The sequence below is a fragment of the Pongo abelii genome, chromosome 3 (genome assembly GCF_028885655.2).
Source record: "Pongo abelii isolate AG06213 chromosome 3, NHGRI_mPonAbe1-v2.0_pri, whole genome shotgun sequence".
In the NCBI taxonomy this organism is placed as follows: domain Eukaryota; kingdom Metazoa; phylum Chordata; class Mammalia; order Primates; family Hominidae; genus Pongo; species Pongo abelii.
In genome coordinates, this window is record NC_071988.2 from 7,888,205 (window position 1) to 8,016,355 (window position 128,151).

Here is a 128,151-nt window from a genome sequence, read left to right on the forward strand (position 1 = left end):
CTGTGGTTTGGGTCCCTGACAAAGACCCACATATCTTCCCTGCAACATGGGACAGAGACAACTGGGACAGATCTATTCTGGTGCTGAGGGATAATTAAGCCTAACTATAGCATGGTTGATCAACAACACTTTCAGAGAAAGAGCTTGACCAAAAAGGGAACTTGTAAAAACTGATCATATGAACTGGGTCATTCTTGTCACACCCAACTGAAATACAGTAAATGATCTGCTGCAATTCTAAGACTGGTTTTGCCCACTGCTATTACTTACCAATCAGAACTTGCCAACTCCTCAACATCTTACTAGTGCCAGTGAAATTTCTCAAAGAGCAATATGTAATATTTCTCCTTCTTATGAAACCTCTAACCTTCTCTTTGTTCTTTGGACATACTTAAAGACCAGCCAATCTGCATGTATGCCCTGAACTGCAATTCTTTCCTCCCAAATAAAACATTTTAGGGGGGTGGAGCCAAGATGGCCAAATAGGAACAGCTCCAGTCTACAGCTCCCAGCGTGAGCGATGCAGAAGACGGGTGATTTCTGCATTTCCAACTGAGGTACCAGGTTCATCTCACTGGGGAGTGTTGGACAGTGGGTGCAGGACAGTGGGTGCAGCGCACCGAGTGTGAGGTGAAGCAGGGCAAGGCATCGCCTCACCTGGGAGGTGGAAGGAGTCAGGGAATTCCCTTTCCTAGTCAAAGAAAGGGGTGACAGATGGCACCTGGAAAATCGGGTCTCCCCCACCCTAATACTGCTTTTCCAATGGTCTTAGCAAATGGCACACCAGCAATTATATCCCACACCTGGCTTGGAGGGTCCTACACCCACGGAGCCTCGCTCATTGCTAGCGCAGCAGTCTGAGATCAAACTGCAAGGCGGCAGCGAGGCTGGGGGAGGGACGCCCACCATTGCCAAGGCTTGAGTAGGTAAACAAAGCAGCTGGGAAGCTCGAACTGGGTGGAGCGCACTGCAGCTCAAGGAGGCCAGCCTGCCTCTGAGACTCCACCTCTGGGGGCAGGGCATAGCCAAACAAAAGGCAGCAGAATCCTCTGCAGACTTAAATGTTCCTGTCTGACAGCTTTGAAGAGAGTAGCGGTTCTCCCAGCACGCAGCTGGAGATCTGAGAACGGACAGACTGCCTCCTCAAGTGGGTCCCTGATCCCCGAGTAGCCTAACTGGGAGGCACCCCCGAGTAGGGGCAGACTGACACCTCACAGGGCCGGGTACTCCCCTGAGACAAAACTTCCAGAGGAATGATCAGGCAGCAACATTTGCTGTTCACCAATGTCCGCTGTTCCGCAGCCTCCGCTGCTGATACCCAGGCAAACAAGGTCTGGAGCGGACCTCCAGCAAACTCCAACAGACCTGCAGCTGAGGGTCCTGTCTGTTAGAAGAAAACTAACAAACAGAAAGGACATGCACACCAAAACCCCATCTGTACATCACCATCATCAAAGACCAAAGGTAGATAAAACCACAAAGATGGGGAAAAAACAGAGCAGAAAAACTGGAAACTCGAAAAAGCAGAGCGCCTCTCCTCCTCCAAAGGAACGCAGCTCCTCACCAGCAACAGAACAAAGCTGGATGGAGAATGACTTTGACAAGTTGAGAGAAGAAGGCTTCAGATGATCAAACTACTCCGAGCTAAAGGAGGAAGTTCAAACCCATGGCAAAGAAGTTAAAAACCTTGAAAAAAAATTAGACAAATGGCTAACTAGAATAACCAACACAGAGAAGCGCTTAAAGGACCTGATGGAGCTGAAAACCATGGCACGAGAACTACGTGATGAATGCAGAAGCCTCAGTAGCCGATTCGATCAACTGGAAGAAAGGGTATCAGTGATGGAAGATGAAATGAATGAAATGAAGCGAGAAGAGAAGTCGAGAGAAAAAAGAATAAAAAGAAATGAGAAAGCCTCCAAGAAATATGGGACTTTGTGAAAAGACCAAATCTACGCCTGATTAGTGTACCTGAAAGTGACAGGGAGAATGGAACCGAGTTGGAAAACACTCTGCAGGATATTATCTAGGAGAACTTCTCCAGTCTAGCAAGGCAGGCCAACATTCAGATTCAGGAAATACAGAGAACGCCACCAAGATACTCCTCGAGAAGAGCAACTCCAAGACACATAATTGTCAGATTCAACAAAGTGGAAATGAAGGAAAAAATGTTAAGGGCAGCCAGAGAGAAAGGTCGGGTTACCCACAAAGGGAAGCCCATCAGACTAACAGCGGATCTCTCAGCAGGAACTCTACAAGCCAGAAGAGAGTGGGGGCCAATAATCAACATTCTTAAAGAAAAGAATTTTCAACCCAGAATTTCATATCCAGCCAAACTATGCTTCATAAATGAAGGAGAAATAAAATACTTTACAGACAACCAAATGCTGAGAGATTTAGTCACCACCAGGCCTGCCGTAAAAGAGCTCCTGAAGGAAGCACTAAACATGGAAAGGAAAAACTGGTACCAGCCACTGCAAAAACATGCCAAATTGTAAAGACCATCAAGGCTAGGAAGAAACTGCATCAACTAACGAGCAAAATAACCAGCTAACATCATAATGACAGGATCAAATTCACACGTAACAATATTACCCTTAAATGTAAATGGGCTAAATGCTCCAATTAAAAGACACAGACTGGCAAATTGGATAAAGAGTCAAGACCCATCAGTGTGCTGTATTCAGGAAACCCATCTCACGTGCAGAGACACACATAGGCTCAAAATAAAGGGATGGAGGAAGATCTACCAAGCAAATGGAAAACAAAAAAAGGCAGAGGTTGCAATCCTAGTCTCTGATAAAACAGACTTTAAACCAACAAAGATCAAAAGAGACAAAGAAGGCCATTACATAATGGTAAAGGGATCAATTCAACAAGAAGAGCTAACTATCCTAAATATATATGCACACAATACAGGAGCACCCAGATTCATAAAGCAAGTCCTTAGAGACCTACAAAGAGACTTAGACTCCCACACAATAATAATGGGACACTTTAACACCCCACTGTCAACATTAGACAGATCAACGAGACAGAAAGTTAAAAAGGATACCCAGGAATTGAACTCAGCTCGGCACCAAGCGGACCTAACAGACATCTACAGAACTCTCCACCCCAAATCAACAGAATATACATTCTTTTCCATATCACACCACACCTATTCCAAAATTGACCACATAGTTGGAAGTAAAGCACTCCTCAGCAAACGTAAAAGAACAGAAATTATAACCAACTGTCTCTCAGAGCACAGGGCAATCAAACTAGAACTCAGGATTAAGAAACTCACTCAAAACTGCTCAACTACTTAGAAACTGAACAACCTGCTCCTGAATGACTACTGGGTACATAACGAAATGAAGGCAGAAATAAAGATGTTCTTTGAAACCAACAAGAACAAAGACACAACATACCAGAATCTCTGGGACACATACAAAGCAGTGTGTAGAGGGAAATTTATAGCACTAAATGCCCACAAGAGAAAGCAGGAAAGATCGAAAATTGACACCCTAACATCACAATTAAAAGAACTAGAAAAGCAAGAGCAAACACATTCAAAACCTAGCAGAAGGCAAGAAATAACTAAGATCAGAGCAGAACTGAAGGAAATAGAGACACAAAAAAACCCTTCAAAAAATTAATGAATCCAGGAGCTGGTTTTTTGAAAAGGTCAACAAAATTGATAGACTGCTAGCAAGACTAATAAAGAAGAAAAGAGAGAAGGATCAAATAGACGCAATAAAAAATGATAAAGGGGATATCACCACCGATCCCACAGAAATACAAACTACCATCAGAGAATACTATAAACACCTCTAAGCAAATAAACTGGAAAATCTAGAAGAAATGGATAAATTCCTCGACACATACACCCTCCCAAGACCAAACAAGGAAGAAGTTGAATCCCTGAATAGACCAATAACAAGTTCTGAAATTGAGGCAGTAATTAATAGCCTACCAACCAAAAAAAGCCCAGAACCAGATGGATTCACAGCCAAATTCTACCAGAGGTACAAACAGGAGCTGGTACCATTCCTTCTGAAACTATTCCAAACAATCGAAAAAGAGGGACTCCTCCCTAACTCATTTTATGAGGCCAGCATCATCCTGATACCAAAACTGGGGAGAGACTCAACAAAAAAAGAAAACTTCAAGCCAATATCCCTGATGAACATCGATGCAAAAATCCTCAGTAAAATACTGGCAAACCAAATCCAGCAGCACATCAAAAAGCTTATCCACTACAATCAAGTCGGCTTCATCCCTGGGATGCAAGGCTGGTTCAACATATGCAAATCAGTAAACGTAATCCATCAGATAAACAGAACCAATGACAAAAACCACATGATTATCTCAATAGATGCAGAAAAGGCCTTTGATAAAATTCAACATTCCTTCATTTTAAAAACTCTCAATAAACTAGGCATTGATGGAGCATATCTCAAAATAATAAGAGCTATTTATGACAAACCCATAGCCAATATCATACTGAATAGGCCAAAGCTGGAAGCATTCCCTTTGAAAACTGGCATAAGGATGCCTTCTCTCACCACTCCTATTCAACATAGTATTGGAAGTTCTGGCCAGGGCAATCAGGCAAGAGAAAGAAATAAAGGGTATTCGAATAGGAAGAGGGGAAGTCAAATCGTCTCTGTTTGCAGATGGCATGATTCTGTATTTAGAAAACCCCATTGTCTCCGCCCCAAAACTGCTTAAGTTGATAAGCAACTTCAGCAAAGTCTCAGGATACAAAATCAATGTGCAAAAATCACAAGCATTCCTATACACCAATAATAGACAAACAGAGAGCCAAATCATGAGTGAACTCCCATTCACAATTGCTACAAAGAGAATAAAATATCTAGGAATACAACTCACAAGGATGTGAAGGACCTCTTCAAGGAAAACTACAAACCACTGCTCAAGGAAATGAGAGGACACAAACAAATGGAAAAAAAATTCCATGCTTGTGGATAGGAAGAATCAATATCATGAAAATGGCCATACTGCCCAAAGTAACTTATAGATTCAATGCTAGTCCCATCAAGCTACTATCGACTTCCTTCACAGAATTTGAAAAAACTACTTTAAATTTCATATGGGACCCAAAAAGAGCTGATATAGCCAAGACAATCCTAAGCAAAAAGAACAAAGCTAGAGGCATTACACTACCTGACTTCAAACTATACTACAAGGCTATAGTAACCAAAACAGCATGGTATTGGTACCAAAACCGTCATATAGACCAATGAAACAGAATAGATAGCTCAGAAATAACACCTCGCATCTACAAGCATCTGATCTTCAACAAACCTGACTAAAACAAGCAATGGGGAAAGGATTCCCTATTTAATAAATGGTGCTGGGAAAACTGGCTAGCCATATGCAGAAAACTGAAACTGGACCCCTTCCTTACACCCTATACAAAAATTTACTTGAGATGGGTTAACGACTTAAATGTAAAACTAAAAATCAAAAAACCTTGAAGAAAACCTAGGCAATACCATTCAGGACATAGACATGGGGAAAGACTTCATGACTAAAATACCAAAAGCAATTGCAACAAAAGCCAAAATTGACAAATGGGATCTAATTAAACTAAAGAGCTTCTGGACAGCAACAGAAACTAGCATCAGAGTGAAGAGGCAACCTGCAGAATTGGAGAAAAATTTTGCAATCTACCCATCTGACAAAGGTCTAATATCCAGAGTCTACAAGGAACTTAAACAAATTTACAGGAAAAAAAATATCAAAATGTGGGCAAAGGATATGAGCAGGCACTTCTCGAAAGAAGACATTTATGTGACCAAGAAAGATATGAAGAAAAGTTCATCGTCACTGAGAAATGCAAATCAAAACCACAATGAGATACCATCTCAAGCCAGTCAGAATGGCAGTTATTAAAAAGTTAAGAAACAATAGATGCTGTTGAGGCTGTGGAGAAATAGGAACACTTTGACACTGCTTGTGGGAGTGTAAACTAGTTCAACCATTGTGGAAGACAGTGTGGCGATTCCTCAAGGATCTAGAACCAGAAATACCATTTGGCCCAGGAATCCCATTACTGGATATATACCCAAAGGATTATAAATCATTCTATTATAAAGACACATGCACATGTATGTTTACTGCAGTACTATTTTCAATAGCAAGGACTTGGAACCAACCCAAATGCCCATCAATAATAGACTGGATAAAGAAAATGTGGCACATATACACCATGGAATACTATGCAGACATAAAAAAGAATGAGATCATGTCCTTTGCAGGGACATGGATGAAGCTGGAAGCCATCATCCTCAGCAAACTAACACAGGAACAGAAAACCGAACACCACATGTTCTCACTCATAAGTGGGAGTTGAACAATGAGAACACAAGGACACAGGGAGGGGAACATCACACACCGGGGCCTGGGGCCTGTCAGGGGGTAGGGAGCAAGGGGAGGGAGAGCATTAGGACAAATAGCTAATGCATGCAGGGCTTAAAACCTAGGTGACAGGTTGGTAGGTGCAGCAAACCACCATGGCACATGTATACCTATGTAAAAAACCTGCACATATTGCACATGTCTCTCGGACCTTAAAGTAAAATAAAATAAAATAAATAAAATAAAATAAAATAAAATAAACAAACAAAAAATTCTGGACGACTGGGTTTAAACTGAACCAGAAGTCTGGGTTTAAATCCTGATGCTGACTCCTCGAAGTATCTCTTGGCTTCGGTTTCCACATCTGTAAAAGGGGGTTAATAATAATACCTACTGAATAGAGTTGTGTGAAGAGCCATGTAAGTTATTTCGTGGAGAACATTTGGAGAAGAGGCTGGCACACACCAATGGCTCACCACCGATGGTAGCAACTGTCCTCAGGAGGGTGCCCCCAGGAAGCAGGGAGGCAAGGCCAGTGGCAGACAGATCAAGGAGCATGAGCAGGGCCTGGACAGGCATCGCCTCTCAGGAAAAGGGTCCGGGAAAATGTGGTATAGCTCAGGGGAAGAGTGAAAGCTTGGCCTGGATACGTCGAGCATCGACAGCAAAAGCCAGAGCCCCCGAAGCCAGCCAGGCTGTGGAGGGGGAGCCTTGCCAAAAGTGATTAATTATAAACAGATTTACACTTGCAAATGAGGTTCTCTGCTAGCAACTATTTAGGTGGCGATTTTTTACACAAAGCATCAGTGTGACCTCTCTATGTGCATTTCTAAAGTGATTAACGATTCTCCAAGGTCAAGTTGCAGTGGTATGTAGATTCTTAAAAATCGATCTATGCTCGTTAATGCCACCAATAACTGAAGCTGAGAAACTTAACATTGTTTGCCTTTCGCAATTATTGCCCTCCAGTCTGGGCATAAAACGTAGGCCAGGACCTGCCAGCAGGCTGCTTCAGCCGGGTTCCTCTCCGACTGTTCGGGGCCCCTGCACCCACCTCTCCTCCACCCAGAGGGACCTTCTCAGGACACTGATCTAATCTGGTGCACCCAGCACACCCAACCCCACAGCCTTCCAAGGTCAGCTGTGCTGACGGAAGTCCCTGGGGTTACAGGAAAGGTCGCCTGGGAGAAGGGCTGGTGTGGGTCTAGCAACGAGTCCCCGGGGTAACCTCGGCAAACCCCTTCCTCCTTCTCTGCCTGCTTTCCCAGGTGTAAGTAGGGGGCCCAGGAGCGGATCATGCTGTGGCTCTCCACGGCCCTGTCCAGCCTCCCTCCTGGGTCCTCGAACGAGTTCCTTTCCTCTGGCTTGGGCAAGGGGTTGGGGTTGGTGGTGCTCATCGATCCTGTTCCTTAAGTTGCAAGGCCCTCAGTGGTGACCTGGGACCAGACGAGGCTGACTGCGGACGTTGTCCCAAACTTCAGGCAGAGGGAAAAGCACCGCTGCCCTCTAGCGGCCTTTGGCCAGAATAACCTTGGGCCGAGGTCCTAAAGGGCTGCCTGTGGGGCTCAGTGAAATCCACATTTAACAGCGCTGAGTTCCCACTGCGTGTCAGGACCCAGTGTGCCCAGTGAGGGGCACATGCCTGCCCATGGGAAACTCACTCCTGGAGAGGGACAGGTGCATGGGTTGGGTGGGCGCCACACATAGCGCCTTTTAGCAATGTGACCTTAACCTTTCTGCATCCCTACTTCATTCATCGTTACAACTGGGCTAAAAATAAAATGACTTCCTTGCAGCAGCTGATCACCATGACTATGTCCCAGACCCAGCCCCTGCTCGCTGTTCCCACTGCCCCCAGCCTGGACCAAGCCTCCAGCCTCTCTCCCTGTTCTCCCGGCTCCCGCCTTGCCCCGCACCGTTCCTTCTGCACACGGCAGCCAAGGGACGCACGAAATCCCGCTGCAATCCGACCACACCATTCTCTGTCCACCACCCTCCAGTGCTTTCCAGCCCACCTGGAGGAAAAGCCGAGTCCCAGCTATGGCCTCTGGGATCCTACAGGATTTGGGCCGTCACCTCTCAGATCTCAGGACCTACCTCTCCCTAGCCCACCACAATGCAGCCACACAGCGCCCAGATGCCTGTCCTGGAACATACCAGCCCTCCCCGGGAGCGCCCTGCCCCCAGGTAGCAGCTCACCCGACGTCCTCAACTTCAGGTTTTCCCTCTGTGTATCCTCCCTGGACTTTCAATTTCAAATTGCAGCTCTCACCTGACAACTCCATCTCCACTTCATTGGTCTCCGCCACACCTGTTGCTATTACAGTCTACAGTTTACTTATTCATTTCACCTAATGGCTGCCTCCCCCAACCAGAATGTCAGTTCCATGGAGACAAGGACTTCTGTCTGTTTCATCCCTGACTGTGCCCTAGCATCTATTATAGTACATAACTCATTGCAGGTGCTCGATAAATATTTGTTAATTAAACAAACAAACACGTGAGTGAACAAGTTTGGATTAGTATCAGCGAGTGAATCTTTGGGGGGATGTTGGCAAATGTTATCTCCTAGCATTGTTTCTCTGAGCTAACATCGAATATGAAATGACCAAGAGCGGGTGTCCTCACTGCTGTGGGGCAAAGAAATCCCTTTCTCATAGTTTCCTAACCTCAGCAAGGCTCTTGGGGGGTGGGGGCGGGCAGGGGGACATAGAAACTGGGATTCGAAATAAATAGGAGTTTTCCCAGGTGAGGCGATGTCCAAGCCAGGAAGCAGCAAGTGTAGAAGTCACCGAAAGGTGCACAGAAAGGGAGCAGGGTCACCAGGGTGGCTGGGACCAAGGGTGTGGGAGTCCAGGGACCCAGGAGAGAAAAGGAGGAGGAAGGCAGGTGGCCACTTGGCACATGACTTCGCATTAAAAGCAAGCTCTGCATTAAAAAGCTTGGGTAGGCTGGGCGCAGTGGCTCACACCTGTAATCCCAGCACTTTGGGAGGCCGAGGCGGGTGGATCACGAGGTCAGGAGATGGAGACCATCCTGGCTAACACAATGAAACCCCGTCTCTACTAAAAATACAAAAAATTAGCTGGGCGTGGTGGCACGTGCCTGTAGTCCCAGCTACTCAGGAGGCTGAGGCAGGACAATCGCTTGAACTCAGGAGGCGGAGGTTACAGTGAGCCGAGATCACACCACTGCACTCCAGCCTAGAAAGAAAGTGAGACTCCATCTCAAAAAAAAAAAACAAAAACCTTGGGGGGGCTTAATGTATAGACCATGTGGCGGTAGGTTGGGGTTGGGCAGGGAGATGAGTGATTTTAGGTCTGTCTGTCGTAAGCAGATGGAGCTTGTTATGATTATGCCTCATAGGGTTTGAAGCCAGGGAGGTGAGTGAGCATTCTTGTGTTCTAGAAAGGTTGCTCTGGCTGCTGTGCGGAGGCTGGAGGATCCAAGGAGCCCCCCAGAAGGCTGCTGCACTAGTCCAGGTGAGAGCCCATGGGTTGTGGGAGGCAGCAGCAGGGGGGCTGAAGAGGAGGTGACAGGTGGGGGAAGGGAAGCCCATGGACCAGAACAATCAGTAGAAGGGCAGGGGAGTGACAGGCATGATTCCTGGATCTTATATGGCCATGACCTAGATGAGTGGAATGGAATCTACCTCCTGTGTCCCTAAATCACTTTTTTCTTCTGGCATTTCCCCATGGTTTTTTGGATTGTTAGCCACAAATACGATTCAAGACCATGGAAAACCTGTTTTATTCCCACTTAAAAATAATTAACAGGGCCTTGCTAATATTGTTGTAAATGCTTTGGATGGTACTGGACCACATCAATAGGAGTAGAGCGGCCAGAATATGGGAGGTGATGCCCCCGGGATACAGCTCAGGGCACCTGTCCCAGCATGCAGTCCAATCCAGAGTGAACACTGACGTGTGTGCCAAGAGGAGGGACCCCCAAACACACACCCAAATAGCCACTAGGAGCATCAGATGAAGAATCTCGGGGTGCTCACCCTAAAACTAGGAAGACTTGGAGCGGATAAAATACCCAAGAGCTGGCCAGGCACGGTGGCTCACGCCTGTAATCCCAGCACTTTGGGAGGCCGAGGCGGGCGGATCACAAGGTTAGGAGATCGAGACCATCCTGGCTAACACGGTGAAACCCCGTCTCTACTAAATATACAAAAAATTAGCCGGGCGTGATGGTGGGCACCTGTAGTCCCAGCTACTCGGGAGGCTGAGGCAGGAGAATGGCTTGAACCCGGGAGGCAGAGCTTGCAGCGAGCTGAGATCGTGCCACTGCACTCCAGCCTAGGCGACAGAGTGAGACTTCATCCCAGAAAAAAAAAAAATACCCAAAAGCTCTGTGGCTGCATGCCTTGCTTCCATCTGGGGCTGGAGGTGATTATTAGCTTTGTTCCAGTTGGTGCCAAAAAGTAGAATTAAGAGCACACGTGGAGGCCAGGCACAGTGGCACACACTCATAACCCTAGCACTTTGGGAGGCTGAGGCAGGAGGATCTCTTGCGTCCAGGAGTTCAAGACCAGTTTGGGCAGCATGGCAAAACTCTGTCTCTACTAAAAATACAAAAATTAGTCAGGTGTGGTGACACATGCCTGTAATCCCAGCTGAGGTGGGAGGATCGCTTGAGTCTGCAGGACGAGGCTGCAGTGAGTGGTGTTGGCGCCGCTGCACTCCAGCCTGGGTGACAGAGCAAGGCTGGAATCTGTCTCAAAAAACAAAAAACAAAAAAAAAACAAACAAAAAAAAACAGCACACACGGAAGCCAGAGCTGTCCAGGCGTGTCCAGGAATGAAAGTGGCTGGCCTGGGCACAGGAGTGAGCCCCTCATCCCAGGCGCCACCAACGAGACACAATGTTACTTCTTGGGAAGAAAGTAGAGGGCATATCTGCATTTGAGGTTGGACAAGGTCACCTTTAGTCATCCTCCCAAAACTGCAGATTCACAAATCTGTGAATGAAATTTCCTGAGAAGGGAGCCGTGAGAACACCCTGAGAAGCAGCCACCCGCCCCTGCCTGGATTCCCACTCCCATCAGGAGAGACCTAAACCGAGAGAGCCAGCAGGCTTGAGGAGCCCGTGTCCACTGCCCCATTCCACAGACGGGAGCACAGAGAGTGGAGGCAGGATGGACTCACACAGCCTCACATATCTCACTCTTGCTCACTCCTGCCCAGCGGGCTGAATTCAAGACCCCTAACGCCTCCGCTCACTCTGTTTCCTTATATTTCACTTGTGATTTTTTAAAAGGTCAGTTTATTTCCTATGATCTGCAAGAAGGCAACTGGTATGTGAGAGGGTGAGTGTGGGTGGCTGTTTCCAGTTAAACAAGAGAAAGTTTTTCTAACTGTGTCAAAACTGTGGAGGAGAGACTGGCTAGGCTTCCTTAGGATCAGCCCGCGGCGCCCAGGCACGGCTTAGTCACTGTGGCTTCCTCACTCCTCAACACTTAACCAATATCTTTGGTCCCCCACCCCCAACCCTGACAAATCTTCAGGCTCTGCCTGGGGCTTGGTGGCAGGCGCCAAGGTTCTCCAGCCCTTGACAAAGGTCAGTCTGTAGGCCCATCACAGCCGGAGAGCGTGGAGGCTGTGCTCGGGCCCTGCTGACTCATGGGGCTGACAGCCAGCGATCCAAGGCTCCACGGGCACTGCTTTGCATCACAGGGTGTCAAGCCAGTGGCAGGGACCCACCCAGGCCAGCCAGTCTCCACTCCCAAATCCAATCCAACCCCACCCTGCTGCAGGGCTCTCAGCCTTGGGCACTGGGGGCGTTTGGGGCCACCTAGTCCTGTATCGGTGGCAGGGCTATGCACTGTGGGGTGTTTAGCCACAGCCCCGGCCTCCACCCACAGGATGTCAGCAGCATCACCAGATGATGGCCCAGTCATGACAGCCAAAAACGCCCCAGACGTGGCCAAATCAGGGCCCAAATCAGCCCTGTGTTGAGAAGCTCTGAGCTACAGCCAACAGCATCTTCCCTCTTTGTCTTGTTTCCAAAATATTCTTGTGAGGTCCTACAGGAAAAAAGAAAAAAAAATGCCTAAGTTTTTATGTCGGGACGTGGACATGAATGGGAGACCACAAGCCCTGGCTTGACCCCATGGAGGTCGAGGGTGTTTTGCACAGGGCCATCACACATGGACATCACCTTCCTGGCACCTAGAGGCATTGACCGTGCCATCCCTAACCCAATCCAGCTCTCTCCTATCATGGAGGAAGAAAGTGCAGCCCAGAGAGGTTAAGCAACCAGCCGGAAGTCACACAGCAGGCTTAGTCATCTAACCCCCTATCCAGTGCTCTTTCACCACCCTACACCAAGCCTGGATCCAGCCAGCACCCACCAGGAGGCTGAAACTTTGCAGAGGCAAAACATCCCCTTCCAACAGGAACTCAAGACAAGGGCAGAACCTCATTTTCATGTCACAATGCTGTGAAAATGTGCAAAGCAAAATGTGGTAAAAACATGGGTTGGGGCCAAAGCGGTGGAATGAGAAAATACTGCTTGCCATGTGAGCTGGCTAATAAAAGGAAGAGCCCAGAATTGTTTGTTGCGATTATAAGGGTCATTTTTTCCCCCTATAAAAAAGAGTAATTTTCATTTACAGGGACCCTGGGCAATTTTCCATCTAATTTGATGTTTTATAATGTCTGCAGAGCCACACAACCTCAGTAGGCTGTGGGGGCCGTAGACATTTTATTTTCAGATGTTCAAGGTTATTGGTTCATCAAGAGCAAAGGGAAAATGCGACCGGGTTTTCATGAGTCCTGGTAAGAAAGGGAGCAGGGGATGGTCTGGGCGGGTGGAAATGAATTTGCTGTGAAGCCCCCAACCCTCAGTTGAGTGCCACCCCCACTCCAGTAGCACCCAGAACACCAGGCTGGTAAGGCTGGGGCAGAGTCATTGCCCCAGGTGAGGAAGCTGAAGACCCTGCCCCGCCTCCAGTCCAGAGCACCGTGCCACCCGGCTGACCTGCCTGCACACACATGGCCCACCCGGCTCTCCTGTTAGGAGTTTTATGTATGTTTCTCATTTAATCATCACAGCGGCCCATGGAGGGTGGGGACTGTTATTATCTCTGGTTTACAGATGAAGAAACTGGGCTTAGAGAAGTTAGCTACTTCTAAGAGGCCACCCGAACAGGAGCTAAGAGTTCTAAATCTAACTACTCTTTCTACACTGTGGCATAATCCTCTCACCACCACCGTCGTACTAGATCCTTCTTGCTTACCCAGGCCCCACCTCTTTTGGCTTCACAAGATGGGTGCAGGGTAGAGGGTGTGGGATACAGAGGGTGAAGGAGACGCAGTCTTTACCCTTAGTGCTTACAGGATCGTTGGAGACTTGAGACAGCCATCCAAAACCAATCCCAATGGACAGTGCATCATGCAGGGCCTCAGTTTCCTTGTCTGTAAAATGGGCATGACACCATTGATCTGACTGCAAGATTAGGAGGCTTTGATGAGATAACACCATTGGAAAAAGACTTGGTCTTGACAACAAGGATTGCTCCTGTCCTGCTGAGACAGCAAAACAAAGAAGGGATTATGGGAGTAAGGACTAGAGACGGAAGGTGAGAAAAGACGGAGCGAAGAGGAATAAGGAATGGAAGCAGAGAAACACAAGGACAGCTGAGAAAAGAGCACAAGGTAGGGTGCCCATGGCTGGGCTTTTACTGAGTACTCAGTGTGTACCAGGCCTCAGGCTGGGTGCTTTATGTGCATAAAGCCATTCAATTTCCAACAGGGAGAGTGGAGGTGATTATTTCTGCTTTATAGATGAACCCCCTACTGCGTGACATGGGCGTGGACCACATCCCAAAGGTTGTTGTGACAGGGCTCTCAACCCGACCTGGGGACCTGGAGGGATCACTGTGGGGCAAAAGGGCAAACAATCAAATTCCCGGCTCCTGGAACAGGCCCGTTCCTTCCTAAGATCTCTCTTGTTCCAGGACCATCTCTGTGCCCAGTAACACAGACTTGGTAGAAAACAGGGAGGGACTGTAGTAAATGCAAATGTTTTTGTTTTACACAATACCTGTTCTTATAGAAATAGAGAATACCACAGATGAGCTGGGAGAAAAGGAAAACCTCCTGAATCCCAATCCTTAGACACTGATGCATACATTTCCAATATTTATACCAAATGGGATCATAACGCATCTTATATTTTGCAAGTTCTTTTTGAACTTTATTATAATGGACAGCTTTCCACATCAGTTAATATTCTTGTACAGCACTGAAATGACAAGCACTCTTCAGCCATTGCAGAATGTTGTCTAACAATTTCCCAATTCAGCAGGCCTCCCTCACCCACTTTTGCTTTCCTTGTGTCAGTTATCCATGATCAACTGAGCTCTGGAAATAGATGAGTACAGTACAATAAGATATTTTGAAAGAGAGAGAGACCATATTCACATAACTTTTATTATAATAGATTGCTATAATTGTTATTACAGTAAATTGTTATAATAACAGTAGATTGTTATAATTGTTCTTATATTACAGTATTGTTATGATTTTTCTATTTTATTACTGATGTTGTCAATCTCTTATCGTGCCTGCCTAATTTATAAATTAAACCTTATCATAGGTATGAGCGTATAGGAAAAGACATAGCGCATTTGGGATTTGATTCTATCTGAGGTTTCAGGTATCCACTGCAGGTCTTGAAACATATCCCCTGCAGATAAGGGGATAAGTTGATATTTGTGATAATTTAGAAAGTGGCTTTGGATACCCTCATAACTAAGGTTCACATCGTCATTTGCAGGAAAAGGACAACATCACACAGCCCTCAGTACCAGATAGGAAAGAGAAGGGGTTTGCGGGAAGAGAAGGGAAGAGTGGCAAGCAGAGGGGCTGGTGGAATTTGCTTCCAGGTGGTAGAAGATGCGGAAATTCCCTGCTTGTTAATACAAGAGAGGACATGGAGGGCTCTGATCTCAAGGGCACAGGTGGAGCCCAGCCAGCCTGGGGCTTGTCGGCTGTAGGTTCCCTCTATCATGCGGGTCCAGGGAGGCCCCTGGATGCTTCTGCTTCCCCCAGTCCAGCGCCAACTCCACTGAGCCTTGCCAGCTTCTCTGTGAGTGCCCCACTTCAGCTGGGCTGCAGGGCCTTGAGGACAAAGACCACGTTGGAATCATTTCTCTATTGCCCAAGTGCCTTGCGTAGGGCTGGGCACAGAGTCACTGACAGTGAATGAGCACGTGAGACAATGAATGAGTGAGTGATTCTTGTAGAATTTAGAGAGGGCTCAGTCAGGTGCACAAGCAGAAGTAATGGGAGGCTATTTTCCAACCCTGTCGTTAGACAGTCAGAGGAATCGATGAGACATTGACTTGATTCTTTCTCAGCTGCTGGTTTATTCTGCATGTCCAACAAATTACTGAACCTCTCTGCCATCCAGTTTCCTTGTGGGTAAACTGGGACAATAGGAGGTGGTGCTGGGGCTGATGAAGATAAGACGGGTGGCATTTTACTGTATGTGATTATACCCAAAATGGAAAAGGGTGGGTGAAAGCTCTGAGCCAGGCACCTGGCATCAACAGGATATTGACTGTTAGAAAATCCATGCATTCTTAAGGGGACCCAGGATTTGTTTTAATCAAATATAAGACTCAAAGAAGTGACTATCATGAATGAAAAAGTTTTTATCTCACGGATCCCTAGAAATGAGAGGCACAGCACTCCGTGCAAGTCACCAGGGTCAGTCAGGAGGCAGAGGGGGCAGAAACACATGGGCAAGAACCTTAGCTGTGGTTTCCATGGGAAGGAATGGGCAAGGCAGTGTAGCTACCCTGGGTTGTCTAGGGGCATAGAGGGAACAGTGGTCCTGACTGAGAGCTCAGTAGAGGAGGTGGTTGGGGTGTGGGATCTGGAGTGGTTGGTTTACATCTGAAAGTCACACTCACAGGAGTGGTTTCCAATCTATAGAAATTGGCTAGCCCTGGGAAGGGGCAGTCTGCAATGTCCCAGACATGAAAGCATCAGAATACAGAAAATAAAAGACGTGGTTTGGCCGGGCACAGTGGCTCACGCCTGTAACCCCAGCAGTTTGGGAGGCCGAGGTGGGCGGATCACGAGGTCAGGAGATTGAGACCATCCTGGCTAACACGGTGAAACCCCGTCTCTATTAAAAAATACAAAAAATTAGCCAGGGGTGGTGGTGGGTGCCTGTAGTCCCAGCTACTCGGGAGGCTGAGGCAGGAGAATGGTGTGAACCCGGAAGGCAGAGCTTGCAGTGAGCCGATATCGCGCCACTGCACTCCAGCCTGGGCGACAGAGTGAGACTCCGTCTCAAAAAAAAAAAAAAAAAAAAAAGACATGGTTTATATACTACGAGGCCCAATGCAATAACAGGGCTCTGAGATCAGCCAAGTTCAAATCCCTGTTTCATTGCTTTTGCGTTGGTAGCTTTTCATTTTTTAATTTTCATTTTTGAAATAAGGTCTCACTCTGTCACCCAGGATGGGGTTCAGTGGTGTGATCACAGCTCACTGCAGCCTCAACTTCCCAGGCTCAAGCAATCCTCCTACCTCAGCCTCTCATGTAGCTGGTGCATGCCATCACGCTTGGCTAATTTTTTCAATTTTTGTAGAGATAGGGGTCTCACTTTGTTGCCCAGGCTGATCTTGAACTCCTGGGCTCAAGCAATCCTCCCATCTTAGTCTCCCAAAGTGCTGGGATTACAGGCAGGAACCACCATGCCCAGCCTTGTTATGTGGCTTTTAGCAAGTCACTTAGCCATTCTGAATCCCTGTGCCATCAGCTGTAAAATGAGCACTACAGCAGCTACCTCTAGTGGTGTGTCAAGGGTGGCCAGCCAGGCCTCTGCCTGGGACATGGCTCATAAGGGCATGAAAACATCACTGGTATAAATCAGAAATACAGCTCCAGTTAGCGCAGGTCTCCACTCACGACAGCTTATAGAGTTGGCCAAATGGGAGCTTGAACCCTGGTCCTGCCAGTGTGGACACTGCCTGAAGTGGAAATTAAACCACACTATTCTCTGGATGATCCACCTCAGCCATAGATTTCTGTGCCAGGCTCCACAAGCTGTATCCACTTGGCTCCAGCCATCAAGAGGGAATGTGAAGTTGCAAATCACAGCCAGCTGAGATTCAGAAACAGAATGAGGTATTATGTAGGGCTGTTGACCCCAGATGAGGGCTTTATTTTATTATCTACATTTTAGACTCTTTAATATGCCTCCCAAGATGCTGTCTGGTTTGGAAAATCACCTATAATAAAGGCACATAATAAATCTCTTATTTTGAGCATAGAGAGGCACGCAATTTTTATTAATAAAAATAAGTTCCTCTCTGCACCCCACCAAATAAGCGTTCCACAAGTATTTAAAGACAATCTGTTGAAAGGATGCCAACTAGCCCACCTCCCAGAGCAACTAGCCAGTCTCAGTTGGGCCTCCCATGCTCACAGGGTGAAATGAAAGGGTGTTCTGGAAGGTGACATCATCTGCTCCCTTCCCTGTCATCTCGTGGGTCCCAGCCATTCCCAACCCTGGGCAAATCCATCCACTCACACTGTCGCTGGAGAAATCACAAAAGGTCATAGGACCTCCTTCTTCTCCCTTGTCCTGAACTAGACCCTCCCCATCCTGCCATCCCTGGGGTTCCTGGCCTCCTGTCTCACTCCCTCCTTCATCAGACACTCTGCAAATCTCCACCCTAGGAGAAGAAGAGGAAAAGACCCTGTGTGTCCATCACAGGGAAAATGGAGGGGGATGCAACGCCGTGGCATATAAGTGACAGATTTCACCACTTCACAGCAACGTGATGGATCTTGAGACCTCACACAAGGCAGAGAAGGAAGAAAGAAAGAAGGAAGGAAGGAGAAGGAAGAAAGGACAGGAAGAAAGAAAGAAGAAAGGGAGAAGTCGAGATATAGGACCCAATACATCCTACAAAAAAATATATATCCGTACAAATAGCAGCACATATTTTATAATTGAAAAGTACATGTCAAAACTGTAGAAGGGTTGACTATGGGAGGAACAGAGCTGGAGTATGGGGCTAAGAGGGAAGAAATCAGTGAAAATAAAGGCTTTCTCCTACTAGATGGGGATGAGGTCAGGCAATAAGGATATGATCACCACAACCCTCTGCATATGAGGCTCCATAAGAAAGAAAACATAAGGAAAAGCTAAACACAGACACACACACACACACACACACACAGAGGCAAATCCTACTCTAAAAATGACCTGTTTTTTGATTATTCCAATGAGCCAGGCTTGCTGCATGCCTGGCTTTGGACGTGCAATTCCCTCTGCATGAAATGCTGTTCCCCACCCTTTTAGCCACGCAACTTTGCCTGTCCTTCAGCTCTCTCCATTTCCTGTCCTTCCCCCACCTGCCCCACCTGGGCCAGGTGGCCATACCTGTTGTATGAGTCAGCTCAGGCTGCTCTAACAGAACACTACAGACCAGGCAGCTTAAAGAACAGGAGTTTCTCTTCTCACAGTTCGGCAGGCTGGAAGTCCAGGATAAAGGTGCAACAGGGTTGGTTCCTGGTAAGGCCTCTCTACCTGGCTTGTAGACAGCCACCTTCTTGCTGTGTCCTCACACAGTCTTTCCTGTGTGGATGCTCGAAGGGAGAGGGCTCTGGTGTCTCTTCCCCTCCTTATGAGGGCACCAACTGTACTAGATTGGGGCCCCACTCTGATGGTCTCAATTCACCTTAATCACCTCCCTAAAGGCCCTATCTCCAATGACAATCACACTCTGAAGTATGGGGTTTCAGGGCTTCCACATGTGAATGTGGGTGAGGGAGACACAGTTTAGCCCCCAATACCCCTCCTGCCCATGTTTGCTTTCCTTCAACAGTTTCTCACGCACCTGCGCGTATCCGAGGCTATCCTCTGAGCACACCCATGTCAGGACTCACGCACCTGCGCGTATCCGAGGCTATCCTCTGAGCACACCCATGTCAGGACTCACGCACCTTCCATGGTCATCCTCACCTGCTCAAACACACCTTTGCCGCCTCCTCCTTGCTGCAAAAACCACAGGCCCGCATGATGTTTCAGTTGGCAAATTCACAGGTCCCTCTCAGGCCACGCCCCTGGGACTTCCCCGTGAGAGCCTGCCTTGCCTGGCCCTTGGGCTCTGCCCTCTCCTCTCCCTGCTTTTCGCCCCAGCAGTGGCTTCTTGCTGCTTCCACATGCCAGCCCGGCTCCCAAGGACCCACTCCCATTCCTCTCTGCATGGTTCCTGGGGGTCTCTCCACACCATGACCCCCTCTTCCCTGGTTCACTGGCCATGTGGATGCCACAGGCCCCTCCAGCTCTGTACACCAATAATGAATTCATCTCTTTCCCCCACAAGCCTATTCTCTGTCTGGCCCCACCACTGGTGAGACTGGAGACCTGGGCATCCTCTGTGACTCCTCCATCAATCCCTCCATTGGACCAACCACCAAATGCTGTCCTCCCATCCTGCTGCTTGTCTCAGCTCCCTGCAGGATGGGGATTGCTTTGCTGTGCAGGGACACCAAGATGTGGGAAGCAGAGGCTGGACTCAAGAGTCCTGCGGGAGGCAGATTTCGAGACAAGAAAGTGAAGGCGGTTGGATAGATAGAGAGGAGGGTGTTCAACTGGTCTGCTCATGGCTCCATCCCCGCCAAGAAACAGAGACTCTCAAACTGTGTACTTTAATACAAAGACTTTAATACAAAGACTACTCACCAAGTTGTGAACGAGGTTTGGGTAACCAGCAAGAGACAGTGTAGAACGCAGGGGCTAAGGGCAGGGGGTGGTGTCACTCCTCCTAGGCCTGATGGGGAGTGAGGGGGTGGTCACTGGAATGGAGACAGAAGCACAAGATGGGAGCAACGGGCCAGAGCAGTGGGGCTCTAGGAGACAGAAGCAGCCCGTCCTAAGCAACCTCATGTGTTCATGTATGTATGTGTGTATGTATGTATTATTATTATTAGACGGAGTTTTGCTCTTGTTGCCCAGGCTGGAGGGCAAAGATGTGATCTTGGCTCACCACAACCTCCGCCTCCCGAGTTCAAGCGATTCTCCTGCCTCAGCCTCCCAAGTAGTTGGGATTACAGGCATGTGCCACCATGCCCAGCTAATTTTGTATTTTTAATAGAGACGGGGTTTCTCCATGTTGGTCAGGCTGGTCTCAAACTCCCGACCTCAGGTGATCTGCCCACCTTGGCCTCCCAAAGTGTTGGGATTACAGGCCTGAGCCACTGCTCCTGGCCATATTAATATTATTTTGGTATGGTAAGGCCAGCAGATTGGGAGAGGACTGACACTGAAAAGATCATTTGTCCCTTAGAGTTCCCAATAAGAAAGGGCCCACCACGCTATGAAGAGCCACTGGGGAAACACCTGGGTGGGTCAGGAGACAGGGAGGGGAGACACGGTAGGCAAGAGGCTCCATTGAGGTTTTGATGGGAAGGAACGAAAGAGGCAGGGCAGGCAGGCTTAGGATTGCTGGTTTGAATAATTTTAGCTGATCTGGGGCACAGAGTTGCTGCCCTGCGTTGTCTGGTTTCCAACCCTGGGATGATCAGGGCAGATGGAGTGTGACAGCCCCATAGGGGAGGAGGTGGAGGGTGTGGGCTCTGGATCGGTTGGTTGGCGTTTGAAAAGCACACTCTTGAGTGAATTGTTGACCATTTCTAGATTGGCCAGCCCTGGGAGGGGCAGTCCCTCCAGGATTAGCAAGGCCTCAGAGATCAAAGAATCTGAATACAGAACACAAAAGACATGGTGCATACACCACACAGAGAGGGAGTTAGGGGAACCAACACCCATTCACACTCTTCTCCCACCCTCAGATCTCCTGCTGATGTCGCCCCTTGGCAAAACCCAACAGGAATCTGGAGGGTGAGGAAGATGGCTGGGACAATCAGGGAGGGGACCGGCTCTGAAGAGGGACTGGACTCAGCAGCCGCTAAACTGAGCTCCTGTGCAGACAAGAGTTCTTTATTCCTTTTGAAATCTTCCCAATACATGCTAGTTGAATGGAGATGCAATCAGCCTGGGGAGATACAACACGGCTTGCAGAAGGAAACGCATCCTGAGCTGGGTTTTGAGGGATGAATAGGCATTTTCCAGGGAATGCTAGACACATAAATGGAAGAGCATAAGCAAAGGGATGGAGATTAACACAATATGTTTGGCAAGCTGCAAGCTTTGCAACAGTTCTGGATTGTGAAATTTCTGGGGAGGAGGCTGGCACAGAGCAGATTCCCTCGGAGCGTCTCTGCCCTCGGTCATTTCATTCTCCTCTCTGGGCCTCTCTGCAAAGCAATGTGTTCATGGGTGTAAAGTGCTTCCAAGGGGGCTGGTACAGAGGGAAATGCTTGATAAATGGTGGTGATTATCATAATGATTATTAGCATGTCTAATAATATCACCTCCCCTACTTTCCTGGCCTCTGCGGTGCCTCAAATAGGACAACATATTAGAAGTTCTTTGCAAAACAAAGGACCAATGGAACTCAAGGCAGAAACAAGGACACAGGGCTCAGGGAACCATCTCCTGTGGGTAATAGTCTGGTTTCAGGGCAGGGGAGCCAGCCCAGAAGTCAGGCCCAATGGCTTCAGCGCTCTGAGACAGGGACGATGGCTGGCCTGTTTGGGATTCCCTAGCCTCATCGATCAAATGATCCAGGGATGAGGGAGAATGCCAGGGTCCATTTCCCATCTGTGATCAGCCTTGACTTCAAGCCCATACTCCACACCCAGTTTTCTGGAAGAGGGAGAAATAGCCCTCGGGGGCCAAAGAATATAATACCCTTGGATGCCCCAGCTGTGTGAGACCGTCTGAGAGGCCTTTATCACTGCACACAGCGGCTGCCAAAGTCAGACCTAACTCCTTCCCAGGAAATTCTTGGCTCTGCTTGTGAGCAGCCCGTCTGGTGGAATTAATTTCAGCCTATATGATGCTAACGCCATGCAAACAGAGACATATAAAACAGTCCTCCCAAGGCTTTGCATGGCAATAAAGACTGAACTGTGCTTAATTTATGCACATTGCAAGGCTACCCTCTGTAGGAAGCATAAAGCCATCCCTTGTGGGGGCTGGAACAGTATGGGGCTCCTCTTGCCCCTGGGCCTCACGGAGGGAGCTCATTCCCTCTTCCCAGGCTCCTTCCATCTTTCTGCGTGGATTGTGGATTTCCAGACTTGGGCTCTGGCCTTTATCAGTGAGACAGCCATGGTGTAGGGGATCTGCAAGGGCTGTAGAACTGGAGGTGGAACTATGTCCTTAGTTCTGTGCAAACCACTGAGGAAGGGACACTCGGAAGGTGATCTGCGTCCTGGAGTCACAGGGCTATCATCTGCTAATGCTAGAAAGAGATTTTGAGATCATCTAATTCAGACCCAGGTGAGTTCAGAGATTTAAAATGATGGAACCAAAGTCACACAACACACTCATGGAAGGACTTGGACTTTCACATCAGAGTAGGGGTGGCGCAAGTTCAAAAATTTGGAGTTGGGGAGTCCCGGGTTAGAACCCAGGCTCTGCCAGGTCCTTGCTTTCTGACTTCAAGCAAGTTATTTCAGCTCTCTGTGTTTTGTTTCCTTGTTCATAAAGTAAGTGCACCATGGGAATTCTGGGAGAATTAAAGGAGATAATGTTTGTTCGGCATAACCACATGCCCAGCATATGATAAACATCCAGTTATAGTAGCTATTGCTATTATGGCTTCTGAGTAAATGCATATTTTAGTGTGGGTTTCTTTCAAGCCGAGACAGGGATTTAGACATAAGCAGTGATATGTTTTCGATCTGTGTCCCCACCAAGATTTCATGTCAAATTCTAATCCCCAAAGTTGGAAGTGGGGCCCAGTGGGAGGTGATTGGATCATGGGGATGGTCCTTCATGAATGGTTTAGCACCATCCCCTTGGTGCTATTCTTATGATAGTGAGTGAGTTATCACAATATCTGGTTGTTTAAAAGTGTGTAGCACCTCCTCCCTCTCTGGCTTGCTCCTGCTCCTGCCATGTGAGATGCTTCACTCCCCATTTGCCTTCTGCCATGATTGTAAGCTTTCTGAGACCTCCCCAGAAGCTGAGCAGATGCCAGAGTCATGCTTCCTGTACAGCCCATGGAACTGTGAGCCAATTAAACTTTTTCCTTATAAATGACTGTCTCAGGTATTTCTTTATAGCAGTGTGAGAATGGACTTAAACATGTGGCTTATTAAGGAAGATGATCCCAGGAAGCAGGAGTAAGGGAACAAGGCAAGTGAGACAGGAAAGCAGGAAAAGAAACCAGTGTGAGGGTTTGCTATTGTCTTAGTCTGTTCATGCAGCTATAACAAAATACTATAAACTGGGTGGCTTATAAACAACAGATATTTATCTCTTACAGTTCTGGAGGCTGGCAAGTCCAAGACCAAAGCACTGCAGATTTGGTGTCTCGAGAAGCCTGCTTTATAGTTTCCAGATGAGGCCTTCTTATGGTTTCTAGATGAGGCCTTCTTATGGTTTCTAGATGGGGCCTTCTTGCTGCCTCTTCACATTGTGAAAGGGGCAAGGGAGCTCTGTGGGCCTCATTTGTCCCAGTCATGAGGTCTCCACCCCTATGACCTAATCATCTCCCAGAGACCCTGCCCTCTAATACTATAATATTGGCGATTAGCTTTCAACACATGAATTTGGAAAGATACAAACATTCAGATCATAACAGTTACCACAAATGCTGCTGTGGACAATGGGAGCTCAATTCTGCTGGTGGACTTTACAGAGAAATTTATAAAACTATCAAGGATATAAAAAAGACCTAAATAAATGAAGTGATGGAGCATGGAGGAACCAGAGTGGTGTTATTTTTTTTTTGTTTTTGTTTTTGTTTTTGAGATGGAGTCTTGCTTTTGTCGCCCAGGCTGGATTGCAATGTTGGGATCTTGCCTCACTGCAACCCCTGCCTCCTGAGTTTAAGCAATTCTCCTGCCTCAGCCTCCCAGGTAGCTGGAATTACAAGCGGGTGCCACCATGACCGGCTAATTTTTGTATTTTTACTAGAGACAGGGTTTTGCCATTTTGGCCAGGCTGGTCTCGAACTCCTGACCTCAAGTGATCCGCCCACCTCAGCCTCTCAAAGTGCTGGGAATACAGGCATGAGCCACTGTGCCCAGCTGGTGTTATATTGTTAAAAGCAAAACCGTAGACAAGTTAAATTTAAAAGAGTTTAATTGAACGAAGAATGACTTGCAAATCAGGCAACCTTTTGAACCACAGTAGGCTCAGAGACTCCAACGCAGCCACGTGGTGGAAGAACATTTATGGTCAGAAAAAGGAAAGTGACCTACAGAAAATAGAATCGAGGCACAGAAACAGGTAGATTGGTTGTAGCTCGGCATTTGCCTTATTTGAACAGTTTGAACAGTTGGCTGTCTTTAATTCGTCCAAACACAGTGATTGGTACAAGAGTAGGTTAGTCTGTTTACACATCCAATTCAGTTGCAGTTTATTATGTACAGATAAACCTTCAGACTGAACTTAAAATATATAAGGAGGCAGCTTTAGGCTAAACTTGATTTAACAATATTAGTTACGGTCTGGCCAGGGAAAGAGAAACCATTCTGGGAACTCTAAGGATGAAGAGATATGATACAGAATTGGAGGTTTTCATAGTCTTTGGAAAGCTGAGGGAGCAAAACCCAGGAAGAGCATGGTCAGGAATTCTGAGGGTTCTGGGATCACAGGGCAGGTGCTGGAGCCCAATGTGAGTGCTTCTCAAAAGGATGCTCAAAGTTGTGGTCAAAATTCCATGTCTGTGCTTTGCCATACACACAGAGTCCCAGAGAGAAGAAATAGGCCTTTGCTTCCTCCTTCCAACTTCATGCCAGTGCCTTGCATGATGGACTCTCACTGGGCCCATGAACAACAGAGTCTGGGAAACGTAGTTTTTAGGCTCCATGATCCAGAGGCACAGGGAAGAGCTCAGGATGGTGAGGCTGGTACTGAGAATGAACACACAATATTTGGTACAGACATAGATATTGATCCCTTTCCACCCCCAGATTTATCAGCAAATGCAATGAGATGTCAACTGAATCATCGAGAATTGTAAGAGTCATAAAAATGAATAAAAATATGAGGATAACCAAGATATTGTTGAATAAAAAGAAGAAAGAGTTACCAGAGAAGGAGAAAGGGCGTGTTCAGGGCCCTAAGACCACCCCAGGTTTAATGATTCACCAGGAGACTCACAGGACTTGACATGTGGTCATCCTCACGGCCATAACTTATGACAGTTAAGGATGCAAAGCAAAATTATCAAAGGGAAAAGGCATGGGGGCAAAGTCCAGAGAAAACCGGGTGCAAGCTTCTAAGGGTTCTCTTCCAGTGGAGTCGCATGGGACTCACGTGATTCTTCCAGCAATGTGCTATGACAGCACATCTATCAGGGAAGGCCACTGAGACTCATTGTCCAGGGTTTTTACTGCAGGCTGGATACATGGGCCCCCTCTGCCTGACACGCACCTAACTTCCAGACTCCTGGGAGTAAAGCAGGTGGTCAACATGAACCTACTGTTTGTACAAATGCTTTAGACCCAGTGAGCCACTCTTATCAGTTCTGGAAATGGTGGCAACCATCCCCAAATCCAAGTTCCCGGCCATCATTCCAGGGCCAACTTTGTAAGCAGGACTTTCTAAAGAGAGCAGTATCATGCCTGCTATATGAGTTCTTTTCTCCACAAAAGGGAACAGGCCCTACCAGAGGGCAAAACTAATTATATACTGTATTAATGACAGTGTAATGTTGACCCAGGGGTAAGATATAGATTAGTAAAAATGAATAAAGAGCATGAGAGAGGTAGACTTCCCCACTCCCATATATAGGTACAAAGCTAGCATTACAAATCATTGGAGAAAAAGTATTACTCAATAAATGGTTTGTAACAATCAGGAAGCCTCATGAAATTAAATACATTGGATCCCTTTCTCATTTCATTTGTAAAAATATATTTTTCCTCAACAAAAGATTAAATATAAAAAATAAAATATATTTTAAATAAAATATAAATTTATTGAAGGTAAAGATACCTTAAAATGCAAAAAAGGAGGAGGAGAGTTCATGACATTGAATTTGGCAATGATTTCTTGGATATGAACTCAAAAGCACAATCTAAAAGAGAAAAAATAGATAAGCAGGATTTCATCAAAATTAAAAGCTTTTGTATATCAAAGAGCACTATCAACAGAGTAAAAAGGTAGCTCATAAAATGGGAGAAAAAATTTGCAAATTATATATCTGATAAGGGATTTAACTCCAGAATAAAGAACTCCTAGAATTAAACAACAACAAAAAAGAAACAGCACGATTCAGAAATAGGCAAAGGACTTGATAGACATTTCTCCCAAGAAGATATACAAATGGCCAATAAACACATGAAAAGATGCTCAACATCACTAATCATCAGGGAAATGCAAATCAAAACCAGGGTACCACTGCACACCCATTAGGATGACTACTATTTAAAAAAAATAAAAACAGAAAAATCAAGTGTTGGTGAGAAGATGGAGAAATTGGAACCCTTGTATATTATTGATAAGAATGTAAAATGGCACAGCCACTGTGGAAAATATAATAGAAATTACTCAAAAAAATTAAAAATATAATCCAGCAATTCCACTTCTGGGTTTATAACAAAAAGAGGTGAAAGCAGGGACTCAAACACGTATTTATATACCTATGCTCAGAGCAGCATTATTCCCAATAGCCAAAAGGTTGGAAGTAACTCAACTGTTGTATTAGTCCATTCTCACACTGCTGTAAAGAACTACCTGAGACTGGGTAATTTATGAAGAAAAGAGGTTTAATTGACTCATAGTTCTGCAGGAAGAATGGCTGGAAGGCCTCAGGAAACTTAGAGTCATGGTGAAAGACAAAGGAGAAGAAAGCACCTTATTCATATGGCAGCAGCAGATAGAGAGAGATGGGGTAAGTGCTACAGATTTTCAAACCTCCTTTTTTGAGAAGAAACAATCAGATCTCATGAGAATTCACTCATTAGAATAGCAAGGGGGAAGTCTGCCCCCATGAATCAATACCTCCCACCAGGCCCTCCTTCAACACATGGGGATTACAGTTCAACACGCGATTTTGGTGGGGACATAGAGCTAAACCATATCATTCCACCCCTGGCCCCTCCCAATCTCATGTCCTTCTCACATTTCAAAACCAATCCTGCCTTCCCAACAGTCCCCCAAAATCTTAACCCATTCTGGCATTAACTTAAAAGTCCAAGTTAAAGTCTCATCTGAGACAAGGCAAGTCCCTTTTGCCTATGAGCCCATAAAATCTAAAACAAGTCAGTTACTTCCAAGACACAATCAGGTACAGACATTGCATAAATACAGAGTACAGGCATTGGGTGAATATTTCCTCTCCAAATGGGAGAAATTGACCAAAACAAAGGGACTACAGGCCCCAAGCAAGTCCAAAACCCAGCAGGGTAGTCATTAAATTATAAAGCTCCAAAATCTTCTTTGACTCCATGTCTCATATCCAGGGCATGTTATTGCTAGGGGTGAGCTCCCAAGGCCTTGGGCAGCTCCACTTCTGCGGCTCTGCAGGGTACTGCCCCCATGGCTGTTTTTACAGGCTGGTGCTGAGAGCCTGCAGATTTTCCAGGAGCATGGTGCAAGCTGTCAGTGGATCTACCATTCTGGGATCTGGAGGATGAGAGCCCTCTTCTCACAGCTCCACTAGGCAGTGCCCCAGTGGGCACTCTCTGCGGGGGCTCCAACCCCACATTTCCCCCCACCATGCACTGTCATACCAGAGATTATCCATGAGGGCTCTACCCCTGCAGCAGACTTCTGCCTGGACATCTAGGCATTTCCATACATCTTCCAAAATCTAGGCAGAGGTTCCCAACCTCAACTCTTGCCTTCCGTGCACCCACAGGCCCAACACCACATGGAAGCTGCCAAGGCTTGGGGCTTAAACCTTTTGAAGCAATAGCCTGAGCTGTACCTTGGCCCCTTATAGCCACAGCTGGAGCTGGAGCACTGGGTTGCAGGATGCCATGCCCTGAGGCTGCACAGAGTTGCAAGGCCCTGACCCAGCCCACAAAACCATTTTTCCCTCTTAGGCCTTCAGATCTGTGATGAGAGGGGCTGTCCTGAAGGTCTCTGAAATGCCCTGGAGACATTTCACCCATCCTCTTGGTGATTAACATTCAGCTTCTCTTTACTTATGCAAATTTCTGCAGCCAGCAGCTTGAATTTCTCCCCCAAAAATGGCCTTTTCTTTTCTAGCACGTGCTCAGGCCTCAAGTTTTCCAAACTTTTACTCTATGCTTCCCTTTTAAACATAAGTTCCAATTTTAGACTATCTCTGTGAACACATGTGAGTGTATACTTTTAGAAAAAGCCAGGTCACCTCTTGAATGCTTTGCTGCTTAGAAATTTCTTCTGCCAGATATGCTAAATCATCTGTCTCAAGTTCAAAGTATCACAGATCTCTAGGACAGGGGGAAAATGCTGGCAGTCTCTTTGCTAAAGCATAGCAAGAGTGCCCTTTACTCCAGTTCCCAATAAGTTCCTCAGTTCCTCATCTCCATCTGAGACCACCTCAGCCTGGACTTCATTGTCCATATCACTATCAGCATTTTGGTCACAACCATTCAACAAGTCTCTAGAAAGTTCCAAACTTTCCCACATCTTCCCATCTTCTTCTGGCCCCTCCATACTGTTCCAACCTCTGTCCACTACCTAGTTCCAAAGTCACTTCCATATTTTCAGGTATCTTTATAGCAATGCCCCACTTTCCTGGTACCAATTTTCTGTATTAGTCCATTCTCACACAGCTATAAAGAACTACCTAAGACTAGATAATTTATCAAGAAAAGAGGTTTAATTGGTTCACAGTTCCACAGGCTTAACAAGAAGTATGGCTAGGAGGCCTCAAGAAACTTACAATCAAGTTGAAGGCAAGGGGGAAGCAAGCACCTTATTCACATGGCAGCAGGGTAAAGAGAGAGATGGGGGAAGTGCTACAAACTTTTAAACAACCAGATCTCATGAGAACTCACTCACTGGAAAAGTAAGGGGGATGTCTACCCCCATGAATCAATCACCTCCTACCAGGCCCTCCTTCAACATGTGGGGATTACAGTTCAACATGAGATTTGGATGGGGACATCAAAACTATATCAACTGTCTATTAATGGATGAGGGATAAGCAAAATGTGGTACACACAAACACACACACACACACACACACACACATACTGAAAGATTACTCAGCCTTAAAAAGAAGAAAAATTTTGATATACGCTACAACATAAATGAACTGTGAAGACCTTATGCTCAGTTAAATAAGCCAATTAAAAAGGATAAATATTTTGTAATTCCACTTTTAAATGAGATACCTAAAATAGTCAGTTCATAGAGACAAAAAGTAGAATGGTGGGCACCAGGGGATAGGGGAAGGGGAATGGGGAATTAGCATTTAATGGGGAAAGAATTTCAACTGGGGAGGATGAAAAAGTTCTGGAGATGGATGGTGGTGATTGTTACACAGCAACGTGAATATACTTAATGGCACAGAACTATAGACTTTAAAATGTTTAAAATGGTAAGTTTTATGTGATGTGTATTTTGTAACAATAAAAAACACTAATCACAAGCATATGAATAACTGTGACTACATGGAAATTTAATGCATGTAAGACAAAAAGCACCACAAAAATGTAAAAGACAGCTTGAGAGAACATATTAGCAACCTTCAGAATAGGAACAAATTAAAATGCTTTTAAACCCTTGAGAAAAAGACAAACAGCATAATAGAAAATAAATGGACAAAACATATGAGAGACAATTCACAGAACAGAAAGTCCAAATGGTGTATAAACATATAAAAAGATGCTCATTCTTGCTAGGAATCATAAAACCACAAGATCAAGCAAAGACAACACCAAACTACTGTCACCAGACAGGCAAACAATATTAAGCCTGATAACAGTGGTGTGGGTGGGATGTTTGCAGGTGGGAACTGCACAATTCCAGAAAGGTATGCCTATGCAGTGACTTGAGAGCGACTGGCAATATTCAGTAAAATGAAAAATGCACACAGTTTGGAGAAGTTGAAATATTTAGTCAAAATATCACTGACAAAGACTTTGTACCAAAAATATATAGCCGTACCCACAGAGCCATCTAATAGCTATATTATAGCCACCCTCAGATGCCTTGTGATGCCTAAAAGCACCAAAAAGAAAACCATAAAGTCCCTCTGTCTCTGGCTGGCTAGATGTTTCAGGTGGGAGGAGACAGAAACGTATTAGATATAGGTTAGATTTTGTTTCAGTGATGGATTTCAAATTTCTTAAGTTATTAAAAATAATTAAAAGATAGATGATACTGTCTTTGTTTGTTTGTTCTGCTATAACAAAATACCTGAGACTGGGTAATTTATAAACAATAGAAATGTATTCGCACAGTTCTGGAGGCTGGGAAATCCAAGATCAAGGTGCTGGTAGATTCAGTGTCTGCTCAGAGTCTATTCCCTGCTTCCAAGATGGTGCCCTGTTGCTGTGTCCACAGAGGGTGGAAGGGTAAAAGGGATAGTTGCTGTCCTCACATGGCAGAAGAGACATAAGGAAATGAGCCTATGCTCTCAATCCCTTTCATAAGGCCCCTTGTGATGTTGTAAAATATGTATTTGGTCTTGGTCTTCATCCCAGTGTCCTGGTGTCCAACTCATAAAATCCTTAGAATCTTCAAAGTGATGTGCCTTTTTATATACTAATGAGTCGACTGATGGCAGCAGCCCTTAGGTAGCTTCAGAATGGGGGTTGGAAAGACCAAGGCAGGATTAGAAGATTGGATCTTTTAGCCCCCCAACCCCAACCACCAGAAAGGAGAGAGGGGCTAAAAGTTATCTTAATCACCAATGGCTAATGGTTTAATCAATCATGGCTATATAATGAAGCTTCCATAAAAAACCAAAAGGACTGAATTTGGAGAGATTCAGGATAGTTGAACACATAGAGATTCCTGGAGGGTGATGCACCTGGAGAGGGCATGCAAGCTCTGGGCCCCTTTCCCCATATCTCAGCCTATGCATCTCTTCACATGTATCCTTTATAATATCCTTTATAACAAACCAGTAAATGTAAGTAGGTATCTCCCTGAGATCTTTGAGCCACTCTAGCAAATTAATCCAACCCAAAGACAGGGTCTTGGGAATCCCAATTTATAGCCAGTGGTTCAGAAGGACAGATAAGACAATCCGGAGCTTGTGATTGGCATCTGAAGTGGGGGACAGTTTTGTGGGACTGAGCCCTCAACCTGTGGGATCTGACACTGTTTCCAGGTAGACAATGTCAGAACTGAACTGAATTACAGGACACTTTGCTGGTGTCCACTACAGAACTGATTGCTTTTTTGATGCGTGGAAGGAAAATCCCCACATATCTGGTGACAGAAACATGTGAGAATTTATTAAGAGAAACTGAGTTTGTTTATTCCCACATTCACAGAGCCTTAATTCCACCCATAAAGCTTTCACCCACGTGACTTAATCACCCCCTAACTGTCTCACCTCTTACTACTATCACACTGAGATTAAGTTTCAACATATAAAATTTGGGGGATACATTTGGACCTAGATGGATAGATACATACATAGAAAGACAGAGAGATGAGAGAGAGAGAGAGAGAGAGAGAGAGAGAGAGAGATAGAACAAACAAACAAGTGAGCCATGCATAGACCACTAATGAGAATTTGTTGAATCAAGAATGATAAATAGTTTAGTTCTGTGCACTAATAAAAGAAGAAACAACAGAAGAGGGAGAGATGGAGAAAGGAAAATGCATATTCTCTATGACTCAACAGGTACAGTCCTTGGTCTATATGCTAGAAGAACTTTTGCACAAGAAAACACAAATAAGGATGTTCCTTTCAGTGCTGTTTATAATGTCAAAGAATTGACAGCAACATATACACCAATCAATATGGAAATGGAAAGATCAGTGGTAGTATACTTATATGACTGAATGCCATATAATAATTAAAATACACTAGCCAGATCCGTTTTGATCAGCAAGGTTAGAAAGTGAGAAGAAGATCAAGTAGGAAAAAGATAAGAGTGCAAAAATATGTCCAGTAAGAAACATCTGTAAAATTTGAAGCCCAGAAAACAGTATTATATGCAGTATTCTTTATGAATATATGCATACATGTAAAAACATGAAAACCTGGATAGGAAAGTCACCCTCATATTCAGAAAATAGTTGTCTCTGAGATACTATGGACAGACTGGGCCCAGAGGAGGGCAGAGATGGGACTCTAGCTATGTCTGCAGTGCTTAATTTCTTTTGAAAATAAAAATTTGAGCAAATAGGAGAAAATATTAACATTAGGAAATCCTGGTTGTGGAGCATGGGTCTTTGTTATGTTGCTCTCAGTAATTGTTTTTGTGTTTGAACATTTTAAATCAAGAACAAAATAAAAGAAAGGCTTATCCTCAGTAGGATACAGGATTCCTCTCTGGAACATTTCACAGTCACCCTCAGTTCCAGCAGGAAGCCTAAAGCCCCAGGGAAGGAAACCAAGAAGCGCCTTGAGGTCCAGTTACAGGGATTCATGAAAGTTCACCTCGACACTTGGGTCTGTTTGCTTCCCCTCTCTAAGCCTCGGTTTCCTCATCTGTAATGTGAGGGCAATGGAGCATCTGCCTCACAAGACTGGTGAGAATTGAATGGGCTGAGAGCTCTGGTTCATCGCAATCCCAGAAAATGCTACTGCCTTCTGACTGTGAGCATTATTATACTAATTATCTCTTATCCCCAATATTTACCAAATATGAAGAGGAAAATCAAGTGCCCTAAGGACTTTCTTCATACATGACCTTTCTCTCTTAAACTGGAGGTCAAATCCAGGACGTCTTAAATATAAAAAGATGAACAATGGAGAACAAGAAGCAGTGAATACGTCTCTGGCCACAGACTTAAAACTCGAGCTTCAGAGTGACTTGCCAAAAGCCTCCCAGCCTGAGATTTAGAGTCATTGGAATAATTCTCCGGGATAGGTCCCTGCCCTACGTCCAGTACAGATTCTGTTAGCCTGGCTGTGCTCGTTCAGATGTCAGGGACTTGCCGAGTCTTCTCGCCATGTGGACTTGTCTTCCAAACAATCTCTCCTAGAAACCCCACCCTAGGTCAGCTGTCCAGATACGAGCCAAAGGCCATGGGCTAAGATCTGTGTTCCTGACTCACGCAGACAAGGCGTCCAGGGCGAGGTCTGGCCTGAGTTCCCATGAGTCACTAAAGCATGGGCCAAGGTTGACACTTGGAAGGCGACATTCTACAGTTTCCCATCGGGAGGTGCCTGCAATGACAGCTCAGGTTCACACTGAATCTTGGGCACACGGGTGCCTCTGTGCCATGTACACCTTTGTACATGTTTAAACAGCCCAGATTTTCTATGAAATGTGAAAGGAACGAAAAGGTGGCCATGTGTATGCATTGCACATTCAGAGTTTCACTGTTTTCACAGAGACATTGTCAAATGTGTATCACGAATCCCTACCCTTCAGAGGCAGGAACTGAGAAGAACTCAGAGGGAAGGTCACTTGGCCACGTTCCCACAGCTAGGGAGGAGCAGAGCTGGACCTGGGACTCAGGAGTTCAGATTCTGAGCTGCTATTCTGCCCACTCCTCCCTCTGTGTCAGTTCAGATACTCTAAGAAGCAGATACCGAGGTGGGATGAAATGTGCAAAGGGGAAACACCTTCTTCTTTTGTTATGGGAAACACCTGCAAGAGGACACAGGGAATGCTGGGAAACCACATGGCCAGGTACCCCCATGAAGGAGGGAGGGAAGGGAGGTTGATGGAAGTGCCCTAGAGGTGCAGCCTAGAGAGGGTTGAGCAAAGCCACTGTCGTGTCTTCAAACCAAAGTCACTGTCAGGGAACTTCAGTTTCTCCCAGACCCTCAGAGAGCAGCTGCTGGGGCCTTGGTCCATAGCTCCCTGTCTTGGAGGTCTTCACAGCACATTCATGATTGCCACACTGTCTGGCTCCCTTGGGATGTGGCTCCACATTTTGAAAAGCTATTCGCCAATACATCTCAAGAAACTTAAAATGAGCACAGCCTTTACCCTATATTCTCCCCGTTCTAATGAGTTATCCTAAGGGAACAGTATAACTCCAGGTCCAGAGATGTCTTTACACACAGCATTGCTGAGGGTAGTGTCAGTTAGCAAACTAAATAAATGTGCATGCATACAGATATACACAGAAATGATGTATCTGATAGATGAGATGGCACTTGTAGGGTCATCTGCAGAGGCACATGGGCTTCCAGCCAAGAGAGTCAAAGGTTAAGGCTGATGATGTCACATGCATGCTCCAAGGTTATCAAAAGGTTTATTACTGACATCATGACTGTCTCTGGGGAGAGGGACAGTCCTCTCCAACAGGTCCAAAAATGACTTGAGAGATTGGAAAAAGGAGACTAGCTTGGGGATTTTATCGTGGCTAGGGGGCTGGGCTGGGTGAAAGTTCCTGCACACTGTGGGCAAGGGCTTACCTGGTTGACTCTCCACCGATGCCAATGGAGAGAGAACCCAGGTTTTTTTTTATCAGTTTGCTCAGATGAGGAAAGGGTGGGTGAGACTTAAAAGCCGTCATCAGTCAAACATGAAAAAATAAAAAATAACAGCAGAGGCAGACTTTTTATGCAGTGAGAGGCTGCCATGCATTCATCTACTTTCCTCAAGTGGGTATGTTAATATGTTAAAAACTACTTTCCTGTGTCTTCCATCTCTCTTTCACTTCTGAAGTCTCCCAGGTATGTGAGGTAGTGATTCATCTTGCAGTTGGCCAGGTGAATGTCCTGCAATAGGTAAAATCTCCCCATAGAGGGCCCTATGGCAGGCCTCAGCAGGCCCGGGCATGGTGGCAGAGTCAAGCTGAGTTCTCCCCTTCAGCAATGAAGCTAAGATCTGTCTGACTGCTGAATCTATTTCCAACTTGTTTCCAGACTTTAAACTCCTTAAATCGCAACATAAGAATAACCTTTTGGGCCAGGCATGGTGGCTCATGCCTGTAATCCCAGCACTTTGGGAGGCTGAGGCGGGTGGATCATTTGAGGTCAGCAGTACAAGACAAGCCTAGCCAACATGGTGAAACCCCGTCTTTACTAAAAATACAAAAATTAGCTGGGTGGTAGTGGCATGCACCTATAATCCCAACTACTCAGGAGGCTGAGGCAGGAGAATCGCTTGAGCCTAGGAGTCAGAGGTTGCTATGAGCCGAGATTGTGCCACTGCACTCTAGTCTGGGCAACAGAGTGAGACCCTGTCTCAAGAAAAGAAATAAAAAAGAAAAAAAAAGAATAACCTTTTGTATATAATATGATATCACTATGTAAAACAAAAAATAGCTTGAAATACTGAGTACTAGAATATTGTCAGTGGTTGACTTTCTATGATATTTTTCTGACTTTTCTATGTTTTCCAAATGTTTTGAGTGCATATTACCTTTAAAAATTGAAAAAGATTTTATTTTAACATTCTCCTCAACATTATTCTTGATCTGTGAACTCCCTTACAGCAGGGTTTAGATCTGTCATGGGAGAAAATCAGAAATGAGACTAGAGAAGAAGGAAAAAGTGATGTTCCCCAATAGCTGTGTTAGGTATGAGCCCCCAGATGAAAAATCACCACCAATGTGGAGCTTTACAAAAGGTAATTCTTGTGCCAAGAAAAGTCTGGGCAGAAGTTTCCTTTGCTTTTTACAAAGTTACAAGCTCTAACACCTAATCTTTTTTTTAGGCAGACAGGGTCGTGCTATCTTGCCCAGACTGGAGTGCAGTGGCTATTCACAGGTGCACTCATGGTACACTACAGCCTTGAACTCCTGGGTTCAAGGGATCCTTCTGCCTCAGTCTATAGGAATGCCACAGTGCCTGGCTCACCAACACCTAATTTTCTCTTAGGCTTTGGTATTCTGTTAATGTATTCATCAGGGATTGGTATTCTGTTAATGTATTCATCAGGGAAGGCTAGGTAACAAATAGTCTTAAACATGGAGTAGCCCAACACAATAGAAGTGTATCTCTTGCTTATGTAACAGCCACAGTGGTGCCAGAACAGCACAAGTGAAAAATGGATGTGGGAATGCCCCTTATTTGCTGAAGCCACTCAGGGACCCAAGCTGACCAAGGCTTTGCCCCCTCCAACTAGTTCCTTGCAAAGTTGCCTTCATCATCTCCATTCCAGCCAATAGGAGGGAGGAAGGCCTGTGAGAGGTTTTCATCAGCCAAGAAGGAAAATGGCACACATCACTTCTGCTCAATTCCATTTGGCTAGAACTTAGTTACTTGGCTACTTTCACTGCCATGAGATGGGGAAACATAGTGTCCACCAAGGAGCAAAAGACATGGATTTTGATGAGCCACTATCACTTTCTATTAGTGTTTTAAAAGCTGGTTCTATGCCCAGCAAATAATCACTTATAAGGGATCCAAAAATAATGCTGGATCCCACTAACCAAATTAAATAATTAAACATCTTCAAAACTTTGAATTACATTTATAAATTGCTTATGCTCAATTTGCTTTTAAATATCTCAATGATCTGACAACTCTTCCCAATACTGAAGTAATTCTTATACATCAGTTAAACTTACATAAATAGTGAAGTATATATATATGAGATATAGATATAAGATGTATAAGATAGGAGATCTATATCTTATATCATAGATATGACATCTTCAAGATATGAGATCTACATCTTACAGATATAAGATCTATATCTTATATCTATATAAGGTATATATTTTATATATATTGTATATATAAGCTTAGTAATATTTCCACTTAAAATCACAAATATAAATCAATTATTGAACTGTATATTTAACTGGAGTCAAAAGACTACCACTCTAAAATATCAAATTATCTTAATACCAAATTTATACTGATTCCTTAATGTGAAAAAATAATGTGATGTGTTTTGAGTCTCTTACATACATTGAAAGCATCCTGGACTTTGTCTTGTTATGTGTGATTCTTTCTCCCTGGTCACACTTTGCCCCAGCCCACTGGATAATGCCAGAATTTGAGGGTTGTTATGGGCTTAGATGCAATGAAGTGTTTTTGCAGGAGGTCTTGAGGAGGGTTGGCAGTCCCCCCCATCAGAAACAACCTTAGTGACTCTCACTAGAGTTGCAAGCAACAGGAGGCGAACCTCCTCAGACAGGGGAGGAGTGCTGCTTCTGCTGGCAAAGGAGGCTTGGCAAAGTCTAGAAGTTCAAAGTTTTCATTGTCATTGGAATCTGCCCATGTGTCCATTTCCAATTCTCAAGGCCCTGCTGTTTCCCAATTAGCATCATAACTTAAAGATGAAATAATAAAAATGAAAACATATGCTCATGAATGTTTATAGCAGCTTTATTCATGATAGCCAAAACTGGAAACAGTCCATTCACAGGAAAGCAGGTAAACACGCTGTGGTATTTAAACAATGATATACTACTCTGGAAAAACAAATGAACTGCCAATACACCCACAAACACAGATAATCTCCAAAATATGATCTGAGTGAAAGAAGCCTTACAGAAGAGTACATATTAGATGATTCCATTTATATAAAGATCTAAAACAAGCTAATCTAATCTGCAGTTGAAGAAACAGAGGTTATCTTTACAGATGTGGGGGTACGGATCAATTGGGAAGGGGTAGGAGGGAATATGTTGGGGGTAATGCCCAGACTTTCAACTCTTTGATTGGAATTTTGTCAGCTAAATGTCCACTTTCATAGTCTACAAGTTCTGCTTTCCAAATAATGGTTGGTCACAATTCCACTAAGTCTTCTGCTGTTCTGTAACTAGGACTCACTTTACTCCAGTTCCCAATAACACACCTCTCACTTCCTTTTGAGTCGTCACCAGCAGCACCCATATTTCTACCAACAGCCTATTTGTGATGATTTAGGTGTTCTCTAAGACAATATAGGTTTTCCCTGCTGTGCCCCTTACTTGATCCTGAGTCTTCACCAGCAGAGTTCTTAAGATCCCTATTTCTATCTACTGAGAGTAGGTTCAAGGCAATTTAGGCCTCATCTATCATGCTCCTGAAAATTCTTCCAAACTCCACCAATTGCCCAATTCCAGAGTGACTTCCACATTTTTAGGTGTTTCTTGTAGCAACACCCCATTTGTGGTACCAAACATGTATTATTGTTTCCTATTGCTGGTGTCTCATGTCACCACAATATTAACAGCATAAATAACAAAAATGATTATCTTACAGTTTAGGAGGTCAGAAATCCAAATAGGTCTCACTGGGCTAAAACCAAGGTGTTGGCAGAACTCCATTCCCTTCTAGAAGCTGTAGAGGAGATTTCTTGTCTTTTCCAATTTCTAGAGACTGCCCACATTTCTTGGCTTGTGGTCCTATACCTCTATCTTCAGTCAGTAATGTTGGACCAAGTTCTTCTCATATTGTCATATCTTTGAGTATACTGCTTCTACCTCCCTCTTCTGCTTTGAAGAATCCTTGTGATTATTCAAAGTCTCACCAAAATAAACTAGGATAAGCTTCTCTTTTTATGGTTAACTGATTAGAACTTTAGTTCCATCTGCAACCTTAATTCCTCTTTGCCATCTCTATTAGTCCGTCCTCACACTGCTATAAAGAACTACCTGAGACTGGGTAATTTATGATGAAAAGAGGTTTAATTGACTCACAGTTCTGTAGGCCTAACAAGAAACATGACTAAGAGTCCTCAGGAAAGTTAAAATCATGGCAGCAGGCAAAGGGCAAGCAAGCACCTTCTTTATGTGGTGGCAGGAGAGAGAGAGAGCATGAAGGGGGAGGTGCCACACACTTTTAAACCTTCAAATCTCCTAAGAACTCACTCACTGTCATGAGAGCAGCAAGGAGGAAATCTGCTCCAATGATCCAGTCACCTCCTATCAGGCCCCTCCTCCAATGTGACATGAGATTTGAGTGGGGACACAAATCCAAACCACATCACTGCATGGAAATCTTTAGGCAGCCGTTTTCCTGCTGACCACACCCAGCCTGGAGAGAATTCCCATGAAGTGACAGGGAAAGCAGCAGCCTAGATGGAGCCCAGAGAGCGCCTTGAGTGGAAGTGATTGAGCTGAGAGTCCAGGGAAGCTGAAGCAGGTAGAATCCACAAAGGAGATTACAAAAAAGGAATAAGGAAAAATAGGGAATAAAAGAAAAATACCTGAGACTAGGGAAAGAACCACTAGAAAGGATTAGAGGGAACAATCTCTGGAGCTTACTTAAGTACAAGAAGAGTTCCTCTTCCCTCCAGCCAGAGTGGAAAACCTTACTATTTGTGGAACATCCAGTAGAAAAATCAGAAACCTATTACTTCAGTAGTGGAGAGAAATTTGTCCTAGACTAAATGATGATCTGGTCCCACCTCACAAGCTTAAAAGAAATAACCAAAATAATTAAACTGTTTTCAAGTAACTTGCCTGTATCCCAAAAGAAAGCAGAAAAATATAACAAAATACAAAAATATCTAGCACCCAACAAGGTAAAATTTACAATGCCTGTCATTGACCAAACAGTTACCAGGCATGCAAAGAAGTAGGAAAATATAACATATCACTAAGAGAAAGAGCAATCAATAGAAACAGACCCAGAAATGACATGGGTTGTAGAATTAGTAGACAAGGGCATCAAAACAATTATTCTCACTATGTTTTATGTATTCAAAAATGAGATAAAAGATTGAGCATATTAAGAAGCAACACAAAAGATATTTAAAATACCCAAATTGAACTTCTAGGGGTTAAAAATACTTCTAAGATAAAAATACACTGGATGGGATTAAGGACAGATTTGATACTGCAGAAGAAATAATTTGTTAAATTTAAGATTTAACAGAAGCTATTTAAATTGACACAAGGAGAGCAAAAAGAACCCTCCTCCCCCAGAAAGCAGACATGTATAACTGGAATCATGAAACAGAGGAGACAGAAAAATGGGAAGAAAAATATTTGAAGAAATAATAGCCAAAAACTTCCAAAGTTGGTTAAAACCATAAACTCACAGATCCAAGAAGCTCAACACAAGACAAGCACAAAAATCCTGAAGAAAATAACACTAAGAAACATCATAAACTTACTTGCTCAAAACCAGTGATAGGCCAGGTGCAGTGGCTCACACTTGTAATCCCAGCACTTTGGGAGGCCAAAGAGAATGGTTTGCTTAAGCCCAGGAGTTTGAGAGCAGCCTGGGTAACATAGTGAGATACTATCATATCTTTGATTATACTGCTTCTGCCTCCCCCTTCTGCTTTGAAATTGGTCAGGAATAGTGGCACATGACTATAATCCCAGCTACTCAGGAGGCTGAAGTGAGAGGATCAATGCTGCAGTGAGCCATGATCCTGCCACTGCACTCCAGTCTGGGCAAAAAAGGGAGATCTTGTCTCAAAAAACTTTTAAATAATATAAATAAATAAATAAATAAATAAATAAATGACAGTGATAAAGACAAAACATTGGAAGCAACCAGAGGAAAGAGCATATGTCATATATACAGGAAACATGATAAGGATTATAAGCAGACTGTTAGTCAGAAATAATGAAGCCACAAGACAGTGGAGCAACATCTTTAGAGTATAGAAAAAAAAAGGGAACTTTTTTTTAGAATTTATAGAATTCTAACTTTTTTTTTAGAATTTATAGAATTCAACCTAGAATTCTATGCCCAGCAAAACTATTTTTCAAAAAATGAAGATAAAATCAAAATGTTTTTAAACATACAAAAGCTGAAAGAATCCCTCAACAGCAGACTTCCCCTACAATAAATATTAAGGGAAGTCCCTTGGACAAAAAGAAAATAATATCAGGTAAAGTCTGAAGCTACACAAAGAAAGGAAGAGCACTCAAAATTATAACTATGCAGATAAACAGGAAAAGTTTTCCTCCTGTGATTTGAATCTTTTTAACAAGAATGAACTCTTTCAATTAAAACTGATATTAATGTGGTGTGTTATTAATAACATATATAAAAGCCAAATGTATAATAATAATAGCATAAAGACCAAAAAGAAATAGAAGTATACTATTGTAAGGTTTTTATGCTGTACACAAAGTGGTATACTATTCTTACAAGGTAAATTTTGATCTATTAAAGATAAGCAATATAAACAACTAAAGCAACCACTAAAACACATACACACACACACACATTCACACACATATACATACATAGTGATATCTAATAAGTAAATAAAAGAGGTTAAATAGGAGTCATTAAAAATACTCATTTAATCCAAAGCCAGGCAAAAGGATCTATAAACAGATAGAACTAATAGAAAATAAGCAGCAAGTTAAACTCAATGATATCAATAAACAAATTAAATGTCAAATGCTTTTAAACGTATGACATTTAACACACTAGTTAAAGGGGAGTGTTTATCAAATAAGGAAAAAAAAAGACCTAACTATATGCTACCACCAAAAGGGAAAAAAAAACTGAAAAATAACCCCCTCAAAATGAAAAAATATTTAAATATGAAGACACAATAGGGTTAAAAGTAACAGATTAGAAAAAGATACACCATGTTAATACTAATCAAAGAAAACTAGGATGGCTATATTAACATCAGATAAAGTAGATTTCAGCAAAGAATATTACCAGGAACAAATAGAGTAATTTTATAATGATAAAGGAGTAAATTCATCAAGAGGACACAAAACTTCTAAGCATTTATGGACCCATAATCAGAGAATTTCAAAACACATTAAGCAAAAACTGACAGGACTAAAAGGACAAATGGACAAATAGAGAAATCCATAATAGTCAGATTTCAGCACCCCTGTCTCAATAATTGATAGAAAAAGTAAACAGAAAATTAGTAATATAGCTATTACTTGAACCATAGTATCAACCAACTTAGCCTAATTGACATTTAGAGAACACCCTACTTAACAACAACAGAACACATTATCTTCAAGTGCATATAAAATATTAACCAAAGTAGTCCACGTTCTTGGCCATAAAACAAGTCTCAATAAATTTAAACTTGGCTGGGCATGGTGACTCATGTCTGTAATCTCAGAACTTTGGCTAACTGAGGCAGGTGGATTGGTTGAATCCAGGAGTTCAGGGCTAGCTTAGGCAACATGGTGAAACCCTGTCTCTACAAAAAAATGCAAAAGTCAGCCAGGCGTGGTGGCACAGGCCTATAATCCCAGCTACTATGGAGACTGAGATGGGAGAATCACCTGAGCCTAAAAAGTCAAGGCTGCAGTGAGCTGTGATCGTGCCTGCACTCCAACCTGGGCAACAGAGTGAGAATGTGTCTCAAAATAAATAAATAAATAAATAAATAAACAAATAAATTTAAACTCAATTTAAATTTAAACACACAAAGTATTCCCTCTGACTATGACAGAATTAAAATAGAAATTAGAAATCAATAACTGAAAAGTGTCTTTTAAAATCCCCAAATATTTGGAAACTAAATAATAATTTGGAAACTAAATAATAATTTACCCATGGGTAAAAGAGGAAATCAAAAGAGATATTTGAAATATTTTTAATTGAATAAAAATGAAAACACAACATATTCAAAGTTCTAGGATTCATCTAAAGCAATCTCAGAAGGATATGTATAATGTAAAATGTCTGTATTTAAAAAGAAGCAAGGCCTCAAATCAATGATTTCAACTTCTAACTTAAGAAATTAGAAAAAAAGATAACACACTGCAGAACGGTGAGCCAATTACACCTCTTTCTTTATAAATTACCCAGCCTCAGGTATTCTATAGCAATGCAGAAATGGCCTAATCAACATTAAAAATTGCTCAATGTAATTCACATTATTAACAGAACAAATCAGAAAAAACACATATCATCATTACAAATGCAGAAAACACATTTTACACAATCCAACCTTCATTTCTGATTTTTAAAAATCTCAGCAAATCAGCATATGAGAACTTCTTCAATCTGATAATGAGCATATATAACAAAATTATACCTAATATTATAATTAATGGCGAATGATCCACTGTTTTCCTTCTAAGATCAACAACAAGAAAAGGATTTCTGGTTTCACCTCTTCTCCTCAACATTGTACTGGAGATCATAGCCACTGTAATAAGGCAAGAAAAGAGACAGATATCCAAATGGGGAAAACAGAAGTAAAGTTATTTTGATTCACAAATGTCATGATCCTTTATGTAGGAACTCTGATGCAATATACCAAAAAAAAAAAAAAAAAAAAAAAAAAAGCTACTGGAGTAAAGTGAGTTTATTTTGAGTTTGCAGGATGTAAGATCAATATAGAAAATTCAATTTTACCTCTAAATACTAGCAATTAACAATCAGAAATTGAAATAAAAGTCTGTTTACAATATTATGAAAAGCAACCCAATTATTTAAATGGGCAAAATATTTGAACAGGCAGTTTACCCAAGATGATATTTGGATGGTATAAACAGAAGAAAAGATGCTCAGCATGATTAGTTATTATGAAATGCAAATTATATCACAATGAAATACTATTACATGCCTATCACAGTGTCTATAATTTTAAAAATTGATTAATACCAAGTTTTGACAAGAATATGCAGCAACTGGAGCCCTCATACAGTACTGGTGAAGATGTAAAATAGCACAATTATGTTGGAAAACAGCAATTTTTTAAAAAGTTAGACATATATCTGCCCTATGATTCAGGCATTCCATTCCTAGGTATTTAACCATGATAAATTAAACATGCATCTGTGCAAAGATTTATGCACAAATGTTCACAGCAGCTTTGTTTTTAATAATTTAAAAAATAGGCTGGTAGTGGTGGCTCATGCCTATAATCCCAGCACTTTGTGAGGCTGAGGTGGGAGGATTGCTTGAGCCCAGGAGTTTGAAACCAGCTTCCTCAACATAGTAAAACCCTGTTCTACAAAAGTTAGCCGGGTGTGGTGGTGCTTGCCTGTAGTCCCAGCTACTCAAGAGGCTGAGATAGGAGGATGGCTTGAGCCTGGGAGGCAGAGGTTGCAGTGAGCTGTGATTGTGCCACTGCACTCCAGCCTGGGTGACAGAGCGAGACCCTGTTTCAAAATAATAATAACAATAATAATAATAATACAATCCAGATGTCGATCAATAGGTAGATGGAGAAACAAACAGTGGTATACCCATAAATGGAACACACTTAGCGATAAAAACAGATGGATTAATGATGAATGCATCAACAGAGATGAACATCGAAATAATCATGCTGAAAAAAAGGAGCCAGACGTAAATGAATATGCACCAGATGAGTCCACTTACCTAAAATTCTAGAATATGCAAAGCAATCTGCAGTGAGAGAGAGATCAGTGGTTGTCTGAGGATGAGAGGGAATGAGGAGGAGATGGGAGGAGCAAAAGGAGGGATTTACAAGGGGGCACAGGAAACCTGGGGCAACGGATCTGTTTACTATCTCCATGGTGATGATAGCTTCACAAATGTCTACAGTTGTCAGGACTTAGCAAATTGTATGCTTTATGTATAGTTTATTATATTCCATTATGCTTAATAAAGCTACTCTTAAAAAATCTTGTCTCCTGGAGCTTTCATGCTAGTGGCATGCAAAATAGAAAGTACGAGAGAGGCTGTCCAAATCCAAACTCACTGGCTCTTATCGCCACCTGACACATTCTATAATGACTCATTTGTGTCGTTTTTTTTCTTCTCCTCCCCCTAAAATGTAAGCTTTCAAAAGAAAGGGACTTAGTCCACTCTCACTGATGACAAGTAACAAGATGAAGAAAAGTTCGTGCTCTTGGAACCAAGTTCCTCTGAGAAACATGGTCAGCCTTGCTGGAAAAATGGCCTGATCAGCTCTGAACATTTCAGAGACCTGGGGGAGCTGCATGTGGCAGGGTTGGGTGCAGGGGCTGGGTAGCCAGAGGGTGGGAAATGCAACCCAACTCAACTCCTCCACCCTCTCCAACCCCTGCCAGTTTTCTGTCTATGCTACAAGATTGCAGAATGCTTGGAACCTATGGATTCCTCTTTTCTTGCTGACTTGGTGAAGGAATTGCTCTGTGTGCATCAGGGTGATGGGGGAGAATGAAAGAGAATGAGGACGTGGGAGTTGAGCCACGAGAAAGTAAAACCAGGGTTAACAGACTCCCTGGGGAGATTTGGGGGTCCTTGGACCATGAATTGCAGTTGGAGGCATTCCTACCTAGGTCTCAGTGCTGGGGAGGCACCAATGGATACTCCTGAAACAGGTATGGAAGTGAATCTCTGCAAGGCTGAAAAGCTTGGAAATTCACAAGGTTACAACGTGAATGTGAATGAGCTGAGGATCTTGCTCTTCCTACCTCTCTGCTTTGTCTCCAAAGCTCTGCCCACAGGGGAAAAATCATTATATTCTTTTATTTGTGGTAGAGCATAAACATTGGAAAGAAAAACAACAGAAAAATAGCAAACTCCTCCCCAATCCCAATTAGCTGCAGAGAGAAACTGGCTTTTCTTGGGACTGGGAAGAACCCCTGGCCCAAGTGGCCTCCTGGAATCCTGGGGTGAATGGCTTCAGATTTGGGGGATGGCCCCCTGGGAGAGAACTGGCCAAATAATCAGGGCATTCACATGAAGGGCTTTGTTTGCTGTTTCAGTGCAAATTAGCAATTAGTAAGGGCTGGCACTGGGCCACCTCCCATTGCAAGGCCAACTGGCAGCTTGCGTCACTTTGTTCTTGGCTGGGGACCTGCAGGCTGGGTGTCAGGGAACAGGCAGTGTCTAGGTCTGGACAAGAAGCACCATGGGCCTCCACCTAGCTGACTGCTCCTCCTCCCAGACACAGTGCTGACGGATCCCCTGCATGTCGCTTTCATCTGCAAGGAAATAGGAGCCCTGCTTCCACCATTGCACTCAACAGAAGGAAACAGAGTAGGAGAGTGAGTGCTTTTCATAAGCTGAATCAGCTTGGGAGGAATGGAACTGGTATCCAAACTCTTCTGCTCCCTAAAGCAAGGTGTTTCCCCTAAACCAGAGGTTCTCAAACTTGAATGAGCCTCAGCAGGCCCTGGAGGGCTTGTGGAAACACAGATTGCTGGGCCCTACTCCAGAGTTTCCAGTGAATTTGCATTTCTAACAAGTTCCCGGGTGATGTTGATGCCAGTGGTCCTAGGCCCAAACTTTGAGAATCACTACCCTAAAACTTTTCTCACAAGATAATGAAAGAGAATATTTCCTTCCTTATTCATACTCAAAATAATTGTGGGGTATAAGCAAAGACTAGCAGGAAAAATGGGGAGCTATGCGAATCATTTTGATTGGCATCAGGAAACAAAAGAAATGGGGATTCAAATGAATGATCGATTTCACCAAAAAAGAAAGTTAGACAAACATGAGAGTTTGGCAAAAATCCACTTGGCCTGCATAGAAAGCTGGAGAAACTGGGATCTAAGCAAAATTAATTATTTGCAGGGATGCCCTGACTTGGTACGTTTAAGGCTTAAAAGACTTTCTGACCCCCTGCATGCCCCCCCAACCGTCTAGTGCCCAAGGAACAGTGCAGGTGAGCCACAAATGCTTTGGTTTTATTGCAGATGGTTGTACAGACCTAAAGCTGCCAGATTTAGCAAATAAAAATAGAGGGTGCCCAGTTAAATTGGAATTTCATATAATTATTTGGTCTATGTATGTCCCAAATATTGCATGGAGCACAATTAGACTAAAAACTTGTATCTAGCAACCCTATGCAGCTGCTGCTCCTGCCTGTCCCAGCTCCAGTCCCATTTCTTCTGACCTGCATCTAACTCACATACCAGACTAACCCATCTCTGCAGAGACTATTAAATTATTTCATCCATCAAAGTGCTTAGAACCATCTTTGGCACAAGGGTAGTGCTCAGTGAATGGTAGCTCTCCTGTCTCCTGTGTGGACAAATGTCCTCCCACTTAATTCTCACCATCACCTTGCAAGGTTACCATAATGCCATTTTACAGATAGGGAAACCAAGGCTCCCAGCCAGTAACGGATGGAGCTGGGTTTAAACCACACTTAATCTCACTCCAAAGCCACTCTCCCTCCACTGCAGCCAATGCTACATCAGTGCACAGCTGACCGGTGTCATTAAGCATGTGTGACTGCCCCTGGAGGATCTGAGATGCCTGAAAACTTGTCATTGTCCCCATGGCCCGGCACAGGAGTGTGGGGGTTTGGCTCACCCAGGTGCTCCCTAGACTCCCTTGAGTGGAGGTAATCTTGGCCTTGGTCCGTTGGATGCATGAGATCTTGGTTTTTCACGTGAAGGAAATAACTCAGGGAAATTGTAGATATCACTGTGAAAAGCCGCCAGACTTTGGCGTCAGCCAGACCAGGCCTTCAATCCTGGCTTGGTCACCAACTGGCTATGTGACCTTGGGCAAGTGGCTAAACCTCTCTGAATATCAGTTTGCTAATCTAAAAAATGGGACCAGCCATGCCCACTATTTCTGCTTTCCTGGGCTGCTGGGAGACTGATGTAGAATAACGGGTGATGCATCACTTCGCAGATTGCAAGGGGCTATGACGAAGATTTCAGGGCTTCTGGTGAGTCCTGAGGTCTTAGGGGATAGGTCAGAGCTAAATATCCTGAGAAGGCTGGCTCTGAGGTGCTAAGCCTGAGAGCAACTGAGGTTTTCCAGGGCTCACGGTGGAACTATCAACCAAGGACTGCAAAATGCCTCTTCCTGAGACATTTTAAGATGATGCATTTTAGCCATTGTTTAAAAGGTGTTGCAAATCTATCTCTTTATTTGAATTAACTCATGTTATCTAAGACATTCATTATTATTAGGGTCACCAACTGTGCTGGTTTGCCCAGGGCCTAGGGGCTTTTTGGGACACAGGACTTTTGGTTTTATAACCAAGGAAATTCCAGGAAGACTGAGACAAGTTGGCCTTGCTAGTTTTTGTTGGTTTTATCATTATTATCCAGCTCCTTTAGACCAATGGCTTTTTACATCTTCCTCTATTATCTCTCTGAGCCCATGCCATCACCTCCAACTCCTAGCAATTGTCATTATTGACAAGTACTGCCTGGTTTCCATAATGGTTTTACAGCCAGCATTTATTTAATTGCTCACACTGTTCCCATGAGAAAGACATTGGAATTCCTGGGAGCTCTGAGGCTGGGGAATTCTCTCTTCTCCCTCCCCCTGCAGGTATCCTTGAGGGATCCACAATCTCTCTGTCTCTCAGCTCCTGGAGATGGTCAGATCCCCAAGCTGTTCCTAGAAAATGGAATGTTTAGTACCAGGAACGAATGACAACCAGAGACAGAGGAAAACTCTTGTGAAAAAACAGAAACATCTGAACCCCATCACCCTCTTCCACAATGACTGTTGGATACAGGCAAAATCATGATTCCTTTCTGCAAACCAAGTGCTAAGAACAGCCTTCCAAGGTGGAATCCAAATTCCCCTGGTGCATCCAGCTGGAGACAGAGGAGCAGGACCAGGGCATTCAGCCTGAGTGCAGAACCTACCGCAACTTGGCTGAGTTATTAAAAGCATGAAGATGCCTAACTCGACATTCCAACCCATGGCAGGGCCTATGAGTTAAACTCGTTGCTTTGTTGCTTTGTTTTGCTCATTAATTCAATCCAGACATTGGGTTTTTGAGGAATTATAATGTTCTTAGCATTCCGAGAGGGAACATAGAGGTTGGAAAATGGGCTCTGAGAATTAGAAGTCTTTTACTCCTAGAAACTGACCCTATAGAAATAATCCTCCCAAAAGTGCTCTGGAGTAAAATAGAACTGGGTTAGAATCTGGGATCTGCCTCTTCCCAAAGTCCTGCATCAGGCAAGCCTCCTGGTCTTTTCTGCCCTGGGAAATGGACTTCAGTACTATGTAACACAGAATTATGCAGTTGAGAAGGAAGCTTCAACATGTGCAAGGTGCCGAGTAAAACTGCAGGCACAGGGAGGGGTTTGTAGTAATAATAGGAAGAGCGACCAGCCTCGCAAAATGTCTGCATTCCTATATCAACAATGTTTGGAAGCAAAATACAAAATCAAACCTTTTAAGTGTGTTTGTGTGATTGACTCATAATTGATTTTTAAATTATTTTAATATTTCTTGTAGCGCCTTTGACCTGTGGAGACATTCAAGAACCTCTGATCTCAATGATGACAAGAACAATAGCAATAACCCACCTACTAGAGTACTTAGTGCAGAACAGGAACTATTGTAAGCACCGGGCATGTACTACCCACCTCAGCCAATCCTCCCAGGAAACACAAAGGAAATGTCTGAGGTAGGTACTAGCTTTGCCCCCATGTTTAAGAGAAGGGAATTAAGACCTAGAGAGATTGAATGCCTTGCCTCAAGTTACAACAGCAAAGGCAGGGTTTGAACCCAGGCAGTCCATGTCTTAGTCCACATTCTGAACCATCCTGGTCCAGATGCTGGGCCCCAGGCCTGGAGGCACCACTGATGTCCCCATCATTGTGTGTTCATTACTTTATATGTGAAGGGACTTAACGCAGACACATTTGTTTCAATACAGTTGTAAAGCTTCATTCCTGAGATAAGATGCCCAGAAAGGGTCAGTGTAAAGGTTGATGGTCTTTACAATAAAAGTTTCATCAAGATGAAACAGTAAGCACATGTTTTGTTTATTGAATTTTTTTGTTTGGTTTTGAGATGGCGTTTCACTCTTGTCACCCAGGCTGGAGTGGAAATGGCGTGATCTCAACTCACTGAGACCTCCGCTTCCCAGGTTAAAGCAATTCTCCTGCCTCAGCCTCCCAAGTAGCTGGGATTACAGGCACATGCTACCATGCCTGGCTAATTTTTGTATCTTTAGTAGAGACGGGGTTTCACCATGTTGGCCAGGCTGGTCTCAAACTCCTGACCTCAGGTGATCCACCCGCCTTGGCCTCCCAAAGTGCTGGGATTATAGGCGTGAGCCACCTTGCCTGGCCCATTGAATGTAACTCTTCCATTCACCATCCTGCTTCAGAATCTCCATTCTCCTTCTGACCAAATGGAGTTTTACTTGAGTGCCAGTAGTAGGGGCTGGGTAAATACAAGAACGGTTCTTCTCCCAAAAGGAAGATGGGTGAATGCCTAAGAAAGATGCACAGAGTGGGGAGATCAACAAATGGGCCTTGCAGTAAGCTGACTTGGGTTTAAATCTTGGCTCTGCCACCACAAGGCCTGTGACAATAAACAAGTCACTTCAACTCACTGTATGAATCAGCTAGGGCTGTGTAACAAAGTACCACAGCCTTGAAGCCTTCAACATCAGAAGTGTATTCTCTCACAGTTCTGGAGGCCAGAAGTCCAAGATCAGGGTGTGGGCAGTGTTGGTTCTTCCCGAGTGCTGTGAGGGAAGGATCAGTTCCAAGCCCCTCTCCTTGGCTACTAGATGGCCGTCTTCTCCCTGTGTCTTCACACAGTTTTCTCTCTGTATGTGCCTCTGTGTCCAATTTCCCCTTTTTGTGAGGACACCAGTCATATTGGATAAGGGGCCACTCTAACACTCCGTTTTACTTAATTACATATTTAAAGCCTCTATCTCCAAATACTGTCACATTCTGAGGTCCTGGAGGTTAGGACTTCAACATATGGACTTGGGGGGACACAGTTCAGCCCCATAACACTGGCCAAGTCCCAGCCTTCTGATCTATACAATGAGATTGTTGTATTCATTCCTCTTTCCCCCTTTTTAATTAAAAACCTCTTTTGGATCCTCCTACCTGAAGCTTCCTATTTTTCATCAGTCAACCAACTTTTATTCATCTCCCATTATGTCCCACGCCCCTGTGCTAAGCTAGGCAGAACCCAGATGGCCCTGAGGGTTCCCTCAGTCAAGAGCAGAACTCAGGCTACAAGCAGATGCTCAGATGGAAGAAAGTTCCAAATGCCATGGGAGCCCAGGGAACCACTCTCTTGGGCAGTCAAGGAGGAACCCCCAAACTGATCTGAAATAATGAATAAAAGTTCACTCACTAGGGAGAGCTTGGGGCTGTGGGAGGGATGAGTGCATTCAGAGTAAAGGCAGCCAGTGAAACATGGCTATTTTTTGGTTTGCCAGAAAATCTAGATTCTCCTGTAGATCCTCCTGATGCCAGAAAAACTGGCAAGCCAGGACCCAGCAGGACATCCAGCCCCCATCCCATCTGATATGGTTTGTCTGTGTCCCCACCCAAATCTCATCTTGAATTGTAGCTCTCATAATTCCCATGTATTGTTGGGGGGACCCAGTGGGAGATAATTGAATCATGAGGGTGGTTTCCCCCATACTGTTCTTGTGGTAGTGAATGAGTCACAAGATCCGATGGTTTTATAAGAGGTTTCCCATTTCATTTGGTTCTCTCATTCTCTCTTGCCTGCCGCCATGTAGGACAGGCCTTTTGCCTTCTGCCATGACTGTGAGGCCTCCCCAGCCACATGGAACTGTGAGTCCATTAGACCTCTTTTTCCTTATAAATTACCCAGTCTCGGGTATGTCTTTTTCAGCAGTGTGAAAATGGACTAATACACCATCTCTTTCAACTGTGCTCCAGCTTCCCGCCTGCCCTGCTATGGCACAGCCCCTGCCTCTGCTGCTCAGGGGTCTCTTTAGCTCATCCTCCCTGCCCTCAGCCACTTCCATCCTACACTGGTCTCCAAGGAGGTGAGCTTACAGGCCAAGGCTGGCTGCCCAGATAGCCCATGGAACCCCTTACCTACCATTCCAATAATGCTATTTCCATGCAGTTGCACACATGTGTGACAGTGTGTGTGTGTGGGGGGGGGGGGGCGGGGGTGTGTGAAAGAGAGACAAGAGAGAGACAGAGAGAGAGAGAGGTTTTATCCAGAGGAAATTAAGTCTCCCCATGATCTGCAGTGTCCAGACCTGGTCTGTTCAGTTCAGCTATCTAAGCTGCAAGTTTCTCTATGAGCAAAATGGGGGAAATAAGACCTAAAACCTAATTAATAGTTAATACATGCAAAGTGCTTAAAAGTCCACCTCAAATGTTCAAATAATGCTCACTGGCTATTTTTATTGTGTAATTAGTGCACAGATTTGTTGTTTCAATTAAATGAGATGCTATGTACAAGGGACAAAAACAATGCCAGGCAAACTGGAGCTGTTCATTGAGTGGTTGATGTTAATTTTAGGGATAAATGCTGAGGTCCAAAAACTTTGGGTTGATGACCCCAGGCAGAGTTGAAGTAGCCAAAACTCCCTCTCACTGGCCTGCATCAGAAGGTACACGGTCAGAGATGGTAAGAGTATTAACCAACATGTGCTGAGTGCCTCTGTTTGCATTGCTCTGAAATTACTTAATCTCCATAATATTAGAGGATGAACCATTTAATTACGCATTTCATTTACTCTCCACTACTCTTGCCCACATCTGAAAGGGGAGGAGGCTGAGTCACAGAGATACTAAGTGATATGTCAAGATCACACAGCAGGTGAGTGGTGAAACTCTGCACAGGGCACAGAGCAGAGCTCTTTCTCTCAGGAAGCAGAGCTGGTCTTTATGCAGAATCAGTTCTACCCAGCCATTCACTCCGAGAGGCAAAAAGGGGCAGCTGCTGGACCATTTGAAGGCCCCAACCCATGTGATAGAAATGCCTCAGCTGCCCACAGCCCGCCAAAACAGACCTTCATGTCACGGGCTGGTTCCCTCGCACACGGAGTCAACCAGCCTGAAACCACCATTGTGAATCTGTTTCCTGTTTTGACAGCTCACAATCCACTGTGCCACTGCTCTTTCACAAGTCTCCTCTGCCAGCCGGGCTGCTTCTGAAGCTCGGTCATGCTTTTAATAAAGAGCCGGCGGGGGAAATCAGTCCCAGGGAGCACTGCACAAATGCACGGGCTGAGGGGCTGCCGTTCAAATGTGTTCAGTGTCCACAGACTCCCCTGGCCTCCAGGGTGCAGAGGCCTTCAGCCTCCACCAGTTTCTCAACCCCACTCTGAAATGCAGGGGGTGATGGCAAGCATTGCTTGTGGCCTGGTCCCTCATGGTAAGAAGCTGGTAGTACCACACCCTCACCCCACAACCCCTGCCTCAGCCTGGCTGTGTGTGTGTGTGAGAGAGAGAGAAAGAGAGAGAGAGAACTTTCCAACAAACTCAAGCTCTGCCACTAATTAGCTGTGTGACCCTAAGAAGTCACTTATTTTTGGAGCTTAGTTTTCTCAACTGGAAAATAAGGGGCTTAGACAACAGTGACGTTTTCAAACCCAGAAGAATCCTAGAAATTTCTGGTTGTGCTTGGCCGAATTGAAAATCCTGGGTTCGATAAAAACATAATTCGGTTCTAGAAGGCATCACCATTGTCAGAATCAACATTCATTGAGCCTGGTGGGGTTCAGGATGTTGCCGTGAGAGCTGGGGTACTGAGAGGTGTTATATCATTTTGTTCCATGCCAAATTGCTATTGCCTTAATAGTAGCTTCAGTTAACTGATAAAGCAATCAAATAGCAAGAATTTAGTGCCATCGTGGGCCAGGGAAAAAGCCAGAACCAACCTAAACTGTTCCCTGGGTTCAAATTCCACAATCTTGCTGAGCTCAGAGCCCCATCTGTAAATTGTGGATTCTAATGCTTCCCTCTGAGTCTGTGAGAACCAAGGAACTGACATTTGAAAATGCTGGACACATCTGTGGTCGTCAATAATATGCCAATTTCTCTTTCCCCCAATTATCAAAGTTTAGGGGCTTGACTGTGCCACAGAGAATAAAGATAAGAATAAAGTAAAACTTGAAGAACTGTTTTACTTGGCTGAAGAGAAAAGACAAACACCAAGCGTGGCTCTGCAAGCCTGCTAGGGATTTTTGAAGAAAACATTTACAATCTATCTATAGAGATGAGTAATTACTCCTCGAAGCAGGTAAAACTCTGGCTTCCCAGGGTACTTCACCTAGATATTTTTCTAGAGTTCCCCTTTGGAAACCAATTTTAAAACCAGAGAAATGTTTTTCAAATGTATCACTGTTGTTGCCAATTAATTCATTCATTCATTCATTCATTCACTCAGCAAATATTCATTGGAATAAGTACTACATCTTAGTGTTTGAGATATCACTAGGAAGTGCAATTGTAAATACGATGGTAAAGCCAGCCCTCAGTGTCCACATGGGACCCATGGGTACTGAGAGCTGATTAGAAGGTATTTGAGCATCCATGGATTTTGATATCCTCGGGGGTCCTGGACCCAATCCCTCGTGGATACAGAGGGCCGACTGTATTCCTATTGTTATTTTATCATGGATGCTGTGGTTGTTGCTTTCATTACTTTTGATAATGACATCCCTGTTCTAAAGCAGCCGATAGCCTGGATTTGATTAATTTTAGCATCAGAAGTTATTTGGAGCTAAATGTAGCAATTCAAGAAACCTATGACGTGGGGTAATAGTAAGAATGTCTTCACAGTGCTTTCTCATGATACGCTTTTCCATAAAATCATTTACTTTATCCTGGTATGACCTCTATTAAAAAGGGGCTATTTTTCCTACTATACAGAGGAGAAAAATAAGGCTCAGAGAGAGAAAAGATCTTGTCGAAGTTCACATAGGTAGAAAGTAGCTGAGCTGCCATTAAAATTTAGGTCCCTGACACAAGTCAGTAGGACTGTCACATAATAACCTGGCTAGTTATCTTACAATTATGGAAAATTTCATTAATAGCCCCAAATCCTCATCCCTCCCTATATCACACTGTTTGCCATATGATTATTTCAGTTTTATCTCTTAAAAAAACAAAAAAAAAAAATACAAAAAAACCCAAGACTATTTCCCCACCCATTGACTTGGAGTTCAGCCATGTAGCTTGCATTGGTCAGTGGAATGCTAACAGGTGTGACATGACCAGTGGCTGGGATGTGTTTGGGTGGTTGGGTTTTTGTACCATTGCCATGAGAAGAGCACACCTGGGTTAGAGCCTTGGTCTCTGGAGGAGGATGAGAGGTCTGTGTGGCCTGAACTGGGCTGCCCCAGGGGAGCCTGGCTGAGCATGGACCAAGATCAGTCACCCTCCAGCTGACCTCTGAGCTAACTAAATGCTGATTGTTGTGTGCTGCTGAGATTCTGGGTTTGTTGGTTAGGTAGCATTATTGTGGGTAATATATATCTTCTCATCCTGTTTTTAGGGCTCAGTGGCAGCTACAGTATGGAGTAGTTCACCTCAGTGTGAGGTTGAGTAGTACGAGCACTTACTTAGTGGCTAAGACACTATATATATATATATATGTGTATATATCTATATGTGTATATATATATATGTGTATATATATATATGTGTATATATATATGTGTATATATATATGTGTATATATATATGTGTATATATATATGTGTATATATATATATATGTGTATATATATATGTGTATATATATATATATGTGTATATATATATATATATATATGACGTGTTCTTAAGCATTTATCCTACTGATAAGTCATTCAAAGCACTATTTCTATGTTAAAAACATACTTGATGTAGTATACAGCAAGATGGAAGGTATGCACGAATGAAGATAAAGTATTAGATTTTTATCACATTTTTCTTATTAGAGGAACTCACTGTAAACTTTTCTCCCAGAACCCTTAGGATGGCCTCGCTCTTTAACAGGAGTGCTTTCTTGGAAAAGTGAAACACAGGTCTAGTGGAAACTTGGACCATGAAGTACTGAGAGAAAGTTCTAGTGTTTTCCAACTGTATGATGCTAGGCAAGTCACTAGCCTCTAGGAGCCCCTGTTTTCTCATATAAGAGGGGAGCCCAGGCTCCAACCTAGGAGTGTGAGGAAAATCTCACTTTCATGCTATATGGTTATATAGCATGAGAGAATTTATGTTGCAAGTGTAAGGTATGGATGATGCTCATAACCTAAAAAGTAAATAAAAATAACAAGTTTCCGTTGGCACAAACACGCACTTCCACCTTTCTCCAGCAATAACTCTGCGTAGAAACCCCAAGCAGTAAGTTCTGTTTCCTAGAATTCAAGAGGGACTTCTGAAATCATAGTATGCTCATGCCAAGACCCTAACGAATAGATTTAACACTGGTGCTACTATTATTTACCATCTAAGAGTGTTTACAGAGGCCAGTGGGGTTTGGGGCGCTGTCCAGAACCTATAGGCAGACACGGTCTCTTCCTTGCAAATAAACGAAGCCTTGAAATATTATATTTTTTATTTGTGCCATGGGCTTTCTAAAAAATAGCATGCCCTGTGCAATGTTTTCCTTCCCTTGCTTAAATGCTCTCTTCCTAAGCAGAAGAAAACAGTAAATGGAAGAAATTGCAGGCAGTGGGATCCAAAGGGAATTTTCAGAGGTCTCTCAACCCTGTAGTGTCTCCAAGCTCTTGAGTTCAGAAGTAAGAAAACGCAGCTGACCAAATGGGAAAGCAAGCCATGGATTGCCCTCAGCTTCCACCTGCCTCTATGCCTCCTGCAGGCTGCTCACCCCCTTTCTTGGTTGTCCCTCTGAATTCTCCCTCAAATGGACCCCTCTTGCCAGTCCTGAAGCCCCACCCAGGTCCAGCCGCCATGGCCCTAGGCTTTGACTGTTTGCATCAGTCTCATTGCCAGTTCCTCTAATCCGGCTTCCCGTGCAATGGAGTCCTCTTTCTGAACCCAAGACCTGATGGCATCTTCACTTGTTTCCCATTGTCAGTGAGTAGAGTTCCAGTGTCCTTAGTTTAGAAGACAAAAAGGGCTCCAATCTGGCTCCAGCTTTCCTATTCAGCCTCATAAGTGCCCCTCCCTTTCTGGCACAAGACCCGTCAGCCATGCCAATTTGACCACAATTTCCCATCATGGTATACTTTCTCCTGCCTCCACTTAGGCCTATCTTACCCCCTTCCCTGCCTAGAAGACTTCCATTTGACCTACTGATCCTAAGTCACATACGATCACCTTGGGGAAAGTTTTCATTCATCAGCAAAAGTTTACCAAGACCTTGGGCCCCATGCTTGGTTTAATGTTTTGCTATCACAGTCTTGAAATTCTTAAGGGCTTTGTCTTTGAACTTGTGTTTTGTGAGTAAAGTCTGATGGGACAATAGAGCCTGCACACAAGCAGAGGAAATACCACAGCATGTGTCCACTGTACCTGCCATTCCCTGCCACCCCATTTCCATGAAGCACTCAGCTGGTCCAGAATTCTGATGGATCAATGATTCATGAGAGTTCAGCATGACCCAGAGCAACTATACCGCAAGCATGAGGCCTCTCTGTCTCGGTAACAGGGGCTCCAACCACCCCTGAGCCCATGCTTTTTGTTACAACCTGAACTTGGGTCAAACTGCAGAAAGAGGGCCATGATGTTCAAAGAAACATGAATGATGGAGGGACTTTGTCTGATCCTTTTGTACTGATGTTGCTTCTCTGAATTAACCAGTCACCAACACTGGAGATGATGGCATTGAAAGAAAGACAGGGCAGGACACAATTCCCTTTTTGTGCAGTCCTTCCTTACTCAGCAGGAAGGCACAGATAGAGAGCATTGATAGAATGTATGTGTGTCAGAGGTGCAGCCAAAACCGATGAGTTTGTTTTGTGCCTCGTTTCCGGTGTTCAGGTAAGAATGAAATACATGTGCCCAGAGGAGCTACAAGATAGGATAGGAACGTGTAATTCCTGAGATTCTATATAAGAGATCGATGAGCTCATATTTGCATGGAAGACTGGCATCACACAGTTTAAAGATAAGTGACAAAATTCATGCTAATGATTTTTAGTTTTATTTTAACTTAGATTGCAGGGTTTTTTTGTTTGTTTTTGTTTTTTTGAGATGGAGTCTCACTCTGTTGCCCAGGCTGGAGTGTAATGGCATGATCTCAGCTCACTGCAACCTCACCTCCTGGGTTCAAGTGCTTCTGCCTCAGCTTTCTGAGTAGCTAGGATCACAGGTACCCACCACCAAGCCCGGCTAATTTTTAGTAGAGATGGGATTTCACCATGTTGGTCAGGCTGGTCTCGAACTCCTGACTGTGGGAGATCTGCCCACCTCAGCTTCCCAAAGTGCTGGGATTACAAGCATGAGCCAGCCACCGCACCCTGCCATGATTGCAGTTTAATAGTAAATTTAAAGAATCGCAGGGCAAGAAGAAAACCACAAAAGAAAAGATGCTTTGTATTTCAGTAACTTTATTTTTCAATATTTTTTGAGATACTGGCGGTTTTGGGCTACGTGGATAAGTTCTTAAGTGTTGATTCTGAGATTTTAGTGCACCTGTCACCTGAGCAGTTACACTGTACTTAATATGTAGTTTTTTATCCCTCACCCTACTCCCTACTTCGTCAGGGTCCCTGATCACTCTTACGCCTTTGTGTCCTCTTAGCTTAGCTCCTACTTATTGGTGAGAATATATGATATTTTGCTTTCCATTCCTGAGTTACTTCACTTAGAAAGGCCTCGAGCTCTGTCCAAATTGCTGCAAAAGACATAATTTTGTTCAATTTTTTGGCTGAGTAGTATTCCATGGTGCATATATACTACATTTTCTTTATCCACTCGTTGGTCAATGAGCACTTAGGTTGGTTCCATATCTTTGCAATTGTGAATTTTGCTGCTATAAACATGCATGTGTGAGTGTATTTTTCAATATAATGACTTCTTTTCCTTTGCGTAGATACCCAGTAATGGGATTTCTGGATTGAATGGTAGTTCTACTTTTAGTTCTTTTGGGAATCTCCACCCTGTTTTCCATGGTGGTTGAACTAATTTGCATTCCTACCAGCGGTGTAAAAGTGCTCCCTCTTCACCACATCTATGTCAGTATCTTTTCTCCTTTTTGAAAAAGGGGACCGCCATTTTCATTTTGCACTCTAGCAGCCTTGCCTGGGGAGACAGACACGACGAAGAGGCATGCTCTGACCTCCAGGTCCTGAGTGTGGAAAGAGGTGAGATGGACAGTTACAGCCACAGACCGCAAGGCTCACAGCTCTGCGTTTATCTCTCCTTCCAGCACATGGCTTGCTGCATGGTCATTGTTCATTGTTCTTCTGCCCCCTAGACTGTAGGCCCCATGAGGCCCTGGCCCTGGCACTGAGTCCTTGAGGAGTGCCTGTGAACGAACAGATGGCCTCTGACTTGATACCTTCTCTTTGTTCACATAATCACTTGATTCCCATCCAGTGGGGTGCTTAGTTCTAAACATGCCTGTTTTGAATTAAATCCCTCTTGGCCATTCCTTTTAAGTCACACATACTGCGATTGTTTTTGATTAAGGCAGCAAGGATATGAGGAATAACAAGAGATGAGATGTGCTTGGCCTTCCCAGGGATCCGACAGGAGCTGCCATGCTTGATGTCTCCAGTGGATTTCCATTTCTGCACCCCGTCCTAGAGATTCAAGAACTTGTCTGGTCCTCCAATCCTAGGAACCTTGGTGGCACAAGGGCCAATCTGCTCCAACACTGCCACTCCCAGGTAATCACATCTTGCTACAATTTCCTATTTACATGTCTGCCTGTGCAATTCATTTTGTTGAATGAATGAATGAATGAATACATTAATCAGTAAATCAAAAGATGAAAGAATCAATGAAAGAATAGCAAATCAGAATAATGACTGCTGAGTTTGCTCCCCTTGCTCTCCAAGGTCCTAGAGGGCATGCTTAGTCAGTACTGAGTGCTTGAACCGTGAGACCTCTGGCTCCTGTTGTATCAAACTAAGCTGGGAATGGCAGCCAGACCAAACATGTCAAAGTTCAGCTTTTCAGAGGCTGCAGGGTAAATGGGGCAACAGCACAGGCTTTAGAGCCAGATGGACAAGGGGTAAAATCTCAACAGTCCTGCTGCTTTCTGTGATTTTGGACAAATCTCTTGTTGCCTCTAAGACTGAGTTATCATTTCTGCAAAATGGAAAATACATGTATCTTATGGGATTTTAAAAAATCATTGTATATCGTTTATAATTTTAAATTGGCAATTCCTGGCATCAATTATGATTCTTATTTCCATCTGTCCCTAGATACACATAGAGATCTCAAGGCAGCTGCTATGGGAGTAGCTTCCAAGGTCATAGAGCTTTCATCTGCGTTATTTGGCCCATGAGATGTTTTCCATGTTCTGAGCTAGCTTGCATGATTAACTGATGGGAAAGAAGTAGAACAACTAGCAGACACTCAATAAACATTTACTGAACTGAACGGCATCCAGGGCCCTCCCCATGCCCTGCTTCCATTAAAGGCAAAGCTGTTCCCCACTTCTCAGGACCCTCCTTGTCCTCTCTTCTCCCTACTCCATGCCATCAGCCACCAGGTCCTGCAGGTTTTGTCACTGTGCATTAGTTCACCATGAGTGCCTACTGTATAACTGGTGCTATGCTGGCCACTGCGGATGTCGTGGGGAGCAAATCAGGAGAGGTCCTTGTCCTTGTAGAACTTAGTTTGGTAGAAGAAAACAGACCCTACACAAATACACACCAAATATTTGTTTCGTTACATACTGCACACAGGGCTCCAGTGAAACAGGATGGGGAGGGAAAGAGTATGAACCTTCGGTGCGTGGGAAGAAGAAAGGTTCTGTTGTTGTTGTTGTTGTTGTTGTTGTTTTGAGACAGAGCCTCGTTCTCTCACCCAGGCTGGAGTGCAGTGGCGCGATCTTGGCTCACTGCAAACTCCGCTTCCTGGGTTCAAGCAATTCTGCCTCAGCCTCCTGAGCACCTGGGATTACAGGTGCACACCAGCATGGCCAGCTAATTTTTATACTTTTACTAGAGATGGGGTTTCATCATGTTGGCCAGGCTCATCTCAAACTCCTGACCTCATGATCCACCTGCCTCGGGCTCCCAAAGTGCTGGGATTACAGGCGTGAGCCACCACGCCCAGCCGAAGAAAGGCCGTTCAAGAATGAGAAGGAGCTGACCAGGAAAAAAAAAGATGAGAAGTGCTTCAGCGGCAGAGGAAATAGCACATGCAAAGTCCCCGGGGTCTGAAAGCACTCTGCAGGCCCAGCTGGAACACAGTGAGCGAGGTGGAGGTGGCACCACAGTCGCTCACATTTACCGGGCACATAGGAGGTGCCGGGCACATAGAAGGTGCCAGGCACTGTTCTATGGCTTCATAGGTCTTGATTCGGTTAATCCTTCCAAAAGCCCTATCAGATGTTTTGGTCACCATTTTACAGACAGAGAAGCTGAGACCCAGGGAGGCGAGGTGGCTAGCCCATGACCATCCAGACTCTCAGCAGCTGAGCCTGGGTTCCATCTAGGGCAGTCTTGCTCCAGGGCCCTTGACTAACCCACGGAGCTGCCTTCCTTAAGAAGCGCCACGGAGGCAGGTAGCAGGCCCGAGAAGCCATGCTAAGGAGGGATGTTTTCCTTTCAAACATCTCTTGCCTTTGCTTCTTAGCATTGACTCCTAATTCTCCTACTTGCTAAGTGGGTGGTCTCAGGCCAGTTATGCTACCACCCTTTATTTCATTTCACAATTCTTTTTATCATGTTCCTGCTATGTGCCAGGCATGTGCTAGGAGCGAGGGAGACATGTAGTGGTGAGCAAAAGCAGGTGTGCACCCTGCCATCAAGGTCATTGCAGTCCACTTGAGGGAGAGCGTGTTAATCGAACAGTCTGATGGAGATAAGGCCTGTGAGGGCAAGATGCACAGTCCCGGAGAAGCTATATGAAAGGGGCCCCTTCTGGGGCTATGAGTCAGGGAAGGCTTCCCTAAGGAAGTTGCACTCAAGCTGAGATTGGAAGGGTAGACAGGAAATATCCAGGTAAAGTAAGAGGGTTGGCACTGGGCACGGTGGTCCACGCCTGTAATCCCAGCACTTTGGGAGTCCAAGGTGGGCGGATCACCTGAAGTCAGGAGTTTGAAACCAGCCTGGCCAACATGGTGAAACCCCGTCTCTACTAAAAATACAAAAAAATTAGCTGGGCCTGGTGGTGCACACCTGTAGTCCCAGCTACTTGGGAGGCTGAGACATGAGAATTACCTGAACCCAGGAGGCAGTTGCAGTGAGCCTAGATCACACCATTGCACTCCAGCCTGGGCAACAGAGCAAGAGTCCCTCAAAAAAAAAAAAAAAAAAAAAGTAAGAGGGTTGGGATAAAAATGGAGCTGCTGAAGGCTGGGTGTGGTGGCTCACGCCTGTAATCCCAGCACTTTGGGAGGCCAAGGTGGGTGGATCATGAGGTCAGGAGATGGAGACCATCCTGGCCAACATGGTGAAACCCAGTCTCTATTAAAAATACAAAAATTAGCTGGACGTGGTGGCACTTGCCTGTAATCCCAGCTACTAGGGAGGCTGAGGCAGGAGAATTGCTTGAACCAGTGAGCCGAGATTGCACCACTGTACTGCAGCCTGGTGACAGAGCGAGACTGTCTAAAAATAAAAATTAAATAAATAAATAATAAAAATAAAAATAAATGGGGCTGCCCAGGCACCCAGTTACATTTGAATTACAAATAGACAACAAATAATGATTAGCATAACATTATCATATTGCATGAGAAGTGTTTGTAATAAAACCTTACTCATTGTTTATCTGATATTCACATTTAACTGCACCTCCTGTTTTTGTTTATTCATTGAGTTTTGTTTGTGTATCTGGCAACCTGAGGTAGGAAGGGTATTCAGGACAGAGGGACTAGCATATGCAAAGTGATGATTACAGGACGAAGCACACTGTTAGAGAAAACCTACAGGGAAACCAGTGTGACTGAGCACAGTAAGCCTCAGTTTCCTCGCTTATAAAGTGGAAGTTGTAATAGTGCATAACTCACAGGATTATATATGTAAAGTGTTTAGCATAGTGTTGGTGCATAGTTATTGCTCAATAAAGGTTAGATGCTATCATGCCTTCTCCTTCCCCTCCACCATCATCATCTCCTTCTCTTTTTCTACCAATTCCAACCAATTCTAGAGCCTTCTGGACCCTTGCAATTGCCATCATTTAAAAAAAGAGTGGTCAAGTTCTCACCAAAATTATGATTTAAAAAGCCCTAGAAGTTGAAGATTTTGTTTGGTGTCAGCTTAAGCTATTTCTGAAAATGACCCTGCTAATAAATATATTATTATTAGTCCACTTGTGTTGCTGCAAAGGAATACCCAAAACTGAGTAATTTATAAAGAAAAGAGGCTTATTTGGCTCACAGTTCTGCCGGCTGTACAAGAAGCATGGCACCAGCATCTGCTTCTGGTGAGGGCTGCAGGCTGCTTCCGTTCATGTCAGAAGGCAAAAGGTAGCTGGTATGTGGAGATCACATGGTGAAGCGGGAGCTGAGAGAGAGATGGAAAGAGGTACTAGGCTCTTTTCAACAACCAGCTCTTGCAAGAATTAAGAATGAAAACTCACTTACTCCCACAAGAATGGCACCAAGCCATTCATGAGGGATCTACACCCACAACCCAAACACCTCCCACAAGACCCCACTTTCAACACTGGGGATCAAATTCCAACATGAGACTTGGCAGGGCCAAACAAGCCATATCCAAACGATAGCATATACTAACATATCGATTGGAAGACAATGACTCAGGAGTGAGATTAGCTGCTACAGAGAAGCAGTATGCTCCTCAGACATGGTATCAGTTACCATAGCAGAAGCCCAAGTTAGACATTGACTTCTCCCTTACATATGCAGGCTAGTCAGGCAGCCCCCAAGGTATCAGGAACCCAAGCTTCTTCCAGGATGTTGTTCTGCCATCTCTATAATGTTGTTTTGTGGTCAGCCTCTGATAATTCGAATATCTGACATCTTTGTAGGTCTATTTCTATTGTCTTTTATTTCTGCTGATTATTCACCATGGAGTCTTTTTTCTTTGTTTGCTTTTTTATTCAGGATTATCCCAGTTAAATAAATGAAGAAATTCTCTCAAAGAGGTCACCAACACATTCGTATTCCAACTAGCAGGAAGAGAAGAAATGGTGCTGGAGAGAGTATAAGGCTTCCCTTTAAGGGCATAACTCAGAGCTTGTATAAATCACACTCATACCCTTTGGCCAAAACTTAGTCAAAGAGCGACAGTTGGCTGCAAAGATTGCTGCTAAATGTAGTCTTTACTTCGGGGGTGGCTGTGTGCTCAGCCAAAACGTCAGGCTTTTATTACCATAGAAAGAGGGGAGAACAGATATCAGAACACACCAGCAGCGTGCCAACAGCCAAGGTGGAAAGTCACTCGAAATAGACTCGGCTGGCACATCTTTCCATCTGGGATCTTTTCTAGCTACAAGGAATGAGGACACAGGGGTCCTGGAACCAGGGAGGTTGGAAAGACAGGGATTCTGGGGAGTAGCAAAACATAGAAACAAATCTAGAGTTAATTAGGACAAGGAGCTAAATGTGATGTTTAATGCCAGCCACAATGAAGAATAACTTTTCCGCTCTGGTGGCTCATAAATTCAAAACAGCTTCAAGGAAGGAGAAACAGCTTGAAAAACTTTTGTGAGTATATAAATATGGTGACAGAATATGTTATATATTATTTATACACATTATATATAGAGAGAGAGAGACAAAGACAGAGAGACAAAGAGAAGTGACACCTCAACTAAAATTGGTCTTTATTTTATATCTGTATTTGTGTCTACCAATTATTGAGCAGTTGAACATTGGTGTTGCTCTTTATTTGTTTGTTTATTTATTTATTTGTTTATTTTTTGAGACAGAGTCTTGCTCTGTCACCCCAGCCTGGAGTGCAGTGGTGTGATCTCAACTCACTGCAACCTCTGCCTCCTGGGTTCAAGCAATTCTCCTGCCTCAGCCTCCCAAGTAGCTGAGATGACAGGCACCCGCCACCATGCTCGGCCAATTTTTTTATTTTTATTTTTAGTAGAGATGGGGTTTCATCATGTTGGCCAGGCTGGTCTCAAACTCCTTACCTCAGGTGATCTGCCCTCCTTGACCTCCCAAAGTGCTGGGATTACAAGCGTGAGCCACCTTGCCCAGCCTGGTGTTGCTCTTTAAATGAAAGCAATCTTGAGTGCAGTCTCCTCCCTCCATCACTCCTCAAAGCTTTAGGACATCCCTGCTCTCCACCAGGCCTGGCCCGAAATCAGGGCCAGGTTGCAGACGCTGCAAAGACTCCAGCTTCTCCCCCAGGAATATGTGTGCCCCTGGAAAGGCACAATCACTAGGCCTACCTATCGGTTCACAGCAGCACCACAGGGCTAAAGGCATTCTGGAACCTTCTGCCATTGTGTATCAACAGTCAGGTACTCCTGTCTTGATGGCCTGGTAAGAAAACACCCACTCTGGAGGAAGACAGTCCTGGGTTCAAATTCTTCTTCTGCAGCTTCCTATTCATGCGGCCTTATGGCAAAGAGCTTTGCCTTACATATGAAGCTGGCATGGTGTTGAGCAACAGTCTTCGGAACCAGGTGGACCTGGCTGTCATCTTGGCCCTGACTCCTCTAGGGTGACCAACTGTCCTAGTTTGCCCAGAATAGAAGGTTTCCAGAGATGCAGAAATTTCAGTGCTAAAACCACGACAGTCCCAAGCAAATTGAGACAGTTGATTGCCCTGCTACCAGACACATGCTCTGGGGCAAGTTACTTAATGCTCTGAGGCTCAATTTCCTTGCACATAAAAATGGGCCTAATAATGTCTATCTTGCAGGAGAGCTATAGGGAATAGAAATAGTGCCTCATGCAGAGTAATCCTCAGAATTATTATTAATATTATTAACTTCTCCTCCTCACTGCCTGTGCACCTCTTTTATAATAGCCGGTGTCCCAATTTACCAGAAGGGTCCACATAGCTTCATCAGGCCATTATAAAGCAGCAAAAGTGAAGGGCTTTCTCCCTGATGCATTGTTTTTCTATGCAGGGGTCAAGGAAGCCTCCCAGGCTCCAGGGTTCCCCACATCTCTGGGCCTGAGTGAGCCCTCAGTGTCCCACAATTGCTGAGGCCTTGAGGCAGTTATAAACCTTCCCTCCAACCCCAAGACCACGTGGCTTTGTTCATTAAAGCTGTTGCTTGGCTCTGCAGCTCTGAGACAACTCCGAGTATGACTTTGTCCTCCCTCACCTTGACTGCATTCACAAGTACTTCCTAAAATTAATTGCAAAGGAAAAAAAACAACAAAAACAAAAAACAAAAATACATGTTGGTGTCTCTTTGTTGCAAGAAAAAAAAATTCATTATTCATTCCAAGTAAAATTGCTTCATAACTCAATAATTTCATCCAGCCTCCCAGGCCCCCAGAAGGCGCTGAAATACTTAGCACGTGGCTAAGTGCAGCACTCAGAGAAGGTGTGAATTTGCAAGAATGTGGAAGCTTCATCCAACTTTCTCGGTTTCATCACAAATCACTGCCTTCCTGCTTTCTAGGCCCAGCCCTCCAGACTTCAGAACAAGAAACAGGCACATTGACGGCAAACCCGAGACCTTTGTGAAGACAGGGAGGGTACTAAAGGAAAAATGTCAAAGCCTTTTGTTTTCTTTTTTTATTATTATTATACTTTAAGTTCTGGGATACATGTGCAGAACGTGCAGGTTACATAGGTATACACTTGCCATAGTGGTTTGCTGCACCAATCAACCCATCATCTGCATTAGGCATTTCTCCTAATGCTATCCTTCCCCTAGCCCCTCATCCCCCAACAAGCCCCAGTGTCTGATGTTCCCCTACCTGTGTCCATGAGTTCTCATTGTTCAACTTCCACTTATGAGTGAGAACATGTGGTGTTGGTTTTCTGTTCCTGTGTTAGTTTGCTGAGAATCATGGTTTCCAGCTTCATTCATGTCCCTGCAAAGGACATGAACTCATCCTTTTTTATGGCTACATAGTATTCCATGGTGTATATGTGCCACATTTTCTTTATCCAGTTAATCATTGGTGGGCATTTGGGTTGGTTCCTAGTCTTTGCTATTGTGAGTAGTGCTTCAATAAACATACGTGTGCATGTGTCTTTATAGTAGAATGATCTATAATCCTTTGAGTATATATCCAGTAATGGGGTTGCTGGTTCAAATGATATTTCTGGTTCTACATCCTTGAGAAATCACCACACTGTTCCATAATGGTTGAACTAATTTACACTCTCTCACTGTGGTTTTGATTTGCATTTCTCTAATGACCAGTGATGATGAGCTTTTTTTCATGTTTGTTGGCCACATAAATGCCTTCTTTTGAGAAGTGCCTGTTCATATCCTTCACCTACTTTTTGATGGGGTTGTTTGTTTTCTCTTTTAAATTTGCTTAAGTTCCTTGTAGATTCTGGATATTAGCCCTTTGTCAGTTGGACAGATTGCAAAAATTTTCTCCCATTCTGTAGGTTGCCTGTTCACTCATGCTAGTTTCTTTTGCTGTGCAGAAGCTCTTTAGTTTAATTAGACACCATTTGTCAATTTTGGCTTTTGTTGCCGTTGCTTTTGGTGTTTTAGTCCTGAAGTCTTTGCCCATGCCTATTTTGAATGGTATTACCTAGGGTTTCTACTAGGGTTTTTATGGTTTTAGGTCTTACATTTAAATCTGTAATCTATCTTGAGTTCATTTTTGTATAAGATGTTAGGAAGGGGTCCAGTTTCAGTTTTCTGCATATGGCTAGCCAGTTTTCCCAACACCATTTATTAAACAGAGAATCCTTTCTCCATTGCTTGTTTTTGTCAGGTTAGTCAAAGATCAGATGTTTGTAGATGTGTGGCGTTATTTCTGAGGTATCTGTTCTGTTCCATTGGTCTATATATTTGTTTTAATACCAGTACTATGCTGTTTTGGTTACTGTAGCCTTGTAGTATAGTTTGAAGTCAGGTAGTGTGATGCCTCCAGCTTTGTTCTTTTTGCTTAGGATTGTCTTGGCTATATGGGCTCTTTTTTGGTTCCATATGAAATTTAAAGTAGTTTTTTCTAATTCTGTGAAGAAAGTCAGTGGTAGCTTGATGGGGATAGCATTGAATTTATAATTTACTTTGGGCAGTATGGCCATTTTCATGATATTGATTCTTCCTATCCATGAGCATGGAATGTTTTTCCATTTGTTTGTGTCCTCTCTTATTTCCTTGAGCAGTGGTTTGTAGTACTCCTTGAAAATGTCCTTCACGTCCCTTGTAAGTTGTATTCCTAGGTATTTTATTCTCTTTGTAGCAATTGTGAATGGGAGTTCACTCATGATTTGGCTCTCTGTTTGCCTATTATTGGCATATAGGAATGCTTGTGATTTTTGCACGTTGGTTTTGTATCCTGTGACTTTGCTGAAATTGCTTATCAGCTTAGGAAGTTTTTAGGCTGAGATGATGGGGTTTTCAAAATATATAATCATGTCATCTGTAACCAGAGACAATTTGACTTCCTCTCTTCCTATTTGAATACCATTTATTTCTTTCTCTTGCCTAATTGCCCTGGCCAGAACTTCCAATACTATGTCAAATAGCAGTGGTGAGAGAGAGCATCCTTGTCTTGTGCTGGTTTTCAAAGGGAATGCTTCCAGCTTTTGCCTATTCAGAATGATACTGGCTGTAGGTTTGTCAAAATAGCTCTTATTATTTTGAGATACATTCCATCAATATCTAGTTTATTGAGAGTTTTTAACATGAAGGGATGTTGTATTTTATCAAAGGCCTTTTCTGCATCTATTGAGATAATCATGTGGTTTTTGTCATTGGTTCTGTTTATCTGATGGATTACATTTATCGATTTGTGTATGTTGAACCAGCCTTGCATCCCAGGGATGAAGCTGACTTGATTGTGGTGGATAAGCTTTTTGACTTGCTGCTGGATTCGGTTTGCCAGTATTTTATTGAGGATTTTTGCATTGATGTTCATCAGGGATATTGGCCTGAAGTTTTCTTTTTTTGTTGTGTCTCTGCCAGGTTTTGGTATCAGGATGATGCTGGCCTCATAAAATGAGTTAGGCAGGAGTCCCTCTTCTTTGATTGTTTGGCATAGTTTCAGAAGAAATGGTACCAGCTCCTCTTTGTACGTCTGGGAGAATTTGGCTGTGAATCCATCTGGTCCTGGGCTTTTTTTGGTTGGTAGGCTATTAATTTCTGCCTCAATTTCAGAACTTGTTATTGGTGTATTCAGGGATTCTAATTCTTCCTGATTTAGTCCCGGGAGGGTGAATGTGTCCAGGAATTTATCCATTTCTTCTATATTTTCCAGTTTATTTGCATAAAGGTGTTTACAGTATTCTCTGATGGCGGTTTGTATTTCTGTGGGATCGGTGGTGATACACCCTTTATCATTTTTTACTGTGTCTATTTGATTCTTCTCTCTTTTCTTCTTTATTAGTCTTGCTAGCAGTCTATCAATTTTGTTAATTTTTTCAAAAAACAAGCTCCCGGATTCATTGATTTTTTGAAGGTTTTTTGTGTCTCTATCTCCTCCAGTTCTGCTCTGATCTTAGTTATTTCTTATCTTCTAGTAGCTTTTAAATTTGTTTGCCCTTGCTTCTCTAGTTCTTTTAATTGTGATGCTAAGGTGTCAATTTTAGATCTTTCCCGCTTTCTTCTGTGGGCATTTAGAGCTATAAATTTCCCTCTAAACACTGGTTTAGCTGTGTCCCAGAGATTCTGCTATATTGTGTCTTTGTTCTCATTGGTTTCAAAGAACTTCCTGATTTCTGCCTTAATTTTGTTATTTACCCAGTAGTCATTCAGGAGCAGGTTGTTCAGTTTCCATATAGTTGTGCAGTTTTGAGTGAGTTTCTTAATTCTGAGTTCTTATTTGATTGCACTGTGGTCTGAGAGACTGTTTGTTATGATTTCCATGATTCTGCATTTGCTGAGGAGCGTTTTACTTCCAATTATGTGGTCAATTTTAGAATAAGTGCAACGTGGTGCTGAGAAGAATGTATATGCTGTTGATTTGGGGTGGAGAGTTCTGTAGATGTCTACTAGGTCTGCTTGGTCCAGAGTTGAGTTCAAGTCCTGAATAGCCTTGTTAATTTTCTGTCTCATTGATTTACCTAATATTGAAAGTGGGGTGTTAAAGTCTCCCACTATTATTGTGTGGGAGTCTAAGTCTCTTTGCAGGTCTCTAAGAATTTGCTTTATGAATCTGGGTGCTCCTATATTGGGTGCATATGTATTTAGGAAAGTTAGCTCTTCTTGTTGCATTGATCCCTTTACCATTATGTAATGCCCTTCTTTGTCTTTTTTGATCTTTGTTGGTATAAAGTCTATTTTATCAGAGACTAGAATTGCAAGCTCTGTTTTTTTTTTTCTTTCCATTTGCTTGGTAAATATTTCTCCATCCCTTTATTTTGAGCCTATATGTGCCTCTGCATGTGAGATGGATCTCCTGAATACAGCACACCAACGGGTCTTGACTCTTTATCCAATTTGCCAGTTTGTGTCTTTTAATTGGGACATTTAGCCTGTTTACATTTAAAGTTGTTGAGACCAGCTCAGTCGTGAGACCCTAACCCAGTGGCACTAGAGGAACTGAAGACACACACACAGAAATATAGTGTGTGGAGTGGGAAATCAGGGGACTGACAGCCTTCACAACTGAGAGCCCTGAACAGAGATTTACCCACATATTAATTGACAGCAAGCCAGTGATAAGCATTGTTTCTATAGATCATAGATTAACTAAAAGTATTCCTTACGGGAAACAAACAGATAGGCCAAAATAAAGGGATGGGCTCTGGCTAGTTATCTGCAGCAGGACCATGTCCTTAAGGCACAGATCACTCATGCTATTGTTTGTGGCTTAGGAATGCCTTTGAGCAGTTTTCCACCCTGGGTGGGCCAGGTGTTCCTTGCCATCATTCTGGTAAACCCACAACCTTCAGCATGGGCTTGATGGCCATCATGAACATGTCACAGTGCTGCAGAGATTTTGTTTATGGCCAGATTTGGGGGCCTATCTCCAGCAAAAGTTAATATTGTTATGTGTGAATTTGATCCTGTCATTATGATGTTAGTTGGTTATTTTGCCCATTAGTTGATGGAGTTTCTTCATAGGGTCAATGGTCTTTACAATTTGGTATATTTTGGCAGTCGCTGGTACCAGTTTTTCCTTTCCATATTTAGTGCTTCCTTCAGGAGCTTCTGTAAGGCAGGCCTGATGGTGACAAAATTCTTCAGCATTTGCTTGTCTGTAAAGGATTTTATTTCTGTTTCACTTATGAAGCTTAGTTTGGCTGGATATGAAATTCTGGGTTGAAAACTGTTTTCTTTAAGAATATTGAATATTTACCCCCACTCTCTTCTGGCTTGTAAGGTTTCTGCAGAGAGATCCGCTGTTAGTGTATGGGCTTCCCTTTGTGGATAACTTGACCTTTCTTTCTGGCTGTGCTTAACACTTTTTCCTTCATTTCAACCTTGGTGAATCTAATGATTATGTGTCTTGGGGTTGCTCTTCTCGAGGAGTATCTTGGAGAGCTCCAGCTGGCATCTGGCAGGTGCCCTTCTGGATGAAGCTTCCAGAGGAAGGAACAGGCAGCAATCTTTGCTGCTCTACAGCCTCCACTGGTGATACCCAGGCAAACAGGGTCTAGAGTGGACCTCCAGAAAACTTCAGCAGACCTGCAGCAGAGAAGCCTGACTGTTAGAGGGAAAACTAACAAACAGAAAGGAATAGCATCAACATCAACAAAAAGACTGTCCGCACGAAAACCCCATTTGAAGGTCACCAACATCAAAGACCAAAGGTAGATAAACCCATGAAGATGATCAAAAACCTGTGCAAAAGGCTGAAAATTCCAAAAACCAGACACTTCTTCTTCTCCAAAGGATTACAACTCCTTGCAAGCAAGGGAACAAAACTGGATGGAGAATGAGTTTGATGAATTGACAGAAGTAGGCTTCAGAAGGTGGACAATAACAAACTCCCCTGAGCTAAAGGTGCATGTTTTAACCCAATGCAAGGAAACTAAGAACCTTGAAAAGAGGTTAGTGGAATTGCTAACTAGAATAAGCAGTTTAGAGAGAACATAAATGACCTGATGGAGTTGAAAAACAGCATGAGACCTTCGTGAAGAATTCACAGGTATCAATAGCTGAATTGATTAAGTGGAAGAAAGGATATCAGATATTGAAGATCAACTTAATGAAATTAAGTATGAAGACAATATTAGAGAAAAAAGAATGAAAAGGAATGAACAAAACCTCCAAGAAACGTGGGACTATATGAAAATACCAAACCTATGTTTTATTGGTGTACCTGAAAGTGGCTGGGAGAATGGAACCAAGTTGGAAAACACTCTTCAGTATATTATCCAGGAGAACTTCCCCAACCTAGTCTTTTATTCTCTTAAAGAAGGAGACACACGGATATTGACCCTGTGAGAAGGTGAGAAGCTTATCCTGGAGGTAAACCTGTGCTCTAGTTCCTCTCCTGAGGAAAATTTTAGAAAAGGCACTATGGATGGGGGCCATGACTGATTGACACCGACCAAGACCACAGCCCTGGAGCTGGGCTGGAGTCAGCCTCCCTTGAAGCCCATGGCTACGAGGAGAAAGGTTGATGCTGAAACAAGCTCTGGGTTCACTTGGAATGGAGGAAGTTGGGGCATAGCTAATAATAATAATAAGTGAGTTCTCTGGAGCTGCTCACATGCCAGGCACTATTCTAAGCATCACCCTCATAGCAACCGAGTTGGCACAGCAGGTGTCATCAGCTCTTGGCCTATGCCCCTCTGCCTACCTAGAGTTCCCAAACATAGCCTTGGCTTCCTGCATCTCTGTGGCTGAGGGTGTTCTCTGGTCACAGGGGTGTGCTTGGTCCACACACCAGGTAGGTGGGGGGTTCTGAGGCACTAACGCCCTAAGAGCAACCCACAGATAATGGATAAACACCCAGGTTCCTCACCCCACAGTGGGGCAGCTCTGAGGTGTGCTCCATGTACTCCTGAAGAGGCTCCTGGGGTATCAAGCCCGGTTGCCCTTGGTGAAGACCTGCCTATCTTCCCACTAGAATGAATTTACCTCCCTTCCTGTCTCACTTCTTGTTCCTGACCCCTGACTTCTGGGTCATCACCAAATAAATTACTTCAATCAAATCTATGTATTGGGGTCTGCTTTGGGTGAATGCAATCTAATTATTGGGCAACACTATTATTGTCCCTCTTTGATGGATGGGGTAGCCAGGTTTGGGGGTGTAGTAGACTGTTTTCACACTGCTATAAAGAACTGCCCGAGACTGGATAATTTATAAAGGAAAGAGGTTTAATTGACTCACAGTTCCATATGGCTGGGAAGGCCACAGGAAACTTACAATCATGGCAGAAGGCAAAGGGGAAGCAGGCACCTTCTTCACAAGGCAGCAGTAGAGAGAAGAGCAAAGGGGGAACTCAAACAATGTCCATCCCTTCATGAACTAGAGGAAGCCGTGGCTCAGACCCACAAGTCCCAGCTCTCTGCCCACTTCCTTTTCCTCTTCACCATTTTACATTTGATAGGAAATTTGTTATTTCTCATGTTTGAGCCCACTTTTTCTCCACAGCCCTCATCCTCACTATGAGCATGATAGAGAAAAATTATTCTCTATTTCCTAGGAGAGAAATCCAAGGCTTGGAGCCACTTGGATGGTCACCCAGGGCCATCAGCATCTACTAGCCAGGAGGAGGTTGGGACATTCGGGAGACAATGGAGAGAAGGAAATAGAAGCAAGAGGGCTGGGGCTCCCAGCAGTTTAATTACAGGGTCCCAAGGCCCAGCAGTCTTTCAGGGAGAAAAATCTATCGGACTTGGACAAATCAGCTGCACAGTGTTAACCTTCCAGAGACTGAACTCTCTCCCCATTTCCAGGAATCTAATCTTTGATGTATCTTTAAATAACTTTTAAAAAATGAATTCTGAATAATCTTAGATGATTGTAAGGATCTCGGTATATCACCACCTCTCCCCACATCCCCTGCTTGCCTCACTTTCACACCTCCCTGCAGATGTACATGCAATAGGGAACTCAAAGCACAAAGCTGTCAAAGGATTTCATTAACTGAAATATGACAGTAACTTCTCAGGTCTTTCCGGGCATGGTGGCTCACACCTGTAATCCCAGCACTTTGGGAGGGCAAGGTGGGTGGATCACCTGAGGTCAGGAGTTCGAGACCAGCCTGGGCAACATGATGAAACCCTGTCTCTACTAAAAATACAAAATTAGCTGGGCGTGGTGGTGCATGCCTGTATTCCCAGCTATCTGGGAGGCTGAGGCAGGAGAATCACCCGAACCCAGAACACGGAGGCTGCAATGAGCTGAAATCCCACCATTGCACTCTAGCCTGGACAACAAGAGCAAAACTCCATGTCAAAAAAAAAAAAAAAAAAAATTCTCAGGTCTCTTCCCAATTCCATCTCTCTCTCCTACCATGCAACTACAGGGTAACTGGAGCATTCATAAAGCTCCTGAATGTACCCAAGGAGACCATGTTCAATGTTCTTGATAGTTTGAGGTTTTCAACCGGCAACCGAGCAGGTTGGCTTTGGGTCTTCTCAGAGTCCTGGGATCCTCAAATAGAAAGCAAGGCCTGACAAGGTCTGGGACAAAGATTGGGGGTGTGGGAGAACATGGAAGCTTTGCTCTCCTAATTGTCAAGCCAGCGTTTTCTGCACCTCCTGTTAGTCCTTCATTTAGTCTTTCAAAAAGTGTGGGAGGACGCCCCCACAAGCTTGTCCCAGTAGCTCTCTACTGTGCAGGAGCTCCTAAGTGGGAGGAAATTGGAGGTGAGCACAGAGCAATGGGGTGGGCCATTGTGGGATGCAGATGTCCACCTCTCCATGGGGCACAGAGGAAGACACAGCTGAGTCCACCTGGGTGGGGAGGTGAGGTTAGGAAGGCTACACAGAGGAGGTGATTTGAGCTGAGGACTGTCACTTACCTGTGTGGATGGAAGACCACAAACTCATCCTGCCATCTCCTGCCACAAGAAAAAGTGCCAGGTGAAGAAGATGGGGAAAGGTGTTCAAGGCTAGGGGGATGTGAGGGTGATCTGGCTGTGATATCTGTCACCCCATTGATCGCCAAAGTTGATTCAGCTGATCTGGCTGGCTAGGCAGGTGTCCTCTTCCTCCCTCACCACTCCATATGCGTCCCTCCCAAAGCTGCACTCACGACCATCCCCGATAGAGGAGGACTGGTCTTCAGCCAAGGGTATATGAGTAGCTTTGCACCCCTGCTAGGGCCTCCAAACAAGCTCTCAAGGTGTTGAAGGCTGAGGGAACCTAGTGAGCAAAGACATAGAGGCACATGCTTGTTGGGACCTAGAATGTTCTAGAGTGCTAGAAATTGGAACATTCTAGGGCTCTAGAGCTCAGAATATTAAGAAAAGCTTGCTGAGGGAGGAGACAAAGAGGATGGGAAAAAGCAGGTGGACCCTCAAGAGAACGTGGATGCCCGCCAACTGTAGCTGGTGTGAATGTGTGAATGGGGTGGCAGACGGGGAAGGGTGGGGGAGAAGAAAGGGACACAGGAGAGACTGAGGCACCCAGGATGGCCAAGATGTGTGGGGCAGCTGGTATGTACCAGCACTGTTCTGGGTATTCTCTATATACACTCTCACCCAGTCCTTCCAGGGTCCCCCAATATCCCCTTTAATAGATGGGGACCCTGGGGCATGGAGAAGATCATGAATGCACCCAGGATGCCACGGCTCAGAGCTGACAACTGAGCTAAAGAGGGGCCAGATGCCCTGCAGGCTGTCACCTCAGGCCCACCCTGCCCTTCAGCCCGGCCCAGTTTTGACCCAGCCCAGAATGAACACGCTTCTTACTTGCTTCCCAAACTCCCATCAACATCTGACAACAACAACAGCAAGAGGAGGGCCCAGAGGATCTGCTGCATGCTGTGGGCGTCGCCAAGTTCTTAATGTTACCCAGCTGTGCAGAGAGGTTGGCCAGGGGCCTGGCCTGGGCAACCAGCAGCGCCATGATTCACATGGGCTGAACAGTACCGAGTGAGTCACCGACGTCCCACAGCCAAGCCAGCCACTGGACTGTGAGCTGCACGTGGGCACGGAGCATGCTCTCTGGATGCCTGGCCTGCAGTGGGTTCTTGGTGCTACTGTTGCTGGGCTCCCTCAGCCTGTTCTATTGCATCTGCTTGCTTTGACCACTGGGCCTTTCTGCCCTCTGAGAGCTTCCCACTCTGGGTGTGCTTGGTGTGTCCTCTCTGGACAGCTCTGAGTGGCAAGTGGCAGGCACAACTGTGTCCAGGAACTCAAGGTTGCTTCCAAGGAAGTAAAGTCAGGCAAAGCCACCCAGGAAGTTGGATTCTCAAGATAATTTATTTACCCAATACTCTGGGACACCAGGGCCTAGCTAATGAAGCCATCCTCTTTAGTAAGATGGGCTCCAAGGTAACCAGGCAAAGGGAACCTAGCCCCCACCTCCCTACCCCCACACACCCGACAGCCTCTCCTTTACTGTACTAGCCTGCTGGCCCCTGGGATGTTTTGCACATCACTTAAAGTGGGGCTCCAGTTGCCTTTCTCTGGGTTCCCGTCTGCACAGGGAGACAGGGAGAGATGCACCAGGGGAGAAAAGAGGAAAATAATCCCAGTCCAGGCACTAAACCAAGATGGCCCCTGCTCAGCCACAAAGAGCCGCTCTGCAGATCCGTGCTCCAGGGCATGAACCTATCATGGCCCAGCCCTCAGTCCCTGGCTCTGCAGCCTGCTGGGCTCAGAGGCCTAGGGAAGCCTGAGGAGGTCTTGGGGCATTGAGAGCCCAAGAATAGCTCAGAATGGTGAAGCTGGCACTTGCACTGACTGTTACAGGGTAATAGGAGTTTGCTTTTGTGGGGGTGGGGGCGGGGGTGTGGGGAGGGCATATGCAGAGGCTGGTGGGTAGGCAGCAGCGACCATTCTGTTGGGCAGGTAAGGACAGCGGGCATCTAGACTCTGGGACAGGGTGGAAGCTCAGTGGCCTTAGGCACAGGGCGATACCGTGTACAGTCTCAGCAGCAAGGCATGAAGGTCTTCTGCAGCATGGGCCACCAGGCAGGAAGAAGTCCAACTAGGCGGGCCAAGGAGTGGGAGGCGTGATATGGCTGCAGACCCAGATCCCAGGGAGTGCCTAGAGAGAGCCCTTTGTGCAATCCCAGCCCTCTTCCTCCTTGTCTGGTAGCAGCCCCCATCTCTCTGCTCACAGAGGTGCGTGTGAGATCTCCTGGCTGCCTGGTGCCTCATCTCTTAGACCACAGTCCTGGGCCCAAGGGGGAGCTCATACCCCAGGTGAGCCAACTTCATCCTTCCAAAGGATTTTCCAGAGGGGAGCAGGAGACAGAAGACCCTTTCCTCTTGAGTCAGACGTGGCTCCAGGGGCATGTCTCCCCAGTTAACTGTAGCAGATGAAAACTAAGCCATAGTGTGCAAACAGAAGCAGGTACCCTTGTACCTGTACCAGAAAATGTCACTCTGTGTTTCTGGCTGAGCTGGCTCTTCTGCAACGTCCACGTTCCTTTTCCATCTTTGAGGACTTGAGCCAATAGACGTTCCTCCTGGACTAAAGCTGGTTACATTTGGCTTCTGACATCTGCCACCGAAGACATAAAACAACCCACCAAGATCCCGCCCTTGAAGGATGTGACATTGTTGTCCTCCCCAGGCCACACCCAATGTCTGGTGCCATGTTTGTTGTTTGTTTTTCTGCCTCCTCTAACCCCTAGATTGTAAACTTAGAAGGCAAAGCCTTATCCATTGGGGGCCCAGGGAAAGTGTTTCTTGCATTATTAACTAATCTAGGTTTTGTGGCCCATGTTAGCCCAGTCCAGCAGGGAGCATGACCTCAGGGGTTACAGAAGGTAGCAGCTCCCAGAATCAATGGGGGTAGCAGAATCATAGTTTAGGTTGGAGTGGCCAGGGGGTGGGGCTGACAGCTCAGAGTAGGGGCAGCACCTGTGGGGACAAGTAAAGACAGGAGAGATAAGGGGCAGACACCCACCCCACGGGAGGCAAACAATGTATTGGCATTTATTTATTCATTTAACAAATACTTGGGAGCACCTATGATATGCCAGACACTGTTCCATGCACAAAGGATACAGCACTGAACCTCACAGGTTCAGTCCCCACCCCTGTAAAGTTTACATCATGTAGAGGGGAAGTGATATGGTTTGGCTCTGTGTTCCTACCCAAATCTCACCTTGAATTGTAATAATCCCCACATGTCAAAGGCGGGACCAGGTGGAGATAATTGAACCATGGAAGCAAATTTGCCCATGCTGTTCTCATGATAGCGAGTGAGCTCTCACAAGATCTGATGGTTTTATAAGGGGCTTCCCCCTTTGCTCGGCACTCATTCTCTCTCCTGCTGTGCTGTAAAGAGGTACCTTCCACCATGATTATAAGTTTCCTGAGGCCTCCCGAGCCATGTGGAACTGTGGTCAATTAAACTTCTTTTCTTTATAAACTACTCAGTTTTGGGCAGTTCTTTATAGCAGCATGAGAATGGACTAATACAGTATATTGGTACCAGGAGTGGGATGCTGCTATAAAGATACCTGAAAATGTGGAAGTGACTTTGGAACTGGGTAACAGGCAGAGGTTAGAACAGTTTGGAGAGCTCAGAAGAAGACAGGAAGATGAGGCAAAGTTTGAAACCTCCTACAGACTTGTTGAATGGCTTTGACCAAAAAAGGTGATAGTGATATGGACAATAAAGTCCAAGCTGAGGTGGTCTCAGATGGAGATGAGGAACTTATTGGGAACTTCTTAGGTGCAAAGGTGACTCTTGTTATGCTTTAGCCTAGGGACTGGGTGGCCTGCCTCCCTGCAGCTCCAGCCATGGTGAAAAGAGGCCAAGGTACAGCTCAGGCCATGGCTTCAGAGGGTGCAAGCCCCAAGCCTTGGCAGCTTCCCTGTGGTGTTGAGCCTGCAGGTGCACAGAAGTCAAGAATTGAAGTTTGAGAACCTCCGCCTAGATTTCAGAGGATGTAGGGAAATGCCTCTATGTCCAGACAGAAGTCTGCTGCAGAAGTGGGGCTGTCATGGAGGACCTCTGCTAGGGTAGTGTGGAAGGGAAATGTGGGGTTGGAGCCCCCATACAGAGTCCCTACTAAGGCACTGCCTAGTGGAGCTGTGAGAAGAGGACCACCATCCTCCAGACCCCAGAATGGTAGATTCACTGACAGTTTGCACCATGTGCCTGGAAAAGCCACAGGCACTCAACACCAGCTTGTGAAAACAGCCATAAAGGAGGGCTGTACCCTGCAAAGCCACAGGGGCAGAACTGCCCAAGGCCATGGGAACCCATCTTTTGCATCAGCATGACCTAGATGTAAGACATGGAATCAAAGGAGATAATTTTGGAAATTTAAGGTTTAATGATTGCCCTGTTGGATTTCACACTTGCATGGGGCCTGTAGCCCCTTTGCTTTGGCCAATTTCTCCCATTTGGAATGGGTGTATTTACCCAATGCCTGTACCCCCATTGTACCTAGGAAGTAACTAACTTGCTTTTGATTTTACAGGCTCATAGGTGGAAGAGACTTGTCTTGTCTCAGATGAGACTTTGGACTTGCACTTTTGGGTTATTGCTGGAATGAGTTAAGATTTTGGGGGACTGTTGGAAGGACATGATTGTGTTTTGAAATGCGAGGACATGAGATTTGGGAGGGGCCAGGGGTGGAATGATATGGTTTGGCTCTGTGTCCCCACTCAAATCTCACCTTGAATTAAATAATCCTTATGTGTCAAGGGCAGGACCAGGTGGAGATGACTGAATCATGGGAGTGGTTTTTCCCAGATCTCATGATAACTCACTCACTATCATGAGAACAGGGAGACACAATGAAAACCAAGCAAGTTAACGTATCATGTTGCAAATGATGACAAAGTCTTTGAAGACAAATGGAGCTGTGCAGGAGGTGGGTTTTCGATAGTGGCTGAGGGCAGATCTGACTCTCCAGGGACTCCACAACCTGTGATACAGAATGAACACTCTTCTTCTGCCCTCACTCTGTGGGAGTGGGCTTAAAAGAGTTTAGCCCCCGTTCACCCTTGGAAATGAGGAAGACATGGGTTTTTGGAGCTGAGAGGAGTGAGTCGAAGCCTTGGACAAGAAATGCAGGAAGGAGATCCCTGAACGAAGTTGCAAGGGCAGGTGCTGCCAGAACAGGACAGACCCTGCCACTCCAGGAAGCAGAGTCCAGATTGGAGCTGGGATCATTGCTGCCTCAGTTGAGAATGTAGGCCACAGATGGGCAGGGGCAGTGGCATTAGAGGGCACCAAAGTGTGAGCCCAGCTTCTCTAAGAGTCTGGGTGTGGACTCCTGTGCCCCGTCATTTAGTGACCTGACCTGAGAATACCATGCAGCCAATCTAGAGAAATCCAAAGCTAAATTGGTGACCCCTCCTCACAACCAGTCAGATCCAGTTCCAAGGAGACCGCTGCAGTGAACTCCTGACAAGAGGACCTACATAGGGAGTCAAATCCCAGCTCCGCCCCAGTGCTGCCACCTGCCCCCCGACCCACCAGCCCCCTTTGGAGCCCTCCTCCTTCATCTGGTGGGGCCATCCCAGAGCTCACAGGACACTGGCTGTGAGGGTACTGTGAGGTATGAAACACCAGGACAAATGGGAGGGATCATTGTTAAACCTGGAGCCCAGCCACTTGCAGATCTGCCCGCATACTGGCGGCTTCCTCCTCCAGCTGCACACCTGGGAGAATGCTGACCCTGAAAGGAAACCCAATTCTCTGACACGAACTCAGAGAAGGGTGGGCTCTGCAGGGGTCTGTGCCCTCATGGCACAGGCTGAAGAGTCCCAGATCCAGCTGGGATTGGGGGGAATCACCGCAGTAGGCAAAGCCCCCATAAGACAGCAACATACGCCTTGAAGGAACATTCAACTGGGGCTGCAGGGGAGAGGACCTGAGTGCCAGTCCTGGTGCTGGTGACCCTGGCAGAGTCACTCCTCCTCCCTGGCTCTGCTTTTCTACCTTCCCTCCAAGCACATGACAAACTCTGGGGCCCAGGCAGGAGTCATCAATGGACAAAAAGGGGCAGGATTTGAGAGTACAGGGAGTGGGGCTGGCAAACACAGCAGCCCTAAACAGGGCGGTGGTTCAGCTTCAGCCTCCCTCTGCCAAACGGAACACAGTTCCAGCGATAACAAATCTTCCCTCTTCCTCAAAAGAAGCCAAAAATACAGAATTTTATGTGATGGCTCCAATTTCTAAGTGTTGGCAATGAAGCCTGTTTTTTGTAGAAAATGCCATATGGTTCAAAGCAGGTGTATCCTTGGGATCTAATCCATAGGCTGCAGCACCCAGGGTCCCCTGCACCCTGCCTTCCAGGTGGGGTCAGCCAGTGAGGACACTGACAGGTGTTGGGAGCAGTGGGAGAGAAGAAGGAGAGAGGGAGGGGATTTGCTTTTCTGATGACCAAGTTGCAAACTTAAACAATTTCAGGGGCCAGGCAAGTCCCAGAAGTGGCTGGCAGCAGGGCAACCCTTGGTCCCTGCCATAGTTCTTACTGGCTGCCAATACCACTACTTCCTCCCTCATCTCTTCAGACCCAAAAGAGGTGATGACTTCCTGCGTAACCAGCACTGAGAACCTCTACATCCCTTGCCAGCTTCCTTAACGCTGCCCACAGTTCTGTAAATGGTTCCTTCATTAAATTTTGCCTCTATGGGCCCTATTGGGTGGGATTCTGCTTCCTACAAAACCTTGGCTACATACAATGTTATTTTTTGTTGTTGAAAACTCTTGCAGGTGCCCAGAGGAAGGAAGGAATCATCTGGGTACAAATCCTGGCTTTTCTCCCATTGTTGGGTTGCATCATCTCGCTCTGTCTTGGATTCCTCATCTGCAACCTTAGAGAGCCAACAGACAGGGTCAGTCATGATAATCCCACAAGCACCTAGCCAAGGGTGCTCAGCAAACTGGCTTGCCTGGAGCCTGAACTTAACAGTAGGATTTGTAAAACAAGGGCATTTTCTGGAAATGCATGGCCAGTGATCTTCAGACAGTGTGACTGCCCATTCCTGAACAAGGCCTTGGTACTCTGTGCCCCTCCTGCTCAATCTGCACCACCCATCCTGGAGACCCCTTCCATTTGATGGACAGGCTGGAGAGGCTGAGAGGCAGGAGTAGGGAAAGAACAGCATTGGTTTTCCTGATCCCCAGAGTCAAATCCAAGCGTGGCCACCCTGCAGTGTAACAAGTCCCTTTCCCTCTCTGGGCTATTTCCACATCTACATAAGAGGAGTTTGCTGTGGAGCCTCCACAGTTCCCAGCAGCTTCCCCATGCTAGGGGTCTATGGTGGGTTCTACCTCTGCAGACAAACCAAAGTTCTGCACATTATCTATGACACTTTATCTTAATGAAGCACAAAAATTATGAAATTTCAAGCTAAGCTTTCCTCAATTGTGTGGTAGAAGAAATGTTTAAATCTCTCTTTTTTTGGCTGACTCTTTGCAAGGCAAGCATTTCCAAATGTTTGGCCCAGTCCCTTTCCCTCCCCCTTCCCCAGGGCCTGTCCTCAGGAGGAAGGCTCCAAAGAAGAGGGGGGAGGGCCAGACCCAGGCCAATCAGGGGGTGGCACTGTTGACCGCAGATGACCCATTGGCTAGGTCTACCCAACACCTGGATGACTGACTGCTATTCTGGACTTCCTTTGGGCCAGATGTGTTTGGCAGCCACCCACAGTCAATCAGGGAGGTTGTGTTTGAGAAACTAGAGAGCAGCAAACAAAGGCAAGGGTGAGAAGGGTGAGGCCTGGTTAGAAAATACTGAAATTCCTCCTGGTTGCCATCCAGTCAAAAGAACAGGCTGTTCCATGGGTTCCTGGGGACTACTGGGGAGTGAGGAAGTTGCTATTTGAATGGACATGGCTTGGCTGCCATTTTGTAAGATTAGTAAAACCATTCAGTTCTTACTTTCCCTGGGTCTGTCACCTGGAGGAGAAGAATCCAACTGGGATGGTGCAGGGAAAGATCCCAGCTTTGGAATCAGGCTGATGGGGGTTTGGAACCCAAGTTTGCTACTTACTACTTGGGTAATTTAGGCAAGTTACTCAGTCCTCTTGGCCCCACTGAAAATGGAGACAGTAAGGCTTAACTCACAGGGTTGGAGAGAGTATTAATGCAGATTGGTGTGGATGGCTGTACAAATGGACAGGTGAACACCTCACTGGCAACAAAAAATAGAACTACAGGGACCACCATGCAGCAGTGTTAGAAGCTCAGTTGAGAAGAAAATGAAGTACTGATGAAGAAGTTAGAGTATACCCATTCTCCTAACTAGTCTAAATTTTATCCCACTTAATCCCGCTTAAAAAAGAGGTTATGATTTTTCATTCTGTGTGATAAATTCAGTACTAAGAACAGCAGAAACAGAATTGTTAGGATATAGAGAAAGATATAAGAGGGGGCTTATTAGGGGAATTGGCTCCAGAACTTATACTACCAGGAAGCTGATGGTGTAACTTCCTGTAAGTTTTGGAGTCCAAAGGCCAGAGAACAAAGAGGTCCAATGTCCAAGGGCAGGAGAAGATGGATGTAGAAGAGAGTGCAAATTCATTCTTCCTCCACATTTTTGTTCTACCTGGGCCTCAACTGAGCTGCTTTAAGAAACCACCCACTGTGTTTACTGGGCAAGCGTTGTTGAGGACGTTGCTCACTGCTTCACACAGTGTCATCCTCCCATGTGTCATCCATGAAGACTTGTGGGAGAAGGTTCAGCTCTATTTCATTTACCTATTTACTTATTTTGAGACAGGTCTCACTCTGTCACTCAGGCTAGAGAGCAGTGGCACAATCTTAGCTCACTGCAGCCTTGACCTCACTGACTCAAGTGATCCCCTCACCTTAGCCTCCCAAGTAGCTAGGACCACAGGTAAGCACCACCATGCCCAGCTATTTGTGTGTGTGTGTGTGTGTGTGTGTGTGTGTGTGTGTGTATAGAGATGGGGTCTCACTATGTTGCCCAGGCTTGTCTCAAATTCCTGGGCTTATGCAATCCTCCAACCTCAGTTTCCCAAAGTGTTGAGATTATAGGCATGAACTACTGTGCCCAGCCAGGTTCAGCTTTAGTACCAGAAATAATCTTGCTACTCTTAGTGCCATATGGGCTTCTGAGCAACCCGTTTAGTGCTACCTTGCAGACACAATCACGTGCCTGATCACATGGCTCTCAGCATTGGCTGCTAGAGAGGTCAGCACAAAACCTATGACCCAGCTCTACCAAGTCTCCTGAACTCATTGTCAAAATTTCACACACCAATTTCACCCTGGCTTGCCTTTGGTTCTCCTCACCCTCATTGCCTTTTTGACCTGATTTTTTTCTCTCAGTTTTGTTTTTAACCAAATTGGATTTTGAACATGACAAGTCACTTTGGGTCATCTGAGGATGAAGTTGGCAATGGGTTGTTAAATGATAAATAGACAGGGCAACAAAGAAATCAATATGGAATATGCCATGGGAAGATGGTACCTAGTGTGTGCTCAAACAAATGTAGATCTCTATCCACTTTAGTCTGTTCAGGCTGCTAAGCAAAGTACCTTAGAGCTGACCTATAAACAGCAGACATTCATTTTTCACGATCCTGGGGGCTGGCAGGCCGAGATCCGGGTGTGGGCATGGTTGGGTGCTGGCGAAGGCTCTCTTCTGGGTTGCACACACCAACTTCTCCGTGAATCCTCATATGGTGAAAAGAGAGCTTGCTGGTTCTCTGGCCTCTTTTTATAAAGGCACCAATCCCAATCCTAAAGGCACCAGCCTCAAGACCTAATCACCTCCTAACACCATTACTTTGTGGGCTAGGGTTTCAACATATGAATTTGGGGGAGACACACACATTCAATGCTAACACTATCCTTTTCTCCTATGCAATATAAGCCACACCAACACTAGCAGATGAGGTCTAGAACTAGCTTTTCTTCCATAGGCCAGGGATCTGGTTTCCCTTTAGGGGTGTTCTGCTCATGTCCACTGAATCACAGTGCCCTGGTTTCACCTGGCATCATGCTGAGATGATGCAGTGTGGGTGTAGTGTTAGCTCTAACATCGTCCCAGTCCTGCCTCACTTTTCTCTGTTGACATTCTGTCCATCATAAAGCATCCATGAGGCCAGGCACAGTGGCTCACATTCACAATCCCAACACTTTGGGAGGTCAAGATGGGAGAACGGCTAGAGGCTAGGAGTTCAAGACCAGCCTGGGCAACATAGTGAGACCTTGTCTCTACTAAAAAATGTTAAAATGTCTGGTCATGGTGGTGTGTGTTTGTAGTCCCAGCTACTTGGGAGGCTGAGGTAGGAGAATTGTTTGAGCCCAGGAGTTGGAGGCTGCAGTGAGCTATGATTACACCAGGACACTCCAGCCTGGGTAACAGAGTGAGACCCTGTCTCTAAAAATAAATAAATAAAGCATCCACAAACCTCTATCTGGTGGATGTCTGCTCATTGTCTGGGTTTACTCTCGGTACAGAGCGGGTGTTCCCAGGAGGAGATAACGGCATGCAGCCCACTAGAGGCAGAACTTGACAGGGGCTATGAACCCCTCTTCTGTGGAATTCTGGGAGGAGTTAGGTGGAATCAGCTGTGCAAGCTCTGGGAGGATCATCTAATCTCCCAGCCTGCCTCCTCATTTCCTGGCACGGGTGGGGCAGGATTCAGGGAGTAAGACATGCAAAGCTTGGGGCCTGCCTTCAGTATTTATTGAGCACCTACTTTGTGCCAGGGCCCTCAGTGAGCAAGACAGGCCCAGTACTTGCCCTCATACAGCTTGCCCCTAAGTAAGGGAAGCAGACATGGCATAAATATATAGCCTGGAAAAATGATTACACTGAGGGCAAGGAAGAGAATTAAAGTGAACTGTTGAGACGGTGACTGTGGAGACGCTTGAATTTCAGAGGTGCAGGCTTCAAGAACAGACGTGTCTGGCAGGATAATCACAAAGAACCTTTGAGACGTGGTCAGACTGTGAAAAGAGAGGTCCCTAGAGTGGAGGAATTCTGCAGCCAGGAAGGGAGGAAGGATTGCTGGCGTGGATATGAAAGTCTGTAGTCGTCTATCATCTGGAGGGGGGAAAAGTATGGTCACAAGCTGAGTTTGCAGAGTGGAAAATGTCCATGACATACTGTAGTGATTTGCAGCTGCGCATGAAGAACCGGCCGGGAGACAGCTTCTTGGACACGCCACCTTGCTCTGTTCCAACCTGAGAATTTTGAGAAACCTGCCTACTGTGTGCGAAGTCCATCTCCTCACCTGGTGCTGCTAAACAGCTGTCAGCTGGTAATGGAACCAAATGTTTTCACTGGTCAAAACATCCAGCCCATTTCTCAAGTGGAGAGAGAAGCAAACCTTGATTTAAACCCAGAAAGGGGTGGGCGGATAGAAAGGCAGCTAAGCAGACCACGTGGCACTTTCACCTTTACGGAGAAAAAAATAAACTTAGGTGGCTAACTTTAAAAGCTTGGAAATATTCATATCGTAACCCTAAAACATTAGGTTACAGCTCAAGAACATCACATCCCATACTAGCTTGTATTTTCCTCTGAGTGAAAGAAAAACTACGCGTTTGAGACCGAGTGACAGCGCCTAAGGGAACATGTAGAAGTGGACGGACTTGGCTAACTCTGATGGAAGGTGCTGGGCCCTGGCTTCTCTCTCTGACTTTGCCACCTACCAGCCCCTTGGCCTTGGGATAGTCACTTCACTCCTCTGGGAACAGTGAGATGCTGCGCGCGCGCACACACACACACACACACACACATATTGCCGTGCAGATCATCCGAATCAAAAAGATTTGAGAGCGCTTTGCAAACAGTAAAGTGCTGAGGAATAAAAGCGACTTTTAGTTAACAGCTAGAAACAGCTTTAGAGTGAAAGCATTTCTTTTTTTTTTTTTTTTTTGAGACGGAGTCTCGCTCTGTCGCCCAGGCTAGAGTGCAGGGGCGCCATCTCAGCTCACTGCAAGCTCCGCCTCTTGGGTTCACGCCACTTTCCTGCCTCAGCCTCCTGAGTAGCTGGGACTACAGGTGCCCCCCACCATGCCCAGCTAATTTTTTTGTATTTTCACCTGTGTTAGCCAGGATGGTCTCGATCTCCTGACCTTGTGATCCTCCCGCCTCGGCCTCCCAAAGTGCTGGGATTACAGGCATGAGCCACCGCACCTGGCCGAGTGAAAGCATTTCTATTAGTCCAGCTCAATTCCTCTTTCAGCTTTCCTCCTACTTTCCTGCTCATCATTGGATTTCATTTCACTTCATTTTAGGGTTTCTGGGACTAAAATCAAAGGTGCTAATGAAGACACTGACTTTAAAAGATGAGAAAACCAAATAATACTTGTCCAAAGATAAACAGTAAGAAATGCTGAGGCTGCTCATCCAGACCCCACTCACCAATGTGGGCACCCCACCCCGCCCACACCGCTAATGTCTCTCAGCTGTCCTCCTCTCTGGAGAATGGTCCTTGGCCTTTTGGAATATATTTGAGGAGCTATACCCTGTCCCCAGGCTGGCCAGGGTCTGCCTGAGCCAATTTCTGACTAACGTGTATACAAAGTTTTCTCTACCTTGCCTCAAAATGAGACACTCCAGGGATCCCCATGGGATGCAGGGAAGGCCAGACTTCAGTTGAACCCGTGACTTTGCCAAGCTGCTCCCCCACCCTGTGCTGCTTCTCTCACTCTTCCCAAGTTCTCGGAAAGTATTCCCTCAATATCTCAATTGCACCAGATCCCTTGTCCCAGGCTTCGATCCTGGGGACCCCAACCCAGCACATGTGGTACCGGAGCAGCTCTAGGAAACAGACCCTAAGGGCAGGAATCTGGAGTTGGATCCCTCGCCAGCCCGATAGCCATGAGGAACCCATCACTGGTAACAGGGGCATCCCTGGCATGCTGTAACAGTGCAATTGCTAAGAGTCTCACCTGTGTTCACTGGGGCAATATATAGGTGAAAGGGCGATTCACTCACCTGTGCAATGTTTCTGAAGTTTGAGAGGTGCTATGGGCTGAATGTTTGCTCGGCCCAAATTCATACATTGAAGACTGAATCCCCAGGGGGATAATATTAGGAGGTGAGGCCTTGGGGAGATACTTAGGTTTAGATGAGGTCATGAGGGTGGGGCTGTCTTGATGGGATTAGTGCCCTTATAAAAAAGAAATATGAGGGAAATGATCTCTCTCTGCCTTGTAAGGATACAGTCAGAGGGCATCTGTCCCCAGACCAGGAGGAGAACCCTCACCAGGAACCAAATCAGCTGGCACCTTGATCTTGAACTTCCCAGCCTCTATAACTGTGAGAAATAGATTTCTCACTTTTTTTTTTTCTTTCTCCTAACTAGTGTAAATTTTAACTAGGCTGGAGTGCATTGGTGCGATCTTGGCTCACCGAAACCTCCACCTTCTGGGCTCAAGCGATTCTCCAGCCTCAGCCTCCCGAGTGCACAACCATGCCCAGCTAATTTTTGTATTCTTAGTAGAGATGGTGTTTCACCATGTTGGCCAGGCTGGTCTCGAACTCCTGGCCTCAGGTGATCCACCCGCCTCAGCCTCCCAAAGTGCTGGGACTAGAGGCATGAGCCACTGCACCCAGCCAGATTTCTGTTGTTTAAGCCACCCAGTAGATGGCATTTTTATTATAACAGCCCAAACTGACTAAAACAAGAGATATAGGAGAAACAGTAATGGTAAGATCTGTGGAACTGAGAGGCTGTTGCTAAACACCATAGATCAGAGGTTCCCAACCTTTTTGTCACCAGGGACCAGTTTTGTAGAAGACAATTTTTCCATGGACTGTGGTGGCAGGGGATGGTTTTGGGATGAAACTGTTCAACTTTAGATCATCCGTCATTAGTTAGATTCTTATAAGGAATGCACAACCTAGATCCCTCGCATGCACACTTCGCAGTAGGGTTCGCGCTCCTATGAGAATCTGATGCTGCTGTGGATCTGACAGGAGGGGAAGCTCAGGCAGTAATGTTCCCTCACCCACCACTCACCTGCTGTGTAGCCCAGTTCCTAACAGGCCAAGGATCGGTACCAGTCCACAGCCCAGGGACTGGGGACCCCTGCCACAGATGAATGGAACGGAGAAAACCACAGGCTCAGATTGATAAATCACCAATTAAAAGATGAGTGTGAGAATCAGAAGAGCTCTTTGGCAAGGTTTCAGTGACTTTTTTCTCTGCAGCTGGAGTTGGACTGAGCTGGAGACCAGGCACAGGACTTAACTGGAAGGTAGCAGAACTTCAAGGAAGATTGATTGCTCAGCCTAGGTGAGTCTTCTGTGCCATAGAGGTACAGAAGCACAGAGTAGAATCTTGAGACCTGGATTAGAGATATTTGCATAGATGTAACTGAGAACTTTGAAATTCCTTGAGCCCTCTGACCCTACAGAGTAGCCCATTCCCCTTGTTGGAAGTTAATGGGGGTCCATAGCTTGAAGACCGTACATGGGTCTAGTGAGGTGGATGCCCTACAAGACAGCACTTTTCCTCCTCAGAATCTTCCTCATTTCCTCTTCTAGCCATCAGACTAATAGGTAGGCTCAAATCTCAGCATGACCCAGGTAGGGAAGTGGTAAGTATTCTAAAGGATGACCAGGATAATAGGTCCCAATAAAGTTTCTGGACTGGCTAATATATACCAGCAGGAAGTTGAGCATCTTCTCAGGAGCAGACCCTGAAGGTGCTGGATTGAAAAGTTGGAATATAAAGCTGGGTACGGGGGATTTTATTGGCATGGGACACTCTCTCATTTTATAGCATTTAATATCTTGGCAAGGGACCCAGGAGAAGTTTCTAACATGCTGGTTTTAGGTGCTCAGGAAAAGTGATGGACCTAATTATATGAACTAGAGATGCCAGAACTGTGATAGGATGTTCTAGAAGAAGGGATCAAAAGATTAACAAAAGTGGCCATGCCTTATGGATATGTATATCAAACCAGAAAAGCTATTGGCTTAACTCTGTTCTCCAGGAAGGCTTTAAAGGATGCTCCATTTACCAAGACTGCATTAAATGCTCTAGAAAGAGCAGCAGAAGTAACATTAAGCTCCTAGTGACTGTCCTCTGTAATCTGGGCCAACGGTGAGAGATGCTATGATAAATTGGGCTACTTAGTAGCAATGGGGATGATAAGATCCCAGAATAGCAGAGTAGAGGGGCAGCACTTAATTGTCAGGATAATTATGCTAAATAGGCAACCAGGGGTCCCTAATCCACAAATACCTACAGACATAGTTAATAGAATATGGCATTCCTAAGGTAAGATAGCTAGAAAACCAAGAAAAGGTATCACAATGTATAATCAAAAGAGAACAAGAATGAATGGCCCTTGGTCTATGTGTCTGTCTTCATGCCAGTACCAGGCTGATGTGGTAACTATAGCTTTGCAGTCTATTTTGAAGTCAGGTAGTGTGATACTTCCAGCTTTGTTTTTTTGTTTTGTTTTGTTTTTGTTTGTTTGTTTTTTGAGACAGAGTTTCACTCTGTCACCCAGGCTGGAGTGCAGTGGCATGATCTCAGCTCACTGCAACCTCCACCTCCTGGGTTCAAGTGATTCTCCTGCCTCAGCCTCCTGAATAGCTAGGATTACAGGTGTGCACCACCACATTTGGCTAATTTCAGCTTTGTTCTTTTACTTCAGGATTGCTCTGACTATTCGGGGTCTTTTCTGTTTCCATATAAATGTTAAGATTATTTTTTCTATTTCTGTGAACAATGTCATTGGTATTTTGATAGTGATTGCATTGAATCTGTAAATTCCTTTGAGTAGTATTGTCATTTTAACAATATTAATTCTTCCAATCCATGAGAATAGACTATCTTTCCATATTTTTGGTGTCCTCTTCAATTTCTTTTATCAGGGTTTTGTGGTTTCTGTTGCATAGATCTTTTACTACTTTGGTTAAGTTGACTCCTAGATATTTTATAACTTTTGTAGCTATGGTAAATGGTATTGCTTGCTTGATTTCTCTTTCAGATTGTTTGCTGTTGGCATATATAAATGCTAGTTATTTTTGTGTGTTGATTTTGTATCCTGCAATTTTACTGAATTTGTTTAATAGTTGTAACCTTTTTTTGATGGAGTCTTCAGGTTTTTCTAAATATAAGATTATATCATCTGTGAACAAAGCTAATTTGATTTCTTCCTTCCAATTCCACATGCCCTTTATTTCTTTCCTTTGCCTAGTTGCTCTGTCTGGACTTCTAGTATTATATTGAATAAAAGTGGTGAAAATGGGCATCCTGGTCTTGTTTCAGATCTTAGAAGGAGGGCTTTTAATTTTTCCCTATTCAGTAATATGTTAGCTGTGGGTTTGTCATACATGCCCTTATTATTTTGAGGTATATTCCTTCTATGCCAAGTTTATTGAGGGTTTTTACCATAAAGCAATGTTGAATTTTATCAAATGATTTTTCATCATCTATTGAAATGATCATCTGTTTTTTGTTCTGGATTCTGTTAATGTGATGTATCATGTTTATTGATTTGTGTATGTTGAACAATCCTTGCATTCCTGGGATGAATCCCACTTCATGATACAAATATTTTTAATGTATTATTGAATTCAGTTTGCTAGTATTTTGTTGAGGATTTTTTCATCTGTATTCATCAGAGATACTGCCGGTAGTTTTCTTGTTTCATTATGTTCTTGTCTGGTTTCAGTATCAAGGTTATACTGGCCTTGTAGAAAGAGTTTGGAGGTATTCCCTCCTCTTCAATTTTTTCGGAAGAGTATGAATAGAATTGACATTAGTTCTTTTTTAAATATTTGGTAGAATTTGGCAGTGAAACTGTCAGGACCTGGGCTTTTCTTTGATGAGAAAGTTTTTGACTTCAGCTTTTATCCTGTTACAGTTATCAGTTTGTCGTGGCTTTCTATTTCTTCGCGGTTCAGACTTGGGAAGTTGTATGTCCCCAGGAAGTTATCCACTTCTTCTAGATTTTCCAGTTGGTTAGCATATAGTTGTCTGTAATCATCTCTAACAATTCTTTGTATTTCTGTAGTCTCAGTTGTTATGCCTCCCTTTTTATTTCTGATTTTATTTAGTTGGGTCTTCTTTTTATTTTCTCTTAGTATAACTAAAGGTTCATTGATTTTGTTTATTTTTTCAAAAAAACAACTTTTTGTTTATTGATCTTGTGTATTTTTTTAATTTAAGTTGCATTTATAGCTGCTCTGATCTTTATTCTTTCTTTCCTTCTACCAATTTTGGGTTTGGTTTATTCCTGCATTTCCAGTTCCTTCAGATGCACTGTTAGGTTGTTTATTTAAAATCTTTCTACTTTTCTGATATAGGGATTTATTGCTATAAACTTCCTCTTAGTATTTCTTTTACTCTATCCCATAGATTTTGGGATGTTGTATTTCCATTTTCATTTGTTTCAAGGAGTTTTTTAATCTCCTTCTTAATTTCTTTATTGACATCTTGTAGTTTAGGAGCAGGTAGCTTAATTTCCATGTGTTGGTGTATTTTCTGGGGTTCCTCTTGTTTAGTTTTATTCCACTGTGGCCAGAGAAAATACCTGATATAATTTCTACTTTTTAGAAATTTGTTGACTTCTTTTATGGCCTCACATATGTTCTATTCTGAAGAATGTTCCATGTGCTGATAGAAATAATGTGTATTCTGTAGCAGCTGGGTGAAATGTTCTGCAAATGTCAGTTATATCTATTTGTGGAACAGAATAGAGAAGCCAGATATAAATCCCTGTACTTACAGCCAACACATTTTCGACAAAGGTGCCAAGAACATACAATGGGGAAAGGGCAGTTTCTTCAATAAATAGTTCTGAAAAAACTGGATAACCATATGCAGAAGAATAATCAAGTCAAAATGAGTTAAAGGCTTAAATCTAAGACCTGAAACTATGAAACTACTAGAAGAAAACATTGGAAAAATAGTCCAGTACATTGGTCTGGGCAAATATATTTTTGTGTAAGACCTCAAAAGCACAGGCAACCAAAACAAAAATAGACAAATAGGATTACATCAAGTGAAAAAGCTTCTGCACGGTGAAGGAAACAATCAACAAAGTGAAGGGACAACCTACTGGATGACAGAAAATATTTGCAAACCATCTATATGACAAGGGATTAATAACCAGAATATATAAAAAGCACAAGCAATGCAATAGCAAGGAATAATAATGATAATAATAATAAGAATAATAATCTGATTTTAAATGGGCAAAAGATCTGAATAGACATTGCTCCAAAGAAGACATACAAATGGCCAACAGGTATATTAAGAAATAGTAAATATCCTTAATCATCAGAGAAATGCAAGTCAAAACCACAATGAGATATCACTCTCGTTAAAATGGCTTTTATCATTTGTCATCAAAGACAGATGCTGGTGAGGATGTAGAGAAAGGGAAACCCTCATATACTACTGTGGCAATGTAAATTAGTACAGCCACTGTGGGAAACTGTATGGAAGCTCTTCAAAAAACTAAAAATAGAACTACCATATGACCCAGCAATTATACTACTGGATATATATTCAAAAGAAAGAAAATCAATATATTGAAGAAATATCTGCACTCCCATGTTTATTGCAGCCCTATTTACAGTAGCTGAAATATGGAGTCAGCCTAAGTGTTCACGAACAAATGAACGGATAAAGAAAGTGTGGCACATATACACAATGGAATATTGTTCAGTCATAAGACAGAATGAAATCTTGTCATTTCCAGCAACGTGAATGACACTGGAGTGCATTATGTTAAGTGAAATAAGCCAAGCACAGAAAGACAGATATTACACGTTCTCATTCATACGTGGGAGCTAAAAAAAAGTGGATCTTATGAAGATACAGAGTAGATTGGTGGTTACCAGAGGCTAGGAAGGGTAGTGGGGAAAGGAGGATGAAGAGAGGCTGATTAATGGGTACAAATATACAGTTTGACAGAGGAAATATGATGTAGTGTTTGATAGATCAATAGAGTGACCACAATTAACAATAATCCATTGCATATTTCAAAACAGCTAGAAGAGAATAATTCAAATGTTTCTAGCATAAAGAAAAGACAAATATTTAAGGTGATGGATATTCCAATTACATTGATTTGATCTTTGTAAAATATACAAATGTATTAAATTATCATATGCACCATGAAATATGCAAATCTACTATGTAGCAACAAAAATAAATAAATAAATGAGCAGAATTCTGATTCCAGCCATCCCCATGGAAAGTCATAATCCTTTGCCCATTTTTAAGAATGGATTCTCTAGAATTTGTTCATTGAAAAAGAGTCCTGTTTCCATGATGAGAGACCATGTAACACTGAAGAGTATACAGAAATGATTCCCTGAAATATTCCCAAAAATAGCCTCTGGACATTATTTTGGCTGATCTTACACCAAGGAAAGGAAATGCCCAAGTCTTTTGAGAACTGTTTGATACCTGGTCCAAGTTGACGCTGAAAAATGCCAAAGGGCCATCATGGTTCCTCCATGAGCGTAGAAACAGGTGAGAGTCAAGTATAAATGGACTCAGGGCTCAGGTTCATATCATAGTACGTCCACTGGGTCATTTCTCCAGTTCCCAAAAGTATAACCAGAATAGACAATTTGCCAGAACTCTCATACTGGTTCCTTTACCTGTGGAGTAAAAGTTATCGTAGTAGGAAAATCCAGGAGGAAACCATTATAGTAGGGAAAGTCTTCGAAACAACTCTGCCTTTGGTGAAGATAGTAAACCAAAGTCAATTTCACGTGTAGCGAGATTAGTACCACCCTCAAAAATGTTAAGAGTAAACAGATGGTCATCATATCCTCATATAATTCAGCAGCCCGACCTCTGGAAAAATTGGATGGATCATGGCAGACAGCAGTGGATTATGACAAATTTAACCAATTAATGACCCAACTGCAGCCACAGTGCCAGACATTGTATCTTTACTAGAGAACTTTAATGCAGCTTCTAATATGTGGTATGTGGCTATTAATGTGCAGAATGCATTATTTTTTATATCCATTAGGAAAGGTACTAGAAACAACATGCATTCACAAGGGATGGGTATCAGTACACATTCACAGCTTTTCCCTGTTGCATGAGTAGTCTCATTTTCCTACTTTCTATTGCAACAGAAAGGCTGAAGTACCCTGGACCATCTAGGTACAACCCAGAGAATCATATTGGTCCACCATACTGACTCCTCCTTAAGATGTATGGGCTTCAAAGGGTTAGAACTGCCATAAAGGTGAAGTTTTGAGAGGTTCACTGATCTAGGGTATGCTGGGACATCCCCTCAAAGTAAAGGACAAATTGTGGCACATTTTCCTAATATACGTAAAGGCACCATAAGGGCTCAGGCAGCCATAAATGCCCAACTTTTCAAACCCCACTGCATAGCAGTTGTGTGGTTTGATGAAGACTCACTCCATTCTACCCAGGTCTAAGGGTGGGCCCTGATTAGACTGAGCTAACTGAAGAATTTCCACAACCTCCAAGCCATGCTTACAGACTATGGGTGGGTGATCTGGGTTAGTCCATTCTGAATAAAGCTTGAAACTTCTGTTTGGTGGCTAAGGGAAGAGAATCCTGTTCTCTTCTCCAGTGAAGGAGAAAGCATGTAGCTCTGGGAGCCTCCAGCAACCCCTTGGCTTCCCTGGAGGAAGCCAGCTTGAGAGCAAACCTGATGAATGATACCTAGAGACTGGCAGAACCAAGAGGATCATACAGAAACTAAGCTTCCATCTGATGATATGTGGACCCACCCAGAAGCCTGCTCTACCTGTGAGCTTTCCCAGTGTTTGAGCCAATATGTTCCACCCTTACAGGTTAAGCCACCTTGAATGAGCCTTCTGATGTTTGCAGCATATTGTGTCTTAATTCCTGCAGGACCTTCTCAACATGTCATCACCAAGAGAAGCAGAAATCTGGCTCCAATCCACTGGCCAGCAATGTCAACCTTTTCTAAAGGAGGTTCTGAAAGAACAATGAAAGGGGGGTTTATTGCACAAATAGAAGAAGATATGCTCTTTGCTGTCTCTGTCCCCAAAGTCAAATGACAATTGCTATTATCTCCTTCTCTCTTTCCTCCCCTTCCCAATCCTCCAACTCCCAATCAGTCCTCTTGTCTTTCCTCCTTTTCTCATCCTCTCCACCCCTCACCATGGTCAGCAAAACAAGAGCCTAAGATGTGCCAGAGCAAGTGAGAATCCTGAGAAGGCACAGGGCAGGTGGGGGGTGGTGCCCATGACTGTAATTTGAGATTTCATCCCTATGCCATGCTCTGGGTACAAAGGATCTTCATCAAGGCAAGAACGTCTTTTCAAACCCACCATTTACCTTATAAAAAAAAGTGTGAAGGCCATTATCAAGAAGACAAAAGACTGCAAGTGTTGGTGAAGGCGGAGAGAAAAGGAAACACTTGCACACTGTTGGGATTTTAATTAGTACAGCCATTAAAGGAAACAGTATAGAAGTGCCTCAGAAAACTGGCCGGGCGCAGTGGCTCACACCTGTAATCCCAGCACTTTGGGAAGCCGAGGCGGGCAGATCACGAGGTCAGGAGACCGAGACCATCCTGGCTAACACGGTGAAACCCCATCTCTACTAAAAATACAAAAAATTAGGTGGGCATGGTGGCAGGTGCCTGTAGTCTCAGCTACTCGGGAGGCTGAGGCAGGAGAATGGCGTGAACCTGGAAGGCGGAGCTTGCAGTGAGCTGAAATCGTGCCACTGCACTCCAGCCTGGGCGACAGAGCCAGACTCCGTCTCAAAAAAAAAAAAAAGAAGTGCCTCAGAAAACTGAAAAATAGAACTACCATATGATCCAGCAATCCCACTGCTGAGCTGATATGGTTAGGCTTTGTGTCCACACCCAAATCTCATCTTGTGTCCACACCCAAATCTCATCTTGTGTCCACACCCAAATCTTTGTGTCCACACCCAAATCTCATATTCCCCATGTATCAAGGGAGAGACCAGGTGGATGTAACTGAATCATGGAGGCAGTTTCTCCCATGCTATTCTCATGATAGTGAGTGAGTTCTTATAAGATCTGATGGTTTTATAAGGGGCTCCTTCCCCTTCACTCAGCACATCTCCTTCCTGCCACCTTGTGGAGAAGACGCATTGCTTCCCCTTCGTCATCTGCCATGATTATAAGTTTCCCGAGGCCTCCCCAGCCATGTTGGGCTGTCAGTTAATTAAACCTCCTTCCCTTAAAAATTACCCAGTCTCAGGCAATTTTTTATATCAGTATGGAAATGGACTAGTAATGAGTATATACCCAAGGGAATTAAAATCAATATGTCAAAGAGGTATCTGTGCGCCTGCAGTATTATTCACAACAGTGAAGATATGGAATTAACCAAAGTGTCCATTAATGAATAAATACATGAAGAAAACGTGGCATATATGCTCAGTGGAATCCTATTCAGACTTAAAAAGAGAAGGAAATCCTGTTGTTTGCATGGAAGTACATGGATGAGACTGGAAGATGTTCTGCTCTGTGAAATAAGCCAGACACAGAAAGACAAATACTGTATGGGCTCACTTACCTGCAGAATCTAAAAAAAGGTGACCTTATAGAAACAGAGTGGAATGGTGGTTACCAGAAGCTAGAGAGGGAGTCAGCAATGGGGAAAGGAGAGATGTAGGTCAAAACAAAGTTTCCCTTAGACAGGAGGAGTTGGTTTTGTGATTGTCACATAACATGGTGACTACAATTAGTAATAATGTATTGCATATTTTACAATTACTAAAAGAGTAGATTTTAAACTTTCTCACTATGAGAAAAGAATAAAAAAGTGAGGTGATAGATATGTTATTTAGCTTGATTTAAACTTCCTACAGTGTACGCATATATTAAAACATCACATCACATCATACCCCATAAATATATATGACTATTACTTGTCAATTAAATAAGTAAATAACAATTTTAATTGCAAAAAAAAAAAAGCGTGAAAAGGAAACAACTCACGGATTTCCTTCTTGAGCCTCCCCTCTTGTGGACATCAGCAAGAATCCTGGTCTTCAGCCATGACCTCTGCTAAATTCAAGGCAGAGGTGAATGGCCACATGCAGCAGGTCAAGGGGTCACGTAGTGGGCCCAAGGACACAGGGAATCAGGTGTTCAATGGGGTCCCTGGAGACACGGAGGGCAGGAACCTGTGCTCAGCAGATGAGTGGCTTGGATTCAACCTGGCTCGGTCACTCCTTGGCTGTATGGCCTTGGGCAAGTGATAGAATGGATCGGGTCCACAGTATCCTTGCCTGTAAAGTGGGGACAATAGTGATTGTACATACCAAGTCCCCAACTGCCATTAACTGTAATCATAGAGTCTCTGGTCTGTGGCTGCTGGTGGTGACTTAGCTGTAGGGTGGGGAACTAGGTGGCCCCAACAGCCAGTACTAAAAAGAGATCTGAAATTGGTATGCATTCTACCCCGTCTTAGTTTTGGTGCCCCGCAAAGCACAGCCTGAGACAGAGCTTGGGTGTGGGTAGTTTGTTTGGGAGGTGACCCCAGAAAGCAGGAGGAAGTGGGGGAGGGTGTGCTCTCAGGTCTCAGAGAACCTTTTGAAATGTGTATAGAAGGTCTCTATACGGTATTGAATAACGCTCCCCCAAAATTTGTGTCCACCTGGAGCCTCAGAATATGACTGTATTTGGAAATAGAGTCTTTGTAGATGTAATTACTTAAATTAACGTGAAGACACACTGGATTCGGGTGGGTCCTGAATCCAATGGCTGATGTTGTTCTAGGCAGGACATGTGAAAGCACAGAGAGAAGGCCACGTGAGGATGGAGTGGAGACTGGACAGATTTGTCTATGAGCCAGAAAGTACCAAGGATCACTGATGACCACTGGAAGCCAGGAGAGAGGCATGGGATGATTTATCCCTCAGAGCCTCCAGGAGGGAACTAATCCTGAAGGCACTTTGATTTCAGACCTCTGGCTTCCAGAACTGTGAGCAAATAAATTGCTATTGACGGAAGCCACCAGTTTTTGGTCATTTGTTACAGCAGCCACAGGAAACTAATACAGCCTCCCAGAACCGCCCACCACACCTCCAGCCATGACTCATCTCCCAGCTTGCCCAAGATTTCCTTCACTCATGCATCCATTCATTCAGTGCACATTCCCTAAGCTCCTGCTTGCTAGGATGATGCTACCTGGTGCCTGGCCACGGTGAGCTCAGGTGCAGTGAGGGAGACACTAAATCACTGGGACACACGTGTTAAGCTTGGTGATTGCTGGAAACAAAGCAGGTCAAGGGAACACTGAGGACAGACCCAGCTCAGCCAGGGCTGGGGGCTGCGGTCAGGGCAGTAAGACTTCCCCAGGCAGACTGCTCACACAGAGAAAACAGTATGTGCCAGGCACAGTGGGGAGACAGTGTGAAGGATTTGGGAAGAACACTGTTAGGTGCAGTGGGAGAGTCAGGAGATGAACACTGGGCATCTTGAGCACTAAGCTGATAGGTTGTGGGCACCTGCTGTCCCCGGCATCCCTTCATGTCCCTCCTTTCAGGAGTGTGACCCAAGCTGGGCCAAGAGAATCCTTGCCTGGGACTTCATTATGGTCACCATGAGAGGAAGTCTCTCCTGTCTGGCTTGGCTGGAGCTGGGAGCAGCCTGCGACTCTGCTTCTCCTCCTGCTTGGACAAGGCTCACTGTCAGAGGGAGAAGATAGGGCCAAGGCACAGAGGAAGGAAGTGGAGAGAAACAGAGAAAAAGAGGTTGCCTGATCATGTCTGAGGTCAGGTCCACTCCCATCCTTCCCAGTCTCATGTCAACCCTTGTCTTATGTAAACTAGTTGGGTTTCAGACCCTTAAAACAGAAAACGGAAAACCTCCCGATGGGTTTTAAATGTGTATATAGTGGGTTGAATGGGGTGGCCTCCAAAGGAAATTTCCACCCAGAGCCTCAGAATGTGAACTTATTTGGAATCAGCATATTTGCAGTTGTAATTAAGGTAAGAATCTCAAAGTGAGTTCATGCTGGATTAGGGTAGGTCATAAGTCCAATGACAAGTCCTCATAAGACAGTGAAAAGGAGAAGCCACATTGAGAGAGATACAGACAGTGGAGGCCATATGGGTATGGAGGCAGAGATTGGAATGCTGCAGCCTCAGGCCATGGAACACCTAGAGCCACCAAAAGCTGGAAGAGGCAGTAAGGATCCTCCCCTAGAGCCTTTGGGGGTGGCGGAACGCAGCCCTGCTGACACCTTGAATTCAGGGGAAAGTGAGCATGGCTTTTGGCTCATTGACCCACCACCTCTGATGACTCCCAGGGCCCTCTCCTGTGCACCACCTTAGCTCCTCTTGGCCTCATCTATCTATGATCATAGCCCCAGCTGTGGTGGCCAGGTCTGCACAGGCTCCACCCAGCTTCCTGCAACAGTGACCTGACAGCATCTCACCCAACGTTTATTAATACTGGGCTCAGGATGCTGCAGGAAGCCTCCTTGGCCGGGCACATGCACTATTCAGAACAGTGAGGAGTAAACATCAAATAGGCTAACCTTTAACCAACAGGAGTTTCAAGTCAGTGGAAAATTTCTACACTCTCTCTACCTTGAATGATTGCTCTGAGATTATTCTCATGGAATCACTGGAGGAGATCAGGAAGTCACAGAAGGTGGAGCCAAGGCACTCCTCCACCCAGCCTCATGTGCTGTCCCATACCTGATCCTGGGACCACACTGCCTAACAGTCCTCAAACAAAAGCTTCTGTCTCCAGCTCTGCTTTTGGAGAATCCAGGCTCAGGCAGGATTCACACATGATTCTAAAGCAGGGGCTACTCCATGTGGCTGCATGTGATTGTTCTTCACCGCTAAAGCCAGTGAACAACTATGTACTAAATAAGATCCAGATGAGGCTGTTTTAACAAGCAACCTTGAGTACAGTGACTTCAAAAGGAAAGAGTTTATTTTTCACTTGTATAGAGTCTGAGTAGATGGCCCAGGGCTGGTGAGGAGCTGGGAAGTAGGGCACTCTAGCTCGTTCTCAGCTGTCATCATGACTGGTGTCAAAGCGTGCTCTTGTCACATTCCTACCTGCAGGAAGAGAGAAGAGGAAGAGTGCTCCTTTTATGGGCTCCACTCACACCGCTTTGACTGAAATTTGTACACAAAATTTTGTTATCAAAATTTTGTCACACCCCTTACTGCAAGGGGTGTTAAGAAAAGTGGTTTCAGCTAGATAGCCACGTACCCAACCCAAACTGGTAGATACCATGATCAAAGGGAAAGAGGATTGATAGATACTGGGAGACAAGAGCATCCTCTGCTGCCAATCAAACTGCTTTCAGGAATCTACAACTACAGACACCCTACTATGCACAACAAACCAATTTGGAGGAAATATAGTGAACATGAGTGGCATTGATTCAGGGCCTCCAAGGAGCAAGAGTCCTTTACATTCAGATCAACTAGCAATCTCAAAGCTGTCCTACAAGGCCTGTGCTCTATCATTCCCATTCTACAGATGAGGAAACTGAGGCTCAGAATAAGTAATGTTCTCAAGGTCAAGAAGTGCCATAGTTGGAATTTGATATAACACAGTCTCCTTGGGCAAATATTCTTGACTCCCTTATCACACTGCCTCCCTTTGAGAGTCACTAACTTCCCGCTTCCAACTCTTCCAACTCATAATGACCCTCTCTGGGTCATTATGGTATCGACAACCTCTGGGGTGGCCCCATAAGCTGGTGTTTATTGATATGGTTTGGCTCTGTGTTGCCACCCAAATCTCATGTTGAATTGTAATCCCCACATGTCAGGGGAAGGGCCTGGTGGGAGGTAACTGGATCATGGGTGTGGATTTCCCCCTTCCTGTTCTCGTGATAGTGAGTGGGTTCTCATAAGATCTGATGGTTTAAAAGTCTGTGGCATTTCCCCCCTCTCTCACTCTCTCTCCTGCCACCATGTGAAGAAAGCCCTTGTTTCTCCTTCACCTTCTGCCATTATTGTAAGTTTCCTGAGACCTCCCCAGCCATGTGGAACTGCAAGTCAATTAAGCTTCTTTTGTTTATAAATTACCCAGTAACAAGTAGTATCTTTATAGCAGTGTTAAAACAACTAATACATTTATACTCTTGTGTGATCCCCTGCCCTTGAGTGTCAGTGGGGCCTGTGATTTGTGACGAGATGCACTTTATTATGATACAAAAGATTGTAACCTCTCTTGCTGGGTGTGAAGAAGCAAGCTGCCATGTTGTAAGATGTCCTATGGAGAGGGCCACATGGCAGTGAACTGAGGGCAGCTCCAGCCTCCATCCAAAAAAGATAATGAGGCCCTCAGTCCAGCAGCCTACAAGGAACTGCCAAAACCTATGAGCACAGAAGCAGATCATCTCCCCAGTCAAACCTCAGATGAGATCACAGCCCCAGTCAATATCTTGATTGCAGCTTTGTGAAGGCATAGAACAGAGGACCCAGCCATTCTGTGCCCAGACTCCTGACCCGTAGAATTATGAGATAATAAATGTGAAGTGGTTTAAGCTGCTAAGTTTATAGTAATGTTGTTACATCATCATATATAACTAATACAGTCTTAGTTTCCCACTCTGAAAATGGCCAAGATACACCACCTTTCAGATGTACACTCAGCCAGTGGGAAGGAAGCCATTCTCCTATACTCAGCTGTACTAGTTTTCTATAGATGCTCTCAGAGAGTACCACAAGCTTAGTGGCTTAAAACAACACAAATATACTTGCTTGTAGTCCTAGAGGTCAGAATTCTGAAATCAGTCTCGCGGGGCTAAAGTCGAGGCATTGGCAGGGCTGATTACTCCTAGGGAGACTCTAAGGCAGAATTATTTTCTTATCTTTTGCAGCTTCTAAATTCCATTTTTATTCCCTGGCTCATGGCCCCTTCCTTCATCTTCAAAACCAGCAGTGCAGCTTTTTCAAACCCCTCCTTCCATCATCACATCACTTTTCTAACTCTGAGTCTTCTGTGTCCCTTTATAAAAACACTTATGATTACATTAGGTCAACCCAGATAATCCAGGATAGTTTGTAAATGTGTGCCCTTTTAAGCTGCTAAATTTGCGGTAACATTGTTACACAACAACAGAAAACTAATACTGTGTGTACTAGTCAAAGTTTTCCAGAGAAACAGACAGTAGGATATACAGAGAGATAGAAAAGGAGGTTTATTATGGGAATTGGCTCCAGGACTTATATCACTGGAACCACCCCCATCCAGGGGAAGTTGATGGTGTAACTTCCAGCAAGTCCTGGAATTCAAAGGCCCGAAAACCAAGAGCTTCAATGTCCAAGGGCAGAAGATCGATGTTCCAGCTCAAGAAGAGAGAGCAAATTCATTCTTCCTCCACTTTTTTTGTTCTACCTGGCCCTCAACAGATTGTTTGATGCCCACACACATTGGTGAAGGCAGAGTTTCTTTACTCAGTCTATTGATTCAGTGCTAATCCCTTCCAGAAAGACCCTCACAGACATACTCAGAAATGTTTTACCAGCTATCTGAGTATCACTTGACCCCATCAGTTGACACATAAAATTAACCATCACGCTATCTCAAAACCTTAATTTAATCACAGGTGCAAATTCTCTTTGCCTATAAGGTAACATACTCACCAGTTCTTGGGATTAGGACATGAACATGTATGGAGGCCATTATTCAGCCTACCACATCATCACACCTTAGGAACACAACCAATGCTAGTTACCAAGACACCCATAATCATTAGTTTGTTTTTTTCATCTATTCTAGAGTGCCTCCTGTATGCCTAGCATGGTTCTGGTCATTGCAAATAAATTTACGATGTCTGCTCTCTAGGGGGTGAGAAAAGAAACATCTGAACAGTTGTAAAGGGAAAATTGAAAGTTTATATTTCTTCAGTGCCTACCATATGTGATTAGTTTTCTATTGATCCTGTAATATATTACAAAGAACTTGTGGCTTAAAACACAATGTCTGGAGCTGCTGCCACCAAGTCCAGATCTCCTTGCCGCGTGCCCCCGATGGCCACCCGATGTGCATTCCCGATTCCTTTTGGTTCGAAGTCTAATATGGCAATTCTCAAGGATCAGCTGATTCATAATCTTCTAAAGGAAGAACAGACCCCCCAGAATATGATTACAGTTGTTGAGGTTGGTGATGTTCACATGGCCTGTGCCACCAGTATCTTAATGAAGGACTTGGCAGATGAACTTGCTCTTGTTGATGTCATGGAGGACAAATTGAAGGGAGAGATGATGAATCTCCAACATGGCAACCTTTCCCTTAGAACACCAAAGATTGTCTCTGGCAAAGACTATAATGTAACTGCAGATTCCAAGCTGGTTCTTATCACAGCTGGGGCACATCAGCAAGAAGGAGAAAGCTCTCTTAATTTGGTCCAGTGTAATGTAAACATCTTTAAATTCATCATTTCTAATGTTGTAAAATACAGCCCAACTGCAAGTTGCTTATTGTTTTAAATCCAGTGGATATCTCAACCTATGTGGCTTGGAAGATAAGTGGCTTTCCCAAAAGCCATGTTATTGGAAGTGGCTGCAGTCTGGATTCAGCCCAGTTCCATTACCTGATGGAGGAAAGGCTGGGTGTTCACCCATTAAGCTGTCATGGGTGAGTCCTTGGGGAACATGGATACTCTACTGTGTCTTTATGGAGTGGAGTGAATGTTGTTGGTGTCTCCCTGAGGACTCTGCATCCACATTTAGGGACTGATACAGATAAGGAACGGTGGTCACAAGCAGGTGGTCAAGAGTGCTTATGAGGTGATCAAACTGAAAGGCTCCATATCCTGGGCCTTTGGACTCTCTGTGGCAGATTTGGCAGAGAGTATGATGAAGAATCTCAGGCAGGACACCCAATTTCCATCATGATTAAGGGTCTCTATGGAATAAAGGATGATGTCTTCCTTAGTGTTCCTTGCATCTTGGGACAGAATGGAATCTCAGACCTTGTGAAAGTGACTCTGACTCCTGAGGAAGAGGCCTGTTTGAAGAAGAGTGCAGATACACTTTGGGGGATCCAAAAAGAGCTGCAATTTTGAAGTTTTCTGAGGTCACACCACTTCACTGTCTAGGCTACAACAGGATTTTAGTTGGAGGTTGTGCATGTTGTCCTTTTTATCTGATCTGTGATTAAAGCAGTAATATTAAGACAGACTGGGAAAAGCATCAATTCCTAAAGTTAGAAAGAGGCATGGTTTGTAAAATCCTACAGCTATATCCTGATGCTTCATGGTACTAATCTTGTATAGTCCTATAAGTCTACCACCTTTGAGGCACCACTGCCAATGCTGCAAATGCTGCAGTTACCCCTTGAGCCAGATGGATATTTACTGTGTGTTATATAACTTCCTGGCTCCTTCACCGAACATGCCTAGTCCAACATTTCTTTCCAATCAGTTACATCTTAGGATCCAGTGTATAAATCCAATATTGCATGTCTTGTGCATAATTGTTCCAAAGGATCTTATTCTGTGGACGATATATATCAGTAGTACACATTGCCATATAGTACAAAAAGAAACATCTACATATAAACAATGCAACCAACTATCCAAGTGTCATACCAACTAAAACTCCCAATAAACCTTGAACAGTGAAAAAAAAAAAATAAAACAACACAATAGATATTCTTATAGTTTTGTAGGTCAAATATCCAGCACGGGTCTAAATCAAGGTTCCAGCAGGACTACGTTCCTTTTTGGAGGCTCCAGGGGTCAATCTGTTTCCTTGCCTTTTCCAGCTTCCAGAAGTCATCTCCATTTTTTTGTTTATGACCTCCTCTTCCATATCAAAACCACCAATTGTGGGCCACAATCTTCTCAGGTTACAATTGGTCTGGTTCTCTCTCTTCTGCCTCCTCCCTCCACCTATAAGGATCCTCTTGATTACATCAGGCCACCGAGATCATCCCAGATGAGCTCCGCATCTCAGGGATGGCTGATGAGCAAGCTCAATTTCACCTGCTGCCCTAATTCCCCTTTGCCATGAACCTAATGTAGTCACAGGTCCAGGAGATCAGGAAGTGGATATCTTTGGGAGCCATTATTCTGCTTACCACAGCATGTCACACCCACTGATAGCATTTTTAAAGTATTATCTCATTTAGTCATCAGAACAACCAAGTAAAGTAGTACTGTCATCATCCCTATTCTGCAGATGGGGAAATGTGGTACACGGTGCTTATGTAATTTTCCCAAAGTCACATGGCTGATAGTGATTATATTTGAAACCAGAGAGTTTTGGTCTAAAACCCCCTCTTATAAACACTGCACCACATTGCCTCATATGTAATGCCTACTACATGCCAGTCCTGTGCTCTTTTATAAACTCTAATAAGCTAGCAGTTTCCTTAATTTAAACAAACCCTTAACTTTCAAGTTTGCAACACAGAATCTCCATCAAGGAAGGGGTTTGGGACCTCACAGTCCCAATCCTCTTGACTTCATGGATGATGATGGTTTCTGCTACCATGATCCACCTGTCTGGCCTAGGGGAGATTGCTTGTCCCCCTTAGACAGCCTCACAGAGCCAGATTAAGAACCAACAAGGCCAGGCATGATAGCTCATGCCTGTCATCCCAGCACTTTGGAAGGCAGAAGTGAGAGCATCAGTTGAGCCCAGGAGTTCAAGACCAGCCTGGGAAACAATGAGACCTCATCTCTACAAAGATTAAAAAAAACATTAGCCAGGCATGGTGGCATGAACCTGTGGTCTCAGCTAAGCTACAGTTGCCCCACTGCCTTCCAGTCTCAGTATCAGAGCAAGACCCTGTCTATAAAAGGAAAGAGAGAAGAAAGAACCAACAGCTGAGCATGTCTCTGAAGCCATCTATGAGAGGGACCAGATCATTCCAGGGAGAGTAAGATGGAGGGAATTACATTTAGCAAAATTATCTCAAGGGCAGTATGACAGGAAAGAATTCTTTGAGGGGCCTCCTGGATTGAAAAATAAGACCCCCAAAGGCAGGCTTGACGATCAACAGATGGTTGATCTAATCTTAGTAGAGGGGCCTGAGTTAATTATAGTTTTATTTTATTCTGTAAAGCCTGCAAATTTGGGCCACAGCAGAATTGTTCTGACAGCAAAAGAGATATAGAATCAGGGTTCCTACTTGCCCATACCTGCCACTCCTACCCCCAGATGAATATGAAGGCAACATTTAGGGAACATGAGTTTGGAGGACAAACTCTTAGCTTGCTCAGGGCCCCTACACATTTTCACTGTCTTTACAGAGATTCTTCCCTTTAAAATCCCATAGCACAGTTGAGACATGAATAAAAGGTTCTATTTTATCAAGATTTTTTTCCCTAAAGTCCAAAATAAGTACGGAGAGGAACATAAGACAGCATCATCTCAGCAGGCTATGTCATCCTGGCTTCTGACCTGCTCTGCTTACCATCTTAGCACCCACTGCCCGAAAGACCACCCTGCCAGACACACCTGCCCTTGAGGAATGATAATCTGAAGTGATTCAGGCAAGCCCCCCCCCACCAGCCCAGGGCCCACCCTCCAAGATTCAGCTTCCCAGCTGAAGATCCAGCTCTTCATTTGATTAACACTGGAAGGGCCTTTTAGAAATAATTAGGCAGTGGGGCTCAGAAAACCCTACAGGAAAACACCATCTCCACCAAGCCCCTCATTCATAAAAGACAAACACAGACACACACACCCTAGGAAGAAGAAGACCACAGAACACACACAGAATCCACACAATAACTCCTCCCAATAACTCATCAAAATGAGTACCATTAGCTCTTTTTACAGAGCAGTAAACTGAGGCTCGGGAAACAACGTAATTTCTCCAACCAACGCAGTAACTAACAAAGCCACAGTTTGATTAAGCTTTCTCAGACTACAGAAACCACGCTGCCTCCCCACGATAAAGGAAAAAAAATAAATAAATAAATGCATACAACTGTTTTGGCATCAGTAGCCCCTTCTCATTTCACTACTTAATATTCAAATGCAGAGAATTTCCACACTGGAGAATCAAAAGCCCAAAGATTTTCCCTAGAAGGCCTCGGAGCTTGATTTTTCACAAATGGCCCCAAGGATGGAAAAAGTCTCCCAAATTGAGACTGGCAGGAGAGCGGGACCCATTTTGTCTGATTTTTCTTCTCTCCTTTCTTGGCATTAGTAGGCTCAGCTCGCGCCAATGGAAAATTCCCAAGTGCCAAGCAGTTCTCAGATAATCTGCACGCAAAACAAAACAAAACCAGAAAAAAAAAAAAGCCTTTCAACAGAGGCAGCTCATGAGGGGTTAAGGCGAGCCTCCAGCCAAAACATAGATTTTTTCAGATACTTGACATCTTTTTCATGTTGATCAGGAGGTTTGTGCCCAGCCACAGCCTATGATGGCCTCAGTCCCTCACTGAGACCGGTACTGGGTCAGACCAGAGCCTGCCTTTGGACTCAAGAGGGTCCCAGGTCCAGATAGTTTGACCTCTGCCAGGCTCAAGAGGGTCCCAGATCCAGATAGTTTGACCTCTGCCAGGCCTGGGCCTGGAAATTCCCTGTGGGAAAGGACAAGAGCTGCCTGGGAGGGCTAAGGAAGAAGGATCTGTGCTGGCTTGGACTCAGGGATGACAGATAGATGGACAGAGGTAGAATTTGGAGAGGGTGAGAAAGAACGAGAGAGATACTGACTGTCAAGGAGTCCCTATATATGTCCTAGAAGACAAAATCTAGTATAGAATGCTCTATTCATAAGACAAAAGATGTATTAATCCTATCTCGTGCAATCATATTAACAATAACATTTGCATATAGTCATTTAGCCAATATTTATTAAGCACCTAAGCATCAGGCAAGAATTTGACAATGAGCAGAGTAGCCTGGGTGCCTGCGGGCAGAGAGCTTTCATCCTTACCATGGAGACATGCAGTAAAATTGACAGTGACGTAGCGGACTTCAGTGCTATTGAAGGGGCCGTGGGAGCACATAAGACAGGGAAATCTGATGTTTGTTTGGATTTGATGTTTTTACAAAACATGCTCCCCCACTGCAGTTCTTAATCTTCTAAAAAAAAGAAAAACCTCATAAGGTAGGCATTATTGTGTTATCATCAGAGTCATCCCATGTTGGAGATGAGGAAACTGAGGCTCAGAGAAGTGGAGGAGCACACAGGGCAGCCCAGAAGCTAGGTGTGCCTGCCCCTAGGTCTGAGATGCCCTCCTTTGGGACAGCAGCGGACTCCTCTGCTCACCCACTGAGGGCAGGTGGGCAGGGCCTGCCGCAGCTGGGGCTGGCTTACTCCTCGTTGTGAGGAAGCAAACTGCCTGCCACCCGCTCACTCAGGGGTCTTCTCAGTGAACTCAGTAGGTCTGAGAAACAGACATGGGAGACTGAGTCAGACCCACCAAGGTGTCCTCTGATCACCCTGATCTCCTTGCCTTCCCCAGGCTTAGCATTATAACAACCCTGCTTCCCAGGTCAGGAGATCCCTAGGTAGTTCGTAAACACAGCCCAGTTCTGTGACACCTTATGCCAAAGACCTGTAAGTCAACACAGGCTCTACCTTTGCCCACAGGCATGGGAAGATGCCTTTTCAGAGGGCACGTCCTTCTTCCCCTCCACTCCTTCAACCCTAGCTCCTGGGGCTAGCGATGGGCAGAATCTCTGGGGAAGAAGGACCACCTGAGATAGTACATCTTGGGGAAGGCTGCAATGACCTGTTTACATTCCCTCTGCCCCAACAAGCTGTAAATCGGAGAGAGCTGAGTTCTAATCTGGCTTCACCATTTGTCTTAGCTCCGGCTGCTATAACAAAGTACCACACTGGGTGGCTTATCAACAATGGACGCCTATTTCTCACAATTCTGGAGGCCGCCAGTCCAAGATCAAGGCTCCAGCATGGCCAAGGTCTGGCGAGGTCCCCCTTCTGGGTTGCAGAATCCTGACTTCTCCTTGGATCCTCACATGGTGGAAAGAGGGGACACTGGATCTCGGGTCCCTTCTCATAAGGCATGAATTCCATCATGAGGGCTCAGGCCTCATCACCTCATCACCTCCCAAAGGCCTCACCTCCAAATGCTGTCACATTGGGGGTTAGATTTCAGCACATGAATTTGAGCTTGTTTGTGGGCTACGTAGGCATCTCTTGACCTGGGAACTAGGATTTTTATAATGTTGTGGATTTCAGCATATGAATATGGACAGGCGCTTGACCCATAACCCCACTTTAAACCTGGGTGACCCTTGCTAGGATCTGTTACCCTTTGAGCCTTGGCTTTCCTACCTGTTCAGTGGCAACACCTGCTGCCAGTTGAGTGGCCCTGAGTCTATGTCTGGTGCACGTGTCATGGGCTCAGCACAGGCTGCTGCTCTTAGGGAGTTTCCTTCCCTCCATCCTTGACAGCAAGGACCACCTCACTCCCTAGTCCCGACACCCAGTGTCAGCCAGGCATAGAGGAGGCGCAAGGAGAATTTCCTTTTGATTAAAGTTAGTTCATTTTATTCTGCCTTACTCTTTATCTTGGGGCTCTGTGGGAGGGGACCTATGTGGGATTTGGCCACATGGCCCCAGACCATGAATAGATCCATTAGGATACATTTTCCAGTCTCAGAGATACATGCCCAAAGGAAACGAAAACCAGAGGTTGGAGTCAAGAGGCCTAACTTCTAGCTTGGTTCAAATTCCAGCTTTATCACTTGCCAGCTTCATGACTTTAGCAAGTCATTTGCTTTTTCTGGGCCTCTGTTTCTCAATCACAAGGTTGGGTCCCAAAGCACTCCTCCTCCCTGACACTCCCAGAGGTCTCCCTAGTTCAAGAACAGGCCAGGAGACTCCCTCTGGGTCTGCTCTCCTCTATCCTGTATGTTGGGGGCCAATGCTGGTTTCAGAGCCGTGACTCTTCACCAGGACCGTGTAACCCGAAGCACATACAGAACCTCTTTTAAAATGCCCTGGGATGGAGACCAGGTAGCTTCTGGGATGGAAACCAGGTGGTTTCCACATACACCCTGCATTGAAAACTGCAGAGCCTGCAAGAAATTAACCAAGCCTAAGCTGGAAAGAAACATCAGCCTGAGATTGCTGCCCTGGGTCTTTAGAAACCAGGTCATACTTCAGCAGGTATCCAGTTGGTCATGTGTGGGAGAATCCTGACATGTTCTAAACTCACACCTTTGTTGTGAAACTTTTCCCAAATGCATCATTAGTTCCCTGAGGCTGCTATAACCAATTTACCACAAGCTGGGTGTCTTTTAACACGGTAAATGTATTCTCTCACAGTTCCATCCCAGTCTTTGAGGGGAGTGACCACAAGTAAGCCACTTATGCCTAGAGCCAGGAATAATAGCCCAGAAATGAGAGGCCCAGGGGCAGGAAATGAATGGGGAGCACACAGGCCTGGTGGGAAGGTCCTCATCACAGGCAGTGAGATGAGTACCAGCCGTCCTCATGAGCCACCTCTCTGGTTTCCTCTCTGGGGGAATTGCCCCAAACAGGCTTTGGCTTCAGGAACACCAACACATCTGAAGGAGGCGTTCTGACACCTGGCTAATCCCAGAACATGTGGAGGAATTCTGCACTCACAATGGTGAGACCTCTGGGCACCTTTCCCAACTTGGCTCCCAGAAACCTGGCAGCCAGGCTGTGCCGTTGCTGCTCTCCCCTGGGAAGAAACTGAAGGATACCCCTCTAGGGAAACCCACTGGCATAAGGGGAAAGACCTACACAAACTGCCATTTCGGCAGCCCCAGTGAAATGACAGATCGCTGCTTCATTGCCTGACTTGCCCACAAACCCAGATTATGCCCACAGAGCTCTTATTTCATGTTTTTGGGCAAATGTCACCAGTCATTTGGGAAACATCTCTTGATATAAAAGAGGAAGATGAAAGCAGAAAGGGAGAGAGAGAGAAGGAACTCAGAGAAAAGAGAGAAAATGCAGCACGCAGAATAAACTTATTTTTAAAAAAATCTGTAATTCCAAGCCTCACAGAGATAAATATTGCATCTGTGAAATAAGAACAGGATGCTATAATAAAGGGGACATTCAGAGAACATGGAAGAGCTCTTAAATACTATGAATATGACAGCAGAAATGAAACTATCAAGGAAATGAATGAATAATAAAATGCAGAAAATCTTCTAGAATGGAACATAGGAGAGATTTTAAAATATTTTTTTAAATTAAAGGATTGATCTAATCAGCAAAACATCCAAATAATAGGAAGTAATAGGAATTCTGAGAAGAGAAATGATCAGCAATTAAGGGTACAGGTTGAGTATCCCTTATCTGAAATGCTTGAAACAAGGAGTGATCCGCATTTAGGATTTGTATTAGTCCATTTTCACACTGCTATAAAGAATACCTGAGACTGGGTAATTCATGAAGGAAAGAGGTTTGACTCACAGTTCCATAAGGCTGGGGAAGCCTCTGGAAACTTACAATCATGGCAGAAGGTGAAGGAAAAGCAAGGCATGTCTTACATGGCGGCAGAAGAGGAAAAGAACAGGGGAAACTGCCACTTACAAAACCATCAGATCTCGTGAGAACTCACTTGCTATCGCGAGAACAGCGTGAAGGAAACCGCTCCCATGACCTCATCACCTCCCACCACATCCCTCCCTCAACATGTAGGGATTACAATTGAAGATGAGATTTGGGTGGGGACACAGAGCTAAACCATATTAGAATTTTTATCAGATTTTGGAATATTTACATACATATAATGAGATATCTTTGGGGTGGGACCCAAGTCTAAACAATAAATTTGTTTATGTTTTATATAAACCTCGTACACATAGCTTGCAGGTAATTTTATGCAATAATTTTAATAATTTTGGGCTGAAAACAAAGTTTGTGTACACTAACACATCAGAAAGCAAAGGTGCAGGGACTGGGCGCAGTGGCTCATGCCTGTAGTCCCAGCACTTTGGAAGGCCGAGGAAGGCAGATCACCTGAGGTCAAGAATTCAAGACCAGCCTGGCCAACATGGAGAAACCCTGTCCCTACTAAAAATACAAAAATTAGCCTGGCATGGTGCGCATCTATTATTCCAGCTACTCGGGAGGCTGAGGCAGAAGAATCGCTTGAACCCGGGAGGCGGAGGTTGCAGTGAGCCGAGATCGTGCCACTGCACTCCAGCCTGGGCGACGGAGCAAGACTCCATCTCAAATAAATAAATAAATAAATAAATAAACAAACAAACAAACAAAGCAACAGTGTAATTATCTCAGCTACTAATGTGGACAATCTGTGGTTGGTTGGCATCACCAACATTCCTGACTCTGAATTTATATTCTACCAATAAATAACCATTTTCTTACACTTATTCACACGAGTACTTTAACAGTAAAAAAAAAAAAAAAAAAGATATGCCATTAATACAGTGAAAAATCATGTGTTCAGGGTACCCAAGCAGCTCAGCAGCATCACGAGAACTCCTGCGTCACCCCTAACCAGCAGCAGCCAGCAAAGGCAGTGTTCGACTTCACCAGCAAAGCCTTGTCTGATTAAACGGTTACTAATAACTGGTTTTGTTAGTTTGTTTGTTTGTTTTCAGATGGAGTCTTGCTCTGTCGCCCAGGCTGGAGTGTAATGGTGTGATCTCAGCTCACTGCAACCTCCGCCTCCCAGGTTCAAGCAATTCTCCTGCCTCAGCCTCCCTAGTAGCTGGGATTACAGGTGCCTGCTACCATACCCAGTAGAGAGGGGGTTTCACCATGTTGGCCAGGCTGGTCTCGAACTCCTGACTTCAGGTGATCCACCCATCTTGGCCTCCCAAAGTGCTGGGATTACAGGCGTGAGCCACAGTGCCTGGCCTAGTAACTGTTTTTTGTTGTTTTTTTTGCTTTGATTTGTTTTGGACAAAAAAAAAAAAAAAAAAAAAAAAAAAACATGAGGAGCAGTTGAGGAACGAGAAAGTGAGTCCTCCATGCAGAATGTGGAGGCATTCTGTGAGATGGCTTTTTAAATGTTTCCTGCAGAGTCCTCTGCCTCCTTAATAGGGTTTTTTTTCTGAGAGTCTCTCTTTGATTTTATCAAGGGACATGATTTTTTTGTTCTGTTGTGAATGTGCAGCGCCCTAGCCCTTCAATAAGCCCATCCTGCATTTTCATCATGTCGTGTGTAGACACTCTTTCTGCTGTGCTAACATCATCTTTATCGTCACTATTATCACCATCACCTTGATTCAGAAACATTTCAGCTATTTTGCCATCGGTCAATAAATGAACAATAGGAGCCCCATTCTCAACGTTAAAAACTTCTATATTCACTTTTTCCAGCTTACTGATAAACTCTGAAGGTCTATATTTTGCATATATAAGGTCAGACATGATTTTTTTTCTCACTTGACTTATGGAATCCTTGAAAGTCACCAGCTTGTTTATTATCATCATTGAACACAGTCACAGGCCAGAGGTTGTGCCAGGCATGCACAGCTGTGTCTTTAGTCACTGTGTTCTCGGCATTGGCAACAGTGTTTACAGCATCCTTTGCGCTCAACTCCTCTTGAAAATCTCCCACACCCACACCACTGTTCACTGCTGCTAGTGCGCCGTTCAAGAGAGTGTTTTTATATTTACTCTTCATTGATCTAAGGATAACCTGGTCACATGACTGAATTAATGAAGTCACATTTGGGGAAAGTACATGGCATAAGCATTTTTTATGAGAATCTCAGCTGAAAGATGAGCAGAACTGTTGTCAAGGAATAACAAAACCTGGCCAGGTTTTGTGCCTCATGCCTGTAATTCCAGCACTTTGGAAGGCCAAGGCGGGAGAAGTGCTTGAGCCCAGGAGTTTGAGACCAGCCTGGGCAACATAATGAGATCTTGTCTTTACAAAAAATTTAAAAATTAGCTGTAGCTCTAGCTACTTGAGAGGCTGAGGTGGAAGGATCACTTGAGTCTAGGAGTTCAAGACTGCAGTGAGCTAGGATAACACCACTGCACTTCAGCACGGGTGACAGAGAGACACCTTGTCTCTAAAAAATTAAAATAAAATAAAAAAAGGAATAAGAAAATCTTGCAGTCATATCTAGCTCAGCTTCCCTGAGCACAAGTCACTGGTACAAAATGTTTGTGAAATAGGCCGGGCACAGTGGCTCACACCTGTAATCTCAACACTTTGGGAGGTTGAGGCAGGAGGATTGCTTGAACCCAGGAGTTCAAGACGAGCTTGAGCAACATAATGAGACCCTGACTCTATTTTTTTTAACTAAATTAAATTGAGTTTTTAAAAAACAAAACGTTTGTGAAATCAATCAGAATTGGCGCTGCATGCATTTTTGTTAGCATAACAATTAGACTGGTAAGAAATTTACTCCATGAAAACAGTGAGGGTGCAAGTGTTTGCCCATCACAGCAAGCTCAAACTTATGCGTGCCTGCTGCATTAGCACATCCCAGCACCGTCGTTCTGCCCCTGACATCCTTCATTCCCACAGGGGCTGTCTCATCAGCTGTAGTCAGTATCTTTCTGGGGCAAGCTCAGCAAAACAGTGATGTTTCATCAGCATCGTAGAGTTGTTCAGGTGTCTGTAGAGTTTTATCAGTGATGACCTTGGCAAACTCATTAATGAATTTCCTCACTGCTTCTTGATCAGCAAATGTTTTATCACCACAAATCTTTAAGAATTTAATGCTGTCTTTAATTTTCTTTTCTTTTCTTTCCTTTTTTTTTTTTTTTTTGTTTGTTTGTTTGTTTTTGTTTTTTTCCAGAAGGAGTCACGCTGTGTTGCCAGGCTGGAGTGCAGTGGCGTGATCTGGGCTTATTGCAAGCTCCGCCTCCTGGGTTCAAGCGATTCTCCTGCCTCAGCCACCCGAGTAGCTGGGACTACAAGTGTGAGCCACTATGCCAAGCTAGTTTTGGTATTTTTTGTTTTCTTTTTTGAGACAGGGTCTCACTCTCTCACCCAGGCTGGACTGTAGTGGTGCAATCATGGTTGACTGCAGCTTCGACCTGCTGGGCTCAAGCCTTCCTTCCACCTCAGCCTCCCAAGTAGCTAGGACTATAGGCACATACCATACCTGGCTAATTTAAAAAAAGTTTTGTATAGCAATTGGTTTTTCTGGAGTAAAATCAAAACAGAAATCTCATCCCCAAATATTCAGGATATGTATTTTTTAATTGCAGACACAGTGGGGCGTTGACCATAACTGCTTTAACAAAAATATTTAAATTATCTTGTAAGTCTATGTTTTAAGGAGATAGAAAGAATCTGGGATGATGTGAAATAAAAATACAGTGGAAATAAAAAATCTTAAAAAAAATGTTTTGTATAGACGAGGTCTCACTATATTGCCCAGGCTGGCTCAAACTTCTGAGCTCAAGCAACACTTTCTCCTCAGCTTCTCAAAGTGTTAGGATTACAGGCATGAGCCACCGAGCTCGGCTTAATGTTGTCTTTTCTTAAATTTCTGCATCCAGCCTGTTGAATATTCACAGTTTCCTTCAATTTTTTGTTCAGCATGACCGATCCTTGCTTGTTTCATGATCAGGTACCATCACACAACACTGACAGAGTCACTTTCAATACACAGCTGAGATCTTCATTTTTAGCTTTACACGGTGTTTTTCTAGTTTTCATTAACTTCTGTTCATGACTTGCGGCATAGGACTTTGACAGTTCATCCTTCTGTTTCTTCAGGTCATGTGCTGTGGTCATTCCAACACTGAGCTCCTCCATCTGATGTTTTACATCTACAGCACTGTCCGGCTTCTCCAACAGCTTGACTTTCCATGTTATAGATAAACACAAATGCTTCCTTTTTGTCTTATCGCTTCCTTTTTTATTAGCCCATGGGAGTATCAGCAGGCCTTTAAAATTTTAATCAATAACTTTATTTATTAATTTATTTTTATTTTATTTTATTTATTTATTTATTTTTGAGATGGAGTCTTGCTCTTGTTGCCCAGGCTGGAGTGCAGTGGCACGATCTTGGCTCACTGCAACCTCCACCTCACGGGCTGAAGTGATTCTCCTGCCTCAGCCTCCAGAGTAGCTGGGTTTACCGGCGCCTGCAACCACACTCAGCTAATTTTTGTATTTTTAATAGAGATGAGGTTTCACCATGTTGGCCAGGCTTGTCTTGGTCTCCTGACCTCAGGTGATCCGCCCGCCTCAGCCTCCCAAAGTGCTGGGATTACAGGTGTAAGCCACCTCGCCAGGCCTTAATCAATAACTTTACACCACACAGCAGAGAATAAGAAAAAGAACCAAGTGAGTAATGCAGGTAGATCTTGGCTTCATGTGGGGCATAGTGGGGAACCTATCATTGGTGCCTCAGCCTGTGCAAGTGCTATTTTATTCCCTGTGTGGGCGCTTGAGGGGCAGAGTGAATCTGGATGTGCATGGAAAAGATACATCACCGCTGAAGGGGGCTGAGAAGGCCTTTTTTTCCTTTGGGGATATGAAATAAACGATGTGTTGTGCACCAGTATTTTGACTGTGACAAAATATGACATCATGCCTGCTCTCAAGACATTTCAGATCTGGAGCATTTCTGATTTCAGATTTTAAGATTAGGGATGCTTAACCTATACTTTCTTGCAACTAAAGGCCACAGGTTTCCAGATTGAAAGGATTCACTTGGGCCCAGCACAAACAACAAAAAAGAACCACACCAAGGCACAGGATGATGAAATTCCCAAGCAACAGAGACAAGGAAAAGAACCCAAAACCCCACAGGGAAAGAAAATAAGAATTAGAATGACATCAGACTATCAATAGCTGGAAACAAGATCACAGAGAAATGGTTCCACGGTTGGAGGAGGTACAATGCTGCATTCAAGCAAACTATCATTGAAATGTAAGAGGAGAATAAAGACAATCTCAGACATGCAAAACTTTGAAAATGTTACCTTCCAGACAGCTTCTCTCAGGAAGCTACTGAAGGAGATGCTCCAAGAAAGGAAATCAATGAAGCAAAAGGAAGGCCTGAAACCCAGGAAATCAGGGCTCCAACTCAGGAAACAGGCAAAGGGGACTTCTCAGATGACAGAGGAGGGAAGTCCAGGGTTGACAGCTGTTTGATGGCTTCCAGGACAACCAGTGGTAGGAGGGCAACGTTCTCCAGGAGAAGTGACTCCGAGAGGAGAAAGGGAATGGGGATGTTACCTGGCGTGTGTAAATTTGCTCAGAATAGTTCTCCAATTCTGAGAGAGTGAAGAGGTGAAATTAATGACAAGCACATAGGTAACTAAAGAAAGCATAAAGGCAATTATCAACTTCAAGAAAAAAGGTTATACAAGACAGGCAATGTAATTAAAGCATATTATGTGGCATAACTATGGACACTATTTATGTGGTCATAATAGTAACCACAGAATATTGATCTAACAAAAAATGATACTCTTATGAGAATGGTGAGAGGGTATTTGGGAAAGCAGCGTAAGAGCTAATCTTCAACTTTGTAACAGAAAGTCCATCAATAATATTTAATACTAAAAAATCAAGGATTATCAGTGCAGAGAGATGATTTAGAAAGAGGTAAGAAAATGCCAGAAGAAATAACTAAAGGTTGAAAATGCTGGATCTGGGGAAAATATTTGGGCTGGGCAGGCACAGGGTGGCGCTGCTCTTTTTCATTATATGCTGTTGAAAACCATTTGACCTTTAAAATGATATATGACTTCTTTAATTAAAAAATCAAAATTAATTTTACAAACAACTTTTAAAAAACCTCTAGGGAGAAGTGGAAACAGGCTTTGTAAACATACGTATCCCTTTACAGGGGAAATATATTTAAAAATGGTTTATATTAAAACAAAAATTAAATTTTAATTTTAAAAAAAGAGGGGGTGGATACTGGATTTGAACCCAGGACTTTGACTCTCTGTCAGAGGACGGTGGAGGGAGGAGTTGGGCCCGCAGGACACACAGGACTTGGACCAACAAAGAGGGGGAGGGAATTCCCAGCTGGGAAAAGACACAGAATATTTGGCTCAAAACAAGAAACCCACACGGAGATTTTGGTTTGAAGCTTTGGAAAACATTTGTTTTCGTTCCTTGTAAAAAATGGATGACGAACGGAGTTATTTGAAATGAGATTTTAACAAGAAAAAAACTCATCACATTTCATTAGCATTCTCCTACCAGCCCATTAATAACAAGTCCAATGGCTGGTTTTAAGAGTTTCTGTTTATTTATGATCTCCAGTGAAAGTCATCAACACCAGGAGAGGGTTCAGAGTTTGTTTGTTGTTTGCTATTTTTTTCAGTTAACATTCTTTGTTCTTCCTCTAAGCATATTATTTGATTTATATTTTTGCAACCACTTTCCACACTGCCTTTAGAGCTTATTTATGTGTTAAAAAGGCACTTACGCAAGCTTAGGTCCCTCAGCGTGAGTGGATTGAAAGGGCATGTGCTTTAGAGACACACAGAACTTAATTTGAATTCCAGATACTGGTTTATTAACTGTGTGATCCTGAGCAACTGACTCATTCTCACTGGGCTCCAGGATTCCCTGAAAAACTGGAACCAGACATTCATTTCTCCAGCTATTGATGTGAGTATTAAATTAAGGAACAAGGCTGGGTGCAGTGGCTCACGCCTGTAATCCCAGCACTTTGGGGAGGCCAAGGCGGAGGGATCGCTTGAGCCCAGGAGTTCAAGATCAGCCTGGGTAACATGATGAAACCTTGTCTCTACATAAAAATACAACAATTAGCCAGGTGTGGTGGCACGTGCCTTTAGTCCCAGCTACTCGGGAGGCTGAGGTCAGAGAGTCACCTGAGCCTGGGAAGTCCAGGCTGCAGTGAGCCATGATTGTGCTACTGCACTCCAGCTTGGGCAATAGGGCAAGACGGTGTCTCAAAAACAATTAATTAATTGATTAAGGAACAGATTTGAAGAACCTGCTAGGTACTTAGCAAACAAATTACTCTTCCTTTCCCCCATCCATATATACAGAAAAGTACTCAGACGCTAATTACTTAAATGACTTTTACCACAATTGTGTCCAAGTGGAATTTCATCCGTCCACCTACATTTTGAGGATTTCTTGGAACTCCTTGTCCATACATATCTCACAGCCATTACAGACTGACAGTGCCTGCTAAAAGCTCCTAGAAAGGCCTTGGAGTTCAGTGGCTGTGCTCTGACCTAGGATTAGCAATAAAACAGGGTCCAACTCCTTATCGTGTCTTCAGGTTCTAGCTCATCTGAGTCATGATCAGTCCATTGCCATTCAGAAGGCAGATCCAAGGAAAAGCGGTGCAATGTGCAAATGTGACCAGAATATAGCACTGGCCCCGGAATCCAAATGTCTGATTCCAATTCTGGCCTATCCCTCACTGTGCAATCTTGGGCAAATCCTTCCATCTTTCTGGGCTGTGGCTTCCTCATCTGGCTAAAGGGAATCACACCCCTGCCTTGTCAAGCTCACTGGTTTGTGGCGAGGTCTACAAGGTGAGGGAGCAGGTGAGGGTACTATCTGTATGTCTTTTCTTCCAGTGTTTCCTTGCCTCCTCTTTTCTTCTCCTACCCTGGCTGGTGTAGAGTGGGAGGACAGGAAAGAGCCCTCAGGGCTTCCGGCTTCTGAATCCCACGAGAGACAGTTTATTGCCGCCTCAGTAAGTCCCTGGCACTGTTCTAAGCACATCACGTGCATCAACTCATTTGATCCTCAGAACAATCCTATGAGGCAGGAGTTATTACAGCCCATCATCCAGATGAAAAAACTGATTGTGATCACTTAAAGGGGTTCAGAAATCCACCCAAGGTCACACAGCCAGGGAGTGAGGGGCCAGGATTTGAACCCAAGCTTCCTAGCTCCTGAGCCCCCAGACTCAGCCAATTCCTTTGTTCATACTTCCTCTCACACCATAAAACGTAAACCTCTAGGAAAACAGAGAGAAGTTTCCCAAATGGAAGGAAAAGAAGGAATTGTGGGTCCTCACACACCATCTCAGAGCCAAGGGGAGGTGGTATTACGATTCCAACTTCTTGGATCACTGTGGGGATTGAACTAGAAAATAAACATTCTGGCTTATGGAAGTCCTCGGAGATTGGCACTTCCCTTCAGCACCAGCCCCGGAAGCCCCATCACCCTGAGCCTGTCCATCTCTTGGAATCTTGAAGTGTCCTGTGTCTGGTTGGGACAGGTAAGTAGCAAGGTATTAGTGGACCTGGCAGGCCTACATGGAAATGAGGGCCAACTTTTTCACCTTTATCATTTTCCCCCAAATCCAGGTTCCAGGGACTTGACTGCCGTGGCCAGCTGTCAAGGGTGAGGCTGCTGACTTCTTGGCACCCACCTCCATGCCTCCTGGGCCTCCCTGGGTTCCGTGGGGGCCTCCTCCGAGTATTGATGGCAGGAAGGACAGGCCCCAGAGCTGGGCTGAGAGCTCAGCAGGGTCCAGTTTGCCATCCTGCGGCTCCTCCAAGCCTCAGGCTCCTCTTGTGCAGAACAAGGGCAGAAATCCTTCAGGCCAGGAGCAGTGGCTCACACCTGTAATCCCAACACTTTGGGAGGCCGAGGCAGGCAGACCTACTTGACGTAGGCCAGGAGTTCCAGACCAGCCTGAACAAGATGGTGAAACCTTGTCTCTACTAAAAAATAAAAAAATCAGCTGGGCCTGGTGTCATGTGCTTGTGATCCCAGCTACTTGGGAAGCTGAAGCAGGAGAATTGCTTGAACCCTATCCAGGAGGCAGAGGTTGCAGTGAGCCGGGATCACGCCACTGCACTCTAGCTTGGGTGACAGAGCAAGATTCAGTCTCAAAAAAAAAAAAAAAAAAATCCTTCATTCACTTAACAAATATCAAAGTCCTACTGTGTGCTGGGTGCTGTTCCAGGTGCTGGGAAGGTCAGGGAATTACACAGATGAAGCCACTGCCCTCATGGAGCCCAGAGCCTAGTGAGGGAGAGACAAAGAATAAATAAACGTGTAAGCATGACCTCTGCTGCCATGGAGTGATTTAAATGGAGAAAAACAAAGCAAGATGAGGAGGAATCATAAAGACTCACAACAGCACAATTTGAGGCAAGGGGTTAGGAAAGGCTTCTCTGAGCCACCGAGCAGGTACTTGAGCCAGGGAAAAAAGGGACAGAGAGACGCATACAAATAACCAGTGCACAGCATTCCAGGAAGAGGGAACAGCAAGTTCAAAGTCCCTGTGGCAGGGATATGTGCGCTGTGCTGGAGAGACAGCCAGAATCACTCAAAGGCATCAGTCATTGAAGTCACAGGAGGCAGGAGAGCTACATCCTGTAGGGACTTGCAGCCTAGGGTAAGAGACACTGGAGGAAGGGGAACATTTAGCAAAAGAAAAGACAGGAGGACAAGGGAGAGTATAGAGCCAGGCCTCAAAGTCAACCAGATAAGGTTCAGACCATGGCTGTTATATTTAATAGCTGTGTGACCTCGGAAAGTTCTCTAAGCTTTCTGAGCCTCTGTTTCCCCATCTATAAAATGAGTCATTGGCTGGGCACGATGGCTCACGCCTGTAATTCCAGCACTTTAGGAGGCTGAGGCGGGAGGATCACTTGAGGTCAGGAGTTCGAGACCAGCCTGGCCAACGTGGAGAAATCCTGTCTCTACTAAAAATGCAAAAAAAAAAAAATTAGCTGGCCATGGTGGTGGGTGCCTGCAATTCCAGCTACTGGGGAGGCTGAGGCAAGAGAATCACTTGAACCCGGGAGGCAGAGGTTGCAGTGAACAGAGATGGCACCACTGAACTCCAGCCTGGGTGACAGAGTGAGACTCCATCTCAAAAAATGAAATAAAATAAGTCATCAAGAAGCTTTGATGGCGGGGGCAGCCGAGGAAGGGAAAGTATCAGGACAAACAGCTAATGTATGTGGGTCTTAACACCTAGGTGATGGGCTGATAAGTGCAGCAAAGCACCATGGCACACATATACCTAGGTAACAAACCTGCACGATCTGCACATGTATCCCGGAACTTAAAGTAAAATAAAAATTTGTATTAAAAAAAGAAGCTTCTGCAGCTCAGCTCCCTCTGTGTGACCCGTGTTCTCTGAACTTCAATTTCCTCCTCTCTGGCCTTGGTGTTCCTTCTCATAAAACAGGGGTAAGAATATTTTCATGTACTGTGGTGACCTCATGTCCGAGGTGATTATTCAATAGTATAATATATGTTGAGTTTTCTCTCAGCACAGGGTCACTTACGAAGATGAACATTTCATGTGTATTTTCATGATCTTTAGTTAATATCTGTCTCACCTAGACTCCAGCCTCCATAAGGGCAGAGATCTTGCTCTTGTCCCTCTTTGCCAGTGTGTCCCCAGCACTAGCCCAGGTCCTGGGTACATAGTTGGTGCTCAATAAGTGGTTGGTGCTCATTATGGGTAAGATAAATGCTAAGTGAATAGGTGGATAGATAGACAGACAAATTAGCTGTTTCCCCAAGGTGGTGAGTGCCCCATACCCGGAAACGTACAAGGAAGCATCAGAGCAGAGGTTGGTTTCATTTATTCACTCAACAAACATTGCTGGGCTGCCCACCATGTATCAGCCCTGAGGACTCACAGGGTCACAGCAATGAGGGAAACTGGGAAGCCCCTGCACATTCCAGTGGGGCTAAAAGGGACAGGAAATAATAGATGACGTCTGGGGATGATGAGTGCTAGGAGTAAGAGAAGTAATGCCGGGAGCTACAGAGGGACCCCATGTGATCTTGGAAAAGGTGCAAATAAAGAGGTGCTTGGATTCTTCAAGTTGGGGGATTTGAGAATCCCTTCCAGCTAGAAGATGCTTTCCTCCCTTGGTGACTTCAGAAGGAACTGGGGTTGGGGTGCCGTCCCTTCTCTGGGTGAATTTGTAAAGCAGGACGCTGAAATTGGACCAGACCACCTAAGTGCCCTATCCCGCTCAGCTCCACCTCCTTGTGTGATGCTGTCACCAACTCCTCTCGACCTCAGTGTCCTCTGGTGGCTCCACAGGACGTGTACCCATGGCTGTTTTCATGCCCTGCCAGCTCTCTGATTCCAAGCCTGGGACTTCCAGAGTCCCTGCTGCAGATATGTCAGCCCTGACCAGGCAGCATTTCCTGCTGGCATGCTGCCAAGCATGTCTCCTTGTAAAGCTAGGGTCCCAGAGGAAGGGAGGCATCCTATTTTATGAAGACATGTTTATTGGCTGAGAGGCTGCTCTTGCCTGTACCCAGACCTCTCGTGGCTCAGCCCTGCTGACCAGGTCAAGACACCCAGTACATGGTGGCAGGATTCAGCTACATAATCAGTAGGGTCCGCTACAATAGGAAAATGCAGGGCCTCTGTTTTAAAGTAGGGGGGAAGCATTGCTAAAGGTATTCTCATGTAAAGCTTTTTCCTTTCTTTGTGGTCTTGCTCTTGACCTGTCATGATTTTTGTTGTTGTTGTTTTTAAATTTCCTATTTAATGCCACACTCACTCATGCATTCTCAGGGATATTCGCAAGTGAGTGCAGACTGTGACTTGGCATGGGAGCACAGAGCTCTCCACCAGCTGACAAATTTGACCCAGGGTGAAGAAGTCAAGTCAAGCATCTACCTCCTCTTCCCTCAGGCCACTGCCCCAAACCATGGCAGATGGGTAACCTCCAAGGGCATTGCAATTTCAGTGCTAGGATGTGCTGGGTACCTGGATCAGGGCTGGGTGAAAGGCTCACCCTTACCCATGTTGCCCATGAAACATATGTCACTGCCAGCCCAGAGCAAGAACAGTCAGTTCCCACCATGCCTCACCCAGTGATGCCAGGGGTGTGAACATTGAGCCCTGACTCTCCTCACACTGGCACCCAGGCCCCTGCCAGGTGGAAGACAGCAGCAGTCACACTGGGGACAGGGAGCTGGAGGCTGGACAGGGGGTGGCTTCCCAGGGAGTGGAAAGCAGGCAGCCAAGAATTGTCCCAGGGAGGCATTGGAGGCAGGTCTAAGTGCCCAGAACACACTCCATTGTCCCATCAAGCATCACTTGTAACGCATCAATTCAAAGATAAAAATCACTAAGAACTCCAAGATAGTGACTGCAGCTCTACACCCCAAGCATGGCACCCTTCTGAGCACAGGCCCCATGCCCATGAAGCCAGCATGGGGGAATGAAATCAGACTGGGCCCTGCCACTCCCCAAGCAGTGGTCAGCGGTTCATTCAGGTAAATGACTTCAGAGACCCCACACAATCCCGGTGAGCCTGGCCAGGTGCACGCTGGTCCCACCTGACTGTGAATGGACCCCAGTGGCAGGTGCTTTCTCCCAGAAGGAACAAGGACCCAAATATCTTTGGAATCCCACCCAGGTAGGGCAGACCATATACAGGAAAAAGAAAGACCCCCTGAGATCAACGCCCTTCTGAAACCAACAGTTCCTGATCCCGCAGAAACCAACAGTTCCTGATCTCCTCCAGGGGCCTCTCTCTCAGCAAGAGGGTGATGTGCTCTGTGTGCCCCATGCACTGGAAGGTTTCTTGCGGCTCATCCAAACCACTCGCCCTGTCCCTCCTGGATTGAAGGTGCTGGTGAGATGCAGCCATAGACCTAAGCACTCTCCTAAACCTGTTTGCCTGGAGTCAGCTGGGTGTCCTGGAATGACCGACGCCTGCTTTCTCATCCCAGATTTACCTCCTCACTCACGGACAGGTCACAGAGCCTCAGTTCACTTATCTAGAAAATGGGCACAATGAGAACCCGTTCCTGCTGCCTGCTAGAGGATGAAGGCCAGAGGAGACAAGGTCTGTGAATTCACAGGAACAGCACAGAGGCCCTTCAGCGAGGCAAATCATGCCAGGGTCATCTAAAGGTTGAAGACTGGTCACAGCCTCACAATTTTGCCCACTCGTTGACTTGGGGGGACTTTGCATTTGCTGGTCCCGTGGCCTGGACTTCCTTTATTCCATTCAAATGTCCCCCATGTTCCCTCTTCGGGAAAACCCTCACCCAGATCGCTATCTCGCCGCTCTGTTTTATATACTGCCTGGCTTGGTAGTGTTATTTTTCCGTTCCTTCTTAGTGCCACCAGTTTCCACTCAGATCCTGCGCTGCTGCGGGGCAGGGACCCTTTCCCAGCACAGCAGGGGTCTCAGCACCTTACCCTGACCCTGCACGTGGAGGAGTGGCTGAATGAGCCAGCGTCCCGGGAACCACTGCCCACGCCACACCTTTTAGCATAAGAAATTATAGTCATTGTATTAAAATAAAATGAGGGAAAAGAGAGACAATAAAGGAAGAAGAAACTTAGGGAAGAAATGAAGGGGCGGGAAGAAATGAAGGGGCAAGAAGAAGTACTCTCAGGGGTCTCCGCCTGCTTCCCCTGCCTCCCCCAGCCCGGCTGTCAGGAAATCCAGGGCTCTCCTCCTGGAAATTAAGGACGTGGCTCAGGCATGGCTCTGTATACCGAGCTCCTGGGGCGCACCTGCCCCAACTCCCCATACCCGAAGCCGGTGGAGTTTACTGGGCCAGGTGGTCTGCTGGCCCTACCCTCAGACGAGAGCTGCCGGATTTCCCGCCGGGAGGAGCTTGGGATTCTGCTGCCCAAGGCCCCGCCTCTCCAAGGAGCAGTCCCGAGCAGGAACAGTCAGAGCAAACTGGTCCCAGCGCCTCCTTGAGTCCCCGCCCCGAAGTTCCCACTGCGTCCACGCGTTTCGCAGCTCCCCTTGGAGGCCCCCGAGGGCGCGGGGAAATCCCGGGTTTGGGTCGGGATTTCGGATTCCCTGAGGGCTCACCCAGAAACTGCTTGGTGACCTTCTGCACGTCGCTTGACATCTCTGGTCCACAGTTGACACGTCTGTGAAAAAGAACCAAGGCGATGTTTTCCTTTAGAGGCCTTGGGGTGGATTAAGGCAGACAGTAGCTATGGGGGGCCTGCCACAGACTAGGCTTAGAGTAAGGGCTCACCGACGGATGGGGCGCTTGATTCTCCACGCGGGGCCATACTGGGCGCTGGCATAAATTCCTCGGGCAGGAATTGAAGTGTGAGTAAAATCCCAGGTGCCGGTGGCGGTGGCGAGGGGCAGATTCGAACTCATGTTCCGCTTCTGTTAAATGGGCACAACAGACACCGCGGAAGCAGAATTGAGACAATTATTCCCATAAGTCGGGGCCGGGGGTGCCTTCCTCTCTGGATAGTTCATCCCTCCTCCTTTCTCTCCAGGTGCCCACCCCGTACTGCACAACTCTGAAAGTATCTCGTTACATTTTGTTCCCCGAGTTGCTCCCTTGCCTTCCTGGGTTGGAAATGGGGCTAGCTGAGACCCTGGGCAGGTACCATCGTGCCTCTGCGCAGCAGTGTGCTCATGTGTGCAATGGGATAATATTCCCATATGTTTAATCCCACAGGTGAGGATTAAACAGCACCATGCACACCGAGCGTTTAGCACAGCGTCTGGAACCGGTACGGATCGATACGTAGCAGTCCCTCCCTTCACAGGCTTCCAGACCTCAGTTTCCTGGGCCGCGAAATGGGCGCGGGCAGGGCCTGGAGGATGACTGCGTTCCAGGAGCGCAGGCCGAGCAGGCTCCTACAGCTGGCACGCAGTTGGGTCGCAGGAGCCGCGCAGGGTGTCAGAGGGAGGGGAAAGCCAGCGGAGTTGGGAGTTGCGGTTGCCCGGGGGGGTGAGGGTGTCCGCAACGGACTCCGCCCCACAACTGAGGCTCAGCTGGCCCCGCCCCGGGCTGGCACAGCCGAGTTCGGGGACTCCGGGGCCGCAGCTGGGCGCCAAGGAATCCGGGTGAGCTCCGTAGGGAAGAGAAACATCCTTGGGTCGCGGCGATGCTTCACTCTGCAAGGCTGCGAAGTTTCTTCCGGAACCCTCTCGGATTTGGGGGTAGGGGAATCACCAAAGACGAGGCACGTCTCAGGCAACCACCCCTGGTCCCGGCCATTGACACTTCCCTCTCCTACAAGGGCACGCGGTCCCTTCTACCCCGCCCCCATCTTTCTCCTCCAAGTGGCCGTCAGAGCATCACAAAACGCTAAGCCTACTCCAAACTCGCCTAAGGCCGGTTCCAGCCGCGCCGGCCTCAGCTCTCCTTGGGGCTTTTGCATTTGTCGACCCCTCTCAACCGGAGATTCCTTCTTCAAACTACGGCGCCGCCTCACCCTTAAGTCGCCTCCGCCGAGAGGCCTGCCTTGACCGCTCCGCCAAAAATAGGCTCCGACTGTGCT

The 128,151-nt window shown here is 44.9% G+C and overlaps 1 long non-coding RNA gene and 1 pseudogene across 1 annotated transcript; one reads left to right on the forward strand and one right to left on the reverse strand.

Moving 5' to 3' along the window:
* Nucleotides 1-14,549: 14,549 nt before the first annotated feature.
* LOC103890367 (uncharacterized) lies at nt 14,550-75,410 on the reverse strand. The gene is made up of 3 exons (XR_654709.4): nt 75,058-75,410; nt 63,439-63,564; nt 14,550-14,740 (listed from the first exon to the last, which is right to left on the reverse strand). It is a non-coding gene; the product is annotated as an uncharacterized LOC103890367 (long non-coding RNA).
* A 28,697-nt stretch (nt 75,411-104,107) lies between these two features.
* Nucleotides 104,108-105,131, forward strand: LOC100439929 (L-lactate dehydrogenase A chain-like; annotated as a pseudogene).
* The last annotated feature ends 23,020 nt before the right edge of the window (nt 105,132-128,151 follow it).